The 114,946-nt window shown below is 40.7% G+C and overlaps 2 protein-coding genes across 2 annotated transcripts; one reads left to right on the forward strand and one right to left on the reverse strand.

Annotated features, from left to right (window-relative positions):
* Positions 1 to 26,215: 26,215 nt before the first annotated feature.
* Positions 26,216 to 60,928, reverse strand: LOC127648088 (G protein-activated inward rectifier potassium channel 1-like). The gene is made up of 3 exons (XM_052132695.1): positions 59,909 to 60,928; positions 41,155 to 41,371; positions 26,216 to 27,319 (listed from the first exon to the last, which is right to left on the reverse strand). Exons 1-3 carry the CDS (start codon positions 60,575 to 60,577, stop codon positions 26,664 to 26,666), a joined length of 1,542 nt encoding a protein of 513 aa, XP_051988655.1. The 5' UTR covers positions 60,578 to 60,928; the 3' UTR covers positions 26,216 to 26,663.
* A 9,672-nt stretch (positions 60,929 to 70,600) lies between these two features.
* On the forward strand, positions 70,601 to 89,108 carry LOC127648084 (zinc finger protein 281-like). Its single transcript, XM_052132689.1, has 7 exons — positions 70,601 to 70,721; positions 78,146 to 78,681; positions 81,281 to 81,382; positions 81,541 to 81,664; positions 82,304 to 82,387; positions 82,576 to 82,694; positions 84,203 to 89,108. The coding sequence occupies exons 2-7, from the start codon at positions 78,238 to 78,240 to the stop codon at positions 85,871 to 85,873; spliced, it is 2,544 nt and encodes an 847-aa protein (XP_051988649.1). The 5' UTR covers positions 70,601 to 70,721; positions 78,146 to 78,237; the 3' UTR covers positions 85,874 to 89,108.
* The last annotated feature ends 25,838 nt before the right edge of the window (positions 89,109 to 114,946 follow it).

Below are 114,946 nucleotides of genomic sequence, written 5' to 3' on the forward strand. Positions count from 1 at the left end.
AACAGTACTTGAATAATCGTGAATTAATACTTGAATTAGTAGTTACTTCTGCATAAATTAATGATGAATTAAGGAATTTAATAATCAGGAACCAATGAAGTTTAACATTAACTGAACATTATCTACAACAAGAGTCATATGAATCCATGCATTTATAATGGCCTTAATTACATGTTAGTACATGTTTGATAGTTAATGTATTAAATAACTTTACAGAATAAACTTAATCAAACAGGCTTCATTAGAAAGAATTTGAAGTACTTCAACCTTTAATTAAATGTGCATAATTTAATATGGTCAAAATAACAACAATTTGAATAACTATTGATGTCTTCTTTCTGGATGATGCAGGATTTTTCTGCATAATTTAAATGGATCAACCTTATCAAATGTTGAACATACTAAAGGAATAGTTCTCCTATAATTTACTCACCCTCATGCCATTCCAGATGTGCATGACTTTGTTTCGTCTGCAGAACACAAATGAAGATTTTTAGAAGAATATCTTAACTCTGTAGGCCCATACAATGCATGATGAAGGTGGGGACCACATTTTTGAAGTTACATAAAGCACATAAGACAGTATAAAAGTAATATGGATGACTTTTATACTAATATGTGTCACTCAGATTAACACATCCACAGAGTTCCAGATGGTGCAAGGAAGTGTAATTGAGTTTGAAATCATGATGGCCAAGGAAATGTATTGTTAAAAAGGAGTTATATTTTGTTCTTACCTCACGACAACCTTTGGACAATTAAAGAAGATGTGGATTAAACCACTGAAGTCATATGGATTAACCTACATTTGTGCTGCATTTATGTGCTTTTTGTAGCTTCAAATATTTGGTCAACATTCACTATTTTATGGACCTACAGAGCTGAAATATTTTTCTAAAATTCTAAAATAATTTATTTAAAAGAAAAGAGATTCATACACATCTGGAATGGCTTGAGGGTAAGTAAATGATAAAATAACTTAAAAAATGTGGGTGAACTTTTCCTTTAAAGTTTGCCACCAATAATTATTCTTAAGTATAATATTTGAGCTCAACCCATTCTCTATTATTCTCCATTCCTTTCTCTTCATACTCTCCCTACCACTTTCAGTCCTACCACTCAGTTCATTTGTCATCCACAAGCAGGCTACAACCGCATCTCAGCTTTTACTTCATGACAATACAAATGATGCTAAAAAATATGTGATTTAACTGGGATAAATACTAAGGTAGTACATGTGTATTTGATAGTAAGTTTATAATGATGTGCCCCACCAAGTAGTCATGATATGATGATGCATAATAGTGGTAATATGCTTGTTTATCTCAAGTATTTTCAGTAAAAACAGTTTAGCGTACATATCATACACCCGACAGGAACACTTGAACATTGGTTCCTGCAATTCTGACACCATTATTAGCGTACATCCAGAGATTGCTAAACCAACGGGACCTCCGAACATCCCCACACTGACTGAAGGGCTCGTCAGATGGACACGCAAACAATGCCGCAGGGGGTCATGCGGTGGAATTCGAGCGAAGCTAAAGCTAATTCCACATCGACTCGCTCTTCCAAGTCTTTTCCTTGCCAATGTTCGTTCGCTGGTGAACAAAATGGATGCACTGTGGCTGCGGATCACCACACACAGAATGATTATGGACTGCAACATCATTATTTTCATAGAAACTTGGCTTAACAGCAGAATACCCAACAGTGCTATCGAGCTAGCTGGACGCTGCCTCCTCCGTGCGGACAGAATAGCTGATGACTGCAGTAAGACCCGAGGTGGGGGTTTGTGCATTTATGTTAACAAAACTTGGTGCACGGACACCACCATCACTGAGAGTCACTGCTCAGCTAACCTTGAGTATCTCATGGTTAAGTGTAGACCTTTCTATTTGCCCAGAGAATTTACATCATCTGTAGTAACAGCAGCCTACATACCACCGGATGCTAATGCTAAGATTGCCATGAAAGAACTGCATTCTGCTATCAGTAAACAACAAACTCTGCATCCCGAGGCAGCCTACATTGTCGCGGGTGACTTCAACCACTCGAACTTAAAGACTGTACTGCCTAAATTCCATCAAAATGTATCATGCCCCACAAGAGGAGTAAATATTTTAGACCAAGTCTACACAAATATAGCTGATGCATACAAAGCTGCTCCCCTCCCTCATCTAGAACACTCAAATCACCTCTCTTTGTTTCTACTGCCCAAGTATTTAGCACTCATCAAACGTGTGAAACCAACAGGAAGGACAGTCAAAGTGTGGAAACACTGACTGGAGAGTGTTCACAGCTCAGGCCACCCACGACTCCCACACGGACATTGATTCATATGCCTCCTCTGTTCTGGACTGTATCAACTCAAACATCAACATTGTCACCACCCTCAAACAGATTACCACTTCCCCTAATCAGAAGCCATGGATGAACAGTGAGGTCAGACTCCTGCTGAAAGCACGAGACATTGCATTCAGATCAGGTGATGCTCAAGCCTATAGCTCATCCAGGGCTAACTTGGATAGGGGCATCAAAAAGGCCAAGCACAACCACAAGCTAAGGACTGAGTATCACTTCAAGAACAACTCTGACCCCTGACGCATATGGCAAGGCAACACCTAATATTACTGTCACCAACTGTCACCAACACCTGTCACCAACACCTCCTTGCCTGATGAGCTGAACCACTTCTATGGCCGCTTCGATAGGGACAACAAGGAACACCTCTACCCTGTGAAGTCCAAGTAAATTCATGACATGATGATTAATTAACAAGCCAGCAGTGGATGAAATTTCATGAGTAGTTAACAATGAGTTAATAATGATGTGCTCCACCATGTAAAGTCATGACATAATGATGTATTAACAAGCCAGCAGTTTATGATAGTTCATGAGTATTTAACAATGAGTTAATAATGATGTGCCCCTCCAAATAAAGTCATGACATTACGTTGCATTAAGAAATCGTTTAATAAACATGCACTAAGTTAATCCTTATTCTTTTGCATCAGGAAAATAAATATATATTTTTAAATTTCTGCTTATTTGAAAATACAAATCCACCCGCATATATGATATTAAGAAACACAACATTTGAAGGCAAAACCCCTTGTGAAGAGAAAAAAAAAACAGTACTGAAAGTCAAGTGTCAATCTTCCACCAAGATGCATAAAATGAATTAAATCTCTTTAGAAACACATATAGACTCAAAAGAAAAAACAATCATACACGTTAAGACATACAAGGCACTTTTAAATGATTTATAAGGTGTGTTCTGTCTCTCTCAATGTCTCCTGATGTCAATTCGGAAATGCAAAAAATGCTAATGTTAGCACTTATATACAATTAAATGAAAATGACAGAATCAATTCAAATACTGCACATATCGTTTTCAACATTGATATTATGACTTGAATCCTTAATTCTCTCCAACAAAACAACCAATAATTTTAGATAAAAAATGTCAGAATAGGAAATAGTGCCAAACAGCTAGCCAACACCAAGAGAGTACTGCTTATAAGCACCCCATCAGAAAAAACGTCTCTCATACTTTAGTTAAAGGCAAAAATATAACAAACTATCTGCACTTGAAATGGATGAAGTTCACACAACAAATGAATGAATGTGTACTTGCACAAATGTCCACAGAAAAATAAACAAATAAAATTACTATTATTAACAAAAATGTTGATGATGACGATGATCCTATCATTAATTGAATTTTTATTTTGAGTTCTGATGAAACTCACAAAGTAACCATTAAAAATAGTGAGACATATATATATATATATATATATATATATATATATATATATATATATATATATATATATATATATATATACAAAACAAAAAACTAATATTAATCCAGCAAATATAGACCAGTGATCATTATTATTTGTGTTTTCTAAGATTTTTATGTCCATTTAAAAAATGTCAGAATAATAATATATCATTCAATGAGGTTTGTGGAGAAACTGCAGACAGCTACATTTATCAAATATTTAAATGATGACAATATTAAATATGCATGTTTATTTCAAGGTTGAAATATTATTTTTCTTATAAAGCCTATTTTATTTTGTTTGTTCCCTAATGTTAATTAATTTATTAACTATCAAACATGTACTAACATGTAACATGTGTTGCTGTTATTAAATAATGAATTTATATGACTCATGTTGTAGTTAATGTTAGCTCTTCATTAGTTCCCGATTAGTCCATTCCTTAACTCATCATTAATTAATGCAGACGTAATCATTAATTCAGGTATTAATTCATGATTATTAATTTACTGTTATTATAAAGTGTTACCTACAGGTTTACACAGGAGGATCTTGTGATTAGCTCTCAGTTCTTAGTAAATAACAATCTCAGACATTCAGAACACTAATTTAAAAATCTAATGACACATTCATTTAAGAATTCTATTAGTCTCTTGAATCTTTATGATTTTCATCATGCATGGAAAAAATCAAATGTTTCTTATGAGAATCATTGTCATTCTCAGGTGAAATATAACCCCAGTCACTGCAGTCATTCAATAAATGGTTTCCATATTCATATTTTATTAGCTCATATCTCCATTGCACATTTTATTGGTAAAAGTTTAAATTTTGAAGGCTTGTCCATCTTCTGAAGTATTTTTAACATTTCATGAGGCCTATATGTACAGTATGTCTAAATGGTCTAATAGTCCTGTGGTCCATTAGGTCTAAATGTACTGTATGTATTGTCTTATTATATCTCACTAGTGTTTTGTTGCATCTAATATGCAATAAATGTCCTGAGTGGGACATTGGGGAACAGTAGCAGCCAGACAATAATTATTTATAGTACTCTGAATGTACCACATTTATATTACAACACAATATACACAGTATATATTACAATACATGCACAAAATTAAACATTATTGACAACAGTGAACATTTTATGATGACAAAATATGTGCAATGATTGCAAAAAGTAGCCTATTGCACATGTATAATAACTGGAACTTTTGTGAAAGGCTAAGCCAGACGTTATGACAAGCATCTTAAATTTACAGTGGTATGCTTTTCTGTCAATATCTCTGATAGAAAGGACATTCCACCCATCTGTCTTTAGGACCCACCTGGAATGTAACCAGTTTTCAGCAAACTGCTTCAAAGCCTCATACTTCACTTGCATGGATAATAGCAGCCAAGTAAATCAATGTATTTATAACAACTAGTTCTACAGAGCTATAGAAATACAATAGAAAAAAAAACTTGTTAGTCAAAGGAAACTGAGAACTGTTTGTTGTTGTATATATGCAGATTCTCCTGATTTATTATGAAGAAAAGGAAAGTAGCAGATAGAAAAACAGCTATAAAGGAATATAATATTATCTGACTTTTAATAAGGTGCTACTGTATTATCAGACACATTCTATATTATGAGAATTGAATGTATACTTTGTGGGGTGTTTCAGGGGACATGGATACAGCTGTTAAGAGGTATGTGGGTGTGCTATATCTCTGTGCTTCCCTGGGGAGTGCAGAATGGTTGATTGGATGGTAATGAATGACGAGAGGGGAACAAGAGAGTGCCGTGCTGACACTTACTGCGGTGAGAACCACAATGGTAAAACCCAAACAAACAAACACTCTCTCACCTTCAAAATCCTTGTGTGATTTACACTTATCTTAACCGGTCACATCCACATGCAAATTTGTTTCTTGTTTCATAAAGACAGTGATATGAAAATGACACACACACACACACACACACACACACACGTTGGTGTTGCTATCCTTATGAGAACTCTCCATAGACATATTGATTTTATACTGTTTGATCTATAGATTCTATTCCCTAACCATAACCCTACCACTAAACCTAACCCTCAAAAAAACGTTCTGCATTTTTACGCTTTCAAAAAAACATAGTTTAGTAGTGATTTGAATTATGGGGACACTAGAAATGTCATCATAAACTGCATTTATAGCATAATACCTTGTATTTAACAGTTTGTAACCTAAAAAAACATCCTTGTATACAAAACAAACCTGCCTACAGATACAAACACACACACACACTAACTGGGAGCTTTTGGAGGAGGTCACTGTCTGCGAGATCTTCAACTCACACCTCCGGCGTAGTTTTTCTGGCATCCCTGCGGAGGTTGGGAACATTGAACTGGAGTGGGAAATGTTCAAAGCTTCCACTGCCGAAGCCGCGGTGGAGATCTGTGGCCTCAAGGTCTAAGGTGCCTCAAGGGGCGGTAACCCTTGAACACCGTGGTGGACACTGGTGGTCAGGGAAGCCATCCGACTGAAGAAAGAGGCCTTCCGGGGTATGTTGTCTCAGAGGTCTCCGGAGGCAGTTACAAGTTACCGACAGGCCCAAAGGGCTGCGACCTCTGCTGTAAGGGAGGCAAAGCAGTGGGTGTGGGAAAAGTTTGGTGAAGCCATGAAGAAGGACTTTCGGTCTGCACCAAATTGCTTCTGGACAACTGTCCACCACCTTAGAAGGGGGAAACGGGGAACCATCCAAGCTGTATACAGCAAAGATGTGATGCTGTTGACCTCAACAGAGGAGTTTATTTGGTGGTGGAAGGAACACTTTGAAAAACTCCTAAATCCCAACACTCCCTCTATGCAAGAGGCAGAGCCGAGGCGAGGGATCAGATTCAATTTCTCTTGGGGAGGTCAATGAGGTAGTCAAACAACTCTACAGTGGCAAAGCCCCGGGGATTGATGAGATCTGACTAGAAATGCTGAAAGCTCTGGATGTGGAGGGGGTGTCATGAATGACACACCTCTTCAACATTGCGTGGAAGTCCGGGACAGTGTCCAAGGAGTGGCAGAAAGGGGTGGTGGTTCCCCTCTTCAAAAAGGGGGACCAGAGAGTTTGTGCCAACTACAGGGGTATCACACTTCTCAGCCTCCCTGGTAAAGCTTACTCCAAGGTGCTGGATAGGAGGGTTCGGCCAATTGTCGAACCTCAGACTGAAGAGGAACAATGCGGTTTCCGTCCTGGCCGTGGAACGACGGACCAGATCTTTACTCTCACACAGATCCTGGAGAGGGCCTGGGAGTATGCCCATCCAGTCTACATGTGTTTTGTGGATCTGGAGAAGGCGTATGACCGGGTCCCCCGGGAGATACTGAGGGAGGTGCTGTGGGAGTACAGGGTGGGGGATCCTAGGGCGATCCAATCCCTGTACGTCCTAAGTGAGAGCTGTGTCCGGGTCCTCGGCACGAAGTCGAGTTCGTTCCATGTGGGGGTTGGTCTCCACCAGGGATCTCATCGCTGCCTTTTGCAGATGATGTGGTCTTCATGTCATCATCAACTAGTCTGCTGGCCTCCCTTTTATACTTGTATGTCGTGGGGAGTGGCATGCAAATTCAACTCGCCAATTCTCATTGGCCTTTTCTCAAAGATCTGAAGGTGTTTCAGGCTCTCAAGGTTGACCCCTAGTGTCACTTCATCAACACAACATCGAGTGAGTGACAGAAGAGGAACAGTGGTTTTATATGTTCCAAAAATTATGACACTTTTTCACTGGTGGGGCTCGTTGTCATGGATAGCAGTCAAAATAAATGTCTTTTTACAACACAAAAATTAAAATCGGAAAATGAAATCAATGAGCCGGTGTGTTGTAGTGGTGTTTTTGCGGGCTGGGTTTGGTGGGCCGCTCTGTTCCAGAATGTCCAGGGACACTTTTTAGTCCCAGTCCACCCCTTCATAAAACCCATGAAAATGAGGCCCAAATTACCTAACAAAACAACCTTGAAGTGATTGGAACTGCTCAAAATGCTCTTTAAATCCCTTCATAAAGGGCAGACTGGACAAACTCTGGAAATACCAGTGTTTGCCCAGATATTTTTTTCCATAATATCTTTCTCCGACTTCAAAGAAGTCATTGAAGTTATTAAACATGCATCTTCAGGCCTACTGTCACATAATTTACTGCAATGGCAAAACCTCAACTCCTTTAGTCCTACAAAATATCTATCTATCCATCCATCTATCTGCCTCACCCTTTCTCTCTTGCTCACTCACACACACACACACACACACACACACACACACACATGTTGTGTTTCCATGTTTTATGGGGACTTTCCATAGACATAATGGTTTTTATACTGTACAAACTTTATATTCTATCCCCTAAACCTAACCCTACCCCTAAACCTAACCCTCACAGAAAACTTTCTGCATTTTTACATTTTCAAAAAACATAATTTAGTATGATTTATAAGCTGTTTTTCCTCATGGGGACTGACAAAATGTCCCCACAAGGTCAAAAATTTCGGTTTTACTATCCTTATGGGGACATTTGGTCCCCACAAAGTGATAAATACACGCACACACACACACACACACACACACACACACACACACACACACACTTTTTAATGTAATCAGATGCTGAATCTGGTTAATTCCATCAGTATAAGGAACTTGAATTACTTCACCTAACACTCTCCTGACAAAGGCACATAATTAAATTTTCATACAATTTACAGAAGAAGGTTTGAAATGATACAATAATTAGAGAGATCCACAGATCAGTCTGAGACTCAACATACTGTAAATGACAGGAGTAGGAGGGCAAATAAAAATGTTATTTCCCTTGTTTTGACAAATAAAATATGACAAAGTGGCCCCACTGACGGTCTAACTCACCTTTTTTTCTTTCCATCTCTCTACATAAATGTCTCTCAAGATTCAAAGGACCCACATTAGAATAATGAACATGGGTTTGCACTGACAAAACATACAAAACATAACAATCCTGTATGTACATATTCATTATGTAAATGTACAGCAGACAGCTCTCCCCTTCTCACAATATGTATGTTGTTGTTGAATCATGCAATGAGATATTGTTTAGTAAAGCAAAGATAAGAACATGTCAAGTATTATTTAAGTAAGTGGCTTCGGCTTTATAAAACACAGACATGTAGATAATAATTTCAGTCCGCATTATAACATCAAAACACAGGTGTGCTATTACTCTGTGTGCATGTGTGTGTTTGTGTGAGCGTATGTGTGTGATAGCAACTGCTATGGGCGGACACTGACTGAGCTCATTGTAACACAGAGCAGATGTGTTCATCTCTCGTTCATCAAATACATAAACAAATAAATATTTATCATCCTGACTCATTTCTCTTGCAATCTCATCCAAATGAGATGGAACACAACTATTGATAAGACATACAGCTGAAGCAAGGCAGTCTGTTTTAGTAAAATAACAGCCCTGATACATTATTCATCACGTCACTTTACCCCTTATAATTAAAAAAAAAGGGGTCCATGATTTGAGGCCATTTGTGTCGAGGGTACTTTGAAATCAAAGATGGTCTCCTATAGCAACAGAATGATTGATGACATCAAACTAAAGTTTAGAATAGGAAGCACCAGAGGAAAAGAGAACAATAAGATTGATTTTAACTTTCCAATTAGTCAAGAAATTGCTCTCTTATTCTTTAATTGTGTTTTCCTTTTTGGCCCCTGACTATGCTTCTGAGGAATCTCACAGACAGAGTTTTGCTGATTTTTGTTCCTCATTGAAGTGGCACATATTACAAAGTGAAGACATTTTCAGTTGCCCTAGTCAGTTTACATTTTTGGTTTGAATATCTGTCTAGATTTTTTGTCCACAAGAAAGGAGAGAAGGAAATTAAAATAAGGTCAGACAGGGGGACATATAAAGAAGCAGAGCAAGAGAATTCATAGGGGAAGAGAGGTGGTTTGAAGAAGGGAATTAAGTTTAAGGACGGAGAGTGTTGCCATGGTGTTTTGAAGAGGGCACTCATGCTATTTTTTTAACACTCAGCTGAAAGGATCTTTTTCACAATGGAAATGGAGAGAATCAGCTGTTTTCTTTGTGTTTATGTATATTTGAGTGCTGAGAGAGTGAACGAGAGAGAGAGAGAGAGAGAGAGAGAGAGAGAGAGAGAGAGAGAGATTTCATGACAATTCGTGTTTGTGTTTAACTCCATTTAATGAAGAAGTCACAAGGGGCATCATAAGTAATTCAATGTAATTCTTATGCTTTGTTATTTTTAACATCTCCAACTCACTCTGAAATTTAACTGGGTTATTCCGGGGTGAAAGTGATTGTCTGGAAAATATTAAATTTACTAGAATTTGTGAACTTCAAAGCCTGCACTGCATTTCAGATTTTCACAGTATTTCCGTACAATGCACACATCTTGTTTAAATAATACCACTGTACAAAAAGACCAAAGGCTACTATTGGCTTTTCACACTGCGCTTAACCCCAGGTTATCTTCAGTCTAAACCCTGCTTTTAACCTGGGGTAAAACAATGTTTCACACTTGTAATTTTGAAAGGGGGTTAGCACTGCTTTTTACCCAGGGTTATAAAATCCTGCTCCGGAGCAGGGTTAGCCCCATATTTGCAGGGTTAACTCCTTGTTACGATGCCAAAGGTTTACAGTGTGAAATGATGTGATGTTACAATGTTTTAGAAAGTTGTTGAGCAGCAGACAACCAATCATTTTAAAGCCTCAGGGTTTACCTCAATAACTATTCATGCGCTTTGTAATGTCGCTGAAACGTTCACGCTCTGTTTTGTTCTCCGTCTAAGGGAAACCGGTAAAGTGATGAACAGTGGTGGTGGTAAATGTGATACCTGCCATGTTGAAGACACTATATTACATGTTTTCGTGGCATATATCAGAAGATGAAAGACAAACAAAGTTGATTTGCTTGGTGACATTTCCACAGAAAAGTAGAGCAGCTCCATTGACAGGTTGTGTCCATTTTGAGATGTATTTATCCAATCATTGTAATTGACACCGCAAATATGCAATTAAAAATGTTAACCTTTAGGAACATCAATACGACACTACAACAGTTGATGGTTTTTAATTTTTTTTGTATTGGGAACCATTAGACTTTTTCTACATATATATATATATATATATATATATATATATATATATATATATATATATAAATATATATGTTTTATTATTTCCAGCAGGGATTTTTTTTTCTCAGCTCCATTCACCATCTTGTATGGAAATCTTTAGCATATTTCAATCCCCTCATTACACTATGCCTACTTCACTTCTATATAGTTTGCCAAAAGCAGTATGTCAAATGACTAGGATGTCCGTATCTTCAGTATTAATAAAAGTCTAGCTAAGTAATACCCAGATGATCTACTACATCCACAGTACAGTGTGCACTCACTGTACTATCACATAATATAACAAGAGCTGAGAAGCTGTCAAAATGCTCAATTAAAAACAAAATTAAAAAAAAAGAATGATGGGGCTGCCCTTTTCAACTGCAAGTGCAATGTACACCAAGAAAGTTTTACCTTGTGATTAAATTATACCTGTTGAACAAAACCAGAGTAAATTATTTCGTTGTTGTTCCTTTGTCACATATTCGGTCATAGGACAATGTCCACATTCTTGAATCAATGTCCAGGAATATATTTATACTTTCACCTGCATAAAGATCAAACTTTTTTAATGGCAGAGAAGTAGGCTACATTTTTCATCAAATGCAGTACATACTTTGACAGGTCTTACATTTTGACTACAAATAGTATTGTAGGATTGCCTTATGTAGGAAATAAATATGTGATTTGGTCAAAATGATGTATCTTAGAAGGTAGCATTATTTCACTTCTACAATTTGAGACATCCTTTTATGCTGAAAGCATATGATAATGAAAAAGGAAGATATGCAGCTTGCTAGTTTCTGAGACCAATTTGTATGAATTCTTTTTACAGAGAGACAAACTCAAATAGACAAATTGAGACAAAAAGGACACAAAAATATTACTATTGGTTTAGTAATAAATGGACAGAATGAGATTGAGCGAGAAAAAAATTCCTTTGGCACTAAAAGATGGGGCAGATGTTTAAACAGTGCCCTCTAGCCTGTATGTGCAAATGCGTGAATGTGTTTGTGTGTGTGAATGTGTGTTTGCGCAAATGGATTAGAGTGTTTAAAGCAAACCCTGTTTTTGGAGATTAGGGATACACAGAAAGCATAGAACTGAACTGCACACCATGAACCAATAGAACAAAAATATCACACAAGATTTGCTGAAGAGAGAAAGTGAGAAAAAGAAGGCAGGAATCTGGGGAAAAAGGATAAGCGAACGGAGAGGAACTCCAGGTATTTTTAATTTATCAGGCACATGTGGAGAGGAAATAAGGATAGTGGAAGACAACAAAAGAACAGAAAGAATGGAAAGAATAAGAGGATGATTGAGGAGGGGAGAGAAGGGACAGATTTATTTCCTGGAACTCCACAAGAATATAATCAGAGAATTCATGATGTCTGTTTTAGCACCATGCTGCTTCTCATTTCTAACCTGTGCTGCCTCTGAGCCGGTTCTGATTGTTCAGTAGCTGGTTCTGATTGGCTCTGTCAATTTGTTATTATGAAAACCCAATAGAGAAGCCATTTGAGAAAACAGTTGATAAGTTTTTTGACCTGATAAGGGTTGCATATTATTTATCATCAAAGTTTAGAGGCTTATTTTCACCTTTAAGGAAAAATGAAAATTCTGTCATCATTTACTCATCATCATGTTATTCCAATTCTATATGAATTTCTTTCTTATGTGGAACACAAAAGGAGATGTTAGGCAGAATGTTAGTCTAGGTGAAAGTAAATGGTGGCTGAAACTAACATTCTGCCTAACATCTCCTTTTGTGTTCCACAGAACAAATTAACTCTCATGGGTTCGGGATGGTAAGTAACCAGCCTGATCTTAGGAAATATATGTGACCACGACAAAAGTTTTGCAATTCAAAATTGACATGCTGTGTAACATGTTTGGCTGCAGTTTTCCAGTGATATATCCAGCTGAGGGCACCAAATCAAGTAAAATTGTGTCATCTTCAGATGAGGTTTTAAGGAATTTTTGATGGATGTTTTTAATTCATAAAATCGAGACATTAAAAAAGACATCCTTACAAAATTAACACCTAAACCGAAGCATTAGTGTTTTAAAATGCAGAAGCAAAATGAAAAAGCACATAATCAGAAGCAATCACATTATTTTGTACTGCTTCTATGACTCAGATGTGTCACGAGTCAGCTTGAGTTCATGGCTGGACTTGAACTGCAGTCCTTCAAATTAAAGTCCAATGCTTTGTCAGGTGAGCTACGATGCATGCTATTCATGTTGAAATAAGTTTATATATGTAGGTAAGTCTGTAATAATAGCATTGAAATATATTGTTTCTCAAAAGATGCGTTAGAGTAAAAGTCTGTAGATATCATAAAATAGAAGGGTCTGAGTAATAGAGAGAAAAATAAGTATTTATAAAGTCATTATCAGCCATTAAAGTCATGATTTGAGTGAAACTGAATAAAGCACACAGTTGTTGTAGCGCCTCTAGTGTTCTTTCACCTGGAAACGTCTAGGTTACGAATGTAACCTCCATTCCCCGATGGAGGGAACGAGATGTTGTGTCAGAGAAGCGACACTAGGGGTCTCTCTTGAGCCAACGAATATATCTCTGATCTATGAAAAAAAGCCAATGAGCCCCCGGACATACGGGTGTAAAGGCGAGGCAAATACTAGAGTTCATTCAGGATTTTTCTGAGGAGCCGGAAATGGTCCAGCCACTACAGCGGCTCGGCTCCATCGGGGAACGGAGGTTACATTCGTAACCTAGACGTTCCCCTTCTGTCGCTCTCTCCACGTTGTGTCGGAGAAGCGACACTAGGGGTCCAATTTAAATTAGCCATGCACTGAGCCGTGTACATGGTCTGACACAGGAGCGGGCAGGTGTTTTTTACGTGCCAGACGACCAGCTCCCCAATGCCCCACAAAAGTCGTCGGAATCCTTTTGGTTACCCTGACAGGGGAACAAGGCGACGCTTGCCAACCTTGGAACGGGCCAAGCCTGGCTGGGCCTCATTTCTCTCTGTTTCTCGCATAGAGCAATAGACAGCCGGGGCCCTTACACGCACTGAGGGAAGGGGGTCTGAGGGAAGACCCTGCGGAGACCACCCCTACCCAGCTGGGGAGGTAAGGTGGTGAATACATCACATGTGTTTTTAGGCGACACGTGGAAGTGGTGCGGTGGTAGATCCAGCCTCAGCGAGGGGGGAGTTGCTACACACGGCGACCGAAGGGCAGCCAAAACTTACCCAAGGAAAATGCGGGTCCGCTCGTAAGGGGACCGTATCGCGGAAAATACACACAGGGGGAGTCCGCGTAGGAGTCCTCACCCTGTGGAGCACCTATTCCAGTACAGGGTAGATTTGAGTACCCGCAGTGGATTGGGTCGGCAAGTTCCTCCGACGAACTGCGGACCCATGAGGGCTAGGGAGGAATCGACCAGGGATTCGAAGTTGAGTGGAATCTCCTGGGAAAAAAGACGCACAGTTTTACCTCAAGCGAGGAAAGGGCGATGTTGCAAGCGATTCACCCGGTCAGCCCATCAGCGTGTTACCGAGTTCTACTGGCTCGGACCTGAGAAAACACGGGATGAAACTGACTCAACCCTGAGATTATAGTATCTCGTAAAGGTGTTGGGTGTCGCCCAACCTGCTGCTCTACAAATTTCTGCCAGGGAGGTACCCCTGGCCAGTGCCCACGAGGACGCAACACTCCTTGTCAAGTGAGCTCGGACCCGCAAAGGGGGGGCACGGCCTGAGTGTGATTAGCCAGTGAAATGGCATCTACAACCCAGTGGGAAAGCCTCTGTTTGGAGACAGCGTTTCCTTTCCGCTGTCCCCCAAAGCATACAAAGAGCTGCTCAGAGTGTCTAAAGCTCTGTGTGCGGTCCAGATAGGTACGCAAAGCACGTAATGAACACAGCAATGACGCGGTCTTAGGATCACTTGAGTGTCTGCCGGACCGAACTCCAGGCAAGTGTCGCTGACAGAGAACGCTTGCAGGTCCCCGACCCTCTTGATGGAGGCGAGCGCGATCAGCAGGGCAGTCTTAAGAGAGAGGGCCCTTAGTCCAACTGATTCTAGCGGCTCAAAGGGAGGTCTCTGGAGGCCCGCGAGGACTACCGAGAGGTCCCAGGAGGGGAACAGGCTTGGCCGGAAGGGATTTAACCTCTGGGCGCCTCTTAGGAACCTGATGATTAAGTCGTGCTTACTAACGGACTTGCCAGCTACTGCGTCGTGGTGGGCTGCGATAGCAGAAACATACACCTTCAAGGTGGATGGGGACAGCCTCCCTTCCAACCTCTCCTGCAGGAATAGGAGCACTGACCTAACTGCGCACCTCTGTGGGTCTTCAGCCAACAAGCGCCACTTCAGGGCATAGAGCTGCCTGGTGGAAGGGGCTCTGGCTTGGTTGATTGTGTCTACGACAGTAGGTGGTAGGCCAGCTAGATCTTCCGCGTCCCGTCCAGGGACTAGACGTGGAGTTTCCAGAGGTCTGGATGCGGATGCCAGAGCGTGCCCTGCCCCTGAGAAAGAAGGTCCTTCCTAAGGGAATTTGCCAGGGAGGGGCTGTAGCGAGGACTACGAAGTCCGAGAACCAGGGCCGGGTGGGCCAGTATGGAGCCACGAGTGTGACTTGCTCCTCGTCCTCCCTGAGCTTGCACAGCACCTGTGCAAGAAGGCTCACTGGGGGAAATGCATACTTGCGCAGCCCTGTGGGCCAGCTGTGTGCCAGCGTGTCTACTCCGAGGGGAGCCTCTGTCCGGCCATACTAGAGCGGGCAGTGGGAGGTCTCTTAGTGGCACGCAGTGACCTGAGTCGCTGCTGGCTCCAAAGGAGGAGACGATGGGCGAGTCGTGACGTGGCGGGAGCGTACGCCGCCTTGGCGATTTATGTACGCTACCGCAGTGGTGTTGTCTGACCTGATTAGGACATGTTTGTCTCGAATTAACGAGAGGAACTGTGGCAGGGTAAAGAAAACAGTCATCAACTCTAGACAATTGATATGCCAGCGCAGCAGGTACCCTCTCCAAAGGCCCGCAGCTGCGTGCCCGTTGCAAACGGTGCCCCAACCCGATTTGGATTTGTCGGCAGTGACCATGATGCATCGGGACACCTGCTGCAGGGGCACTCCTGCCCGTAGAAAGCAGAGGTCTGTCCAGGGTTTGAGTGTTTGGCGGCATGCGGGGGTGATTATCACACGGTGCATGCCGTGGCGCCATGCTCGTCTCGGGACTCAAGTCTGAAGCCAGTGCTGAAGCGGTCTCATATGCATCAACCCCAGCGGCGTGACTGCGGCGGAGGATGCTATATGCCCCAGGAGCCTCTGGAAGAGTTTTAGAGGGACCGTTGTGCCTGGCTTGAACTTTGCGAGGCATTTCAGCACCGACTGTGCGCGCTCGTTGGTGAGACATGCGGACATTGAAACTGAGTCTAACTCCATGCCGAGAAAGGAGATGCTCTGAACCGGAGTGAGCTTGCTCTTTTCTCGGTTGACCTGAAGCCCCAAGCGGCTGAGGTGTTTGAGCACCTGGTCTCTGTGAGTACATAGTAACTCTCAGGAGTGGCCCAGTATGAGCCAGTCATTGAGGTAGTTGAGTATGCGGATGCCGGCTTCTCGGAGCGGGGCAAGAGCTGCCTCTACGACCTAGAACCAATCTAGGTGCCGGACGCCTGTTAAGATACACTTTAGCGTGCGCATTTTGCACTTACCTTGCTCCGCGCACCCGGCAGGGGGAGGGTTAGTGACTGAGGACGAGGTCTTATGGTGGCGTCCTCTGGACTCGTCAGAACTGGCCGAGAATTTGGGTACCGCTGCCCCGGTTAAGGGGAGATGCGCTCTCCAATGCAGCGGCGAGCTCATCCGCTTCGAGCTCTAGAGGATAGGCAGGCTGGCTGTGAGGCGAGCCGCTGTTGCCTCGAGCACGGACGGGAGTCAACGAGCGTGCTGGGGAAGGGGTGGTCCGCGGGTCTCTGGTACCCGACGAAGCCACACCCGCTGCCGCCCCCAAATCGCCTCCAGCGCCACTCGCACCGTCCTCAATCCTGTGGGAAGAAGGAGCAATGTGAGGGGCGGCTGGAGTGGCTTGTTCTCGGTTCAAAACAAGTCACGACCGCAACGTTGTCATGGTCATGTTATCGCAGTGAGAACATGAACCATCCACAAACGCAGCCTCGGTGTGATCGGTACCCAGACACACGAGACAACGCCTGTGGCCGTCTGAAACCGAGAGCACTCTAATCCAGGAACTACACAGCGGCGGAACGGCATCTTTATAAAGACGCGTCCTGAAAAGGACGTTCAACGCTCGCTGTGTTTGCTCTTTTAGAGGAAATTACTCTTTTAGAAAAAATCACTCTTTTAAGAAACTCTTTCGAGTTTTTATCTGCACTGTCGAGGCACCCAGGGGCAACAATGCACAGCCGTGCACAGGATAGGAGAAAGCCGCTGTTATGCGCCGTCAAATCCAACAGCATGCAGATCGTCAGAGGAATACACGGGTGTGTGTAACTCGTAGCAGACAGCATACAAGACCATCGGCTCCGAAGAAAATTTCTGAATGAACTCTAGTATTTGCCTCGCCTTTATACCCGTATGTCTGGGGGCGGGGTATGCAAATACTGTCTGCCAACTTCTCATTGGCTTTTTTTCATAGATCAGAGGTATATTCGGTGGCTCAAGAGAGACCCCTAGTGTCGCTTCTCCGACACAACGTGGAGAGAGTGACAGAAAGGGAACTAGAGGGAAGTTTAACAAGTTTTGCAAAAATCTAGGTTCAGGTGAATGTCTTTCCCAGTTAGTCTTTTCAGTTATTAATGAATGATATTTATCTAGTATCATGGAGGTTTGTGTTTGGCTAGCACCTATAGAGAGAAAAGTCTGCTCTCTTCTATATATAAATATAATTTGTTTCAGCTTATTTAAGATGTGCATATCTTTGTCTGTCTGTTTGTATGTGCGTGCGTGCATATGCATTTGTTCATGTCTAGGCAGATGCAATCATGGAAATGTCAAGTGGATCATCTTACTTGCATCATTTTGAATCAAGTCCATCTGCTCAGTGAAGTGTGTCTATTTCATCTCAAGTGTTCACACAAACCACATTTTAGTTTCTACACAAAAAAAGGTCTTCAGATTTGATGATGATTAGGAATTGAAAAAGTGGATTTGAGAATGTTGAATGGATTTGCTCGTAAAGTTAAGGACCTCTAAACCTTTACAGCTATGACACAGTCAGCAGTGCTCTCCACTTCAAAAATCAAGTTAAAATCAAGAATAAAACTGAGGCACTTTCTGCCCAAAACTGAAAAGTAAATGAAAATTCACTTTACATTCTGTTTTTATGCCATTTTTGAGGGCAAGGGCAGGCCATGAGGATGCACGCCCAGCCATGAATCAGGCTAAGCTAATCAGCGGGGAGGGGGATAAAGATGAGCCCAAGGCGCTAGTTCTCGAGAGAGAGAGCCACATGTGGCCGCGGTTTGTGTGTGTGTTTATGTTTCTTTAAGTTATTTTATGTCATTAAAGTTATGTTGACTGTTCTGCTGGTTCCCGGCCCATCCTTTACCCATTACATTGGTACCAAAACCTGGGAAGAAGGAGGGATGCATTGTTGCAGAGTCCTTGCCACTGCCATTTATTTATTAAGTCAGTTCTTTTTACTATTGCGTAATGAATTGTGTTATATTTGCTTTTGATATTGTAAATACAAACTATTAAAAATGCTTCCTAAATAATACTTAAATTGATTTTCTATGGTTATTTCACTTTCTTAGTGATATAGTGTCTATATGATCTATTTAATTTACATATCTATAAACGTTATTTTGGGAACCAAATTAAAACTATAACACCATGCCTTGTGTGAGGAACAGATTGAAATTTAAGATGTTTTACACTATAATTATTTCCACAGAAGGGTGGAACACATCCTTCAAAATACATTAGAGTTGGGTGGGAGAACAATTCATTTAATGAACAATGTAGATGCTCTACTGCAAACACCTCCATGTGCATTATTACATTAAAAACATTTTTGTAAAATTATTTTTATGTGGTTCATTGTACTGTACATATTGTGACAGTCTCCTGGCAAAGAGATCAGCAGGGGTGTAAAGTAATGAATTACAAATATTCACGTTACTGTAATTAACTACTTTTTTCCCAAGAATTGTACTTATTTAAGGAGTCTAAACATTTGATACTTTAACTTGAGTACATTTTAAGTGCTGTAACTGTACTTGTTCTGTGATATTTTCCCACCGCCTGTGTTCACTACTTCCCTGTCCTGATTTTAATTTTATCTATCAACATGATTGGCTAGGGAGTCTCGTGACTCCTGTCAAATCAAATCACACGTAAAAAACTTGATCAGCAGCTGCAGTTCTGGCACCAACTGTGGAGAATACCTCAAGCACAGTTTACAGCTGAACATAACAGGCAGCACCTGGAAAGGATTTTCACAGTGAAAAAGGCCAATTGCTTGATCATGTCATGTGAGTTTAACTTGCTCAAACCATATATCAGCATTAATCCTGACTCTAATTTGAAGAAACATATCGAGATAAATTTCATTTTTCTGATTACTAGATTATGTGTGTCTATAATATAGCCTGTAAATTAATTATCTATCACTGAGAGTATTGGGCTGCTGTGAGAGATTAATGCAATGGTATTAAAAGGGCAGGGCAATAAAGCTATCAAGATGTTTATCTGAAAAAAGAGAGATGTCCAAATGTTTTAGTTGTTTTATATATTTAGACTATGTTATACATCTAGAACAGGGGTGTTCATTACAACGATCATGATAGCAAGAGCACCACTGGTTGGTTGATCTAGATGAAATATAAAAGACTGACTATTTATTTCCTGATGTCTGTAGCTGCGCGCTGTTTGATTGACAGGTGGCTAATTTTTGTGCGCCAATGATCAAATACACTTTACAATACAAATGCAGTCATTTGTGTCTAAAATGAATTTAAACAGTGGGACAAAAAGTGTGTTTGCATCAAAATGTTGGACTTGAAGTGTGCATGTAACCGAATCGAGCACTGTTTAGTAGGCAATGCCATATAAAGGTTAGTAATCAAACAACATTAACAAGGAGACGAGAAAACCACTCACTACTTTTATCTAAATAATTTGAGTAGCTTTAGAAGTATTAATGTAATAGAATAAAACTGTGAATTTTTTATTAATACTGACCCCCAGATGTTGAGAGTGTGTTATATATTATTTAATAAATATAAGAAATGACTAGGAAAGTAGAGATGATAAAATAATTTATAATTATGCGTAGCCTTTGTGAAGGTAGAAAAGTATCAACATTTCTAGAGCAATACTTCAGAAGAAAATTCCACCAGTCACAAACTTCAGAAAATTGTGCATTATGCATTAGATTGAAATAGCACCCACAATTAAATAGCCAGGCAGATGCATGCAGATCTCAGAGCTCTTGTCACTCAAAAGTGAATAAGAACAGACATTTTGAGTATGGGGAGGGGGTGGCGTTTTTGTATCTGTTTGTGTACACTGTATGTGTGACTCAGTTGAAAATTCTAGAAAACTTTAGAAAATGAAGCCAAGCACATAAAAGTTCCTGCAAATGTTCACTTCAGAACAAAGTGTGGTTTTGGTCTAAATAAAACTGTTAGCTATTGCAATGTCCAGGAAAGCATACACACCTTTATTTATTTATTTAATTTTTCCAATTTGTTTGTTGTAATTTGTTTCTCCAATATGGTTGTTGTTTTTAAATCTCATCGTATTTTAAACATCTAACTAGAATTTCCACTATACTTGCAGTCAATTTTATTTGGAGACATGATTGTGATGTCAGATCACAAATAGGCTTAATCATTACAGGGCCTGAATCATGAACTTGTGATAGGTTTGGATAATCAGGCACGTGAGCTCTAGTCCACTGATGGACTCTGCTGTCTTATTGTCCAGATGAATCCTTCTCCTTCATCAGAACTTTCAGACAGTTTGACTGTTCATGTCCTTTTCTATTCTTTTACCCTCGCAAGTTCTACTCAAATTTTAATGAAAGAGGTATTTTTACACCAGCTGCTGTCAGCGTTATTAGTCTCCTCAACTTTTAGACAGCGTGAGAGATGATCTGGAGAAAACTGTCATTTCTGAAACTCAGATCTAATAAGACGAGAAGGGTAAAATGATGTAGCCTGGATATTCTCAGATCAGTTCTGTTCTCATCAGACTTTTTTGATATCTTACATATACAAATTTGGAATAATAGGACATGATTCTCTTTAGCTGTTAACATCAGTGTTTATGCACCTGATCAATTCATTAGTAAAGACAGAATACCTACCATTTTAAAAATATAACATAAGTGATGTGTTCTATGATCACTATGTCCATTTGCTTATATACAGCATATACTAATTCAGCCATCTATATATTTAAGCATATTTACAGTGCTCACAGATGCCAATACGTTCCAACAACACTTTCAATTCTGTTACATGTATACAAACAGGCCTACCGTGAACACCAAAAATCTTACTCCAAAGCACTCACCATAGCCAGGTCTCAATATTTTTCACATAAAATTTCAAACTGCACTGGAAATTCAAGACAGTTGTTTGTATCAATAAATTCTCTTCTTAAACCTCCCACTCGTGCACATGCTGACATCAGTTCAGACCAGTGCAATAAGTTTATGGACTTTTTCACCAACAAGGTAGCATCAATCCGGAACAACTTCTCTGCCACAGTTCCACTTTCCTCCAAAATCAGTCTCACAAATCATTAAACACATTTTCTTCCTTCTCATGCATTTCTCAGACAGAGGTGGAGAGGATCATAAAGGGCATGAGAACCTCCACATGCTCACTGGACCCTCTCCCCACACCATTATTAAAATCCAACATTACAGCCATCAGTCCACTGATCACAGTAATCCTCAATCAGTCACTCAAATCCGGTCAGGTTCCTCCAGCTCTCAAAACTGCAGTCATCCGTCCACATCTAAAAAAGCCGTCACTTGACCCTGAAATCCTGGCTCATTACAGACCCATTTCAAACCTGCCATTTTTGTCTAAAGCTCTGGAAAAAGTTGTTGCAGCCCAACTTCACAATCACCTTCACATCCATAACATATACAAAAAATTTCAGTCTGGTTTTAGAGCAGCACACAGCACGGAGACAGCTCTGGTACGCGTCATGAATGATCTACTTATGACTGCAGACTAGGGCTCACCATCTCTTCTCCTCCTACTGGACCTGTCGGCTGCCTTTGACACCGTGGATCATAACATCTTGCTCCATCGTCTCCAGTTTGAGGTAGGACTCTCGGGGACTACACTACGCTGGTTCCAGTCATACCTCACAGGCAGGTCGGAGTACAGGTGAAACTCGAAAAATTAGAATATCGTGCAAAAGTTCATTAATTTCAGTAATTCAACTTAAAAGGTGAAACTAATATATTATATAGACTCATTACAAGCAAAGTAAGATATTTCAAGCTTTTATTTGATATCATTTTGATGATTATGGCTTACAGCTTATGAAAACCCCAAATTCAGAATCTCAGAAAATTAGAATATTACATGAAATCAATAAAAAAATACAGAAATGTCGGTCCTCTGAAAAGTATAATCATGCATATGTACTCAGTACTTGGTTTGGACCCCTTTTGCATTAATTACTGCCTCAATGCGGCGTGGCATGGATGCTATCAGCCTGTGGCACTGCTGAGGTGTTATGGAAGACCAAGATGCTTCAATAGCGGCCTTCAGCTCTTCTGCATTGTTTGGTCTCATGTCTCTCATCTTTCTCTTGGCAATGCCCCATAGATTCTCTATGGGGTTCAGATCAGGCGAGTTTGCTGGCCAATCAAGCACAGTAATGCCATGGTCATTGAACCAGGTTTTGGAACTTTTGGCAGTGTGGGCAGGTGCCAAGTCCTGCTGGAAAATGAAGTCAGCATCTCCATAAAGCTTGTCTGCTGAAGGAAGCATGAAGTGCTCTAAAATGTCCCGGTAGACGGCTGCGTTGACTCTGGACTTAATAAAGCACAGTGGACCAACACCAGCCGATGACATGGCTCCCCAAACCAACACAGACTGTGGAAACTTCACACTGGACTTCAAGCATCTTGGATTGTGTGCCTCTCCATTCTTCCTCCAGACTCTGGGACCTTGGTTTCCAAATGAGATGCAAAATTTGCTCTCATCAGAAATGAGGACTTTGGACCACTGAGCAACAGACCTGTTCTTTTTTCTGTAGCCCAGGTAAGACGTTTGACAGTTGAAGCCCATGTCCAGGACCCGTCTGTGTGTGGTGGCTCTTGATGCAGTAACTCCAGCCTCAGTCCACTCCTTGTGAAGCTCCCCACACATTTGAATGGCCTTTTCCTGACAATCCTCTCCAGGCTACGGTCATCCCTGCTGCTTGTGCACCTTTTTCTTCCACACTTTTCCCTTCCACTTAACTTTCTATTAATGTGCTTTGATACAGCACTTTGAGAACATACAACTTCTTTTGCAATTACCTTTTGAGGCTTTCCCTCCTTGTGGAGGGTGTCAATGATGGTTTTCTGCACAACTGTCAGGTCAGCAGTCTTCCCCATGATTGTGAATTCAACTGAACCAGACTGAGAGACCATTTAAAGGCTCAGGAACCCTTTGCAGGTGTTTAGCTGATTAGAGTGTGACACTTTGAGCCTACAATACTGAACCTTTTCACAATATTCTAATTTTCTGAGATTCTGAATTTGGGGTTTTCATAAGCTGTAAGCCATAATCATCAAAATGATATCAAATAAAGGCTTGAAATATCATACTTTGCTTGTAATGAGTCTATATAATATATTAGTTTCACCTTTTAAGTTGAATTACTGAAATTAATGATCTTTTGCACGATATTCTAATTTTTCGAGTTTCACCTGTATGTGGCTTTAGGAGAGTCCCAATCATCACCTCACACGGTCAGCTGCGGAATGCCACAAGGGTCTGTCCTCGGTCCGACCCTTTTCACCATCTACTTACTACCCCTTGGTCACATCATCCATAAACATAAAGTTTCATTCCATTGTTACGCAGACGATACACAATTATACATAAAAATGGACTCCTCACTCCCCTCAGCACTGCCGTCTGCACTTCAGGTTTGCCTGGAGGAGATAGGGGCATGGATGTCTGACAACTTTCTTCAATTAAATAGCAGTAAAACCGAAGCATTCTGATCGGTACCCCACACCAAACCCAGTCCTCCTCCCTCAGCAGTATATTCATTTTTGGTCATCACACCGCCCTGTCTACCTCTGTTACAAACCTCGGAATCAGATTTGACTCAAATCTCACATTGGACAACCACATCCGCCACCTCTGTAAGGTCTCCTTCCACCACCTTAAAAACATTGCCAAACTCCGCCCTTCACTCTCCCAACCGGATGCTGAGAAGTTGATCCATGCCTTTGTCTCCTCCAGGTTGGACTACTGTAATGCCCTCCTTGTCGGGATCCCTGGCAGAAACCTGCAAAAGCTTCAGCATATTCAGAACTGCGCTGCCCGGGTCCTGACGAGGAGGCGCAAATACGATCATATCACACCTGTCCTGAAATTCTTACACTGGCTGCCTATTCAACACAGAATTCAATACAAAATCTGTCTCCTTACCCATCAGTGCATACATGGAACTTCCCCTGCCTACCTCACTGAACTTCTCACACCACAAAACGCCACACGAAACCTCCGCTCCTCTACCTCTACCTACTGCCTATACCAACCAAGGACTAAACTATTCTCTATGGGAGACAGGACCTTTCAGGCAGTCGCCCCACGGCTCTGGAATGCCCTCCCAGAGACCCTAAGGGTTCCACAAACTGTGGAGGTTTTTAAGAAGGGCCTAAAGACATTTTTATTTCAAAAGGCCTTTTAACTTTCATGATTTTTATTTTTTCTTTGTGGTGTTTTATTGCTATTTATTGATTTTGTGATATTTGTCCTGGAACTGTGTTTAAATTATTTGTTACTGTAGCACTTTGAGATTTAGTTGAAATGTAAAGTGCATTATAAATAAAATGTATTATTATTATTATTATTAACACTTCCACCTTTGGCCACTGGGGGCAATGATTCAAATTTGAATAAGTACAGACCGATTTCAGCAGCAAAACCTTCAACCTACTGTTGCCGAATTCACAGTGTAGCCTGTCTGCTCTTGGACTACAATTTGTACTGTGCTGAATGAGAATATTTTATAATCCGCATTTGGTTGGATAGTCAAAATATAATTTCTTTCAGTTTCAGTGTTGGCGTAGTTACTGCATTTTGGTTTTGTAGGGCAGTACTGCTCTGCTAATTTCGTCCCTCACATCTGTCCTCTGGCTGTCTGTATTTCATTCCCACCTTTAAACTGTCAGTGTGTCCCTGCAATATGTCACTTGGCAGCAGAGGTGCAAGAACCATATATGCAAGATGTGCAATGCATAGGGGCAACATGTAAAGGGGGGCACCAGCGGCTCACTAAAGGTGGTGCAATTGTTCTCCTCGAACCCCCCCCCCCCCCACACACACACAACGCTTATTATGGATGACACCCCCTCGCTTGAAAGATACATGGGGCACAAAACTGAAGTATTAGAATTGTATTAATTGGTGGAATTAATTAAATCCATGTTTTGATGGAAGTTGTTTCTTCATTATTTTTATGTAAGCTAAAGATCTTCAAGAAGTACACTGTGTTCATCCAATGAGTTAATGAGTTTGTCTTTGTCGTATAAGTTCTCTCTCTACCACTGGCAAAATGTGATTGTCATTAAACATTTCAATAACTGACTTAATTATTCTTATTCGACAGTTCAGACTTTGGGTTTTAAATTATTAATTCAACATTATGCAAGTAACACAATGATTATGTGCTTAAAAACCTCACAAAAGTGTAGTCTAAATTATGAATATGGGTGAGTTCAATACAAGTTAAGCTCAATCGACAGCAATATATATATATATATATATATATATATAAATTCTGGGCTACAGTGAGGCACTTCTTTTGTAAGTGAATGGAGCCAATCCATAAATGTTAAAATACTCACTGTTTCAAAAGTATAGCCACAAGACGAAAACATTTTAAGTGTTACCATGATTTTAGTGTGATAAAATCACTAACCTTTTCTGTGTAAAGGTATATCTAATTTTACAACTTCGTAGCCATGATGACATAACACCATAAATCCTAAAATGACAGTAAAACAATGATTTAAACAACTTTACATCTCAAATACAGTTTTAACATAAGAAATTGTGTTACTAACGATCCAAGTCCAAAAAACAGACACTGATTTGTTGCTTCAGAAATAGAATTTATTAATTTTAACTAGAAATAACAGAGGGCTTACCCAACTTGTACGCATGCACTTATTATAATCGTTGTGTGTATTTGTGACATTACTAAGTGTGTGAATGAGACACACTAGGTGACTATTGCCACCAGTAAACAGCTAAATAATTAAAATCAAAGTATTCGAGTTAGAGATTTGTGCTTTTTTGAAGAAACAAAATCAGATAAATCAGCTGATATAAATTCCTTCTCTCATGCTTTCTAACAGTTCTACCTCCTGCAAGTTGTCTTTCCAATGCAATCATTCACTTATTATGCAGTCAGGAAAGCTTCTTACCAAAAGTCCTCTTTCAGTTCATAACAAAACATTTTTTGCTCCTAACCTAAATCTTGATCATGGTCAATAAACATTTATAACTGGTCTCAGATTAGGAGGAATTTCTAAATGCACTTTCATGTTAACGATCTGCATTCATCCTCCGTAATTTAGCAGGAAGGTTGTCTTCTGGCCGGCCTCCACTGGAGGACATATTTGTGTGTGAAGGGGCGTGGGTGTGTGTGGGGATGGCTGCAGGGGTGGGGGGCAGACTCCTCTGGTGGAGATCTCCAGTGGACATGGCCATGGTCTGGAATCCCACCTTGATGGCTTTGAGGTGGAATTGTGCCTCTCCGTCACCCTGGTCAGGACTGGATCCAAGGCGCTGCAGTTTGAGAGGAAGGTCCCCTGTGCTCGAAGCTTTTTCTGATGGCTGGGAGCTCAGACGCAACACCTTCCTCTGTAGATCCTCCCTGCCATATGAGCTCATTTTCTGAAGTTTATTGGGAAGTTTGCAATAAGCACTACCACTTCCTGGACCGGCCACTTCATCACCTGCTTCCAGGCAGTCTACGGAGAACACTCGCTCACGGTACGGAGTAAGCAGGACAGAGGAAAGCGAAGATTTCTCCTCATATTCTTTCACGCTGTAGGGTGGTGTGGGGACCTCAAAGTTGCTGTGGAACTGTGAGTAGTCCACCCGAAAAAAACCCTCTTCCAGAGACATGACAGGCAGGAAACGGTGACCCCACAACACTTCATCTTCTGTATATGAAGTACGTGCCTGACATGTCATACCTAAAAGAGATGATGTATAATAAACAAGCATTAGCAAAAGGTTTACTGTCAAAACGTGATTCAGTTGTCAGCTTTGCCTGTATGTTACTTGAAGATGAGAATGATTTTCACTGTCCCATTCCTCTCTCTTCCCCCGGAATCTGATTTACTGTCACATGTTTGTGTTCATTTTCATGTTTTCAGGTTTTGATTTTCATGTGAATATCTTATCTTGTCATGTGACCCTCATGTTTCATGTGTTTTTATTTTAATTGGTTTTCAGTCATTGGGTGATTTTCATTTCTGAAATTGTGCATCTTTTTTTCCATTCCTTGCTTTCTTTCCTCGTTTCCTTGCTCCAACAATTTAGGAAATGAGGAAGGGATGGAAGGAAAGGAAATGAGGACAGAGGAATTGAAGGAAGATGTTTTTGTAAAATGGAATGTTCTGCTCACTCATGCTTCTTTTCAGAGTGCCGTCTCTGCGCTGCAGAATTACATCGGAGCACTTTCCATTATATTATTGAAACATGATACATTTATATTTTCATTATAAAACCTAATAATTCAAGAAGCACAGTTAAAGTATGTGATAATTATGGTTTATTTAAACTGCAATGGTGAAGCATGAATGAAAACTGTTGTTTCAGATGTGAAGGGGGAGGAGAATTTGAATTTGCGTCAGGTGTTGTGACCAAAAAGTCTTCAGCATAGGAAGCTCCTGTATTTCTTTGCACAAGCTTCCTCGGTAAGCTTCCTCGGTCCTCCATCCTCCCCTCCTCGTGGAGCATTTAGTGAATTTATACGTCCTTCATGATTGTGGACTTTGACTGGTTTCTGGGTCACAGGCTCGAGGACGGAGGAGTGAGGAAACGTGGAAGCAAAATGAGAAGCACCCATAGTCATGTTACCATGTTCATTAGTCTTGTCTTCTCATTGGTTTGTTTATTAGCCTGGTTATCAATTATGTTATGTCATTGGTTCATGTGTTCATTGTATTATCATCATGTTATTAGTTCAGCCTTGTTATTGTTTATCTTGTTACCACAGTCTGTGTATTTATAGCCCTCATGTTTGTCGAGCGTTGTTTTTGCTTCTAGTTCACGATTTGGTCATAGTCAAGTCAAGTTAAATTCATGTTTTCTTTCATGTGGATTTCACTTTACATAATTAAACTGCTCTTGGGCTCTTTTCATCTACGGATTCATTCTCGTTCTGTTCCTGCTCAACGTTACATTTACATACTCTCAGTACATAATGTGTGTGTGAAGGTCAGGCAAGGAAGAGTTTTAAGACTACTGCAGCCATAGTTCAAACAGGGGGATGTTGAGTGATCCATAAACACTGCCATGCTCTTTTGCTGGTGAACCTGGCCACAGAGACAATGAAAGTGAATGATGACTGAGGCCAACATTATTTAGTAGAAAAAAGTCATATGGGTAATTAAGAACTTGAGGGTGATTAAATTATTCTTTTTTGGGTGAACTAATACTTTAAGCTGCACTTCCGTACCATAATTACCATCTGTGTTACAAAAAGGCTGCTGTTTAAAAAACAAAGCATTTATGCATATAATTAGCTGATGACAAAATAATAATCATTTAATAGCTTGCGACTAATTTGTAGCACCTAAAATAGAAAGAGAATACGTTTTAGTTTTAAAACATGAAGGATGGAAATCACAATAAATCACTCTCTGAGTGTTTTTTTAATGGCAATAAATTATGCAAAAAAAAAGTGTATATATATATATATATATATATATATATATATATACACACACACATAAATACATATATAGAGCAGCAAGCGGCAATCTTCGGGGTCCAAGCAGATGTGAAGAAATAACCAAAATAATCAGAATTGACAGAAATGACCCAGTGGATGACAAATAATACTGTTATGAATGAGGCAGCGAAGGCAGACGAGGAGATGCGGTTCCAAATGCAGTTCAACTTTTATTGATAACAAAACAAACAAGGTCCACGGAAAATACAGGAACAAATGAAAAACCCTCATTATGGGGAAATAAACACAAGACTGAGGGAAAACACAGGCAGGGGAAACATTCCAGGCTAACAAACAACATTCACAAACATTCAATGACTGACAGAGACTGAACAAACAGACAGGGTTTAAATACAAAAACATGGGACAAAGGGGCCAATGAACAAACAGAACACAAACTAGATGACAAGGTGATTAACAGAAACCAAAGGCAAATTAACAAGGGCAGGTGAAAACAATGACAGAGAACACGAACGCTAACAAGGAGACTATGTGACTATGAGACTATGTATGCTAACAAGTATGACTGTGTTAAACAAGGGACAAAAGTGAAAACTAAGGAGTGCAAAAGTGACAAAAATGGCAAACAAAAGGGCAACAGTGAAACAAGACAAGGTATACGTAACAAATACGAATAGAAAATTGGGAAAAAAGTGATTTGTTACTTGGTGGCTAGGGTAAAACCATCTGGTTGATAGGCAGTTACCAAGGTGATGGTGATCTCAGGATCAGAATGTCATAGAGACTTCTGGTTTCATTCATTGGACTCAAGGTAGCAAGGACTGAGTATCACCTTAGTAACTGCCTAGTAACCAGATGGGGTTACCCTAGCAACCAATTTGACAATAAATTACAATTTAAAAATTCCTTTGATAACTTTTCATTTTGGGACTCCAGAGAATGTTTTTGCACTGGTTTGTTTCCGATCGAGCAAATGGCCAAGGACTTTCACTTCATAAGAAAGTGTTTAAATTGAAACTGTAGTGGAATACAGTTACTTATATTTTGAAATTTAAGTACATCATCCCTGTGGCAGGGCAGAGGGCGGGGCCGGGTCGTGATCCTACACACCCGGTCCCATAATTAGCCTAATACGGGACTGGGTGTGTAGGATCACGACCCGGCCCCGCCCTCCGCCCTACCACAATCCCTTTACATGTACTCCCCAAACCTGCTAGCGGTATAATGAAGGCTGTATGAAATCTAGATACAATTGATCAATACAACAGTTTCTGTATTATCTGACATATTTGTATAAATATATATAAAAAGAGCCATCATATCAGCGCACACCTGAATCTCAGTAGGATTGAAAACAGTTGTTAAGAGCTATGTCTCAAACGACAAACTATGCACTTATTATATATCTACTATGCACTCAGCCATGTAATGTATGAATTTTCAAAGTGTAGCATCGTCCCAAATGGAACACAGAGCGTTTTTTACTACAACTGTTCGGCATTTAACAGCTGACAGAAGTGACGTTTCAAACGCATATGATGTGTTGCTTTAGCACGTTAGCCAACCTCAGTTGTCAGACCAGCAGTGCAGCCAGGTAACTCCACCTCTACCGCTATCTATGGCAAGCCACCTGAGCTGAGTGCATGAAGTGTCCAACATTCCACACTTGAAAAAGTGAATCATCCGTACCTTATATTTTCATTATAAAACCTAATAATTCAAGATGCACAGTTAAAGTATGTTATAATTATGGTTTATTTAAACTGCAATGGTGAAGCATGAATGAAAACTGTTGTTTCAGATGTGAAAGGGTAGGAGAATTTGAATTTGCGTCAGGTGTTTCGACCAAAAAGTCTTCAGCATAGGAAGCTCCTGTATTTCTTTGCTCAAGCTTCCTCGGTAAGCTTCCTCGGTCCTCCATCCTCCCCTCCTCGTGGTGCATTTAGTGAATTGATACGTCTTTCATGATTGTGGACTTTGACTGGTTTCTGGGTCACAGGCTCGAGGACGGAGGAGCAAGGAAAAGTGGAAGCAAAATAAGAAGCACCCATAGTCAGGTTATCATGTTCATTAGTCTTGTCTTCTCATTGGTTTGTTTATTAGCCTGGTTATCAATTATGTTATGTCATTGGTTCATGTGTTCATTGTATTGTTATCATGTTATTAGTTCAGCCTTGTTATTGGTTATCTTGTTACCCCAGTCTGTGTATTTATAGCCCTCATGTTTGCCTTTGTCTCTATTTTGGTTATGTGAAGAAATAACCAAAATAATCAGAATTGACAGAACTGACCCAGTGGATGACAAATAATACGAATAGAAAATTGGGAAAAAAGTGATTTGTTACTTGGTGGCTAGGGTAACACCATCTGGTTGATAGGCAGTTACCAAGGTGATGGTGATCTCAGGATCAGAATGTCATAGAGACTTCTGGTTTCATTCATTGGACTCAAGGTAGTAAGGATTGAGTATCACCTTGGTAACTGCCTAGTAACCAGATGGGGTTACCCTAGCAACCAAGTTGACAATAAATTACAATTTAAAAATTCCTTTGATAACTTTTCATTTTGGGACTCCAGAGAATGTTTTTGCACTGGTTTGTTTCCGATCGAGCAAATGGCCAAGGACTTTCACTTCATAAGAAAGTGTTTAAATTGTAACTGTAGTGGAATACAGTTACTTTTATTTTGTAATTTAAGTACATCATCCCTGTGGCAGGGCGGAGGCGGGGCCGGGTCGTGATCCTGTGTAGGATCCCGACCCCGCCCCGCCCTCCACCCTGCCACAGTCCCTTTACATGTACCCCCCAAACCTGCTAGCGGTATAATGAAGGCTGTATCAAATCTAGATACAATTGATCAATACAACAGTTTCTGTATTATCTGACATATTTGTATAAATATATATAAAAAGAGCCATCATGTCAGCGCACACCTAAATCTCAGTAGGATTGAAAACAGTTGTTAAGAGCTATGTCTCAAACGACAAACTATGCACTTATTATATACTATGCACTCAGCCATGTAATGTATGAATTTTCAAAGTGTAGTATCGTCCCAAATGGAACACAGAGCGGTTTTTACTACAAGTGTTCGGCATTTAACAGCTGACAGAAGTGACGTTTCAAACGCATGTGATGTGTTGCTTCAGCACGTTAGCCAACCTCAGTTGTCAGACCAGCAGTGCAGCCAGGTAACTCCACCCCTTCCGCTATCTATGGCAAGCCACCTGAGCTGAGTGCATGAAGTGTCCAACATTCCACACTTGAAAAAGTGAATCATCCGTACCTTAAAGGCCATTTCTTTTTAGTTTTGTTGTTACACTTCAAAAAGGTGTAGAATACTACAGAAGTGTGCTTTTTGGGACACATCTAAGGTTTACATCGGAAAAGCTTTATACAAATATACTGACACTCTGCTGCTGAGAAGTGCTTAAACTTACATCTTGGAGATTTTGAAGCAATGTAACTTCTGATGAGAGCTGCAACAAAAAAGGTTATCCCTTATTATTTCTCCAGTAAGTGCTCCAGTAAAGCAGTGCAAGCCTCGCTATCCTCCGTTGCTAGTTCTAAAGTGATGTTTTCAAACTAGCAACAAAGGCTCGGACTGTATCAAAGCAAGATGCTGAATCCATGGCTGAAGAAAGTAGTTCCACTCACAAAAGCGTTTTAGTGACGAAAACCATAAAATGTCTTGAGATAAAACCATGAACGATGTCTTAAGGTATGTTAACCATGGTATAAGCAGAATAATTAACTCTGGCCCATTGAATTTTTGAAAAATAATGCACACCCGAGGTGTAACTCCACTGCATGTCGTGACTGAATTACCACCTCAGGTTTGCATTATTTTCCAATAATTCAATGGTCCATTGTCAATTATTCCTTACATAATCTTGTGATTTATTTATTTATGTTATTTATTTATTTTGTAATTATCAGATTAACACTTTTTAACATATTCTCCTCAATTCAACTACTATATATATATATTTCATATACTCTTTACTTATTGTATATTGTGTATTCTATATTGTGTGTATTGTCTACTGTACATTGTATATAATTATAGTGTTGAGTAAGTACCGGTATGTGTACATTTGATATGTAAATTGTGTTGTGTAAGTATGTTGTTTATTGTAATTGGTATATGTCTCGTCACTGTCATGACTGCTATGTTGCTCGGAACTGCACACAAGAATTTCACCTACTGTTGCACTTGTGTACATGGTAGTGTGACAATAAAGTGATTTGATTTGATTTTTTTATTTGACTTTTTGTTACTTGAAGAAAAGAAAATAAATTAATAATGTGTACTTTGGGCCACAAAAAGATTTTGAGTTTTATGCACTGAAGTAAAAGTGTAAATATAATAATTACATCATTAGAAATCTAAGGCTTTCCTTTTAACTTAAGTGTATAAGACTCAAAATGTGTTTCTGGGTCAAAGTAACACAAAACTATGAAGCACAAGAGTTTTCCCAACCCCCACTTTTTTCTTTTTTTGACTATGTAGGGTATTTATGCAAAGTGGAACTGGTAATCTTTTAAACCCTTTAAATTGTTCTTAACAGAAAACAGAGCTGTGTCTTTTACCACACCTTGTGTAAAATTATTAACTTGACATTTCTTTCTGTGTCCAGGGCTTCAGTGGATCAATAAGCACTTATGAGTACATGACAGGGATCAGCTCCCGTGATCAGCAGGGAGATTTACTGTTTTTACCATAGCATGACTGTTTGCCCTGTTATGGGCCTGACAACAATTGAAAATATCACAGAATAAAAAAGTGAGTGAAGGGATAAATGGTTTAACAAGCGTCTCTGCTATGCAATTATATACTTGATAAGTGCGTGCTTGTGCGTATTGAGTGTTTGTGTGCAAGTGGTGCATCAATGCACAGGCTTACATGGGCTGAAGCCCAGGGGCCTGCACTGGAGAGGGGCCTATTGGCTGCATGAAAATAAAAAAATAAAAAAGAATTATAATTAATTTGAAATATGTTCCCCTTCTGTCACCCACTCGACGTTGTGTCGAATGGGGTCTTCCTGGGATGCCAAAAGTACCTCTGAACCTGAGAAAAGGCCAATGTCAAGTTGGCAGACAGAATTTGCATGCCCCACCCCGGACATACGGGTATAAAGGGAAGCGGTGCAGCGAGTGCCAGTTAGAATATTTCTTCGGTGTCGAACGGTTGTGCATCAGCAAAGCTGATCAGCAAAGTTCACCACTGTTTCACTCACCTCTGTTGGCAAGAAGCACTGCTGTTGGATCTACAGCACATTTCCAGCTGGCGTTTTCTCTCTCTGCATGTTGTGCAGTCCATGCCCCTTGGCGCTTCAACAGCACTTTCTTTGCCTGAAAGAGTGTTTCTCCTCCTAAAAAGATTTTATTTCCTCTAAAAGAGTTTGAGTTCCCACTCATAAAAGAGCAATAAACAGCAGGCGTTGACGTCCTTTTCAGGACGCGTCTTTTTAAAGATGTTTTTTCGCCTCTGTGTAGTTCCTGGATGCGGTTGATTTCTCTCCACTTCTGACGGTCATAAAAGCTGCCTCGCGTGCCTGGGCTTTGATCACACGCAGGCAGCGTTTTATGAATGGTTTATGTTCTCAATGCGAGAACATAGTCATGGCAACATTGCGGTCGCGGCTTTCTTTCCTCATGGGAGAAAGCCACTTCAGCTGCCTCCCACGTCGTTCCTTCTTCCCACGGGCCTGGTTCTCGGATCTTACGCTCCTCTCGACAGCACTTCCCTAGAAAATTCCCCTGAGGAAGGAAGGACTTCTTTCTCGGGGACAGGGCACTCTTTGGTACCTGCACCCAGACCTCTGGAACCTCCATGTCTGGCCCCTGGACAGGATGCGGAAGATCTAGTGGATCTACCACCTGCAACTTACGCCCTAAAGTGGCACACGTTCATGAATTGGTGTTCTTCTTGAGCTGAAGACCTGCAGAGGTGCGCAGTTCGGTCAGTGTTTTCATTCCTGCAGGAGAGGCTGGAGGGAGGCTATCCCCCTACACCTTGAAGGTGTATATAGCTGCTATCGCAGCCCACCACGACGCAGTAGATGGCAAGTCCCTAGGTAAGCACGACTTGATTATTATGTTCCTGAAAGGCGCCCGGAGACTGAACCCTCTCTGGCCTTCAGAGACCCCCCTTAAAGCCGCTTGATTCAGTTGAGCTCAAGGCCCTCTCTCTGAAGACTTCCCTCCTTATCGTGTTAGCCTCCATCAAGTGGGTTGGGGACCTGCATGCGTTCTCTGTCAGCGACACCTGCCTGGATTTCGGTCCGGCACTTTCTCACGTTATCCTGAGGCCGCGAGCTGGCTACGTGCCCAAGGTTCCAATGATCTCCTTCAGGGACCAGGTCATGAACCTGCAAGCAAGCTGCCCTGGGAGGAGGCAGACCCAGCCTTCTCATTGCTGTTTCCGGTATGTGCTTTGCGTATCTATTTTGACCGCACACAGAGCTCTAGATGTTCTGACCCAAAAGCAGTTGCGGAACACAGACGATCACTTCACGCTCATATCATGCGAACGCGACAATCCTCTTGACTACTGGTACATGAACAAAGATCGCTTTCCATTGCTTGCGCAGACTGCACGCAGGTATTTTTGTATTTGCAAGATGCTAGCCTAGGGCTGCTAAATGCATTACTTTACAGCTGTTTTGCATATCATTAGAGTTTCTAGAATGTTACATTATTTGGATAATTGGCAAAAAAAAAAAATTAAATTTGATTGTTAAAGAACTGAATAAAGAATAATATATTTAATATTGTTTTAATATATTTTCTGTCCAATTTTGGTGTGTTACTTTCAATAAAAGTGTGATCATTTTATTGGTTTGTAGTTTTTTAAGTCAGATTCATTAAATTCATGAAATTAATTAAAAAGTGTAATATTAATACAATTATATATACAGTATATATATATATATATATATATATATATATATATATATATATATATATATACCTATTTTATATATATAAAATTTTACCTATTTTAAAATATATATATATATATATATATATATATATATATATATATATATATATATATATATATATATATATATATATATATATATTTTAAAATAGGTATAAAAAAAGAAGTCATTTTCGGTTTTCAGCCAAGTGCATCCTGAATTTCCAGTTTCGGCCCAGAATTGTCATTTCGGTGCATCACTAATCCAAAGGATGTGATATTTATGTGCACTCGCTAGAGCATTGCCTCAGACAGTAATTTCTTCTATTCCTCTTTTCGACAACAACAACAAACTGCAACACAAGGTAATGTTATCTTAGAGATGGAATACAGCAAACACCCGGCTCCCAGCACAACACGACTACTAAACAAACTCTAAGAGTAAGCCAAAAAAAAAAAAGAAAAAAACATTTGTCTACCGAATCCCATCTAGCTAATTGGGAACGTGATCATGGTCGACAAAAACTAGAGTCAACATCGGCATGGCATTTGATTTCGACCTTTGTTCGATTTTGGGGCTGGAATCTTGTCAAAATAAAAATGTGGACGTGATTCAGTTTCAGAATACCAGTAAAACCACCAGAAACTTTGCTTTTCACAAAGTTATTTCTGACGTGAACTTGGAAATGGAGAATGTGTGCCAAGACAATGGGTTTTGTATTCACCTACCAAAGTAAAAATATTTTGCTTTGCTTGTTTTTGGAGATATAACCAACATATTCAATATTGGTTAAAGTGATTGGAAGCATGCAAGGGAATGCATGGTTGAGCATGAAGGCTCTGAGATGCATCGTAAATACATGCTTACCTATTTAAAGGAAACTGCAGAGAAAGGATACATGGACCCTTGAGCTGAAGTGGCACACACTGATCAGCTCACATTAATTTTGTGATATGTTTTAGATGGTTGCATTAAGGAACATTTCCAAGTCATACTGGGGATTCTCTTTGCATGTCTGTGGTGATTTTAATAATTGTAGAGAGCAATGTTACGATAACGACAGCGACATGTCCAGCTGTTGCAAGGGTTTGCAATCACGTACCAGAGAGATAAAACCTTTAGTTGAATGGGTGCCTTGTGCCGCCCATACACTTAATTTGGTTGTTTAAACAGTGAACTGCTGCCTAGAAACAGAAGACTTCTTTACTTTTGTTCAGACACTTTTACATTTTTTGCTCAAGATCTCCAGCACAATGACAGACGATCACAACTGGCTTACAACCAAATGACAAGAGTAAGATCAAGACCCTGACAAGTGTTCTGCACATGCACAAGCCACCAAAGCACTACGTGCAAATGACACAAACCAGTAGTTAACCACTGCTGATGGTGGTGTAGTGGGCTAAAGCACATACCTGTTAAGCAGAAGGTTGTAGGTTCGATCCCCACAGCCACCACCATTGTTTCCTTAAGCAAGGCACTTAACTCCAGGTTGCTCCGGGGGGATTGTCCCTGTACTAAGTGCACTGTAATCACTTTGGATAAAAGCATCTGCCAAATGCATAAATGTAAATGTAAATGTTGATGGAGCCAGCCGGTAAAATAAGAAAATTGACAAACTGCAATTGCTTTACTGTGTAACATGTGGAACACAGTTTGCAATGATTTAACAAAACAAGCACATCCCTCCAGACTGTTGATCTTGATTTGTGTGTTGCGGTAAATGTGTAAAGATCGTTGAGTTATTTTGTGGCAGAGCTCTGAAATCAGTTGAGGCAACGGCAAAATAAATGTCTTCAACTATGCCTGCAGAGTACAAAGCAGACTCTCAATGCCAGAAAAAGCACAAAAAGTGCAGTGATGAATCCACAGAGCCAGACCATCACATGTCAGGGTGTGATCTGTTTTCATCAAGCATATTTATACTGGTGATTGACAGACTGGAAGCTGAGCTGGACTGGAAATTGCATAAACAGCACTTTGGCGTTTAAATAGCATTCTCTCCCTGACTCCAGAAGAGCTGCATTTGTCTGGAACAACATTGAAAAATAAATACTGCAAAGATTTGGAAATGGACTTGGTAGATGAACGTCTAAAGCTCTCATCGTATTTCCAAAAATAGACATCACTTTCCGGTTATTTGTCACACCGCCAGTAACAAACAAGTGTTCAGTGCCTTCTGTAACACCTGTATTAATGAGCATCACTAGCAAAACTATGCAAACCCATCCCTTTCTTTGCCTCCACCTCATTTCCTCTTTTACAAGAGAATGAAAGAAAGGGAAAGATCAAGTGCAAATAGAAAGGACCCCTGGGGTTTCATAAATATGTCCATTTCATCAAAGATAATTTAAAAGAAAACAACCAACAACACATTACTGAATGTGATGTGGAAAGTATGTTGTTGCTGGTGGTCGTCAGGGTGTTGCAATTATTGCGAAGGTGTTCTGTTTGTTTGTATTGCTTTTCGTTTTGCCAGTTGACCTATCATCAACAAGCCGCACAATTTGAGGCATCATTCATGTTAATTATACGATGAAGTTAATTAGCGGTTTAGTAATAGCAAGGCTCGTTTTAGCAAGTACCACTTAAAATTAAATGAGAATTTAACCAAGAATATATGAGGAATAATCAAAGACAGAGGAGACACAAGATGATACATTTTGTTATTATTTTTATGTTTGTATGTGTAGTGAAAGACTCTCATTTTAGCAAACATAAAAAAAATGCTGTCTCCCCTCTTCTTGCATCCACAAAAAGAAAATCCCATCCTGCCTGCCAATCAGTTACTTCTTTGCTCTTTGCCTGCATGAAAGACACCAGGAACGGATCGAACTGGAGCAAGGTTTGAAGCTCATATTGTACATCAAAATAACAAGCATGTGACTGAAGACACTTATTATGCACTAGGCACTGCTAAAAGCATGGCTACAGCACTGGCCTTATAATTTAATCCGAAATCCACTCTTTCAAAATCCATTTGTCCCCCCTGCTGACCTGACTGTAGCAAATACATTAATTAATTGAGAAAACAAGGACTGAGGGCTATGAGAGAAAAAGGAGATAGTAATTATAGTTTATGAGATAAGAAAAGAATGAAGGTAAAAAAGTTAAATGTTCGGTCTGATCTGATAAATAAAGCAACACATGAAGCACTTTTCCACCTTCTGGCCTAACGTTTCTGAGCATGGTGAGGAACGTTTCAAGTAGCATTTCCACTTGAGCATGGTTCACCACCGTAGACTTTTAAGCCCTTCACCTATTCCTCTCTGCTTTCCTTTTTGCTAAATGGGCCATGTCTTTCCTGTGCGTAAGCAGAGTAAAAACCAGGAAAAAGCAGACTTAGAAACTGTAATACCTATGTGGTCATCCTCCAAAGCGCACTTGTTCCAATGTTTACCTCTCAAGCCTTCACTAACTGACATATTTTTTTTGTACATTCTAATCCTGATTTTGCAGAACCACAGTGGAAAAAGAATCCGTAACCTTGCCAACTGGCCCAGATCGACACAGAATGGCACGGTTCTGCAAACAAGTACCTTTTGGCCCTAAGGGTGGAAAAGAATATGAATGGAGGGATGCAATCAGTGTTGTGTTGCAAAGCCAGTGTTAAACAAGTAGTTATGCAAATTAACGCAATCACCTAAATTCCTGCTTTCAATCAGTTTTAACCACCACGCAAACCATGCCATTGTGTGGGGCCCCAGATGTCCCCCGCAAGAAGTTAATAATAACCCCCTAGTAATGACTAAAGTGTTAGTACATCCTTCTAAGGGAGATATTTACCATTTGGAACAGAATTCAAAGTGAAGATAATAGTAACCCCCTAGTAATGACTTAAGTGTTACTACATCCTTCTGAAGGAGTTATTGACCATTTAGAACATTATTCAAAGTGAAGATCACTGTAAACCCCTAGTAATGACTACAATGTTCCAACATCCTTCTAAAAGAGTTATTGACCATTTGGAATAGTATTCTAAAGTGAAGATCATGGTAACCCACTAGTAAAGACTGAGGTGTTATCACATCTTTCTGAAGGAATTACTTGCCATTTAGAACAGTATTCTAAGTGAAGAACCTTTGTAACCCACTAGTAATGACTAAAGTGTTACTACATCCTTAGTTAATGACCATTTGGAACATTATTCAAAGTGAAGATCATTGGAACACCCTAGTAGCGACTGAAGTGTTACTAAATCCTAGATATTTATAAGATGTTCCTACATAACATCTCTGACATCCTTATTTGTCATTGACCCATATACAGATACCAGACACTTCTTACATTACATTCAAAAGTTGATCCAGTTATGTTCTGAATAAATTATATTATTCTTAATTATAGAACGTACAGAAAACAGATGTAAATTATTTTGAATATCTTATGGTTTACTGAATAGGCTCTTTTGTGTAAATAGTAATTTTGTTAATTAGCCGTGACCTTTTTAGTGTGACTTTAGCCAGCTCTGACAATAATATGTTTTTTTTTTCTGCCAAACTTCTGTTGCAACACAGTTCATAGTTTATGTTTACCCATATTTAATCATTATTAAGTATTAATTGTTTTAAAACAAATATGCCAATTCTGAGGTTTAATGCATTGAGCATCATGAACTACCCATTAACTATATTTTTTAACATAAATTAATCTTGGATAATGTTAATTTATTCATACTGTAATGCATTAAATGACCAGAGTGCAACTCTAAAGCTATGTTCAGACTGTCAGTTCAAATCAGATTTTTTCGGGAATCCAATCTTGATGATGGACTGTCAGCACTGTGTATCGCAACTGATCAGATCCAATTTGGCTGTCTAGTTCCACATGTCTAGATCTGCTACATCGGGATTGTTTTTAATGTATATTTGTGCAGCAGCATGTTCATACATGCTCGGTGCAGCATGTTGTGCATTTTGTCTGATTTAACATCAGCATGTACACATACTAACTCCGTATGTATGTGTTTTCTAGCAGTAGCAAGTCTCCGTACTTATTGGCCTTAACAATTCCACTACCATAAACAGGGAGCAAAAGCAACTTTGGTACCCCTTTAAAATTGCTCCCTTGAACATTTTGCAGTCCGAGCTCGTTTACGTTGCATAAGCGGCATATCTCTAATTGTGCCACTGTTAATAAGAATTAAAAGTGTTTATGTTAGGGTGAAAGATGCTACCCACCTGTTGTCTCCACAATGCCCTCCAAGATGACGACAATCTCAAACTGCTCGTTCTTGAGTGAGCGCTGGGACAGGTCAAAGAATGGGCTCTTGGGATTGATCTCATGGCAGATGGTGAGAGGAGAGACCAGGAAGAGCTGGTCAGCACCAGTTCCAAACCCCACGTCCAGTTCACACTGATCCAATGGCAGGAACTCACCCTCCGGGGTCTGACGAGACTAGGAAGAGAAACAGATATCATCATCACCATTATTGTCACTTTTTTTTATCATTATACTCATAATGTGCATCAACTTTACATTGAAAAAAATCAAAAATTTCATTTTAGTCTTTGCCCTTCCATTTCCGAGACAAATTACTGTAAGAACAATCAATCTGGAAAACAGAAAATCAAGGCCAGATAAAGTATGGTTGGACATAGAAAAAGAAAATAGAAAAAATAAAAATGTCTAATTGCATGATTAAAAAAAATAAGAATCTACTTTATATATAGCATCATAATCAAACCCAAAATAATACAGAATATATAGAAACTGAAGGACAAATTCATGCTTTTAAGTTTGTGAGGGCAATATTCCTCTCTTGTCAAGTGGAGAGCGAGAGAGAGAGAGAGAGAGTGCGAGAGATTGTGGCTAGCAAGGAATGAGTGGGGAATTCTGACAAGCATGAGTGCTCAAAGCAGTGAAATAAATCACAGTTGGAAAGCACAGAGAAAAGGTTGAGCGTTAAGTAAAAAAAAAAATGTCTACAAAGCATCATGTCATTTCAGCCATGATTTAAAATGATAGAAAGTGTCTGTTCACAGAGCCAGAGAAATTTAAGACCTCATGATTAACAGAGAGATGTCTAACCACATAATACAAGGAAATCCCAATGTGAAGATGATGTTTTCTTACAGAGCACAGGCTAGTGAGGAGTTTGTGTGTGCCACAAATTCTCTCTTTTATAGTGTTACTCTGAAGAAAAAGTGGAGGAAAATTCCTCTTACATTCAGCTAGTTAGTGGATGTCCTCTGCTTCCGAGTCCCCACATCATCCACTAGCAGTGTAAAAGACTCACTGGAGATGTTTAGGCTAAAAGCATCCCCAAATGGCTCTACATCTAAAGATCAGGAATGTGAACCAACAACCCTAATAAATAGGTCCATTACTTAAAACATTAGGGCTCAGCGGAGCAATAAACAAGGGATAGATCTGATCATATTTCATGCAGGAACAGTGCTCAATTGGGGAGGCATTTCAAGACTCTAAATACAGCCAAAGTGTATTAAGACCAACAAGGCCGACAAGGTTATTGCACAATAACTTCATCATAATAATTTTATTCTGATAAACCTTCATGTGCTTTAAAATGTTCCTTTAATTTAACATGGAGCCATTTGCACATGGTAACAAAAAAAACATCATCTTTCTATCCCTCCCAAGCTGTCCTTTCCCATACATTCAAAGTGAATGGCGATAAAAGATTAAGGCAATATTTTCAGTGATAATGACTGTTATTCCATCTGTTCCTCACGCAAAGCTATCACATGGCTTCAGAAAACATAGAAAATAGTGCAAGAATCAAACCTGTTTTGAGATGGAAGTCGTGATATTAGTAAAAGATGGCGTAATCGCAAGAAATCGCATGAGTTGGCTCATAGAAAAAAAAAGAAAATTGGTTTAACCACTAGTTTAACCGCTTACTCAAACCTAAACCTACTCATAACGTGAAAACCCCTTACAGAACCCCTAAACTAAACTATGATTTTAATAGGAAAACAGCTTTTTGTGTACAGCAAAAGAAAGAAAGCATCATGTTTAGAATGAGAAGAATCAGAATCAGAAAATTCAGAGGGAAGCTTATTACTGTAACGATGTAACGAAATACAATGACGAAGGAGTGAAGAACCCAAGTGCAGTTTATTTAAATAAACGTGAAATCAACAACCATAACAATAAACGAGAACTAAACATAGACTTTACTTTACTTTACTTTACTTGGCCAAAAACAACAAAGTTACACTTACAAACATCAATACTAGACTAAGGACAATGGTAAACCTGAGGGCTTAAATACATGACATGGGTAACAAGACAACCAATGAACAGACAGAACTATAAAAAAAAGATAACAAGACTATAAAACTAAACCAATGACAAACTAGAACTGATAGCAACCTAACAAGACAATGAAACATGAACCAATAACAAGACAAGACTAATAAACAAAGGAACCAATGAAAACAAAACACATGAAACATGGTGGGAACAGGATAATCACATGACTAGACAAGAAATTGAACAAAGACATGAAATCAATACATTACAATTACAGTTTATTGACATATTGACATCAGTCATTTGTATTGCATAAATATGGACCAAGTAACCAAATTAGTTCACTGATGTTTCCTTTCTTAAATGTGCAAACAGCATTTTTTTTTTAATATACTGTGTAGGACTTTTGCAGACCCCTAGGGGAGTAGATGCAGCATCGTTCAAACACAAATATCATTGTAGAAATTCACTGTTCACAGCATGATTCAATTAATCCAAGAGTGAGTATCTAATAATAGAGTGGCTACTGAGATTAAGTGATTAGTTTTTCAATTTGGTCATGTGATCCTAACATGGCAGCCCCCATGATGGGACCCTCTCCATGTAGAATAAAACAGCTTTTATGAGGTTACTGATATGACTGGAGTTTTCATATCATTTGAGTGGTAAGGATGTTATGCATATACAACATTTATACAAAATTACAATTCGTTTTTTTAAGTAATTTAGTAATAAAGTAAGTTAAGTAATAAAATTACTGAGTGCACCTTTAAAAAAAAAAAATTGGGATGCAAGTTGAACTCAAATTTGATGATTATATTGTATGGATTTAAAAATGTGTGTTGATTGGTTGAATTGACTGAAGTAAATATGGAAAGTTAGGTGAATATTAATTTAACAACTGTGTGATGAATCTATAGAGTTGCTAGGTGAGTTAGTTTGAACTCTGATTACAGGGAACAGTGGCTGGACTGGGCCTATCACTTCTACAACCAGTGCATCCAAGCAGAAAAATTTAATAGTCCTCATACAGACACAGTATGACATTTCTCTATCTCTCTCATCCCATTATTCTCTACTTCTCACTCGTATCTCTCTCTCTCTCTACTTGTCTTTTACATTCTCTTACAAATTCTTGGCCAGAGTAAAAAAATCAGTGACGCAAATTACACCATAAGAGGACACAGATTCACAAATATTTTCATTCACTCACAGATAAAACTTGATGGTCTTAATGGAACATCTAAAATGTATCTGATTTGCATGGGTCAAATAGCATGTTGGGTTTTTTTAGTGATGGCATGATGAATTGTGGCATAGCGACTGGCCCTGGATTAGTCATTTTTTTGGACTATAATGTGTGATAGATCCAGAAACTTGTGGTGTTGCTGGTTGATTTATTGATTGCTCATATTGATAATAGCATATCAACAATTTGCAAGCTGCCCTTTTAATGTTAACTGATATTTAAATGTTTAGCTTATTTTGTTGAACTGATAATAAAATGTTGTTTGTATGATGTATAGGAGTAAATCGAGTATGATGTTCAAGGAATAGTTCACCCCCCAAAAATATATGTAATTCTCTCATCATTTACTCACCCTAATTCCATCTCAGATGTGTATGACTTTCTTCTGCTAAACATAAACCTATATTTTTAGAAGAATTTCTCAGCTCTGTTGGTCCAAGTGAATTGTGACCAGAACTTTGAAACTAAAAAAACAATCATATAAAGGCATCATAAAAGTAATCCATATGACTCCGGTGGTTAAATCCATGTCTTCAGAAGCGATATGAAAGATGTGGTGATAAACAACCAAAAATCTATATTTAAGTCTTTTTTCTTTTTTTTTTTTTTATAAATATGCATATTCAAATGGCCCTTCTAGGCACTCTTCTCTCCCAATAATTCTTCTTCTTTTGTTTTTGGGGAGTCACATTCATTGTGTATATCCATGCTACCTACTGAGCAGAGTGGAGAATTAATAGTAAAAAAGGACGACTTAAATATTGATCACCCACACCTATCATATCGCTTGAGAATACATGGATTTTACTACTGGAGTTGTTTGGATTACTTTTATGCTGTCTTTATGTGCTTCTTGGAGTTTTAAAGATGTGAACCCTGTTGACTTGCATTGTGAGGACCAACAGAGGTCAAAAATTCTTCTATAAATCATTTAGAAAGAAGAAAGTCATACACATCTTGAATGAGGGTGAGTACATTTTGAGACAATTGTAATTTATGTCATCCCTTTAAAGCATGTTCCAGGTCTTATTGTGAACTGTTTAATGGTGCACATTATTACATTGTTTTTTAAACTTTATTCAAAATGTTATAACTTGCTTTTCCATACAGACAGCTTTACTTTTCCACTGACATCCCTTCACATATGAATTTATTTAATAGCCAAATGACAATAAGCAAACTGCCATTAAAAGCTCCATTATGGTATGGAATGCCTACTTTTCACAATTCAAACAAAATCCCTAAGCATAAAACCAAGTATCAGCCTGGTATTTTTCTCACATTGAATATCATGTTTCACTTGGAAACGCATTACAGAAGTAAAATGTATTCGGAACAGGGATTCAAAATTGACCTCCTTCTACAAACACATTTCTACACATGCATTCCATTTTGCACACATTTCCGGAAAATAGAAACATACTTTTTTAAAATCACACCATGCCCCTCCACACACATGCAGATACACAACCTTCACCCACACAAAGGTTTTGGAGTAAAACATTAAGTGTATCCTCAACTCTCTTTCTGCCCACAAGGAGCACTTCCACAGTGAAGTCTCATCACACGGCTACCTATGTACAGTATCTCCCTGCTCACACACAAAAATGTCTGCAAAAAACTTGACTGCCTACTGCTTCTTTTTTAGCAGTATCTGCTCTTCCATCCCCCATACATCAATGAAATACTGCCTGGATATACAGGAGTGCTTCTGCCTACAAAAACTTAAAGGGATGTTTCACTCAAAAAATAACATTTTACAAAGAAAAATGTAGCTGAATGTCCAAGCTGTTCTTTTCCAGACAACGAAACAAGGGCTGTCATGCTCAACAACAAAATAAAAATAGCAAACAAATACACCATTCAAGTTTCAAAATGTAAACTACAAAAGAAAGAAAGTCATAAGGGTTTGAAAAGGCATGATGGTGAGTAAATATTTACAGAATTTTCATTTTTGTGTGAACTGAACACCATATCTCTTTAATATCATATTTTCTATTCTTTTGGTAGTTAAAAGGTTGATATTATGTTAGCCGTGAGCTCACCTCAGAATGTGTTTTTAACACAAGTGCTGGGGAAGAGAGATAGTGGTTGTCATGATAACAAAGAGAAACACACATATGTGAACTGTCGTAATTCGATGTAACTGCAGAAAGTGTCAACCACATTACCTCCCACAGCTCCTCACCACCTAACCAGTCAAACATTCCTTTGACTGTTGCTTTGATGTTTGGTTCCCCACGGGCTCAAACCATCGGCAAACATGATCAGAGATGATGCATAAATATGTAACTAACACAAACCAACTTGCTCATGATGTGAGGTTCATTGGAAGGTTTGGGGTATTGTGGCATGATTGGGATTACATTGTTTTCCAGCAGGCTGTGTTGGAGCACAAACATTCTGCTGCGCTGATTATCTTAAACTGCTTAAATGGAGGAAGTTACTTAATATGAGTAAGATGTTAAGTGATTGCATGGGTCTGACAAGCCCTTTCAAATGCTAATATTAATGCTGATTGACATTAAGCAAAAGGTCATAACATCTTAAAAATTCAGTGTCCACTGGCTTTTAAAGCAGATGACGAGACAAAGACAAAGCAATCTTAAAAACAGCACCTCCAGGATTGAAGTGAAAAACCTATTATTCAAGTAGCCTTTTGAGTGTCTCTTTTAGACCCAAACAATGTCTGAATGTTCATCAGCATGCATGTGTGTGTGTGTGCCTTGTACAATAAAGAGCTGCCAGATCAAACCTGTCATTCTTCTTCATGTTCCACAGGAAAGAAAGAGAGGGGGGAAAATAGAAAGCAGAGAATAAGAGTGCAAAGGAGTCTTAAAGAAGAGACAAAACAGGAGGACGTGAATCGAAACCTTTTTCCACCGCAGCAGGTACCAGCACCTCTGGTTTGACTCAGTCATGTGCATGGGTGAATTAAAGCTAGATTTTCATTGCTTTGCTTTCCCCTGACTCACAGTGGCTTTGACAGCAGAGCTGTGGGGAGGGATGGATAGTTACAGGAAGATAGACGTGACTCAGATTTTCACACTTCTTTCACCCTGTTAATACGGTGCCACTGCACCCAAAATGTAACTCTTAAGATGGAAATGTATGGTTGTGCACTAGTATGACCAGTGAAATCAGAACAGAATACAATAGAACACCTCTATTCTATTCCAGGCAATATTTCTCTTCTTTTCATTGTTCCAGAATAGAATAGAATTAGAATAGAAAACATATTCTATTCTAAGCAAGATTTTACTATTTTACTGCCAGATTTAACTAGCACACAACAGAATGAATTAAAATACAACACATCTGTTTTATTCTAATCTAGGCAAGATTGCTCTACTTTTCTTTTCCATAGTAGAAGAGATTGAAAAAATAGAATAGATCAGAATAGAACAGAACACATCTGTTATATTCTACTGAAGGCAGAATAGAATAGAATAGAATAGCACACAACAGAATCAAGTAAGAATGAATATATATGTTGTAATCTGTTGTAGGCAAGAGTTCTCTACTATGTTCTTCCAGAATAGAACAGATTAGAATTGAACACACCTTGTCTATTCTATTCTAGGCACAATCTCAGACAGAATAGAATATACCTCTGTAGAATAGATTTTTTCTTTTTCTCAGAATAGAATAGAATAGAATAGAATTGCACAGAACATAAAGTAAAATAGAACACATCTTTTCTATTCTAGGCAAGATTTCTCCACTTTTCGCTTTAAGAGTAGAATAGAATAAAACACATATATTCTATTCTGTTTCTATTTCAGAGTGAATTTGGTTAACCCTTAAATGCATGCTAATTTTCCCGAACACTCTTACATATTTGGGTCTTTAGAGACCCGGCAGTTATGTCTATCAAAAATGGATGTACAAAATTATAAAACAATAAAATAAAATATATTTAGATTTATTTTTATGTTTTATTTTTCATAAATTATAGAGATACTGGAACAAATTAAGACAAATCAAGAACAGAATTAATTATGTTGACAATGAAATAGCATGAGATGCAACTGGCTGTCAAACATATATTGAGCTACACAAAACACATAAAATACAGTACACATGTGTAAATTATATGTAGCTTACGTTTATTATATGTGTATATTCACAGGCACTTTTTGAGTCTAAATAGATGCACAGCTTTCATTATTCAGTAGTACACCCAAATGACAAAGGTCATATCATACTGTTTTACTTGCTGTACGTTTACTTCCCTGTTGCTTCTACATCAAATAGCAATGTCAAATGTAAATCAAGTCAATCACTGAAACAACAGCACCAAATTGAATAAGAAGTTGCATGTATATTATGTATGTGTAAATGCATATAAAACACTGATAATTCACCAATGATAATTCATTGTTGCACAGAAAGTCAATGTGATCTAGTATTTATTTGTATGAATATAGTACTAATTTATCTTGTAAGACACAAATAAATACTGTAGATACTCTGTAAACTTAAATAGATATGAAATACATATTAAAAATATAATTTATGGAAGTAAAAAAAATAAAACTACACTCTAACATGTGTGCAATTTAGCCTTTGTGTGTGTGTGTGTGTGTGTGTGTGTGTGTGTGTGTGTGTGTGTGTGTGTGTGTGTGTGTGTGTGTGTGTGTGTGTGAGCGTGTATTTATCACTTTGTGGGGACCAAATGTCACCATAAGGACAGTAAAACCCGAAATGTTTGACCTTGTGGGGACATTTTGTCGGTCCCCATGAGGAAAACAGCTTATAAATCATACTAAATTATGTTTTTTGAAAATGTAAAAATGCAGAAAGTTTTCTGTGAGGTTTAGGGGTAGGGTTAGGTTTAGGGGATAGAATATAAAGTTTGTACAGTATAAAAACCATTATGTCTATGGAAAGTCCCCATAAAACATGGAAACACTACGTGTGTGTGTGTGTGTGTGAGTGTGTGTGTGTGTGTGTGTATACTATTTATAAGAGATGACTGAGGAATACTAAAGAGGTGTGGGCACAACTCCAAAAAATGGATGTGGTACACGGGGGAGGGTCCCTGGTCTCTAAAGTCCCGAGGGATGCGTTTAAGGGTTAAAATCAGATAGAATAGGAAATAATAGAACAGAATAGGATATGCCTGAACAGAGAAGAATATATCTATTCTCTTCAATTCCAATCCATTCTATTCTATTTTATTCTAGGCATGGCTTCTCTACTCTAATAGTGTTTAAAGAATATATAGAACAGAATATAATATTTACTAATTAGAATTAGACAGAAATGTGGCTCCTATATTCACTGTTATTTCTCTACACTGTCTTGAACTCTGTGACATCACACAATTTAATGTGACAGTGTAATGTCCAATCTTAATGTGGTCATTTACTTTGCTGTAGACCATATGCATATAATGGTGCGTGTGTCTCTGACAAACTGATCCATCCACTGTATCACTGCTGGTTCACGTGACCTCAATGCCTGTCAGTGACAAGACAAATTACATACTGTCCACCTCACATTTCACGCATGACTGCAAGCGGTGTAACACATGCACACACAAAATCTACTAAAAGACACATTTATGGGTATCAATAGCTCCAAGCAGGCCTGTGATCCAATGTGAACACACACTCATGGGGTTTGAAGTTATGTAAACATATATGCACATACATGTCTTTCAAAATCTTTTCAATCTGTCAAACATATTGTGTGCCAAGCATATACAAAAAAACAAAGAGAGCAATGCTTCATCAGCACATGAATATTTTAACACACAACACGCCAATGCACTCAACCTTCAGTAGGTGCAGACTCCTGTAGTCTACTTAACAGCAATTAACTAATTCATCACAGCGCACATGTCTCTGCAATAGCAAACATCTGTTCATGCTGTAAGACACACTAACTGAGATCAAAAAACCCAACTGAACTGCAACACAGGAGCATGTTTCTTCTCAGCTTCTGGGGTTACTAGCACAATTAGCGCTTTGTCATAATTTATGACAAAACTCTTGTGTGTGTGTTTTGATTGTGCATGGGGTTTCCCTCCCTCTGGGTATTCACATTACCTAATATTGTATTTAATCTACCACTTGCAAATCTGTATATGCAGACATGTCAGGTACTGTATCACTGTGTAAACATTGGTTTAGTTTTTTAAACATCCACAGCTGTTGACATTCTTTTCAAAATTACATTCATATTTGGGTTAAGAAAGAAGTTTACAAGCTCCACAGATATGGGAATATTCTGGGAAATCATGTATGTGTCAAAGTTTGTCTCCGCTGTTTTCAAGCACTCTTATTTTGAAGTTTTCCCCAGCACTACGTTTCCCAGAATCCACTGCCCCAATCACTTCATTATTATCCCCACCTGTATGCCATTCTCTCATTAATGTCCACGTGTATATAAACTCTCCAGTTTTGTTCATGTTTTGTCTGTCCTTGAATTGTGATGTTTGAATGGATATGTTTGTTAATGCGTTTGCGTCCAGCGAATGTTCTACTCCTGTGTTTTTAATTAAAAGATTCAAAGACTCTATTCCTGCATCTCCTCTGTTTCACTCCAGCACACCAAATGTTATGGAAGGATTGACCAATAAATACAGAAGAATACGGATTCACTTTCCAGCTCATCCCAGTGTCTTCCCCTCTTACTAAGCCTCACTTCAAGGAACACTGCACTGAGCCAACAGCTTTATTCCGAGAGCTTTTCAGGCAGGATCTTCCCCTACTGGAATACTTAACCAGGTTCCTTCGCCTCGTTGCTATCACAGACTTTTCAGCCCTGCGGCCGACTCCCAGGCCTCCAGACCCAGACATGGTCATTGCCCTGCGGCCAACTCCCAGACCTCTAGACCCAGTCCCTTCCCTGGGACCCACCCCAGACCCATTCCCAGCCCTTTTTCTGCCACCTAGGCCCCTGGATCATCCTCCTGGGATCCTTCTAATGTCATAACCCTACCATCATCCGTCTTTGGGCACCAGGAGTCGCCCTTTTAAAGAAAGGGGGGTGTAGTGTCACAGTTTGTCTCCACTGTGTTCAAGGACTCTTATTTTGAAGTTTTCCCCAGCACTACATTTTCCAGAATCCACTGCCCCAATTATTGTTGTCAAAAATAGTGTTGGCAGAGGTGGGAACTTTCGAACGCTCACAACAAGCAAAAGATTGCGGCAAGCAAAGCTGCTGCTGCTGAGTCTCAAATTAATCTTGTCGAAATGAAAAGTGGAAAAAGCCATGTTTGGAAATTATTTGCATTTGAGGCTGATGAAAAGGGAAACATCATAGATCAGCAAAAACCTGTTTGTAAACGCTGCTTTCACAATTTTCTGACAAAAGGAGGAAACACATCAAACTTAATAAAGACAGACACCCGGATTTATGCAAGCAAATAAAGCAGGCGAGTTTAAAAGCATATTATCATTTGCATTAGGGCTGAAACATTTAGTCGATATTATCGACATCGTCGAAAAAAAAAATAATTTAGAGAAAAATGTTCGTTGTCGAATAGCCGTTTAATCTCATTTAACGTAACATGAAATCACTGTAACGATGACGTGTGAGAGCAGCAGTTCACGCCTGATGGAGGAAGAATTATACAGATCAGTCCAGATGCACTCTAAAATTTCACAGTTTATTTTATGTAGATCCCAAAGTATTAGGGAATGATTAAAAAAAAAAGTACATTCAGAAGCATGTACCATTGTGGAATAAGCGGAGGTGGAGCTCTTTAAAGGAAACATCCTGGCATAACATCTTAAAAGTAAAATTGATTTATTAAAGTCAAATAATACAGAAGCAGGTCATGTTAATAACTATAAACTCAGAAACTGGCATTTCTTTGTGTGGTCATTGCCTATTCTATGAGTTGCGTGAATGTCCCGATCTGAGGGGGACTGATTGAAACTGCACCCGGCTGAAAAAGACTCTGCCTCGGTCGCTACTCCCTCCAGCACGCACGCTTAATGCAGCTAGATTAGAACGCGATTGCTCGCGACTTATTTAATCATAATATATGTCACTGTGCATTTCGAATCATTAAGAAAATTGGCAATATGCAGCTTTATTAATAAGAGAGCACTTTGCAAATTAGTTTGGAAATTGTTTTTTATTAATTCTATTGTATGCTTGTTTATTTAGGCTTTTTTTTTTTGTACTTGGTAAAAACTCTTGGTAAAAGCAAATCTTATATAAGTGTTCACAAATACTTTAAGCATACATTGTTCAGTTTTGTTACAATTAAAAAATTATATATTTAAATTAAAGTGTTGCTCAATGACATATTTGTGTTCTTAGTTCTGCTGCTAATGTTTTGTAGACTTTGTTAATAAAAGAGTGTTGTTTAGTAACCTGTTTTTGCTTTGGTACCGAAAATGGTATAGAGTACCGTGAAATTTCAGTGGTATTGGTACCGACTACTGAAATTTTGGTACCGTGACAACACTAGCCCCAATCACTTCACTATTATCCCCACCAGTATGCCATTACCTCATTAGTGTCCATGTGTATATAAACTCTTTCCAGGTTTGTTCAAGTTTTGTAAGTCCTTGAATTATGCTTGAATGGATATGTTTGTTAATACTTTTGCTTCCACTCCAGCAAATGTTCTACACCTGTGTTTTGTAATTTAAAGATTCAAAGACTCTACTCCTGCGTCTCCTCTGTTCCACTCCAGTACACCAAATGTTATGGTATGCATGGTAATCAGCATTTTCTGAGTACACTGAGACACTAATTCTTTTCTTACTATGCTCTTCTATAAACATTGGAGACTATTTATTAAAATGCATTTTTAGTCATTCTGAACAGTTACATTTCAATAAGAATTATTGAATATATGTGCAGGGTTAAGGGTGTTTCTTTAACTTCTGACACTGTCCTGTCCCAGGGGTGTAATTTGTATTTAAAAATGAAACGATTTCAACTTTTTTCTATATCTCATTAAAACCCAATTGGAACATTTTTACCAGGCCTTTTTATCATTAATTTGATACTTTTCAACTGCCCTTTTTGCAGATTTAATTGTTTCAGTTTTGTACTAAACTTAGACTATCAAAATTGAATTTAAAATTCATAAAAAAATACCAAGAATAGAATACAACACATCTATTCTATTTGAGAATTTCTCTAGTTTTCAATGTTCTAAAATAGAACTGATTAGAATATAATGGAATAGAACACATCTATTCCATGCAAGATTTTTCTATCACTGTTTTGGGATAGAATAGAACAAATATATTCTATTTTAGGAAAGTGTTTACCATGTTCTCTTCCAGAATATAATAGCACACAACAGAATTAAAATGGACCACATCTGTTTTATTCTAATCTAGGCAGGATTTCTCTACTTTTTTTCTTCTATAATGGGAAAGAATATAACTGGAATGGATTAGAAAAAAACAGAACACATCTGTTCTATTATATTCTAGGAGAGATGTATCTACCTTTCTCTTCCAGAATAGAATAGAAGTTTTAAAAATATTTAAACATTTAAACTAAACTTTAAAATCCACTAAAAGCACTACAAATTTTCAATGCCGTCATTTACACCGCTGCATTTTATTAAACACAATACAAAATTTGCGATGTGGTGGAAATGACAATGTAGTGGGAATTTGTATAAATTGCACAAAAAAGAAAATAATTACAAAATCTGCTGTGATAAATGTAATGTGTTAGTAGACAAATTTACATAAGTATTGAGAATTTGACAATTTATAGGTAACACTTTAATATAAGGCTACATTTTTAGCATTAGTTAAAAACATTTGTTAACATGAACTAACAATGAACAATAATTTTAAAGCCTTAATCTTGGTCAATGTTAATTTCACCACACAACACAATTTTTAAATCACAATTTGTATGTTAACATAAGTTAATGCACAATGAACTAATATTGAACAATTGCATTTCAATTAACTAACTCTAACAAAGATTAAATGGATAATTCACCCAAAATAAATCTTCTCATCATTTACATTTTAGTTAGTGTATGACATTCTTTCTTCTGCTGAACACATATGAAGATTTCTAGAAAAACGTTTCAGTCCAAAAAGGACTTAAAGTCAGCATAAAAGTAACCCTTATGACTCCAGTTGTTAAATCCACGTCTTCAGAAGCAATGTGATATGTGTTGGTTAGAAATAGATCACTATTTAAGTTCTTTTTTACTATCAATCTCCACCTTTGACAAGCCCCAACCAGCAGATGGCTGAATGTGCAAGTGAATGTCACTTATGTACCAGAATGTGAAAGTGTAGATTTACAGTAAAAAATGACTTGACATATTAATATTAATCTTTCTCACTCACACCTATCACAAAGCTTCTAAAGACATTGATTAAACCACCAGAGTCATGTAGATTACTTTTAGGTTGCCTTTATGTCCCTTTTGAACCATCAAAGTTCTGGTCACCATTCAACACTTTGTGAGAACCAATATTTTTTTTTTTAATCTTCTTTGTGTTTTGCAGAAGACAGAAAGTCACACACGTCTGGGATTGCATGAGGGTGAGTCAATGATGAGAGAACATTCATTTTTGGCTGAACTGTCCCTTTAATAAATATTGGAGAAAAAAAAATTGTTAGTTCATGATGCCTGATGCATTTACTAATGTTAACAAATGTAACCTTATTATAAAGTGCTATCGTGTTATAAGGAGACTTCACTTTCTTTAAATCCACAGTGCTAAAAGTGTTATAAATAAATAATCCATGTGGATATTCCAAATATGGTGTTTTCATGATCCAGAAATCCGGTAATTAAAGGCATTTGGTAGATTTTTAGAAACCAGAATGTTGGGTTAATTACATTACTGCAACATGTTTACAGGACACATCCATAATCAAATGACCAAATGTAAATGAAGTAATTGTTTGCAAAATTATCACCTCATGCTCTAAAATGAAAAATCTGAGGACAATGCCATCCTATTATTTCTGTTTCATATGTGTTATTAGAAAAGGAGGGAAAATCTATTCCTGTGCACCCGACCCAACCTTTACCCTCATTTAAGACAGAGAGACAGACTGACAGACCTTTTTTTTTACCTATTTGAATAAGAATACTTGGTTTGTGTTCTCCTGAAACAAACTCTATCTCTCTCCCACTCTATTCTCAACTTATGCCTTGTATTTTCTCTATTTTGTCTCTTGTGATAACGATCTTTGACTCCTTTCATCTCTCTGCTCTTTTCATCTGTTCTATTTTATCCTTTCTGTACCCTCTCTCTGTACTCTTTGTACATCAATTCAAAATCAATAGAGACACATGATTAGAAGTGAGATTAGGTGAGAGGAAGGTGATTATTAATATTTAATTTGTTTCTCAATACACAATAAAATATGGAAAAAAATCTGTGATATTTCATTCAAATTAGAGGACATGAGAAGGAAAATGGAAAATAAAAGAAGCAAGAAATGGAGAAATTGTGAGGCAAAAGATATTAAGAGAGATGTGGGGGCCAGTAAAGTGCATTTTAGAGGGAATGTTAGAATACGGGTAAACCGTGACAGGGTTCATTCTTGTGTGACTCTCTGTGGTATTTGCACCTCCAGGATATGCGGTAGAAGTTTACACTCACGCAATACACCTTGCCTTCAGTCCAGTGTAAATGCTAAATTGTGAAATTCAAAGGTGCCTTTTTATTTTTCAAAGCTATAACTTATAAAATGCATAATATAAAATTTGTCAGGATCTGACATGACGTCTTCCGACAAAAGATTGACTGTGTATAACCGAGTCTGTGTGTGTGTGTTTGTGTGTGTGTGTGTCTGTCTGTCTGTCTGTCTCTCTCTCTCTCTCTCTCTCTCTCTCTCTCCAGGCTGGATGGCTGGCGAATCAATCTAAATGGCATGGTTTGCTGCTGCATATGCTGCTTCAACCAAAAATTGGCAGGTGAAAGAAATAGATATGAAGTAACAGACAGAGTGCATTCATATGCAATTAAAGCACACACAGCAAAAACAGCTGTGACTGGCTGTCCTTCATTAAAAGAGACAAAAATCACAGGAAAGGAATGTCTTGTGGTATTCTCAAGTGCCAAGTCCTTCAGCTGTTATTATATTGACAATTGAAATCTATACCTGACATCCTCCAATTTAAAAGCAACTGATACAAGTGTCTTTAGTGTACATCTAGCAAACACTTTTAATACACAAAGCCAAATCATTTCGGTTTACTTTGTTGTTTTTATGTGTTTTTGTTTTTTTTTACCACTGTGCTTTATACACTATTATACAAAAACATAATTAACATAATATAAAAACAATATGCTTTTGCTGCACCTAGTAGTCCAGGCATAGAGGGTAAGAATTGGTTACCACTTGAGAAATATGGATTACCTTTATGCAGTCTTTATGTCCTTTTTAGAGCTTGAAAGTTATGGACCACATTGACTTAAATTTTATTAACAAAAACACATTCTTCAAAATATCTTCATCTTTGTTCTGCAGAAGAAAGAAAGTCATCCGAGTTTGAGATGGTTAGTTAAAGATAGAAATGTATTTATGTATTATTATTATTATTATTTTGTGAACAACCCCTTTTAAGTAATCCACATTATGTGACTAACATACTGCTCTCTTGTCTTGTTTTCCAAAAATTAGGGAAGATATTTCAGCATTCATATTCAGTATAAATTTTGGTTGTTGTTGCTGAGCCCACAAATAGCCCACTTAAATAGCCCTGAAACCGAGTTGAGGTTATGAGAGAGAGAGAGAAGATATCTTCATTCCAATTTCTGTTCACATTTCCTTGATTTCTTTCTCTTTATTGCTGCTATTCCCCAGTTTTCTGGCATTTTATTTGTTACCTTTTTACTTCAAATCCAATTCTCTTTCTCTCTGCCTATTTTCTTTGTAGCCCTCATGCCTTCTCACCTGGCTATTACATTTCAAACCTCTCACTATCTTACCTTGCCTTCTATGTTTATTCTCTCTTCTATTTCATCTTCTTATTCTCTCATCAAGAGAAACATTTCTGCACAGGTTTAATTGACAGTCTGCTTCAATAAATCAGACACCATTGACCAAAGACTCTTAATCAATCACTACATTCATTTGCAACTAGATAATTACTGTGTGTAATGTGAAAGATTTTTGGAGTGGGTCTGAAAGGTCCTTCATCCGTATCTTTGAAGAATATTCACTTGCTTTAACTCTATCATTTTAAAGAGGACTGAGATCACTCATGATAATAATCATTATTATAACAGAAAGAATACGGTCCATTGAAGTGTTCAGTTGTATTACACTGACATCATTGTTCACCTTATCAGGAGTCTTTGACTGACAGTCCAATTAATTCATTACAGGAATAAAGTGCTATTTATTTATTATTTTGTTTATCATGTCCCTGGAACAATATTCATATCAATCAATCAGATTTCCGGTATAGAAAAAAGGGTTAGCCTTAGGACTAGGGTTAGGGAATTAAATCTACTTTCTAACTTTCAATCTACCATTTCACTCTGATTTTAAGTGTAGTTCATAAAACTTAAACACCAGTTTTTTGACAGGATGTTGTTCCTGGATTTTTAAAATATGTTGAAGGAACACTTGGGAAAATCATGATGACGTGTTCAGATGCATTTCCTACCAGACCTATTGTGCACTACTCTCCAGAAGATAAGTGTCCATTGAAAACAATGACTCCTCAACCCTTCAGAATACATTTCTCACAATTCCAGCATGAACATCTGTAAATTATTCTGCTACATTTTCATAAGGTTCTGGAAGACTGCCTGAGGCTGCAGCCCACAATAATCCTCCTTTACAAGTGTGCAAATGTGGATTTTCCGGCATCTCTCTGCCTCTGACCTCAGCTCCCGCAGGAGTTTGAGAAAGGCTTATGAACTCAAAACCCGGAGCAATTGTCTTTTCTCTTCGCAAATGGCAAAAACCTGCTAAAACCGGCAGCCACTTCAGCTTTAGAAACATCACTGGTGTGGAACCAATTTCCAATTAGCGAGCAGGTTTGTTAAAATGTCACTGGTTATAGAGTGACAGATGTTACACAGTTATCTGTCAGTAAAGCTCGCTTATCTAAGACTTTTGTTGTTGGGGTCTAATCTTATTCAACTTTGACGATGAATGTCCATGTCAATATTACAATAATACATTTCAAGCCCTTTCATGTAATAGGTAGTAATCAGTAGTGAAAGGGGTTTCGGTTCACATAAAATTCTCAGCAATATTTCCTTCCTGCTAAATGATATTTCACAGGTCCTTTGATTGTAACTTATGCTCAAAAATCTATGCTTGAATGCTTTCTGTGAAAGAGAACAGTACATTTGTGAAGGAAAAGGAAAGAAGTCAGTTCCTACCAGTCCACAATCCAAAACATTAAAATTAGAAAACAATTTCAATTAAAAATATCTCCCATTCATTCTGAGTCCATCAAGCATTGAGGCATTTTGATTGAATATTCATCTATAGACAAGCATGCACACACATCATAACAGAATGACAATATGACAGAAAAGGTCCCCCCCACTTATGTAACTGCTAAACTTCAAGTGGGGAGTTGACAAGTCTAGTTATTCTTAAACATTATTAATTTGAGAAATGCAAAATATGCTTAAAGATATTTGCAAACAACCTCCTCCTTTCTCCCTGATATTTATGCAGTTTAGTGTTTTAAAAGACACCAAACATGATGCGATCTTCCAATAAACAATTGACTGTACTAAATAAAATCAGCTTTATCAACTAGTGCCCCTTAGATTAGTAAATGTCTAAGTAGCTTTTAGTAAAATGTGAGCAGTTCTGTATAATTTATAAATGTCTCTTAACTGGGTGCAAACGCTAGAGAACAATGTCAGATATAAAGCAGGACTCCAAAAGTGACAAAAACACCTCCTGAAATGTATGTATGTATATATATATATATATATATATATATATATATATATATATATATATATATATACACACACACACACACATTACTATTCTATAAGGCTAGTTATACACATTAGCACATGAAATACGATTTGATTGAATTTTATGGGAAGGTGTCTAAATATTCAGAATGTTAACGTTTGTTAATTCAATTATTAAGTTGAAATATTATGTGAATAAAAGGATCACACATGTTTATTTTTATTATTTTTTTAATGTCCTCATAAACGTAAACAATGCCCCAGAATATCAATGAATGCTTTCCAGACAGCTTGGTGATGTAAAGAGTCAAGCAAGATCTCTAACTTGTGAAATTGTTTGAATGTGGCTCGGGTTAAAGAGGTTTTATCTAATAAAAAAATAAAACTAAAAAATAAATAAAAAAAGGAGCGAGAATGATACAAGCTCCAAAATGAAAATAAACAAAAAATATAATAATAAAAAAAAACAAATGAATTGTTTCTGGTATGTTTTGTCTGTAATAGGTCTTTATAATTGTGGGTCAGCTAAAAGCAAATAAATGCCCAAGTAGCGCAGTAAAAGTGCAGCGAGTGTGTGCGAGTGTGTTTTTTCACCTTTATGAGTTTACACCTGATTTGCGCGGACACCATATGGCTGTTCCTCAGATTGCCCACGCGGAACATTAAGCAGAGTTTTCCGTCGCGCTGTGAGATCACCGCGTCCTGACTGAACATTAGCGTCTCTGCGCGCTTCTTCGGCTGCGACATCTTAATGAACATACAGCCGATGAGGAACGCGTCCACTATAGAGCCCAGCAGAGACTGGAACAGGAAGAGAATAATGCCCTCAGGGCACTTCTCAGTTATATAGCGGTACCCATAACCAATTGTCGCCTCGGTTTCAATGAAAAAGAGGAAAGCTGATGGGAAGTTGTAAACATTGGCGACGCAAGGAGTGTAGGAAGCGTCGTGGTCGTGATTTATGTCCCCTCTTATATATGCAATGATCCACCACATCGAGGCCATGACCAGCCAGGCGATGGTGTATGTGAGGATGAAAATAAGAAGGTTCCAGCGCCACTTCAAGTCCACCAGCGTAGTAAACAGGTCCGATAAATAACGACTGGTCTCTCCTCCGAGATTCCCGTGCTGGACGTTGCAGCGTCCGTTCTTCTCCACAAAGCGCTGGCGTTTCTTCTTCACCGGCGCGCTGGAGAAAGTCGCGCCTCTGTTAGTGTTCACCACTTGATAGTCTTCTCCAAATTTACGCCTTAGCGCAGCCATAACTTCAACGCATTTGTTTAATTAAACTGGTAATCATAAATTGTAATTAAATTGTAAAATTAAACTTACTTTATCTGTAGCATGGCTTTGGCCCTGTTTTACTTTTTTGAAAAGTAGAAACGGTTCATGAAGGCATTCAGAGTGTATTAACACCAAACGTAGCTCTCTCTTTGCCAACTTTTCCCTCAAATGCTGAATAAAACTGAACAGTATAGTTTACTAAGTAAAGAATTGATAGAATGTCATTCTGCTGTATTTTCACTATGCATATGTAGTTGCCTACTATTCTTGCGTAGGTTGGTATTCTCCGTGTTAGTGCCCCTTAGATGTCTGTGTGAAGTGCACGGGTTGTGTTCTGTGCACTCACTCACTGCTCCTCTATAACATGGCATAAATAGAAGAATGTGTGTGTGAGAGAGAGAGAGAGAGAGAGAGAGAGAGAGAGAGAGAGAGAGAGAGAGAGAGAGAGAGTGGGTGGGAGGAGGGGGTTTGTGTGAGCGAAATGCAATTTTTTACAGTGGAAAAGGTGTGCGTGCGTGTGCTTGTGCGTGCGCTCAGTGGTGGGTACAGCATTGGGGGAGGAGATTACATTTCCAGTACAATATTCTGCTCAGTCGACTACATGGGTGTCATATGACAGCGAATACAATCTTTAGTTTTGTCTGTGTAGTATTTGATTCAACTATGTTCTTACAATGAGAATGATATTTGTTGTCACTCGGAGAATTTCCCTTCAAAACTGAATGTTTCTGTGTGGTCAATTAATCAAGCATACAGCGCCATCTGCTGACTGCGTTGCATTAGCACACACTTCACCAAACACCAATGGAACCCTATTATTAAATGAGTTAAATACAATTTGTGTGGACTATTTTCCAGAACAACCCACACAGATAAAATCCCCTGATTGCAAAGCGTCCATGAAGGTTAATTTGAGCTCGATATATTTGAGTCATTTACCTCATGTTCCACTGGGTATATTTAAACTGATGTTAGTTTTCATCGCAGATAACCAAAGTTTTTTTTTGATTATAAATGTGTTAAATAAACTCAGCAAAAAAACATACTAAATAAACTCAGCAAAAAAAGAAATGTCCCTTTTTCAGGGCACTGTATTTTAAAGATAATATTTTACAAATCAAAATAACTTTACAGATCTTTATTGTAAAGGGTTTAAACAATGTTTTCCATGCTTGTTCAATTAACCATACAAAATGAATGAACATGCACCTGTGGAAAGATGGTTAAGAAACTAACAGCTTACAGATGGTGGGCAATTAAAGTCACATGTTATAAAAACTTAGGACACTAAAGAGATCTTTCTACTGACTCTGAAGAACATGAAAAGAAAGATGGCCAGGGTCCCTGCTCATCTGCGTGAATGTGCCTTAGGCATGCTGCATGGAGACATGAGGACTGTAGATGTGGCCAGGGCAATAAATTGCAATGTCCGTACTGTGAGATGCTTAAGACAGCGCTAGAGGGAGACAGAAAGGACAGATGATCATCCTCGCAATGGCAGACCACGTGTAACAACACCTGCACGAGATTGGTACATCCGAATATCACACCCGCGTGACATGTACAGGATGGCAACAACAACAACTGCCTGAGTTACACCAGGAATGCACAATCCCTCCATCAGTGCTCAGACTGTCCGTAATAGGCTGAGAGAGGCTGCACTGTAGTCCTGTTGTAAGGCAGGTCCTTACCAGACATCACTGGCAACAATTTCGCATATGGGCACAAACCAAATCTCAACGCTGTGCGTTACAGGAAAGACATCCTCCTCCCTCATGTGGTACACTTTCTGCAGGCTCATCCTGACATGAGCCTCCAGCATGACAATGCCACCAGCCATACTGCTCATTCTGTGCGTGATTTCCTGCAAGACGGGAATGTCAGTGTTCTGTCATGGCAGAAATGCGTGTGAGTGCATGGCTGAATCCCACTGAGTATGTCTGGGACCTGTTGTATCAGAGGGCGAGGGCTAGGGCCATTCCCCCCAGAAATGTCTGGGAAATTGCAAGTGCCTTGTTAGAAGAGTGTGGTAACATTTCACAGCAAGAACTGTCAAATCTGGTGCAGTCTATGAGGAGGAGATGCACTGAAGTACTTAAAGAGCAACATGCAGGTTGGACACCCCTATATAGCATAGTGTATGTTGATGATAAAATTTTCTGAACTGGAGTAATATATATTTAGCCATTAACGATATTTTGAGATAAATTGTGATAAAATAACTTCCGCGTCTATAAAGCACTAACCGGAAGTGACGATGGGCGAAGGAGTCTTGTCAAGTTCAAGCTCAGGTTACAATGGATGCGAATGAAGAAACCGAGTTCTCCGGTGTGGACGAACATGCCTATGATGGCCCACAGGCCTATAATTATGAGCAAATTAAGAGTTAAAATAATTAAAAGTAAGACTTACTCTGTTAAGTCGTCGTTTTCGTTGCACAGAATGTCTGCTAACGTTAGCACTTTGTCCTCCAGTCCAGCCCGCGGCAAAATCCGGTGTACACTTTGACGGTGGACTTGATTCCATCGAGTGCACCGAGGGAACAGCATCAGTAATCAGCCTCACGTGGTCCTTACTCCGAAATCCCATCCGAGACTCCAACAAATCTCCAGGTCGATAATTCTCCGGAGTGAAATGTGCGCCACAAGCGACCGAGTGTGTGGTAACAGACGCCGCAGTGAAGTCTGCTCTCTTCACCTGCACAAAACGCACTCAAGACCGAAAAGCTTTGTTTTTTCTAGAAGGAAAATGATGGACACGATGTCCTGACAGGCTGGAATTCGTGCAACCAGCACAAACACAATAATTTACCATTATGGCTTCTCTAAAACTTTCTGTACTGCTCTAACTACATCAACACCCACAATGGGAGCTGACCGCGAGCTCTTTTGTTTGCCTCGCCCTACGTCATATGACGCGTTGATAGCGGGAAAGGCGTATTCCAGAGCCTAGCGCATTTTCATCAAAATCTCTACATCAAATGAGATTTCATTAGTAATTTCTACATATGTGTTTTTAAAAGACCTCTGCAGACAATATAAAGTATTAATTCAGTTATAAATTCAACCTGCATGTTGCTCTTTAATGCAGCTGGTGGCCACACCAGATACTGACTGTTACTTTTGATATTGATTTTGCACAAATCCTATATTACATATAGGCACAAATAGAATAACACACTTATAAAGAAGAGAACCCGATTTTTCCTAAACTGGGCACCTGATGGCTTAGATCTTTTCTTATCCCTTTGTGTTGATTTGGCTCTCAAGCATCAATAATAACCACTGTCAACCAATCAAGACTAAACCAATTCACCTTGAGGGTGTGCAGCCTGTCTGGTTTTATATTATTCTTAACGATTTCACAAAAACCAGAAAAAAAAGCAACAATATGTCTGTGAAACTATATATTCACAGTATTGTGTTTTATTTGGCAAAGTTTTGTAGTGTGACTTATTTTCATTAGTACTGTAAAAAGTTGTAATTTGTATTGTTATAAAATAGTGCTTTTTGATCTATTCCCCCGCTCCCCCTACCTCAGGCTTCCAGTGGTTAGACCTGAACTACCCCCACCCCCCTCCCCATCTCATACTGAGTGGGAGAACTTCCCAGGTAGTAGCCTGCCTAGCTCACAAAAAAAATAGAATCAGGGGGCCCACTTCGACAAGGTTATTTGACCCACAGTCCCACATGGTGACATGAGATCATTGATGTGACGTGCAAATGAGCGATAGAAAACCGATTACACAAATGTAACCATTCTGATTTTTTTGTGTGAGATGCCGCCCTGGGGGCTTGCCCATGTTGCCTATACCTAAATCCGCTAGTGTATCTGTCCACAGAAACTGCAGGGGAATGTCTGTGTTGTTGTGGGTGCTGCTGATGGTTCTCGTTTTTTTCTTTGCCATATTTTTTCCTCCTAGCTGGCCCGTCTGTTGTTTCCTCCTAGCTGGCCCGTCTACAATAGTAGCAGTGGCCCAGTGGACTGTACGTCGCCAGCTTTCGTGGTCAGCAGCTTGTGATGCCCATTGGCAGTGATCAATGCCACAGGTGGTGAGGGTATTTTTCAAGGAGTTTTTATATCTCTTTTGAGGTGCCCCTCTTTCATGGTGGTCAGTGGAAAGCTCACCATACAGTGCGATCTTTGGCAGGCTATGATCCTCCATCCTGGAGATGTGCCCTGCCTAGCATAGCTGTATCTTCATGAGCATGGCCTCAACGTTGATGATCCCTGCTTGTTTGAGGACTTCAGTGTTAGTGACGAAATCGCTCCAGTGGATGTTTAGGATGGTGTGGAGGCAGCACTGATGGAAGCGTTCAAGTAGGCGCAGGTGGTGGCTGTAGGTGACCCAGGATTCAGCGCCATATAGGAGGGTGGTCAGTAGGACAGCTATGTGTACACTGATCTTTGTAACTCCCTTGTGACTGGCATTGTACCACACTCATTTATAGATTCTGCCAAAGGTACTGTTTGCCTTGGCCAGTCTGTTATCTATTTCTTTGTTGATCTTGGCATCAGAGGAGATCACACAGCCCAGGTAGGAGAACTGGTGCACTACTTTCAGCTCTGTCTGGTCAATGAAGATGCTTGGTGGCCAGTACTCTTCCTTAGGTGCAGGCTGGTGAAGTACCTCAGTTTTCTTTAGGCTGACCTCAAGACCAAAGAGCTGGCAAGCTTCTGCATAGCAGTATGTTACATGCTGTACTGCGGCATCCGTGTGGTCAACAAGGGCAGCATTGTCTGCAAAGAGAAGTTCTCTAATCGTTTTTTCCAAGGTCTTGGTGTGAGCCTGAAGTCACATTAAGTTGAAGAGTTTGTCATCAGAATGAATTCGGATATACACTCACCTAAAGGATTATTAGGAACACCTGTTCAATTTCTCATTAATGCAATTATCTAATCAACCAATCACATGGCAGTTGCTTCAATGCATTTAGGGGTGTGGTCCTGGTCAAATCAATCTCCTGAACGCCAAACTGAATGTCAGAATGGGAAAGAAAGGTGATTTAAGCAATTTTGAGCGTGGCATGGTTGATGGTGCCAGACGGGCCGGTCTGAGTATTTCACAATCTGCTCAGTTACTGGGCTTTTCACGCAAAACCATTTCTAGGGTTTACAAAGAATGGTGTGAAAAGGGAAAAACATCCAGTATGCGGCAGTCCTGTGGGCGAAAATGCCTTGTTGATGCTAGAGGTCAGAGGAGAATGGGCCGACTCATTCAAGCTGATAGAAGAGCAACTTTGCCTGAAATAACCACTCGTTACAACCGAGGTATGCAGCAAAGCATTTATGAAGCCACAACATGCACAACCTTGAGGCGGATGGGCTACAACAGCAGAAGACCCCACCGGGTACCACTCATCTCCACTACAAATAGGAAAAAGAGGCTACAATTTGCAAGAGCTCACCAAAATTGGACAGTTGAAGACTGGAAAAATGTTGCCTGGTCTGATGAGTCTTGATTTCTGTTGAGACATTCAGATGGTAGAGTCAGAATTTGGCGTAAACAGAATGAGAACATTGATCCATCATGCCTTGTTACCACTGTGCAGGCTGGTGGTGGTGGTGTAATGGTGTGGGGGATGTTTTCTTGGCACACTTTAGGCCCCTTAGTGCCAATTGGGCATCGTTTAAATGCCACGGCCTACCTGAGCATTGTTTCTGACCATGACCATCCCTTTATGGCCACCATGTACCCATCCTCTGATGGATACTTCCAGCAGGATAATGCACCATGTCACAAAGCTCGAATCATTTCAAATTGGTTTCTTGAACATGACAATGAGTTCACTGTACTAAAATGGCCCCCACAGTCACCATCTCAACCCAATAGAGCATCTTTGGGATGTGGTGGAACGGGAGCTTCGTGCCCTGGATGTGCATCCCACAAATCTCCATCAACTGCAAGATGCTATCCTATCAATATGGGCCAACATTTCTAAAGAATGCTTTCAGCACCTTGTTGAATCAATGCCACGTAGAATTAAGGCAGTTCTGAAGGCGAAAGGGGGTCAAACACAGTATTAGTATGGTGTTCCTAATAATCCTTTAGGTGAGTGTATATGCCATCTTCATCATCAAAGTTTTCTGTTGCTTTTTGGAGCATCATGCTGAAGAAGATTGAGAACAACGAAGGGGGTAAGACACAGCCCTGTTTCATGCCATTTGCAGTGGGGAAGGTCAGTGACAGGTCGTTATTTTTTCTGACCTGATCAAGCTGGTCTTCATGTAGCCAGATGACCATAGTAACCATAGTAAGGAACTTTGGAGGACAGTTGAGCTTTTCAAGGATTATCCACAGACCAGTTCTACTTACGGTATCAAATGCCTTTGTCAGATCCACAAATGTGATGTACAATCCTTTGTTTTGTTCTCTGCATTTCTCCTGGATCTGTCTCAGGACAAACACCATGTTGGTTGAGCACATATTGGCTCTGAAGCCGCATTGACTCTCTGGAGCATGATCTTCTGCAATGGTGGGCACAATCTGTTCACATTCTAACAAGGATTTTGCCTGCAATGGAGAGCAGAGGTATCCCATGGTAGTTTGAGCAGTCACAAATTTCCCCCTTGTTTTTGTACAAGGCGATGATGACTGCACCTCGAAGAACTTGTGGAAGATTCCCTCGCTCCCAGCAGCAAATGAAGAATTCATGGAGTTTGGTGTGCAGTGCTGGGCCTCCACTCTTCCATATTTCTGGTGGAATACCATCTTTTCCTGCAGCCTTTCCAGTCTTCAGCTGTTCTATGGCTTTTACAGTCTCTTGCATTGTGGGTGCCTCATCGAGTACCATCTTTGGTGGCTATTGTTGGATGTGGTCAATAACTGCCACCTGGACAGTGCGAATAGTGCTGAAGAGGGTATGGAAGTTCTCTGACCAGCGGTTCAGGATAGATTCCCTGTCAGTGAGTAACTCTTGGCCATCTGCACTCCATAGGGGGCTCTGTATTTGGAATGAAGGACCATACACTGCTTTCAACACTTCATAGAACCCCTTGTAGTCACCAATGTCAGCGTACAGCTGGGTTCTTTCTGAAAGCTTTGTCCACCAATCATTTTGTATGTCTCGGAGCCTGCACTGGAGGGAGCTGCAGGTATGGCGGAAGGCTGCTTTCTTCTGCGGGCAGGATGGTTGAGCTTGGTGGGCTTGGTACGCTGATCTCTTTTTGGCAAGCAGTTCTTGGATTTCTTGGTTGTATTCGTCAAACCAGTCTTTGTTTTTCTTAGTGGTGAATCCAAGGATTTCTTCTGAGGTTTGCAGAATGGAAGCCTTAATGTGATTCCACATCTCTTCCGGAGGTAGATCTGGCAGAAGATTATGTTCATCAAGTCTACAGGCTCTCTTGAAAATCTAACTTGACATCTGCAGACAACAGGTGTATAGGGGGCTGCTTCTTGAATTTTGCAAAGAACTACAGCTCACCATCACAAACACTGTATTCCAGCAGAAAGACAACCTGGATACATTCTAGATCAAAACACATCATATTATGCCAGAGGGACTTAAAATATGTCCTTCATACCAGAGTGATGCCCAGTAAAGATTGCCACACAGATCATCGTCTTGTCCGATGCAAGCTCTACTTCCACTTCATGCCCGGGCTCAGACAACAAGGTGGCACCCCAAGAAGAAAGCTCCAGGTCAAAAACACAAGTTAGATACAGTGCATCCGGAAATATTCACAGCGCTTCACTTTTTCCACATTTTGTTATGTTACAGCCTTATTCCAAAATGTATTATATTCATTATTTTCTTCAAAATTCTACAAATAATACCCCATAATGACAACGTGAAAGGAGTTTGTTTGAAATCTTTGCAAATTTATTAAAAATAAATAAAATAAACAAAATCACATGTACATAAGTATTCACAGCCTTTGCTCAGTACTTTGTTGAAGCACCGTTGGCACCAATTACAGCCTCAAGTCTTTTTGTGTATGATGCTACAAGCTTGGCACACCTATTTTTGGGCAGTTTCTCCCATTCTTCTTTGCAGGACCTCTCAAGATCCATCAGGTTGAATGGGGAGCGTTGGTGCACAGCCATTTTCAGATCTCTCCTGAGATGTTCAATTGGGTTCAAGTCTGGGTTCTGGCTGGGCCACTCAAGCACATTCACAGAGTTGTCCCTTAGCCACTCCTTTGTTATCTTGGCTGTGTGCTTAGGGTCTTTGTCCTTTTGGAAGTTGAACCTTCAACCCCAGTCTGAGGTCCAGAGCGCTCTGGAGCAGGTTTTCATCAAGGATGTCTCGGTATATTGCTGCATTCATCTTTACCTTGATCCTGACTAGTCTCCCAGTTCCTGCTGCTGAAAAACATCCCCACAGCATGATGCTGCCACCACCATGCTTCACTGTAGGGATGGTATTGGCCAGGTGATGAGCGGTGCCTGGTTTCCCCCAGATATGACGCTTGCCATTCAGGCCAAAGAGTTCAATCTTTGTTTCATCAGACCAGAGAATTTTGTTTCTCTTGGTCTGAGAGTCCTTCAGGTGCCTTTTGGCAAACTCCAGATGGGCTGTCATGTGTATGGGCATTTGTATATATATTGAATACACACATTAGTTTCTTGTGGTTGGTGATGAGCAATTTTATATGTTATACTGTCAGACTAAAAGATTTGATGATAATGATCATAATGCAGATTTAAACAGTCCAGGAATGCTAGAAATTTCAAATGTAATTTTAGACTGCAATAGTTTGTGGAATCTTGTGGAAAGTGGATGAAGAGGAAAAAACCTCTTGGGCTTGGCCTTTGAGTCAAGAATTCATTGATAATTTATCCCACACAATTTTTATTATTTCTCTCAGTCTGAGTTTATAGGGTCATAAGAAAATTAGGAGAGACAGACAGCATCTGAAGAGGCCATTCTTCTGGCAGGGGCAACTCTGGGCAAGTCTGTTATTTACCAACTAAATGGCTCTGTTTTCTGAAACTCTTTCAGTTCATTGCCACATCAGTTTAATCTCAATTATCTTTAAATCGTCACATCTTATGTCATTGTCTCTTTCTTTCTGTCTCAATGAATCTTCTCTCATTTTCAAGGGACACTATCTCTGTTCTCAATATAGGTAAAGTCTTCTTAATTATGAGCTACCTGAGGAATTATTTTATAATAATAATAATAATAATTATTATTATTATTATTACTATTCCCTTCTCTGAATTGGGTCACAGACTTGCTATTAACTTTTTGGCTGCATTCCAATGGTAGGATGTGTTGTGCCCTCATTTTGGGGGCCCAATGAGACAAAATAGTTTGAGAGTTTTGCACTGGAGAATAAGATGGTGAATTGTAACTTCAACAACTATTGCAAAGAGACAAATATGAAAACTATAATTGTGCAGAAGGTTCATGAATTGCCAGAATTTGATGAATCACATCTCCATGCCAAGAACCCATTTGACTTCAGTGGCGATCTTATTGGTTCTGGTGAGATCAGATCAATATTTAAGTCCTTATTCTCTATTCATTTTGACATCCACAGTCTCCTTGATACATTCATGAGAGAAGCCCATGAGAAGGCTGTACACAAACCAGTGTTGTCTGTTTCTCACCTAAAGTGATTGTCTCCCTTCAGAAGACATGGATTAAACCACTCAAATTGTGTAGGGATTATTTTTATGCTGCCTGTATGTCCTTTTTGGCGCTTTGGAGTTTTATATCCCATTGATTTGCATTGTAAGGAAAAAACCCTCTTTCTTCAATATATCTTCGTTTGTGTTCTGCAGAACGAAACTAAAAGAAAGTACTACAAGTTTTGGATAGTATGAGGGTGAGTAAATGATAACATATTTTTTTGGTAAAAAAAAATATGAATAGTTTGGTGAACTATTCCTTTAATGTCAATCCTTCGCCCTGACTGCTGGTGAAAATATTCCCAATAGCACCCACTAGGTCTAGTCTACTGTGATCTTTCTAGTTCACTATCGGACGCTGCTCCAGTGCTCTGGTTCAGAGTCTCCTCGCAGGACCCGTCCACCATACCCACAGTTCCCCGCGCGCAGACAAGATGGAGGAACGCAGCAGCTGCGGCAGAACAATGTTTAGACTCTGAAGATTATAACAAACGTCCGAGGGGGGAAACACACGCAGATAGCGCCAACGGTGGATATGCACTGGTAAGCGAAATGCAGGGATGAGCTTTGCTTGAAGTTTGAAGCGCCGGAGACGTTCACGCGATTGTAGCAGACAACAAAGCGCAGCGACGTAATGTAGCATTTAGCCGCTAGCTTGACGCGGAGCATCAATTGTTCGCTGGAGTTGCATGGGGCTGTTTATTATGGGTGAGCGCCAGGTGAGCGCTGTCGATTGCGCAGCCACATCGTACTCAATCTATATCTCCATTTATATTATTGGGCGTACAACGTAACACCAATTCACATTTCTACTTAGCAAAGTGCTTCTGACCTTCATTATTAGGAAATACTTTATATAATTATCATTAAATGTCCGTATGTGGTATACCTTACAGTTCGCCAAAGTAATTTGTTTATTATGCGTGTCTTAGCCTGATAGCTAGCGCGTTAGCAGCGAGGCCCTTTGTGAGTCGGCATGAAGTTATTAATATGGATTCCACCATAACGGTCCTGCCTCACTAACAACAATTTAAAACTCCACTGGCCACTTTCACAGTATAGACAGCGACCCGCACCGCGGAGCCGTGGGTTTTGTCGCTGATGTGGCCACTGCGCCCCCGAGTTGTGGCTCGCTTTGATTTGAGTGTGTGGAAATAAATGATTTAAGTTTGTCTGATTGATGAGCTAGCTCAGTTGGCTAACATATGCACGCCAGCTATTTACATACCATCTGCATCGCGTGCCGTCTGCACGCACTCAGAACACAAAGAACCGAGAGGTGGTGTGCTGTTGCACGAGATAAAATACATTTTAGAGCAATTTTATGTGGACACTCTGAGATATATATATATATATATATAATTAATTTTTGAACTGTTGGGGAGTTGGACATTATTTGAATTAATTTTATTTTTTTCAATTAAATATTGGATATGGCGTATCCATGCACCACACACGTAGTAAGTCCTCATCTTTTGCATTTAACTCAAAGAGCATATTCAGTTGTGGTCAAGTCGTGGCTCTGACTAACGCAGTGCATCTGGTTCGGATACAGTCATGCAGTCTTTTAAGGGGAAATTAAAAGTATGAATCATCTGATGGCGCAGGAATCCAGAGAAGAGCAATTGGCCAATGGCTTCCAGAAAACGGCACGTACCCTCGCCATACACGCGCACACAGTGAGTGTATGACTCTTTGAGTCTCGACTGGTTCGTCAAATAGTTTACAGAAATTGGAATCATTGTTCCAGCCACAATGTCATCTTTAGTACAGTTGTTTTTACTTTTGTAAAACCAAAATAAATTAACATTCAATGTCCTTGAAGCTTTGTTTAATACCTTTCATAATATAAGTCTTTTTTTTTTGATGGCAGTGGTGGCTAATAGCAAGTTTAATTATAGTAAAAATAAAGAACAACAGTATTTTTTTAGAAACTACGGTTAATATGGCTGTTTTTCATATGGTCTCATTTGGTCTCCTAATATTTGCATTGGCAATAATCTGTTCATCCGTTTTAGTAAACAAAGCCTACAAGCTGCTCTCGGTGACTCATTTAAACTCATGATAATGCATGCATAAAAAATAACGATCATAGATTGAAGTCGGTCTGTGTGATTGTCTTTTTATTTCAAGTCAAATGCCATGGCTGCACAGAACATGAGAGATTTGGAGGAATGTCCCACAGGCTCCCATTCACAGGCATTCCTAAAGCTGGGCAGGTTAACAGGGCTCAAACAAATGTTTAAATTTAACATCTACTTAATCCTTAATGTTCAAAATAACATTGTTCACAAGAGTGTTTGAACAAACATTAACCAGTTTGTTTTGCTTATATGATATCCTAAAGTGAATGTGGGTGCACATGTGTAAAACTTGGTTTCTTCTGCCTGAAATTAGAAACAGCAATATTGTATTCTCATATAATTGGTCCTGCGACCTTATTTGGTTTCCGAAAAACACAAACAATTATTCCTGTTTTTTTTTTATTTGACATGTGTTGATTTTTGCTGCACCTTTTGAAAAAGATTTTAACACAACTCATCTCAAAGAAAAACCGTGTCTGGCCACCAAATAGTTTTTGGAAATTAATTAATTTCCAGTGTCTCTAACAGTCTTTTTCAGTGTCTAGACAATTGACTGGCCATAAATTCACACAGAATGAGTGTTTTTGCCATAATCAATTTGATCTCCGTAGATTAAACTATCTTTAGACTGAATAACTGGTCAATTCTAATCATGTTCACATCATTGCTCTAAACACCTAATCTGAAGGTACATGACCAACCACTGGTCGCCACCATGATGACACAGGACTGTTTTCTGGTTACGGTCTCCATAAAACAAGCTATCCAGACCAGACAGAGAACATCAACCATTATAAGTGTTAGTTAGAATAAAAATGAGTTCAGTCTAATCTTGTGCAGTTGTTGTGTGTCAACAATTCGAAGTAGTGAAATCAATGTTACTATCCTCGCATCATAGCTTCATGTCATCTACCAACTTTTTACACTTTGACAGGTAATGCACTGTCAATAACAGTCATCATGCCTCTATAAAGTATTTGCACTGTGGAGCCATTTGCTTTTTGTAAATTATTTACAAATTTAATTAGTACATTGTCTGTTAAGGACATACACTAATGCATGTAAAAAAAAACACTGGAGACTAGAAAACTAAATTAGGTGCCTGTTATGAATTGTAGAATTCATAACAGAGAATCCAGAGAAGAGCAATTGGCCAATGGCTTCCAGAAAACGGCACGTACCCTCGCCATACACGCGCACACAGTGAGTGTATGACTCTTTGAGTCTCGACTGGTTCGTCAAATAGTTTACAGAAATTGGAATCATTGTTCCAGCCACAATGTCATCTTTAGTACAGTTGTTTTTACTTTTGTAAAACCAAAATAAATTAACATTCAATGTCCTTGAAGCTTTGTTTAATACCTTTCATAATATAAGTCTTTTTTTTTTGATGGCAGTGGTGGCTAATAGCAAGTTTAATTTAATTAGTACATTAATTTAATTAGTACATTGTCTGTTAAGGACATACACTAATGCATGTAAAAAAAAACACTGGAGACTAGAAAACTAAATTAGGTGCCTGTTATGAATTGTAGAACACTTTAGATTTCAGGAAAAATTATCTATTTTCATCTTAAATCTGTATAAGATGTTGTTTGTGCCATAAAATAGCCATGAAACAGTTTGAAATAATGTAGGTCTGCGCAGAAGCCTTTGTGATCTGCTGTGTTATTAACCCAATGACTCCTCGATCTTCTGTGTACTGAACTTTAGTCCTCATCAGAAGTCATAACAGTGAGTTGTTTCCTGTTAGGTGACTTTTTGTTTTTAGATAGAAAGAGCTTGTGTCATACACTGGAGGTGTACACCAGTGGCCATGCAAGCAAGCTCTATTTTTTGTGTCTGACCCTCAAACCTCAGTGATTAATCCAGTTAAACATTTTATAGTTGGATCAGAAGAGCATACTGCTACTGTGCTTAAGTTTGCCCTCGTAGACCTCAAAGTGTTTACAAACTTCAAACAACTTCAAGAACTTTGTGAATGGTAAACTTGCTCAAAGTGTGTAGTAGGTGGTCAAATTGTTCCAGCCATTAGAACTGACATAGCTTACTTAAAATGTACTAGGGAGAATCAATTACTTTATATTTAATTTAAATGACATGTCACAGCTTGAAGCAACTTATGGATATTAATGTAAGTAAAATAAATGGCAAAACGGCAACATGATTGCCGTTGTATAATTCTAGATTGAACATATTAAATTAGATAAATTGAGTTAAGATTTACAAGTTGCTGCATTGAAATGAACAATTTAAGTCTCCTCAAAATGCCTTAAAAATATTCAAAAACTAGAAATTTGCGGGTTTTTATTTTTATTGAGGCCAATGCTGATGTTCACTATAGTGCATTGTCATATTTAATATGCAGAGACTATTTGCACTAAGTGTAAAAGCAACAAAAAGCATCTTAGCATTACATGCTATTTGCACACTAGTGCAAGTGGTAAATACTCTTACACCCCTGTTTAAATACTAACATACAGTGTCATTACTGCAACATTTGTTTATTTGGAGTCCCACACCAACCCCTAACCCTACCTTCCAAAAATATCCATGGTTTTACTACAGTAACCATAGTATCACGATGATATTTTTCTAGTAAAATCTTAGGAACCACAACATTAAACATAGCTACTATAAATGGCATGTTTCTGTAGTAATGCCATGGATAGTACATAAAAACTACATTATTTCCACCAAAAAACATGGTTACTACTAGGGATGCACCAATACCAATACCAGTATCGGTTACGGGCCCGATACTGAGCTCATGTACTTCTACTCGTACTCATAAAAATACTCCGATACCAAAGACCGATACCTCTCGTGGCATAATTGACAACCTTCAGTGCACAGAAACTCCGGTGGCAGCAGCAGAGAAAATGTCTGTCTCAGCAGTGTGGAAATATTTCAAAATCAATGATGACAACCCACGCGTGGCAGACTGCAAACTTTGTTCTTCAAAAGTATCAAGAGGAGGTACAAAAACTAGCTCGTACAATACGAGTAATATGATAAAACATCTGAAATTGAAACACAAAAATGAGCACAGAGAATTTGCTGCTAGTGGTAGCACTCTGCAACAAACACTGCAGCAAACCATAGCAAGATGAGAGAAAATGCCAAGAGAGAACCCAAGAGCTATAAAAATAACAGAGATGCTTACTCAATTCATAATTCTTGATGATCAACCACTGTCAGTTATTGATAATGCGGGATTTCGTCGCCACCTTAATGTTTTGGAGCCGAATTACGAGATACCCAGTCGCCACCTTGTCGCAGATGTTGTATTACCACAGATACACGATGCAGTGAAAAAGCACATCGTCAGCTTGTTGCATGACATAAAAGCAATTAGCTTTACTACTGACATTTGGAGTTGTAGTGTCTCACATCAGCTTAACAGCACAATGGATAGATGGCGATTTCACTCTACAACAAATTATGCTCCATGCAAAGCAATTCAGAGGCTCATACACGGGTCAAGCGATAGCGAGCGTATTTGAGGAAATGCTTGCGACTTGGACAATTCAAAAAAGTTCTGTACATGTTGTGGTCCGTGACAGTGCCAGAAACACGATAAAGGGAATGGAGGAGGCTGAAGTTCCTAGTCTTCCATGTGTGGCACATACACTGCAGCTGGCTGTCGCAGAGGGGCTTCTATCACAGCACAGCATTGCGGAGGCTGTGGGAGTCGGGCGCAAAATAGTCGGCCACTTTAAACATTCAAACCTGGCATACTCTCGGTTACAGGATATTCAGATACAGATCGGTCAACCAATTAAAAGACTTTTAAAAGAACATGCAGAGATGCTTCTGTTCCTTAAAAAGAACCTGCCACTTACTTTTGAACACAGAAACGGGTCATTGGAGTATATGTGTCTGAAAACGAGCTCCCAACCACTCTAACAGCAAACCAGTGGAATCTTATGAAGAAGATGGTAAAAGTCTGCTCCCTTTGAAGAAATTACTCAAGTGAGTTCTTCAGATGCTTTAGCCTCAGATGTAGTTCCTGCTGTCACTGTGCTACAGAGACTGTTATTGAAAGAAATGGATGAGGACCACGGAATCAAAACGATGAAGAGCACTTTGCTTGCTGCTTTGCAGAAGCGCTTCTCCAACGTTGAGCAAAACCCGCTTTACAGCATTGCAACTTTACTCAATCCAAGGTAATTGTTTAATATATTTTTTTGCTATTAAATTCAACTACGATAAATAAGCTTTAATTTGATCATAATTATAAATAAATATATATATATATAAAAAAAGATCTATTAAATACAATTTAAGAGTGTTTTTTTTTTTTTTTTTCTTACTGTGCAGAATGAATGCTTGTATCATCTTTGTTTTTTGTTCTAGGTATAAGGATTGATTCTTCTCCAACACAGACACATTCAGGCAGGTCAAAGAAATGTTGGTACTGGAGCTGCAAAAAATGGAGAGACAGCCACACCTGAGGAGCATGGAGAACCAGCTGTCAAAAGGTCTCACTGTGACCTGCCAGGTACCAGTCTGGACAGTGTTTTTGAAGAAATTGCAGATGGATGTGCATCTACATCTAAGAGCAGAGCTCCAACAGCCTCTGCCATACAGCTGGAAACATACCTTGAAGAGGCCACTGTGCATCGTTCAGACAAACCCTTCATGTACTGAGGAATTCGTAATCTGCGATTTCCAGCTCTGGCTCAAATGGCACAAAAATATCTTTCAGCCCCATGCAGTAGTGTGGAAAGTGAAAGATTGTTCAGCTCAGTGTCACACATTCTGAATGAAAGCAGAAGCAGGCTTACAGCTGAACATGCAGAGATGCTTCTGTTCCTTAAAAAGAACCTGCCCCTTACTTTTGAAAAATTATTCTAATTGACTGTCTTTTAGAATTTTCATCTTCAAAAACCTACTGTACATATGCTGTGAGGAACATCCTTAGCTTATATAGCTTAATTCTTATGAACACTACTCCTATAGTTATAGTATTGCTAACTTGCTCACCATGATTAAACAGTACACTGTTGTATTTCACTTTACAAAACTCTTGGTTGTGATTACATTGTTACACAGTGTTATGTTATAAACATTTGTTCTGTGATATTTGTTTGGAGCTTTATGTTTTTATTTCATTTTTTATTATGCCCTTGGTTTAGTAGAGGAGGTTATTGGACACTGAAATTTGTTTGTGCTTTGACAACTTTGTGACAAGGAGATACATATTTCCATAATGTATTTGAGTTACAGTTGTTTATAATTATAAAGAAGCTTTCCTAAAATCATTAGTCTCACTGTGTTGTAATTCGGAAAACTGCCACTTAACAAAAAAAGTACAGGTATCGGTATCTGCGAGTACCAGAAAAAAATATATCGATACTCGTACTCGGTCTTTAAAAATGGTATCTGTGCGTCCCTAGTTACTACAATATTACTACAGTAAATCCATGATTCATTTTATTCGGATCAAATCCTTCTCTCAACATCCCGACCCATGCCCAGTGAGCAAATCTCTGTGAGGAATCTCTTTTATTTATTACTATAAGTAGTATAGGAAATATTAAGAGTATAGACATGGTAAAAAGTATGTCAAGGGGTGGGATTCGAACCCTGAACTCCATTGTGACGACAACATATTCACATACCGTCGATACACCAAGATACTACAGCTGCACATGGAGGCACAGTTTGTGTTTCCACCTGACTATTAGAGCGCAAATAGTCACTTAGTTATACAATCTCTTAATCCACTAAATGTCTAACCTGTTAACCAATTGAATGTCTCTGCCCCATCGTGAAAAATTCAGTCTGAACAGTGGTGGTTGGAGTTAGTATAAATAGACACTGTATTTAATATTTAATTTTAATAATGATGATTGCTGTCTCTTTTGATTTCTTTAGGATATGTGAGGTGGCCTTGCATTGAATTGGACCCCATTGGCCCTTGTTACAGCATTATCATCAGTGCGATAAATCTCTGAGCCTCCTTCACCATGAGCATGATACAGGATAAACTTGGAAATGAGTTCCTCCGCTCCAATGGTAGCATGGAGCCAGTCTTCGGTCCAAGCATGCTCATGTTCAGCCACCTTCCCCCTGTTACCAGCTTCACCCGCCTGGCCAGTCAAACGGTAATGGCTGATCTGCAGCCCCATGAGATGATTCTTAAGAAGGAGCGAGACTCACCGGACTGTGGCGGAGGGCTGAGTGCTGGAGGCGTGGGTGGTGGAGGTTGCATCGGTGGGATGATGGGAGGTGTGGGTGATTATGTTCATGCCATGGGCATTAAACAGGAGAAGATTTCTGAACACGATTACAGATGGCCCCTCTACCCAGCTGGTGGAGTCGGAGCAGGAGTGCGAAGTGGAGGAGAATTGCTGGAGGTGTCGCTGGGCAACCATCAAAACCTGGTGGTGCATGACCTTAGCCTGGGAAACGTAAGTGTGTCAGTGAAACTCTCTAGAAATGCTAACAAAGTTACTTCTGGATAAGGTTGCACGATTATGTAAAATATAATTGTTGATCATTACCCATGATATTGTTATTGTGATTAATTAGATCTCAAGATCTCCATCTCAAACTCTGATTAATTTCTTTGTTCTCCGGAACACAAATGAAGATATTTTTATGTAGATATGTCTTTTTTTCTGTACAATGGAAGTAAATGTTGACCAAATGGTGACCACTTCAGATGGCATGGATTTAACCACTGGAGTCTTATGGATTTCTTTTATAATACCTTTATGTATGCTTGAAAATTTGGTCACCATTCAAAAACAGACCTCTGTGATCATATCGGATCATATCACTATTAAAATATCTTGTTCAGTGGAAGAAAGTAATTTAAGTTTGAGATCACATAAGTTTGAGTTAATAAGAGAAGTAATTTGTGCAAACAATTCTTTAATAGAATTTACATAAGACTACTTATTTTGGGTGGATAAACTCCACACCATATTCTTTATGTAGGCTCCACATCTTAAAGGAGCTGAGAACTCTGTTCCTGAATTTATTGCTGTTTTATACATCAGTAAATCCAAACTAGTTGCCTAAACGGTCAACTGTACATTGGCCCGCTCAGAAGCATAAAAAACACAGCTATTGACATTTTGAATAAATTATATGCACAAATGAGCAACAGACTCCTATGATTTTAGCAATGCTCTGTCATTGCAACAGATCAATATTTAAGTCCTTTTTTACTGTTAATCTCCACTTTTTGGTGATTCACATTCCTTGTGCATATCACTTCCTACTTGGCAGGGAGGAGAATTTATTGTAAATAAAAAGGTCTTAAATATTTGCGGTATCTGTTTTTCACCCATACCTATCATTTTGCTTCTGAATATATGGATTTAAACACTGGAGTGATATAGATTACTTCTATCTATGATTTTGCTTCAAAGTTCTGCCCACCATTTACTTGCATTGTATGAACCTGCATAGCTGAAATATTTGGAAAATCTTTGTGTCCTGCAGCAGAAAAATAGTAATACATGAGGGTAAATGATGAGAGAATTTTAGTTTTTGGGTGAATGATCCCTTAAAGAACAAGCATTTAAAATTATGAAGTATGGCCGATATGCAACAAGAATGGTGACAGCATAGGTCAAATGAAATAAAAAATAAAAAAAGCCAAAAAGTCCCAAGTATTGTTGTAGACTCTTAAATATTTGTAAGCAGCCAAATTGCTTTGGGGAACATTGCATAATGGGTAATAGCACCAGTTATGAATTAAAGAGACATCTAGGAACTGGTTGGCCATCAACCACAGCCCTGAGCAAGAGCCCAGTGAAACATTGAATTTTCTTTGCTATTTTCACTGGGGTTTGGATTTGCTTACAGAGATTTATGGACTCCTGATATTTTAAGTGTGCTCTTGATTGCAACTTGGAAGGTTGTATTTGGCTCTTGTGATTTTGGTGTGGGTTTTTTATTTAATCAAAACTCCCTGCAGATTTCCATTTTAATATCTTTATTTGAAGAATTTTGGAAACCAGACAGCTGTATCCTGAGCCAAGCTGCATGTATTCCATAGTAATACTATTGGCCATAAACTCCCCTTCCTGTCAGTGATGTCATCTGGTTTCTGTGGGGTTGAATGAGAAGGGTTCTGACTTGGTTAAATACAATATGAAGAGTCATGCAGATGTCTGTAACGGCACACACAAAACAGCATCTTTTGCTTCTCATACTGTTGTAATTAAGCCCTTTCTAAGGTTATATGGCACAAAGTCAGTAGCCAAAGCCAAAAGCGGCATGTAATTTTTTACGATTCCAATAATAAAATTATGACTCATGCTATTTTGTGATTATGGCTTTAAGTGTTCAGAGAAATAACATGTCTGATGTCTTTGTTCAGTTTTTTGTATTATGGTTGGTTTTCAGTTGTTCCAGTAGCTGTTTCTCATGCTTGCCCTGCAAGTGAATTTGTAATATAGGTAATTTTAAAGAGACAAGAGCAAGGGAAATGTTTGTTTTGGCTAACTGCAAATCTAATTTAATACAGCAAGGTATTAACCATTCTGATTTTATTCATAGTCCAGGATTTTATTCAGAGTCACGCAGAGTATATTTGTTCACCAGTCTCTTGTTTTAGTGTGAAGCAATATTCAAATGTGCAGCTGGTCAATAATCTGTGTGGTGTTTTTCTGTAGATGGGAGTGAAAATGAGAAAACTGACATTTACTCCCAAGGGATAGATATAAAGTCTCATAAATAAGATATTTACCACCCTGCCTTCTGCCACATTAAGGAATAGTTTTAATATTCAAACTAGATTCTCATCAACTGTGTGCATATTATAGGTACTGGTGGCTAATGTATATATGTATGTACATTTGTTTTAAACTTTTAAATAATTCTGTAGAATTATCATGATTTCCAAGATGCTGAGTATTTATAAAAGCATTCAGTGTCACTCGTTTCACACAGTTTCTAAAATCTAAAAAACTGATTTGTGTTTGACTGAATGGGTTTTTATGTCTTTTTATTTTGCCTGCACTGAATACCATTCTATCTCTGTTGTCCTTCCAGCTGTCAGGACGGCTGGTAAAAGAATCCTCGGGGAAGAAAGGTCAAAGGTCAAACTGCGAGGGACAGGAGGGCAAGACACGGAGGAAACGTGGAGAGTCGAAGGTGAAAACATACACAGCATTTGCATACAGCTTTGTTACTCGCAGATGTTGTTATTGTTGAATCTAAAGAGGATTTTCCTCTTTAAAAAATAGCTTGTTAGAAACTGTTCAATTAGTGATATAAGTGTTGTCTAATGATGAATATTGTCTTGTCTGTAGTCTATGATGCTGGATCCCGATGGAGGCAGCTTGTCTCCAAACTCCAAACCGCACATCTGTGAGCACTGCAGTGCAGCTTTCCGGAGCTCCTATCATTTACGCAGACACGTGCTTATACACACAGGTTAGTATTCTTTCACACTTAAATCCTTGTTTACAGGATTCATGTCCAGTATCAAGTACAGATTAAGGGTAATTTAACTTAAAAATAGATATGTTGTCAAATATGCAAATAGCAAATATATTTTTAAATGCTCAAAACATTGTTTTGGAGGTGATTTTTCATGTTTAGCAAAACTGTTTATTATGTTGGTTTAAAAAATGTATCAACTTAAGTAAACTTATTTAAGGCGATTTGGATAACTGCTACAATAGCAGGTAACTAAACGTGTGAATGATTAAAATGAACAGATTTATTTTCTCTCAGAAAAGAAGCTTCCTAAAGCTCCTCAACGAACCTTTAGGTTAGAACCTATCCTTGCATAACACCTCAATAGGAAAACTTTTTTTCTAATAATAAACAAATGTTTGTTTGTTTCTTGAAGTATTTTACTGCAAATATAATTTATGGGCATAAATAGCCAATTCAGTTTAATTGCTGTAATTATTTACACTCTCACACAGAAAAACTAAATTACAATGCTGAAGCAGAGTACAAATACTTTTGGGTGGTATTAGCCACAGCCAAAAACCATCATGTTGTATTGATGACTCTTTAGTTACTCCAAACACAGTCAATGTTTGACTGTCAACTTCCTTACAGGTGAGAGGCCTTTCCGCTGCACTCAGTGTAACATGTGCTTCATTCAGAAATACCTCTTACAGAGACACGAGAAGATTCACAGTGGTAAGTTCCTCAAGTTTACAACAACTTCCGCTTTCATTTCCTAATTTCTGGCTTATTTGTTTGCAAGATGTTGATAACATGTTGTTGTAGCTTCTGTTTTTGTTGTACATTTTGCGAAGCAGTTTATTGCCATTTCGTTCTTATTGTTTGGTCTGCTTATTTTTTTTTTTTCCCCCTCAATTTTCCAGGAGAGAAGCCATTCAGCTGTGATCAGTGTAACATGCGTTTCATTCAAAAGTATCACATGGAAAGACACAAGAGAACACATAGTGGAGAAAAGCCATACAAGTGTGATACCTGCCAACAGGTTAGTTTCCTGCAGACCATGCAGAGTATAAGTCAGTTTTAATCTTGCCAACAAAAATACTGACAAAAATTTTCGTTGACGAAGGGTAATTTAATTGATTAAACAACAGTAAAGGTGACATAGAAAAGAAGCATCATGATGAAAATGTGACATGAAAATAAATACTCATATCAACAATGCACAACGTTTTTATGAAAATAAAAATCTACAACCAATTGATTCAGATGATACAGCCACAGTACCATGAGGATATGTATATATATATATATATATATACACACACACACACACACACACACACACACACACACACACACACACACACTGAGTATCTCACAAAAGTGAAAACACCCCTCACATTTTTGTAAATATTTGATTATATCTTTTCATGTGACAACACTGAAGAAATTATACTTGGCTACAATGTAAAGTAGTGAGTGTACAGCTTGTATAACAGTGTAAATGTATCAAAATAACAGTGTAAATTTATTAAAATAACAACACACAGCTATTAAGGTCTAAACCGCTGGCAACAAAAGTGAGTACACCCCTAAGTGAAAATGTCCAAATTGGGCCCAATTAGCCATTTTCCCTCCCTGGTATCATGTGACTCGTTAGTGTTACAAGGTCTCAGGTGTGAATGGGGAGCAGGTGTGTTAAATTTGGTGTCATAGCTCTCACACTCCCTCAAACTGGTCACTGGAAGTTCAACATGGCACCTCATGGCAAAGAACTCTCTGAGGATCTGAAAAAATGAATTGTTGCTCTACATAAAGATGGCCTAGGCTATAAGAAGATTGCCAAGACCCTGACACTGAGCTGCAGCACGGTGGCCAAGACCATACAGCGGTTTAATAGGACAGGTTCCACTCAGAACAGGCCTCGCCATGGTTGACCAAAGAAGTTGAGTGCACATGCTCTGCGTCATATCCAGAGGTTGTCTTTGGGAAATAGATGTATGAGTGCTGCCAGCATTGCTGCAGAGGTTGAAGGGGTGGGGGGTCAGCCTGTCTGTGCTCTGACCATACGCTGTGCACTGCATCAAATTGGTCTGCTTGGCTGTCGTCCCAGAAGGAAGCCTCTTCTAAAGATGATGCACAAGAAAGCCCGCAAACAGTTTGCTGAAGACAAGCAGACTAAGGACATGGATTACTGGAACCATTCATAGGTTGTTGTTCTCGGAAACTGTAAAAACTGCCATTCTGTGGCATTTTGAAAACGTTTGTTATGAGCTTAGACCCGCCTCAACAATGTTACTCAACCAATGACGTGAGTTGGGGTGGGACTATCTCTTTGTTTGACAACTGTCAGAAAGGGGCATATTCATAAAATTGTTTGGAAAACATTGTTTATATTTGCAATTCCTTTTGTTGGTGCTAGTGGCACAGAAATTACATACTTCAGCTTTAAAGAAATAAATAGTATGCATTTTTCAATTTGTGGTTTAAGTTTGGTCTGTTATGCATTTTTGTTAACACTGACTTTGTTTCTCATACTTGTGTTCTTAGTATTTTTCTAGAACGGACCGGTTGCTGAAGCACAAGCGGACATGTGGAGATGCCACAAAAAAGGGTGTGGATGGGGCAGAGCATGACTTGGGTATGGCAGGTGAAGGAGACCATGGTAGTTATGGAATCACTCAGGGAAACTTGGCCACACCTGGCCGCAAACGAGGCAAGTCAAAAAATGCTGGAGACGTGGGTGAGCGCAAACGTAAGAAGTCAGCCGGGTCTGTGGGGGTATCACACACTCAGGGGGTTGAGAGCTTTGCCCTTCATGACTTCAGCTCAGTTGGCAACCATGGGGTATCAACGACATCATCTTCTACCCAGCCAGGTCCCAGCTTGCAAGGGGAACATGGCCGGGCTCCCAAGATGGTCTTCAAGAAGGGGAACAGGAAGTCCTTGGAGAAAACTACACACCCCTTGAATCAATCCAAGCCAGGGAGCCTGGAGTTACCAGGGGCAGTAGGCTTGGACACACTTGGGCTTCTTCCAGGGCCTTTGGTCAAAGTGGGCCCCAACAGCAGTAACTACGATGATGCCATGCAGTTTTTGAAGAAGCGGCGTTACATCCATGCAGCGAACAATGGAGGAGCAGGCTGTGGAGCACCAGACTATGATGTAGGTGTCAGTCATCTGCATTCGCAAACAACGGTCATTCAGGGTGTTGTTTCTGGGGTTCTGGATAGCGATGCCGCACTGGTGCTCTTAGATTCCTCTCCACTTGGAGATATCAAGCATGACAAGTCTGGAATCCCAGATGAGGTTCTGCAGAGCTTGTTGGACCACTACGCTCACAAGCCCGATGTGACTTTTGACATCACAGATGCCCATCATGTGGAGCTCCAGTCATCTGCTACAGATGCCCCAGACCCGCTGGGACCTAATGATAACGCCTCAAGTCCTAACAGTGGAGACAAAGCCGGGATCATGAATGAGTACTCACGCTTTCTCTTACAGGCACTAGAGCGGACCAGTCACAATGCTAGCTTCACATTGGGCCCGAGTCCCATATCTGCCTCCAATTCCACAGGACAATTTCCTGGCCCTAGCCCACATCTTGCAGACAAGCATGTGTATACTTCCTCACCTTTGGAGTACTCATTCTCACAGCCTGTGTCCTCTACACCATCCCTCTCCTCTGTGCCAAAGTCCCACTTTGGTCTATTAGAGGGTGCATCACCTCCACAGGGCTTCCACATGAGTAGCCTGGAGCAGTCTGCACACACGCAACAGCAGCTCACACCTTCCCAGGAGCTCACGGAACAGCTGGACAAACAGCACACCTCCCCGCCGCCACCTCCGCACACCCCCAACAGCAACTCTTACCAGATCACACCTCAACATCCCGACCTGGGAAGTCAGAAGGATCCACAAGGGCTGAAAAACGGAGCCACAGTTACGACTGGAGGGTTCTCCCTGGCCAGTTCGCAGGATCTGGCAACCCTTGACCCAGCCAAGGCTTCTTATCAGATTGAAAACTTTGCCCAGGCTTTCGGGGCACAGTTTAAAGGGGGGCGAGTGCCCCTGGCCTTTAGTAGTGACTCAGGGGGAGAAGTTAATCACCGCATACAGACACCAGTCTCCGAATTCTCAGGGTATACCAGTCTCTTGGCTGATGCCAGTGACCCAGTCAGCACTGGCTCCAAAACCCCAGCAAGCCAAAGCTACAGGTGAATGGGCTCCTGTGCCTAGATGCTCAGATGGAGGTTCCCCATTTTTGTTTTTTTGCCATGCTGTCTTTATTTTGTATTGTTGTTGTTATTATTGTTATTTTGTTCACCTATTTTAATGAAATTGTAATGTTTTTAAATAATGTTTTGTTTCTTAATTATTTTCACACTGCCATTGTTCATATGAACACCCCCCCCCACACAAACACACACACACACTTTGGCCTGCTATGCATTTTCCTAAAATCATGTTTCTTATTTCCTCAAAAGAGGAAAGGCATCAGTTTTATATTTAGTAGACTTTTAGATCTCTGTTAATCAGTAGATGGATTTTTTTTTAATGGAAATAAGAGTATCAAAGGTCTTTGTTCTGTTTGCTTCTCACCAGAAGACACTCACGTTTTAGCAACTGACTTTACAAGTGTGTAAAGATAACTATAAAATGGCTATGGCAGGGAGTCACCCAGAATTTATATTCTCTGTTACAATGATTAAAGTATTACTCAGGAAAATGTGTAGATGGCAAATCTGTCAGAAGCGTAGCAGGCATTCATTGAAGAGGCTGACATTTTGCAAATACAAAGATGCTTTTGTTTTTTGGAATATAGTTTTTTATTCTTCTGAATGAGTGCAACAAAAGACAAAACTGCTGCCTGCAAAATTACACTGACACCACTTTCCACATAGCTGTATAGAGATTACGGTACTTTTGTCAATGTGAAATGCACACATTCTCTTTCAGTAAAGGCCATATATATATATATATATATGTATGTGTGTGTAAAATAACAATCTTGAGACTGGCAAGTGACTTGAAGGGGGACAAAAACGGATTGAGTTTGTGAAGGAAGGCCTGCAATTGACAGCACATTTCCTCACCCTTTCCTTTTTTTATTCTTGGATTGCGAAGCCAAGGGCTATACACTAGAGGGCACTGCATGCATATGCGTTGGTGTCTCTTGGCACAAGCCAGATCAAAGTATTCTGTGCCTGTCTGGCTTTCTCATTCCTCTCTCCCTCCATTCACTCCTCTCTTCCTCTTTCAGTAAGAAATCCATCTAGCACTTTTTTGATCCTGTTTGTTTTTCATGGTGAATGAATATACCCAGTCTGATCACACAGAATGTGAACTGTGTGTTATTGTTATGCGGTTTCAAAAAGGGCAATGTTTGGTCAGTGGGGACGGGATACAGATTAGGTGGGTGACAGAAAAGGGGCGGTATTCATTTTAGTATGCATAGATTATTTTGAAAAGACCATTGGTAGCCTTTCTGATGGCTTAGATTTGAACGTGTTTGCTGAAATGGAGGGTGGGCTTTCTTTCCTTGGGGTGGTAGTATAGGGTATCTTTTTATATTTTATTCCCAGTTTCTCATGATGTATCTAGTGCAGGTTATAGAGAGGGAATTGGCAGGGAATGGAGGGTGTTACCTTGATATTTTGTTTCCCCCTAAAAGTATGGATTTAGGAAAATGTGATGTGTGTTAAAATGGCCCTCAAATGAAATGATTGTCATGTTTTTTTAAAGCCTTTCATCAGTCTTGCTCTTGCAGTAATTTGCATAGTATTGGTCCTAAATGTAATGACTGAACAGTCCAAAAATAAATTTAGCCAATTTACTGCAGTTTGCATGCTGGGCAAGTATTACCTTGAACTACATTTTTAAAAGACATTTTATTTTGTACTGTACAAGTATTATTGTTATTTCTTTTGGATCGATCAATAACTGCATTGTCTTCCATTGGCATTGTTGGCCGTTGTCACACTGTCTTTGAATTACTGTCACCTAATGTTGTTCATGTTCTTCTGTTTTCATTTGTACCTTTCTTTACCCATCAAACCTTCAAAGGACAGAACCACATGCTAGATTGTTTGACCACAAGGCAGCAATCTAATAGGGAACAAAAGCTAACCACTAGGACAAGATCAGGAAAGTTTGGGTACTCTGTTCACAATAACGGTAGTAATAATCACATTTATGATTAGTCTGATGACTTGACTAAAATGAAATATCACAACTTCTTTTATACCTCATATCAGTGATGACTCGAAGCAGGGATATCAGACCGAGAGAACTGTATGTAGCATGGCTGATGCAGCTACCTTTTCAAGTAATGCCTCAAATATTCACCCTGGCAATAAACAGTTTTTTTTCCTCCTGGGATTTCCTTTTTTCCCCTTCATTGATGGACTTCAATAAACAAAGCTAATTAATTTGTGGAGTGCTGCCACTTAATCCATCCAGCACCATTGGGAGGGACATTGATGTCTGGGCCAGGCGCACAATGATTTCTTAAAACAAGGTTCTTGCAGGGGTAATTTTAATTTCTTAATAACTGCAAGGAGAACAAATGGAGATCCAATGGTCTGTTTTCACTACAAATATTCCAGTCTCATTTACTCAGCCTCTTGTTGTTCCAAACTCATAACTTTATTTCTTCCATGGAAGATGTTAGAAGAATGACATTGAATGCAAAAAATAGTAAATGAAAGTGAATGGTGGATAAGATTTATTGCTTCTACAACATATCCTTGTGTTCCTTGGTAGAAATATAAGTAAATGGGTTTGGAACAACACAAGGGTGTGTAAAGTGACAGAATTATCATTTTTGGGTGAAGGTTTTTATGAAATAATGTTTAAGCAGACTCAATTGTTCTGCATGTTAACCATTCTCTGAAGTAATGCTCTATACCAGGTGGTTATCGATTTATTCTTTTTTTATGATTTGAAGTGGGGCACAACTGGAAAAAGCTTTCTGGTTGACGGTGTAAAGCCTAATGATGTGCAGTCCCCTCAGAAACACTGTTAACTCTACAATGATATCCTGTTTGGCTTGAACATTGCCAGCCATCAATCTGTCAGTGGATGCTACAATAAGGTTCTCTCAATGCTTTTTTTGTTTTTTTGCTGTATATTTCTTAAAGTATTTATTTTGTTTACATGCAGTTAATAACACTAACCCCCCACCCCATGTTATTTGCATGTACGTTTTTATACTGTTTTCTTTTGCCCCTCTTTCATTTGTCACCATGCCAAATTTGTAGCAAATGGTCTTCAGCTTTTCTCTCCTGTCTTATTTTATTGCAGATACTTGTGATCTGATTCACAGGGCTATACCTGTCCATTTTGACTTTATTATTGATAAGGAAAAAAATAAAAATGCTGATATCAGTTTGTTTAAAATTATGGATTTATTGAACATTTCCATTGTGATGTCACAGATGTGGAGATCGCCATACCTTGTTTAATAAAACACCTTTAAATTGCTCAATAGAGTACATGACTGATATGGTAACTCAAGGTTAGGGACTTATTACACAAACGTTTTCCAAGTAGGGATGCATCCGAGAAGCTAATGCATTTCTAAGATATTGGTGTTGTTCTATTACCACACTGACCATAAATCAAGACACTTAAAGGGTAGATGAACCCAGCCAATTTGTGCACACTAATTACTTAGGGTGTTAAGTATTTGCTGAATGGCACTAACATTTCTTAAAGAAGTGATTGAGTAAAAGGTCATCTGTATCAGGGTGGAGCAAGGAGTGTTCCTATGTGTTGGTGCTTTTGTTACTTTTTATAGCAAACTATCTCTCTGCCCAGCCCTATAGCTTCTGTATGTTGTAGTTATCTGTACCCACTTTAAACATTCATTATCCCACACAGTCAATTCTAGCAAAAAAAATTCCAAATGTGAATAATGGGCACATGTATATGTGTATATATATATATATATATATATATATATATATATATATATCCAAATAACTTTACAGATAAAATCCAAATAACTTTACAGATCTTTATTGAAAAAGGGTTTAAACAATGTTTTCCATGCTTGTTCAATGAACCATAAACAATTAATGAACATGCACCTGTGGAACGGTCATTAAGAAACTAACAGCTCACCGACTGTAGGCAATTGTGTTCACAGTTATAAAAACTTAGGACACTAAAGAGACCTTTCTACTGTCTTCTGCCAGCATTGCTTGACCTGGGAGGAGACCGGAGGGCAAAAACAACAACAAAAACAAAATAGGCAAGGGAAAGGGCAACACGGAGCAACGGAGAGAGAGAGGAAAAAAAAAACTCACTGGCTCTCTGATGCGCCATCGCGTGGTCCCCGATTACTCCTCCACCCTCTCAGGCAGACGGCAGCTGCTCCTCCCCAGGCGGACTGGAGTCAGACCGACCCCCCCAGCAAACAGAATGCCCCTGCTCTGCCCCTGGCATCGGCCCTACCGCTCCAGACGGTCAGGGAGTCACTTCCCTCCTCCCCTTGTGGACGGCGGTCCCCTCGTCCCCTCCTGATTTCTGGGGGACGGCAGGGCACTCCTCCGCCCCTGGCTGCGGCTACTTCGCACCCCCCACCCCTTTGTTCAGGGATGCATTATTCCATTTCTGTTTGTCACATGTTTGTGAAACTTGTTCAGTTTATGTCTTAGATATTACATTTTTTTATGTTCATACAAATATTTGTTAAGTTTAGTTTGCTGAAAATAAAAGCAGTTGAATGTGAGAGGACGTTACTTTTTTGCTGAGTTTAGATATACCGATTTGCCACAAAATTAAAACCACCTGACAAATATTGTGAAGGTCCCGCTTGTGCCGCCAAAACAGTGCCAACCCACATCTCAAAATAGTATTTTGAGATGCTATTCTTCACCATAATTGTACAGAGTGGTTATCTGATGGCAACATCCATCCATCCATTTTCTCCTGCTAATCCGGGTCGTGGGGGCGCAGACCTCCCTCTCAGCCAATTTAGCCAGCTCTCCCGGAAGGATACCGAGGAGTGCCCAGCCCAGCCTAGAGATATAATCTCTCCAGCTTGTCCGGGGTCTCCTACCAGATGGATATGCCTGTAATACCTCTACAGAGAGGTGTCCGGGGGGCATCCTAGAAAGATGTCTCAACCACCTCAGCTGGCTCCCTTCGATGCACAGGATCAGCTTTGAGCCCTTCCCGAATGTTCAAGCTCCTTGCCTTATTTCTAAGAAGGAAACTAATTTCCAGCACTTGTATCCGTGATCTCATCCTTTCAGTCACTACCCAAAGCTTGTGACCATAGTTGTGGGTAGGAACGCAGATCGACTGGTAAATCGAAAGCCTTGCCCTCAGATCTCTCTGACCGGTACAATGTCTGCATAACTGCTAACGTTGCACCGATGTTGATGTCACGCTTCCTTCTCCTATCACTCGTGAATAAGACCCCGAGATACTTAAACTCCTCCACCTGGGGCAGCCACTCATCTCCAATCGGAAGAGGGCACTATACCCTTTTACGGCAGAGGACCATGGACTCGGACTTAGAGGTGATGATCCTCATTCCTGCCGCTTCACACTCAGCTGCAAACCATCCCAATAAACACTGGAGGGCACTACCCGATGAAGCCAACAGGACCACATCTTCTGCAAAAATTAGGGATGCAATCCTGAGGTCACTGAATTGGACCCCCTCCACCCCTTGGCTGCACCTTGAAATTCTGTCCATAAAAATTATGAACAGAACCAGTGACAAGGGGCAACCCTGAGTCCAACATTCACTGGGAACAAGTTTGACTTACTGCTGGCAATGTGAACCAAACTATTGCTCCAGTCATAAAGCGATCATATGGCTCATAGCAGTGAGCCTGATACCCAGTACTCCCAAAGCACCCCACTCAGAATGCCTCTCGGTAAATGGTCGCTTGCCTTTTTAAAGTAAACACATGTAGACTGATTTGGCAAACTCACACGATCCCTCCAGTAGTCTCAAAAGGGTAAAAAGTTGGTCATGTATTCCGTGCCCAGGATGGAATCTGCATTGATCTTCCTGAATCTGAGGTTCAACCACCAGCCGAACCCTCCACCACCCAAGCATAGGCTTTCCCAGGGAGGCTGAGGAGTGTGATCCCCTAAAGTTGGAGCACATCTTCTTGTCCCCCTTTTTTTTATTTTATTTTTTTTGTTTTCTCCCCTTTCTCCCCAGTTTGGCCAATTCACAATGCACCCGAAGTCCTCGTGGTGGCATAGTGACTTACCTCAATCCGGGTGGCGGAGGACGAATCTTAGTTGCCTCCGCATCTGAGACAGTCAATCCACACATTTTATCACGTGGCTTGTTGAGCGCATTACTGCGAAGACAGCGTGTGAGGAAACTTCACGTTATTCTCAGCAGCATTCACGCACAACTCACCACGTGCCCCACTGAAAGAGAGAACCACATTATAGTGACCACAAGGTAGTTACCCCATGTGACTCTACCCTCCCTAGCAACCGGGCAAATTTTGTTGCTAGGAAGACCTGGCTGGAGTCACTCAGCATGCCCTGAATTCGAATTCACAACTCTAGGGGTGGTAGTCAGTGCCTTTACTCGCTGAGCTACACAAACCTTCCACACAATGTTGAAAAATTGTGTCAACCAAGACAACCTAACAACATCCAAAGATGTCAGATATTCTGGGGCAATCTCATCCACCCTCGGAACCGAGGAGTTTTGATTGCAATTGTATTGAACATTTTCATATTGACTGTCACAGCTTCCTGAAGTGACAAAATAGACACCTCAAAATGTTCTTCAAAATCAAGATTTTTCAATAGACTGCCATTGTTTTCTGAAGTCACACAAAATTCACACAAAACAAATCTTTAAAATCAAGATTTTTTTTTATTATTATTATCTGTGGCTTCCTAAAAGCCCGTTCATGGAGGAAAAATTTAAAATACATAAGGAGCACTACATCAATCACTATGCTTGGGTGTCTGAGTTAAGTAATTAAGTTGGCTTGTGAGAGCCAACTTACTGAAATCCTACTTAAACTTATTATTAAGTTGGCTTGTGAGAGCCAACTTACTGAAATCCTACTATTATTATTCTTCCGCTTCTTCTTATTCTTCTTAGCGGTGAAATTTCGGTATCTAACTCCTAGAGCTTTTAAGCTACAGGCACCAAACTCGGCACAGACCTTCAGACTAATCCCGAATAGTGTGCTATATCTTTTCTAACTGATAGGACTTACGGTTTTCCTAAAAATGACGATCAAACTCGGAAAAAACTCCCACTGACTTAACATTGCGGAATGTTCAGAAATTTAAATCCCAACTGACATTTTCACACACACAGACAGAAAGGGCCTATCAGCCCTGCATCTCTCCCTCTCTCTCTCCCTCAGAGGATTTATTTTATCAAGCAGCCAAAAAGTAATGACCTAAAATCTTCATAGCCACACGCTAAAACATGCTAAAAACGTCTTAGCATCATGCTAACACATGCTTAGCATTGACTAGTGAAGTGCTAAAACAAGCTAAAAATGTGCTAGCATCATGCTAAAATCGCCTAGCAAAGTGCTAAAGCGTGCTAGCATCATGTTAACACATGTTAGCATCGCCTAGCGAAGTGCTTAAAACATGCTAAAAGCGTCGCTAGCATCATGCTTAACACATGCTTAGCATCGCCTAGCGAAGTGCCAAAACATGCTAAAAGCGTCTTAGCATCATGCTTAACACATGCTAAGCATCGCCTAGCGAAGTGCTTAAAACATGCTAAAAACATGCTAGCATCATGCTAACACATGCTAGCATTGCCTAGCGAGTGTTAAAAAATGATAAAAAGCGTCATTAGCATCATGCTTAACACATGCTTAGCTTAGCCTAGCGAAGTGATAAAACATGTTAAAACGTCAGCATCATGCTAACACATGCATCGCCTAGCAGTGCTAAACATGCTAAAACATGCTAGCATCATGCTAACACATGCTAGATGCCAGCAGTGCTAAAAATGCTAAAAATGCTAGATCATGCTAACACATGCTAGTCGCCTAGCAGTGCTAAAATGCTAAAAACGTGCTAGCATCGTGATAACACATGCTAGCATCGCCTAGCGAAGTGCTAAAACATGCTAAAAACATGATAGCATCATGCTAACACATGCTAGCATCACCTAGCGAAGTGCTAAAGAAATGCTAAAAACGTGCTAGCATCTATCTGTCTATCTATCAATCTATCTATCTATCTATCTGAGGGTCAATATCTATCTATCTATCTATTTGAGGGTCAATATCTATCTATCTATCTGAGGGTAAATATCTATCTCTCTCTCTCTCTATCTATCTGACGGTAAATATCTATCTATATCTATCTCTCTATATATCTAAGGGTAAATATCTATCTATCTGAGTGTCTATCTAACTATCTAGCAACTGTTAAACTTTTTTAACACTACACTGTAGAACTAGCTCATTAGAGTCATTCATTTGGGAATCAGACTAAACTGGTCACACTGTAAGTTTCACATTGTAGATTCAAAAGAACCGGCTCATTAGAGTCATTAATTTGGGAATCAGACTACACTGGTCACACTGTATGTTTCACATTGTAGATTCAAAAGAACCAGCTCATTAGAGTCATTCATTTGGGAATCAGACTACACTGGTCACACTGTATGTTTCACACTGTAGATTCAAAAGAACTGGCTCATTAGAGTCATTAATGTTGTAATCAGATTACACTGGTCACACTGTATGTTTCACACTGTAGATTCAAAAGAACTGGCTCATTAGAGTCATTAATGTTGTAATCAGATTACACTGGTCACACTGTATGTTTCACACTGTAGATTCAAAAGAACCGGCTCATTAGAGTCATTAATTTGGGAATCAGACTACACTGGTCACACTGTATGTTTCACGCTGTAGATTCAAAAGAACTGGCTCATTAGAGTCATTAATGTTGTAATCAGATTACACTGGTCACACTGTATGTTTCACACTGTAGATTCAAAAGAACTGGCTCATTAGAGTCATTAATGTTGTAATCAGATTACACTGGTCACACTGTATGTTTCACACTGTAGATTCAAAAGAACTGGCTCATTAGAGTCATTAATGTTGTAATCAGATTACACTGGTCACACTGTATGTTTCACACTGTGGATTCAAAAGAACTGGCTCATTAGAGTCATTAATGTTGTAATCAGATTACACTGGTCACACTGTATGTTTCACACTGTGGATTCAAAAGAACTGGCTCATTAGAGTCATTAATGTTGTAATCAGACTACACTGGTCACACTGTATGTTTCACACTGTAGATTCAAAAGAACCGGCTCATTAGAGTCATTAATGTTGTAATCAGACTACACTGCTCACACTGTATGTTTCACACTGTAGATTCAAAAGAACTGGCTCATTAGGGTCATTAATGTTGTAATCAGACTACACTGCTCACACTGTATGTTTCACACTGTAGATTCAAAAGAACCGGCTCATTAGAGTCATTAATGTTGTAATCAGACTACACTGGTCACACTGTATGTTTGAAGTTTAAGTGCTAAAACAAGCTAAAAATGTGCTAGCATCATGCTAAAATCGCCTAGCGAAGTGCTAAAACGTGCTAGCATCATGTTAACACATGTTAGCATCGCCTAGCGAAGTGCTAAAACATGCTAAAAACGTGCTAGCATCACCTAGCGAAGTGCAAAAAAATGCTAAAAACATGCTAGCATCATGCTAACACATGCTAGCATCGCCTAGCGAAGTGCTAAAACATGCTAAAACATGCTAGCATCATGCTAACACATGCTAGCATCGCCTAGCAAAGTGCTAAAACATGCTAAAAACGTGCTAGCATCATGCTAACACATGCTAGCATTGCCTAGCCAAGTGCTAAAAAATGCTAAAAACGTGCTAACATAATTTTAACACATGCTAGCATCGCCTAGCGAAGTGCTAAAACATGCTAAAAACGTGTTAGCATCATGCTAACACATGCTAGCATAGCCTAGCGAAGTGATAAAACATGCTAAAAACGTGCTAGCATCATGCTAACACATGCTAGCATCGCCTAGCGGAGTGTTAAAACATGCTAAAAACGTGCTAGCATCATGCTAACATATGCTAGCTTCGCCTAGCAAAGTGCTAAAACATGCTAAAACGTGTCTATCTATCTATGTATCTATCTGAGTGTCTATCTCTCTATCTATCTATCTATCTAGCAACTAAGTTAAACTTTAAACTACTTTAAACTACAAACTACTTTAAACTTTAAACTAGTTTAAACTACAAACTAATTTAAACTTTAAACTACTTTAAACTATAAACTACTTTAAACTAATTTAAACTTCAAACTACTTTAAACCTCTTCAAACTTTCTGGTCCAAACTTTCACAAGCCAACTTAAAGTTTGTCTCGACGAACTTTTTTTTCTAGTACTATTTACAGTTTTACACACTGATTTATACATGTTCTAAACATCCTCATCCATATCTCATTAGTGCATTAGTCTTATAACTCAATTGACTTTGCTTATAGTTTGACTCATGGATAACCTAACTTTCTTTCCCAGTCTGTCGCTCACTTCGACGTTGTGTCGAAGAAGCGACACTAGGGGACTCTCTTGAGAGCCTTTCGCATCTCTGATCTATGAGAAAAGGCCAATGAGAAATTGGCAGACAGAATTAGCATGTTCCGCCCCTGGACATACGGGTATGAAGGCAGGGAAATGCATCTGTTTCATTTAGAAATTTTCTTCGGAGCCAACTGGTTGTGATTGCAGTGAGCTGCAAGTCACACACTGTTCCTCCCATCTCTGAATAGCGATTGCTGTTGGATCTACAGTGCATATCAGCGGCTTTCTCCCTTCTCTGCACGGCAGTGCAGCTTTGCCTCTGGATGCTTCGACAGCACAGTAAAAGTGTTTATTTCTCTAAAAGAGCTATTTTCTATAAAAGAGCACATACACAACTGGCGTTGAACTTCCTTTTCAGGACGCGTCTTTATAAAGATGCCCTTCCGCCCCTGTGTAGTTCCTGGATGAGGTAGAGTGCTCTTCGCTCCTGATGGCCACAGGCACTGTCTCGTGTGTATGGGTAGCGATCACACCAAGGCAGCGTTTGTGAGTGCCTCATGTTCTAACTGCGAGAACATGACCATGGCAACATTGCGGTCGCGGAAACACCACTCCAGCCGCCCCCCGCGTTGCACCTTCTTCCCATGGGATTGAGCATGACCCAGCAGTTCTCAGTGGTGAAGAGGGCATCCTCCTGTGGCTTCCAAGAAAGGCGCAGCTCCGCCTCAACCCGGGCCCAGCTCTCAGCTCCTGCATCGAGCGCCCCGCAGGAAGTGTGTTCCCACATTCTCAATAAAAGCTATTTCCTGTGTCTCTGGGTAACCTGGCCTGCAAATGCCGTTCTCATGACACTCTGCTGCCACAACTCAACAGTCCCGGCATGCTGGACGCAGACCTCTCGCCTTCAGCTATCTCACTTCACAATCCGTCTGGCTGGCTGGCCAGGACCATTCGACTCGGTTATGCAAATACATTTGCCAGGCCCCCCTTCGGGGACATCCGCTTTACCGCATTATACGGCAAAGATACCACATCCCTGCGCACGGAAATCACGAATTCTACCCAAGAAAGCCGACTGATCTTGGATTTGCAAGTTTTCAACCGGGCCTTGCACAAACTCCTGTATAAAATACTCACGCAAAAACACATTTTAACTTGCGTCCGGCATCTAGATTGGTTCGCAGTGGTAGACCTGAAGGATGCGTAATTCCACGTCTCAATATTGCCTCGACATCGACCCTTTCTACGGTTCGCGTTCGATGGCCAGGCATATCAGTACAAGGTCCTGTCCCCTCGTGTCTTTACGAAGGTCCCAAAGACAGTCTTTACCCCTCTCCTGGAAGCAGGCTCATCCTCACCCACTCCCGAGAGTTACTATGTGCCCACAGGGACCAGGTGCTCAGGCACCTCAGCCGTTTAGGGCTTCAGGTCAACTGGGAAAAGAGCATGCTCACCCTGGTTCAGAGCATCTCTTTTCTCGGCATGGTGTTAGACTCAGTCTCAATGTCAGCGCGCCTCAACAACGAGCACGCGCAGTCAGTGCTGAAATGCCTCGCCGCATTCAGGCTGGGCAAAGCGGTCCCTTTAAAACCTTTCCAGAGGCTAGGTCTGGGACAGCCCCTCCCTGGCAAATTCCCCTGAGGAAGGACCTTCTTTCTCAGGGATGGGGCATGCTCTGGCATCCGCACCCAGACCTCTGGAACCTCCACATCTGGCACCTGCTGTCGTAGACACGATCAACCAAGCCAGAGCTCCCTCTACCAGGCAACTTTATGCCCTAAAGTGGCGCTTGTTCGCAAATTGGTGTTCTTCCCGGGCTGAAGACACACAGAGGTGCGCAGTTAGGTCAGTTCTTTCATTCCTGCTGGAGAGGTTGGAGGGGAGGCTGTCATGTGCCATCCCGTGTTTTCTCAGGACCGAGCCGGTAGAACTCTGTACATGCTGACAAACTGACCGGATGGACCCACTGCCCCCTGGTCACCGTGTCTGTAGCAACTCCTCCCTCCCAATGAGGCAGGCTCTACCACCACGCCACTTTCCACATGTGACCTAAAAACCTATGTGATGCATTTACCATGCTTTACCTCCCCCAGTCTGGGCAGGTGTGGTCTCCGCAGTGTCTTTTCCCCCTGAAAGAATAGGAACGGGTAAAGATTGCCTTCCTCGAGGCGTATGATAGCGTTAAGATGGCCCCAGCCACTTTAACTCTATGCGAGAAACATAGAGAGAGAAAAGGTGCGGCTGGCGCGCCTGCTTCCATGCTTGGCACGTCGCCTTGTTCCCCCCTGTCGGGGTAAAGAACCAGAAGTCTTTGATGAATTTATGGGGCGTTGGGGAAGGATACGTGCAGTCTGACACAGCCGGTCGCTTTGGTATGTAAAATACCTGCCCAACCCTGTGTCAGCAGTACACGTACATGGCTCAGCGCATGGTGTGATTTAAATTGGACCCCTAGTGTCGCTTCTTCGACACAACGTCGAAATGAGCGTCAGATGGGGAACGTCTAGGTTACGGATGTAACCTCTGTTCCCCGATGGAGGGAACGAGACGTTGTGTTTTCCTGGCCACGTCGCTGAACCGAGCCACTGTTGCGTCCGAACCTCATTGTCGGCTCCTCAGAAAAATCCTGAATGAAACAGATGCAATTCCCTCCATTTATACACGTATGTCCAGGGGCGGTACATGCAAATTCTGTCTGACAATCTGCCAAGAGTTATCATAGTGTTGTTGGTTTCAGGGCAACAAATGCAGCTTGATACTCAAAAGATGCTTTGTTTATTTTGTTTGAGCAGTGCAGTAATTTGAATGTAGGTAAAATATGATAGGCTACCATTTTGAATGTATGAAAAAATTATTGTTGTGTGGGGTGCATATCACCACATATTTACATGTTTTTACATTCATCCCACATATTAATCTCATTTGTTCTCAAAATGGGGGTATATTTGAAATACCCTCCCCCATTTAAATTGTTCCTATGCCCCTGGCTTGTAGATCTGTTTTGAGACAATAGATTAATTATTGATTGTCTCATGTGACAGTGTTCTGTGTGTTGAATTTAAGAGTCACACAGAAGGTTTAAAGTTCAAATGGCATACAAAGTAATTATCGGTGGTTGTTTGTTTAGATAGGTTAACATCACACAAAATATATGCCACTATAACTGGAATGAAAATGAATGACTTTTAGCACAGATCTTATCAAGCATGTTTCAAAATATGTGCATCACAAGCCCCAGTAAACGAGGAGGCCAAAGGAGCAAATTTGTAGCAAAGATTTACTGGGTGGTCTTAGTCACCATTGCAGCCTACAAGTCATAAAGCTATAAAGGTGTATCGTGGCACACCTGTTAACAACAGTGAGAAGTCATCTGGTTGGGGAGGACAATCCTGAATTTCAACCATGAACCATTTTTCTGTCTGAGCTTGATTTATTTTATTAATTTCTTTTTTTTTTTTTTTCTGAATGAAGGTTGTGATTTAGGTTTAATTTAGGGGTGTAGTGTGAAATACTTAATTTGACTTACTGGATGCTAAAGCATTATTATTCTTTCAGCATTATTTTCTTTAAAGCTTCTTTGAAACTATGTGTGATGTGAAAAGCACAATACAAATACAATTTACTTGATTTGATTTAGGGCTATGAATAAATATTTACTATATTAATCTTACACAGTAACATTACTATAGCAATTGCACAGTTTGACTATAACACCCTTGCTGTCAGCCTTTTCTTGCCTACCATGCTGCTAGAACCATTCAAGCAGTTAAACATATACTGGGATTCAAGGACGGTAACCAGTTAATTTGGAGACCCTGCCTCTTCTTGCAACTACAAAATGTCCAAAGTTAAGGGACATTACACCATGAATATTAGAAGTCACAGTTGCAAGATATAATATTTCCAGGTGTTGGGCCTCTGCTGGCATGTATACTAAAGAGATGATCATGCTTTTCTCTTTACATGTACAACCCCAATTCCGAAAAAGTTGGGACAGTATGAAAAATGCTAATATAAACAAAAAGGAGTGATTTGTACATTATATTCACCCTTTGCTATATTCCAAAAAAGTTGAGACAGGGGCAATTTAAGACTAATAACAATTTGACGAGTTGAAATATCAAGGTGATGTGAAACAGGTGAGGCAATTGTGTCATATTACTGTATACTGGATAAGGAGCCTCCAAAAACAGCCTAGTCCTTCAAGAGCAAGGATAGTTCAAGACTTGTCAATTTGCCAACAGATGCTTCAGCAAATAATATAGCACTTTGAGAACAATGTTCCCCAAAGACAAATTGGAAGGATTTTGGCCATTTAACCCTCTACAGTGCACAATATAGTTAAACAATTCAAACAATCTGGTCAAATCTCGGTGTGTAAAGGGCAAGACGAAAACCACTTCTGAATGCGATTGAACTCTGACCCCTCAGATGTCACATTCTTAAAAATCATCATTCATCTGTAATGGATATCAAGAACATGGGTTTGGGATTACTTTAGTAAACCTTTGTTAGTCAACACCACCTGCCGCTACATCCACAGATGTAAGTTAAGACTTTACTATGCAAAGCAGAAGCCCAACATTAACACTGTCCAGAAGCGCTGCCATCTTCTCTGGGCTTGGTCTAATCTTGGATGGAAAGTAGAACAGTGGAACTGTTTTTTGGCCTGAAAAGTCCACATTTAAATTTTTTTTAAAAAAAAACACGTTATCCGGGCCAAAGAGGAAAAGGACCATCCAAGCTGTGACTAGCGTCAGGTCCAAAATCCAGTGTCTGTATGGGCCAGCGGTGTGTCAGTGCCCATGGCATGTGTAACTCACACATCTGTGAGAACACCATGAATGCAGGCAGATATGTCCTTGTTAACCTCCTGTGATGTATCTTCCGTGGCACGGTCTTCCCCTTTCTTGTGGTAGACCCGCGTCTCCCTTGGCAGAGCCCTCTCTGCCCCGGTTGCTGTGCTTGTTGAATCTTGTTGAATCTTGTTGAATTACCACTGCACCTCTTCCATGTCCGGCCATTTGGCCTATATGGTGTTTTTGCCTTTTTACCCTTCCCACCTCTCCAGGGCAGGGTGTGTGCTCTGGTGTGTTTTTTCCGCCTGAAAGAATAGAAAAAGAAAAGGATGCCTTCCCCGGCGTGTTTTCTGAGCATTTTTAGGCCCCAGCTGAATCTAGTGAAAAACTTAGAGAAAAAAGGCTGTAGCTGGCTCCCATATTTGGTATGTCTTGTCCCCATCTGGGTTATGGGGAAGCACATCACGTTTTGGGGCATCTGGGGAGGCTCTGTGCAGCCCGAGTGCATATGTTCCTATGCTCATAGTAGCTTGTCTACACCTGCATCGGCAGTTCACGTGACCAGTTCAGTCATTGTGGCATTTCGTATATGGGAACCCTAGTGTCACTTCATCAACACAACGTCAAGTGAGTGACAGAACGGTAACGGAGGTTACGACAGTAACCGAGACGTTTTTCCACATTCTATACAAGTGTAGTTTGGAGCGAACTGTCAAACTCATCCAAGGGATTTTAGGCAATATTAGCTGAAGAAGCATGTCTGGATCCACACATCGAAAGTATTTGAAAAGCATACAAAAGCATACAAGTGCCACATACAAGAGACACACAAATTTACTTACTATTTAGGACAGATAATATGTGAATTGAGATGCAGGACTTGTAGATTTCAGTACAGCAAGTTGTTTTTGATGTCAGTAGATTTCAGTACAGTGAGTTGTTTTTGATGTCAGTCAATCAGGGTAGCTGTTATTGATTGCGGCCTTGTGTCTATATGAATCACAGCTGTGCCAATAGTCATTACAGCACTCATGCTTAGAATTTTATTTGGCGATGGTGGTTGCATAGCAAGGAATTTATTCTTGGTTTACCAGATGCAAATACATAAATGAACTGAACTAGCAACTGTCTTGTTGAGTTATAATCAACCAGTTTCAATGGGGGCTGTTTCACATTTATATCCACAATGTTTACAGATGAAGATCTCATTCAGCAAAAATCTGAAAGTTGCTTACAGTTTGTATTACAGGGACAAAAGCAACCAGGGGCAATTGCTTTGGTCAATGCTGGCACAATGTTGACTTATGTGCCCTTTTGAGGTGAACAAGATATTTTCAACCACCCATTTTTTTTTATGGAAACTAGTACCACACTTCATTGAAAACATAAAGCATTTAGGAAAAAGTAATATTTTAAGTATTGACTGTTCCTTGTTTCATTGTCCTTTAGAGCAGACCTACCAGTGGAAAGTAGCTCTGTCCACAATTTTGGATTCTTTCCAAACTAGGACAGTAATAATATGTAATGATTTATCTGTTTACCAACCATCACAAATGTTTGAGCTCCCATTAATGTATTTATTGCACTCTGTTGTATTGAAAAACAAAAACAACCACAAGGTATATAACTCTCAAAATGAAGCACAAAAAATTATTCTACCCATTTTTTTCTGACCCATGGTGGACAGGAGGAATTTTTAGGAAACCTGTTAGAAAACTCTCATTATTTTTGTAATTAAGTTTGGTGACGTTAGAGGTTCCGAAGAAACACACACGTCCCTTTAATTCTAAACATGAAACAAAAAAAAAAGTTTATAATAAAAGTGACATTTAATACAAAAAAGTGATATTTAATACTGAGCCACACTTCCCTACATAAGAAAACAGCATCATAAGAATGACTGATTTGTCTACAGAGTGGACTTGTGAACATTGAGAACAGTTTTGCTGGAGAAATTGTCTTAATAAATGAGACATAAGCTATCTTTTTACAAATTTCACTTTGTAGGCATCACATTTACTGTGTATTTTTGTTCTTGTTTCCTCATAATGCTTCCTGTTTTGTGCTTATAACAAATAACAATTGACTAACCATTTAAACGCCAACAAAGCACATAATTACATGGGTTGCCAACAAATATTCCACTCCTTTCACTTCAGTACTCAAGTGAGAGAAAAGATTAACATGCCTACATGTTTCTATTGTGTGGAGAAGGAAGTTGTTGTCAGTTGATGGCTTCCTAGTTACTATTTATATTAATGTCATATTAACAAATGTATATGGGTTTTTAATAGAGTCTGGAGGCTAACATGGTTGCTTGGTTACAGGAACAATCAGATTATTTGTTCATTTATTTATTTATTTGCTTTTATTCCTCCCATTTTATATATGGAGAACATTCACACATCCAAACAAGCCATTTTCAGAACAGGGCTACCAGTTGATCCAGTCCATTCTTTGGTCCACTATCAAAAGCTTTAGCTATTCAAGCAATTCTGCAGAAGTTATTGTATAAGTTATATTGTAAACTAATTTCTCTTCCTCTATCAGGTTGCACTCTTCTATGCCTTTGTTGGTGATATTTCTATAGTGCTGTTCTAATATGCTCAACACTGAATGACTTTGCATTCATTCACAGATAAGAGTCAAAAATTGAAGCGCAAGCCCTGCTCATTTGGTTTTATGACCATCTAATGCAGTGCTGTATGTCAGGCCATTGCTCAAAAACTCCATTGCCTTCATCCTCTTACGTCTGAATGCCAACTCTGTTCAGTCTGTTTCACACAGTACATGACATTCGAAGTGGAAGATTTTGATAAGTTTGAATGTAGTGTATAGGACATTCAGAAGACAAGAAATTAGGCCTGGAGGACCAAAGTTATTCTAATTACATAGCAGTATCTTCATAAAATATATAGGGTATTGAATATCCCTTTATTGTTGTCCCTAGGATGTTTATAGTCTCATAAAAGGACAATGCTCAAGCTTTGTTTTCTATCAAAAGGTGGCTTGCAAAGAAAAGAAATGTAAATGAAGGTTTATCTTTTAATTTCTTCTGCATCATCAGTGCCAATGGAAACATTATCTGCCATCTTCTGAGGGGTTTGCTTTTATGATGTATTGCTGTATCTGATTTGGCAGTGGGGCATGCCAGTCATCACCACATTGTGGCATGGCAAATTTTTATCTGTTTGGCTAATTCCTGTGAATACAAACTTGGTGTTCACAGTTTTCTTTTTATCAGTGATGGTAAAACAAACGACCAGTGTTGCCATGTTGTCCTTGGCAATCCACACATTTTCACAAGTGATAAGAAGGAAAGGAGTGTCAGTAAAACTACATGATACAAAGTAGAGTTTGAGCACTGAACTCTCAAGACATTCTTTAAAGCAATATCAAACAAGCCGTTTTCAGTGCAGATATCAGTGGTTCCAACCCTCTAACGTTTTTATGAGGTATGAAATTGACAGGGTTGGGAGGGTTACTTTTGAAATGTATTCCACTACAGATTACATAATATAAAATGTAATTTGTTACGTAAGTCAGTAATGTATTCTAAATACTTTGGATTACTTCATCAGCACTGCTAGATTTTTTCACTTGTTTTGACTATAAAAACTCTGCCAGTTCAGTAAGACAAAATACACATGTTAAAAATACATTATCTGAAAAACATAAATATCTTTTGCAGTGTTGTTTCTAAAACAAGATTTATTAAATTGATCTTGTTTTAAGGATTTTTAGATATTTTTACAGGAAATCAATCCAATTTTTTTTATCAAGAATACGATTTTTGCCCTAATATCAAAGATTAAATTAAATTATGATCTAACGTTAATTTTCTTGATAAAAAATATGATTGTGCCTGGTAAGATGTGCATGTAAAATGGTATTTTTTTATTTAGTTTTACTGTTTTCCTCTCATTAGTTTTAATTTCACAAATTCGCAATGCTTCATCATTGAGTCTGCAAACATTATATACCTCCAAATATATCTATAAAAATTACTACATTTTATTTAGTTCAAAGCAGGAACTCTTTTAGGGGCTCATAAAATACAAAATACACATTTTTTTTTTATCATATAGAGTGAATTTTTTACCAATGTTTTATCTAGAATACATAAAATGTTTCACAATAAGGTGTGTTCTAACTGAGCTACTCTCAATAACACCCTTAATTGTATGTGCTAACATGCCAGTCATCAGGATTTGACCGTGTAAGAGATCTACTAACAAGGCAGTTCAGGTCAGTCACTTTTAATGTTTTTCACAATGTCACACAGACAGCTTCAACGACATACAACACAGCCCTGAGCCTTCAGCTTCACACATATCTGTCTGTCTCTCTCTCTTGGAGGCTCTGTGGCTGCTCTCTTATGCCGCTCTCCCCGTGCTCACTGAAATTAGAGACAGGTGTTAGACATAATTTAACTCAGGTGCAAGCGCCCTTACCGCTTCCTCTCCCGGATGGGCGCTTGACCACACCCCCGCTGCCACAGACCATACTTGGGTGAAAGACTTGTGTGATGGAAATCCATCCATCCATCAATCCATCCATCCATCTATCAATATGAAGTTAATACATGTAAGTTCAGGAGAAGCACACCCATCTAATCTTCCAATTAATTACCAGCATATAAAAGCAGTCCGTTTGACCTTTGGCTGCAAAAGCAACCCCTAAATGTTCAATTTACTATCTGAAGCACATTGCTGGATTTTGCAAAACATCTATGCTCCAATCTACATCTACAATTATGCTCCCTTACCTTGGCCATCTTCTCAATGATTTCCCCAAGCTATTTCCTCCCAGCAGCTCACTTATCGACTGTTCAAAACGTTTTCAAAAAGCTAGGAGTCCCTCTATCCTCTGAAAAAACAGCAGGCCCTTCTACAGTTCCTTGGCATTATCCTTGACTCCTCAAACTTCCAAGCCTCCCATAATAAAGACAACATAGATAGGATAATCGCTTTCTCCCGTCAACTGCTGGAATAAACCCATTGCAGCAAACTCAACCTACTCTCCCTGCTGGGTCACTAAAAATTTTCCATGCGCATAGTGCCTTAAGGACACCCTTTATATATCCCGGAGGTTATTACAAATGGCGCTGGTTCATTTCAACTTGACCAACCGAGTTCTCCATTCCCACCCCCTCTGACACATCCTCAGCCCTCTACAAGCTTTACACCATTGTCATTGCTGCTCATTTATGGGAACACGAATGGCCATCTCAGAGCATCTTATTCCATTGCGACAATATGGCAACCGTCCATTGCATCAACAAAGGCCATTCAAATTGCCACAAAATCTTGCCCCTTTTAAGATGACTTATTTGGTTATCAGAATATAAACTATTCATCACTAAAGCTGAACATATTCCAGGTCATAAAAACCAAATTACTGATGCTCTGTCTCATTTTCTTTTCCAGAAATTCAAATCATTGTCCCCAGATGCAGATCAGACTCCAAACCCAGTACCTCCAAATTCAGAGTTGATATTCCTTTAATTCACCAATTTAAACATCTGCATTCCCTAACCTTAGACTCCATCATTGCCCAGAACCCTGAAATCATACTGGACTGCGTGGGGAGCTTTTAAGCAATTCCACCTACAATCAGCCTTTTCCCGAATTCTCCTTACACTCAATATCCTCATTTGTCATTTAAGCCAAGTACAATCTATCCAACCTGGTACCATCAGAGTTTACCTTATCGGCATCCAGTTTTTCTTCAAATTGATCTTTGGCCAGCAATGCCCCACTATAACAAATCCACAGATCTCCCTCCTAATCAAAGTAATTAAAAAACTAAACAAGCTTGCCCTGACTCCAGACAGCCCATAACAATCGAAATCCTTGCAAAATGACTGACTCTCCTTCGTTCCAGACAATTACCCCCTGACACAGCAAGAACCTTAGACACTATGTTCATCCTAACATTCTTTGGCTTCCTCAGAAGATCCAGCCATCCATCCAACCTTCTCTCACCTCCAAATATTAGACCATGATATCATCCGCTTCCTCAACAAATGAAGTAAAACTGATCAATCAAAAAGGGGCCATTCTGTCTTCATTTTCAACTTGCCTACCCCAATTAATCCATATCAATCCTTGTCCATCTTCCTGTCTTCTAGAAGCACCCAAATCTCCTCTCCCCTGCCACCCTTTTCATAGATGAAAAACATAGCTCAGTATCAAGACACTGGTTCCAAAATAAACTATAATACATCCTCACCCACTCGGTTCCCAGCCCATATGCTTTCCTCACACTCTGTCCGCATAGGAGCTGAAAACACTGCCGCACAGAAAGGTTTTCCCGATCAACAAATCAATCAGCTTGGGAGATGGTCTTCCATACATACATCGGAACCAACATCAAACAAACACACCTAGCCCTCACCTCCTTTTAAAGATCCTTTAATTACACTTCCTCGCCAGCTTTTCACTTCAACCACTTACTTCAGACCCCCCCCCCCCCCTCAAAAATGATTCCAGATGCTGCGAGGGCTTACCTGTTTGAATGAAGCACAAGCTCCTCATGATCTCCCGTTTGAATCACATTGTGAGCCCTCCCATCCGGATGCAAAGTAGGCTCTCCCGTTCGAATTGCAGCATGGGCCCTCCCATCCAAAAAGAGTGGGAACTCTAAATTTAACTTGTGGGTTCCCCATTTCTGATCGCAGAGTGAGCCCCCCGTTCTGAAAGCAGAGTTAGCTAACCCTTTTTCTGAATCGCTGAGTGATTTTGTGCTTAAATCATTAGGATCTCCCATTCGAATTTCAGTGTGAGTGACTCATGACTGGAGGTCAGGACCTCGTCGCCGAAGGTAGCGAGCCTCCCTGCACCCTCTGTATTTAAGGTCCTTGCTTTTGTGGTGAGGTTGGAAGCTCTACGTGACTCCTGTCATGGTTCCCTTTCCCTACCACTGGGTGGGATTCTGCCTGGGTGTCGCCGGGACCACTCCTTTTGGGTTTAGAAACATTCACTCCTTCTGTGACATTGGTGAGCTTCATGTTTTCGAATTCCTGGACTCCCATGTCTGGGTTGCGAGGGGAAGATTGATTCACCTTCAATATCAAATCCTCCAGTTCAAGCTGATACTGCCACAGCAGTGCCCCGGTTGATACTGCCGCAGCAGTGCATTCCCCACCCTCGAGACCACTGCAACCATGCTTCTTTAACTTCTGATACAGCCGCATCAGATTTTCTATCTATTTATCTATTGCCTGTCTCTTTGTCTGCCTGTCTATCATTCGTTGCAGGGCTCGATCAAGCAACATTCTACTTACTGGCCCTCAACTCATATACTGTGTATAAGTTCTGATTTGTTTTGTACAAATTAAATTTTTTTTTGTAAATGTCAAATTTATAATTTTCTCTTATTTAGGATTTAATTCACTCAGATCAGTCAACTCAACTGAAATCAAATAGGGTGAGTTCCCAAATAGGGTGAGTCCCTGCTGATTCTTTTTTTTACACCTCATCCATCAACATGGAGTGATGCGTCATTGCAAATAAACGTTTGGTTACGTATGTAACCTCCGTTCTCTGAGGGAGGGAACGACACATTGTGTTGGAGAAGCGACACTAGGGGTCTCTCTTGAGCGCCGATATCCACCTCTGATCTATGAAAAAAGGCCAATGAGAGTTGGCAGCCGGTATTTGCATGTCCCGCCCCCGGACATACGGGTATTTAAGCGGCGCAAATACGGGAGTTCATTCAGGATTTTTCTGAGGAGCCGGAAATGGTCCGGCCACAACAGTGGCTCGGTTCAGCGACATGGCGGAGGAAAGACACAATGTGTCGTTCCCTCCCTCGGGGAACGGAGGTTACATACGTAACCAAACGTTCCCTTCTGTCGCTCTCTCCACATTGTGTCGGAGAAGTGACACTAGGGGACCCATTCCAATCTTGCCATGCGCTGAACCGTGTACGTGGAACCGCCGATACAGAGGCGGGCAGGGATTTCATCCAGTGCCACGCATCGCCTGTACCTGGCTGCACGTACTCTTCCCCAATGCCCCATAAGAACATCGGAATCCTTCTAGTTACCCTGGAAGGGGAACAAGGCGATGTTTGCCAACATGGGACCGGGCCAGCCTGGCTGGGCCTCTTTTTCTCTATGTTTCTCGCATAGAGCAATCACGGCCGGGCCCTTACACGATATAGGGAAGGGGGTCTTACCCAGACCCTGCAGAGACCACACCTACCCTTTTTCTTGGGGAGGAAAAGTGGTAGACACGTCACACGGCCGTCTTAGGGCTCGTGTGGAAAGTATGATGCGGTGGTAGATCCAGCCTCGAAAGGGGGAGTTGCTACATCACGGCGACCAGGGCAGCTGTAACTGCCTAAGGGAGACACGGGGGTCCGCTCGTAAGGGGACAGAACCGTGGAATTACACAAAGGGGGAGTCCGAGCAGGAGGCCTTACCTGTGGTCGGCGAGTCCCTCCGCTGAACCGCGGACCCGGAGGGCTGGGGAGGAATCAACCAGGATCCCGACTCGGAGTGGGGCGCCCTGGGAAGAAGGCGCACTACTTTACCTTGACGTCAGGAAAAGGGCGCTGGGTGCAAGCGATCCACCCGGCCGGTCGGTCTACGTGTTACCGAGTTCTACGGGCTCGGACCTGACAAAACACGAGACGCAACTGACTCAAGGCGGAGGTTGTAAAACCTCGCGAAGGTGTTGGGTGTTGCCCAACCCGCGGCTCTACAGATGTCTGCTAGGGAGGTGCCCTTGGCCAGTGCCCACGAGGACGCAACACCCCTTGTTGAGTGAGCTCGGACCTGCAAGGGTAGGGGCACAGCCTGGGTGTGATAAGCCAGTGTGATGGTGTCGACAACCCAGTGGGCGAGCCTCTGTTTGGAGACGGCATTCCCTTTCTGCCATCCCCCAAAGCAAACAAAGAGCTGCTCAGAGCGTCTGGTGCTCTGTGTGCGGTCCAGGTAAATGCGCAGGGCGCGCACTGGACATAGCAACGAAAGGGCTGGGTCTGCCTCCTCCCGGGGCAGCGATTGCAGGTTCACTACCTGATCTCGGAAGGGTGTGGTAGGAACCTTGGGCACATAGCCCGGTCGCAGTCTTAGGATCACAGACGTATCTGCCGGAGCGAACTCCAGGGAAGTGTCTCTGACAGAGAACGCTTGCAGGTCCCCGACCCTCTTGATAGAGGCGAGCGTGATCAGCAGGGCCGTCTTAAGAGAGAGGGCCCTGAGTCCAATTGATTCAATTGGCTCGAAGGGGGGTCTCTGGAGTCCTGCCAAGACTACCGAGAGATCCCAGGAGGGAACTAGGCCTGGCCGGGAGGGATTCAACCTCCGGGCGCCTCTCAGGAACCTGAGGATCAGGTCGTGCTTACCCAAAGACTTGCTGTCTACAGGATTGTGGTGGGCAGCAATGGCGGCAACATACACCTTGAGGGTGGACGGGGACAGCCTCCTGTCCAGCCTCTCCTGTAGGAACAGGAGCACTGACTTGATCGCGCATCTCTGCGTGTCTTCGGTTCGGGAAGAACACCAATCTGCGAACAAGCGCCACTTTAGGGCGTAAAGGTGCCTGGTAGAGGGGGCTCTGGCTTGGTTGATTGTATTCACAACGGTCGCCGGTAAGCCGGCTAGCTCTTCCACATCCCGTCCAGGGACCAGACATGGAGGTTCCAGAGGTCTGGGCGCGGGTGCCAGAGCATGCCCCGTCCCTGAGAGAGGAGGTTCTTTCTCAGGGGAATTTGCCAGGGAGGAGCTGTCGCGAGAAGTCTGAGTTCCGAGAACCAAGTCCGAGTGGGCCAGTAGGGGGCCACTAATGTGACTTGCTCCTCGTCCTCCCTGACCTTGCACAGCACCGGTGCAAGAAGGCTCACTGGGGGAAATGCGTACTTTCGCAGCCCCGAGGGCAGGCTGTGTGCCAGCGCGTCTGTCCCGAGGGGAGCCTCTGTTAGGGTGAACCAGAGCGGGCAGTGGGAGGTTTCCTGGGAGGCAAACAGGTCTACCTGGGCCTTGCCAGACCGTTCCCAAATCAGCTGGACCGACTGGGGGTGAAGACTTGAGTCGCTGCTGGCTCCATAGGAGGAGACGGCGGGCGAGTTGTGACATGTGGCAGGAGCGTATGCCGCCTTGGCGATTTATGGTGCTGTCCGATCTCACGAGGACGTGTTTGTCCCGAACTAACTAATGGGAGGAACTTCCTGAGAGAAAGAAGGACGGTCAGCAACTCCAGGCAGTTGATGTGCCAACGCAGCAGGGCCCCTTTCCAACGGCCCGCTGCTGCGTGCCCGCTGCACACGGCACCCCACCCGGACTGGGAGGCATCGGTTGTGACCAGAACGCGTCGGGACACCTGCTGCAGGGGCACTCCTGCCCGTAAAAAGCAGAGGTCTGTCCGGGGTCGGAGTGTTTTGAGGCAGGCGGGGGTGATCCTTACCCGATGCGTGCCGTGGTGCCATGCTTGTCTCGGGACTCGAGTCTGGAGCCAGTGCTGGAGTGGTCTCATATGCATCAACCCCAGCGGCGCGACCGCCGCGGAGGACGCCATATGCCCCAGGAGCCTCTGGAAAAGTTTTAGAGGGACCACTGAGCCTGGCTTGAAGGAAGCGAGGCAGTCCAGCACCGACTGAGCACGCTCGCTCGTGAGACGTGCTGTCATTGAGACTGAGTCTAACTCCAACCCGAGAAAAGAGATGCTCTGAACCGGAGTGAGCTTGCTCTTTTCCCAGTTGACCTGAAGCCCCAAGCGGCTGAGGTGCCGGAGCACCTAGTCTCTGTGCGGATGCCGGCTACTCATAGCAGGGCAAGGGCCGCCTATGCGACCTTCGTGAAGACGCAAGGGGACAGAGACAGGCCGAAGGGGAGGACTTTGTACTGAAACGCCTGGCCGTCGAATGCGAACCATAAGAAGGGTCGGTGTCGTGGCAGAATTGAGACGTGGAAGTACGCGTCCTTCAGGTCTACCGCTGCGAGCCAATCTAGATGCTGAACACCAGCCAGAATATTTCTCTGCATGAGCATTTTGAACGGGAGTTTTAACAAGGCCCGATTGAAAACTCGCAGGTCCAGAATTGGTCGTAAACCGCCGCCTTTCTTGGGTACAATGAAGTAAGGGCTGTAGAAACCCTTCCTCATTTCGGTTGGAGGGACGGGCTCTACCACGCCCTTGGCTAAGAGGGTCGCGATTTCCATGCACAGGGAACTGGCATGCTCGCCGTGTACTGCGGAAAAGCGGACGCCCCTGAAGGGGGGCCGGAGCCGGGCAAACTGAATTGCGTAACCGAGTCGAATGGTCCGGTGCCGCCAGCGTGATGCGTTGGGAAGCGAAAGCCACGCTTCCCAGCTCTGCGCTAGGGGCACCAAAGGGATGAGTATTTTGGACGTACCCAGCGGGGCCTCGCAGCGGGGCGGAACAGGTAGTGCAGCGTCGGGCGGCTTAATTGCGGCCTGAGGCTGAGGTGCTGAGAATAGACTCAAAGCACTTACCTTGCTCCGCGCACCCGGCAGGGGCGGGTTCGTGACTGAGGAGGAGGTCTGATGCTGGCGTCCTCTGGACTCATCTGAACCGGCCGGCCGGGGGACAGTCGTGGGCAGGGGGAAGGTGGGATCGCGGCGTCCGGTGTACCGGACTGTCGTAATCTGAAAGCAGATTGCCGTGAGAACGGCATTTGCGGGCCAGGTGACCCAGAGGCAAAGGAAATAGCTCTTTTATTGAGAATGTGGGTACCACAGCCCCGTCAGGGGTGTGGCAAATGAAAAAACAAAGTATTCTCCTTCCGGCCCTCCACCGGGGACGGAGCGGTCTTACCACCTCCGGAGCTAACGTCTTCGGCTCTGGGTCAGCTGTCTCAGGAACGCTTGGGAGCCTTCCGGGTCCTAGAGGGGGTTCGTGAGACAGGGGGCGTGCGCCGCCTGCGGGGTGCTCAACGCTGGGGCTGAGAGCTGGGCCCGGGTTGAGGCGGAGCAGGAGCTGGTTTCTTCGCAGGGGGACACCCTCGGCGGGCAGACGGGGCGGGGCCCGTAGCGGCAGGTCTGCGGCGGGGCATGAAGTGAGAGATGGCCTCCGTCTTTTTCTTCACCGCGGAGAACTGTTGGGCGAAGTCCTCGACGGTGTCGCCGAAAAGGCCAATCTGAGAGACAGGTGCGTTCAGGAAGCGGTTCTTGTCGGCCTCACGCATCTCGACCAGATTGAGCCAAAGATGGCGTTCCTGGACCACTAGGGTGGCCATCGCCTGTCCGAGTGCCTGCGCTGTGGCCTTCGTCGCTCTCAGGGCGAGGTCAGTCGCTGAGCGCAGTTCCTGCAGCACATCAGGATCAGGTCCACCCCCGTGCATGTTTCTGAGTGCTTTGGCCTGGTGGACTTGCAGGAGGGCCATCGCATGCAGGGCGGAGGCAGCGCGTCCAGCCGCACTGTAGGCCTTCGCGTTGAGCGAGGATGTTGTCCTACAGGGCTGGGATGGGAGTACGGGGCGGCCACGTCAGGTGGTAGGGCTACCGGGGCATAGATGGTACGCAACTGCCCTATCGACCTGGGGAACCGCCCCGTATCCGTGGTGCTCTCCGCCGTCGAGGGTGGTGAGAGTGGAGCGGTTGGCACCTAGACGGGCGGAGAGCGGGGCTCTCCACGTAGACGTCAGCTCGTCATGCACCTCCGGGAAAAACGGGACCGGCGGGATGCGAGGCCGCGAACGGCGCGCTGCCCCCAGGAACCAGTCATCCAACCGTGAAGGCTGTGGGGAGGATGGAGGGTTCCAATCCAACCCCACGCTCACGGCGGCCGGAAAGCATGTCAGACATCTGAGCGTCGGCCTCAGCCTGGGCCTGCTGGCCCGAGCGGCAGTCCAGGGAGTCCTCGGCATCAGACATCACACTCTCCGATGCAACGGCGAGCTCATCTGCTTCGGGCTCGGGAGGATAGACAGCCGGGCCATGAGGCGAGCCGCTATCGCCCGAGAGTAGACGGGGACCAGCGAGCGTGTCGGGAGCAGGAGGTTCGCGACGGGCTACCCGGCGAAACTGCACCGCTGCCGCCCCAAATCGCCCCAGCGCCAACCGCATTGTCCTCAATCCCGTGGGAAGAAGGAGCAATGCGGGGTGCAGCTGGGGTGGCTTGCTTTCTGTTGAAAGCAAGCCGCGACCGCAACGTGGTCATGGTCATGTTCTCGCAGTGAGAACATGAGCCATCCACAAACGCCGCCTCGGTTTGATCGCGGCCCAAACACACGAGACAGCGCCTGTGGCCGTCTGAAGCGGAGAGCACTCTACCGCATCCAGGAACAACACAGGGGCGGAAGGGCATCTTGAAAAAGATGCGTCCTGAAAAGGATGTTCGACGCCGCTGTGTTTAGCTCTTTTAGAGAAATTACTCTTTTAATAGGAGTGTGTGTGTGTGTCTGCGCTGTCGAAGCGCTCAGCGGCAACAATGCACGCCGTGCAATGTGAAGGAGAAAGCCGCTGTTGTGCGCCGTCAAGATCCAACAGCAGATCGTTAAAGGAAACAGGAACGTTTAAAGTGGTGTGTAACTCGCAGCAAACTGCAGACAGACCATCGGCTCCGAAGAAATTTTCTGAATGAACTCCCGTATTTGCGCCGCTTAAATACCCGTATGTCCGGGGGCGGGACATGCAAATACCGGCTGCCAACTCTCATTGGCCTTTTTTCATAGATCAGAGGTGGATATCGGCGCTCAAGAGAGACCCCTAGTGTCGCTTCTCTGACACAGCGTGGAGAGAGCGACAGAAGGGGAACTACATGTTAATGCAAATGCTCCAAACTGATGCAAATTAAGCAAGACCCAAAACAGTTCCTAACTAAATCTAAATTAGAAAGTATACAAATAGGAAGTTACTCATTGCTCAGATTTTCATAATGGAATCCTTGTTAAATTATAACAACAGACCTACAGTTTGACGTAAACCACATGTGTCATGGATTCTAATATAATGTATAATTAGTGTGAGTTTAGTCTTATT

This window comes from Xyrauchen texanus, chromosome 8, assembly GCF_025860055.1.
Source record: "Xyrauchen texanus isolate HMW12.3.18 chromosome 8, RBS_HiC_50CHRs, whole genome shotgun sequence".
Lineage (NCBI taxonomy): Eukaryota > Metazoa > Chordata > Actinopteri > Cypriniformes > Catostomidae > Xyrauchen > Xyrauchen texanus.

Bases quoted from the DNA above. Each gene is read 5' to 3' on its own strand.
- LOC127648088 (XM_052132695.1), bottom strand. From the start codon at position 60,577: ATGGCTGCGCTAAGGCGTAAATTTGGAGAAGACTATCAAGTGGTGAAC. The intron at 41,372-59,908 runs GTGAAAAAACAC...TTCTCTTCCTAG, and splicing joins TCAGGTGTAAACTCATAAAG to TCTCGTCAGACCCCGGAGGG. The intron at 27,320-41,154 runs GTGGGTAGCATC...CATCTCTTTTAG, and splicing joins GGGCATTGTGGAGACAACAG to GTATGACATGTCAGGCACGT.
- LOC127648084 (XM_052132689.1), top strand. From the start codon at position 78,238: ATGAGCATGATACAGGATAAACTTGGAAATGAGTTCCTCCGCTCCAAT. The intron at 81,665-82,303 runs GTTAGTATTCTT...ACTTCCTTACAG, and splicing joins ACACGTGCTTATACACACAG to GTGAGAGGCCTTTCCGCTGC. The intron at 82,388-82,575 runs GTAAGTTCCTCA...TCAATTTTCCAG, and splicing joins ACACGAGAAGATTCACAGTG to GAGAGAAGCCATTCAGCTGT.